At 43.7% G+C, this 144,179-nt stretch overlaps 1 protein-coding gene across 2 annotated transcripts; it reads right to left on the reverse strand.

The window, feature by feature from the left end:
* Positions 1 to 6,829: 6,829 nt before the first annotated feature.
* Positions 6,830 to 116,850, reverse strand: Adcy9 (adenylate cyclase 9). Of its 2 annotated transcripts, XM_046444157.2 has the most exons (11): positions 116,260 to 116,849; positions 114,326 to 116,060; positions 45,111 to 45,301; positions 34,700 to 34,804; positions 33,413 to 33,630; positions 28,948 to 29,050; positions 25,288 to 25,496; positions 21,437 to 21,596; positions 20,145 to 20,293; positions 17,046 to 17,087; positions 6,830 to 11,123 (listed from the first exon to the last, which is right to left on the reverse strand). In XM_046444157.2, the coding sequence occupies exons 2-11, from the start codon at positions 116,016 to 116,018 to the stop codon at positions 9,932 to 9,934; spliced, it is 4,062 nt and encodes a 1,353-aa protein (XP_046300113.1). In that variant the 5' UTR covers positions 116,019 to 116,060; positions 116,260 to 116,849; the 3' UTR covers positions 6,830 to 9,931. The 2 variants fall into 2 exon arrangements, with proteins under 2 accessions (XP_046300113.1, XP_058435389.1); XM_058579406.1 differs by lacking the exon at positions 17,046 to 17,087 and having other exon boundaries at positions 116,260 to 116,850.
* Between the last annotated feature and the right edge of the window lie 27,329 nt (positions 116,851 to 144,179).

The raw sequence follows: 144,179 nt of genomic DNA on the forward strand, positions 1-144,179 counted from the left end.
CTGCACCCTGGCCTCCTGGAAATACCAGGGACAGGCCACCTGGCTGTAGTGGCCTCCCAGAGCCCTGGGGCTTCAAGCTGGAGAACTAAAATGCAACCACCAGCCTGTGCCCTTCTGCAGAGGTATCTGGCATCCACAGGCAGGTAAGCTCTGCGAATCACAGTTGTGTTGAAAAGAGGCTGCTGGAGTCTTGTGGATGACCAATTATCTGATCAATAACTTATACTATGCCTATTTCCCACTTGAAATTGTGCCAAGCCCACAATAAACCAACAACAAAGTTTGAGTTAATTATAGTATATTTTGAATTCTTTCCCCAGGTTTTCTCAATCTGTAGTGTGAAATTTTCTCTGATACAGTAAAACATTTGAATATACAATAGATTGATTACAAGGCCTCCAGTGATGAATTAGAGATAATGTTTTTTTTTAATCTATATACAGAAATAGCTTAATACTTCCAATACATTTCTTCCTGTTTGTGGTTAACAGAGCACAGCAGGTTTTTTGATTAATTAATTTATTTTATTTACAGTGAAGCTCTTGAACAGCAGGCAACTCTGTTCCCTTAACTGAAAGGAAACTTTGTGAGTTTCCTGCTTAGTATTGTTTTTTGCTTTCTGGAAAAGAGAACATGGGAAGGTGTAGGCAAGAAGATTGGAGGGAGAGAAGAAGGGAAAACCAGCAACTTCTAGAAAATCTGATGATTAAGCAAGAGCAACCCACGTTTTGGGTACAGAGAGCAGGTTTGTAATCTGCGGTCTATGCATGACAAGCAAGGTGCAGTGCCCACAGGTGGGGAGCGCCAGCCCATTTTAAGAATCTGACAGCTGGCTGCTCACTAGTCGGAAGGCAGTTGGTGCCACTGTCAGCCCCTCACAGGACATTTTTGGACTGCCAGCACCCATGACGTCTATGGCAGCCCATCAGGACAGGGCTTGACCAAGTGCCCTGGGGGGACATGCAAGGCTCAGAATTGTTTTGGTAGAGGAGAGCTGGGTGGACGGTGGACATGGAATTGGATTTTACTGACTGGATCACCTCGGGGACAGCTAAACCTGACAACGTTCTAAGCCATGAGAAAGGGACGAGATTCCAGAAGGGTATTTAAGGCTTTGATTTTCTGCTTGGTCTCTGCTGTGTTATTATCAGTGCTTCGGTTTAATGCTGTGATGAGAAGAGGGTGCACACAGAGCCCGCCTGGCACACAGTGGATGGCTTGCAGTGCACCCAAAACTGCAGCACTCGGGATGCTGGGCTGGAGAAAGGTGGCAGGGAGCTCTGCTGTGCTGTCGCTGGATGCTGGTGACTTGCTCTTCATCAACATTGGCTCTTCTGGGCCCTCTCAGTCCAGCTTTCTACTGCCCAACCCTCCCCAACTCCAGAGTCAGCTCTAGGCCCCCAGGGTCCCGGATGGGATTGGGAGGGTCTCGGCCTGGGTTCCTCACTGCCCGAGGAGCTGACGTGGTGGGGCCTGGCTGGCTCAGGAGGGCAGAAATGACGTTCCTCTTTCTGAACCAGGTCCTGAGCTCCCGCTGGCTACTCTGACAGCTTCCTGTGGCAAAACCCAGAGGGACTTGCAGTTGATTTTCAGGAGGGCTGTGGGTGTCACAAGCTTGCCCAGGATGTGTGGTAGCTCCTGGAGAGGGGCTTGGAGTGTCTGGCTGGCCAATGCATGAGGTCCAGATATGAATGTCACAAACAGAACATGGAGCTCACCAAGAGGCCACAGGAAGCAGGGACTGGCATTGCACGGTGGTGCTGGGGGGACAGCTCTTCTCACTTTGGAAGAAACTGAGGAAGGGAGAGACTATCCAGTGCATGTCTGCCGTTGCTGTTGCCCTGGAAAGCTCTCCCTAAGGTCACCCAAGGGACTATTGCTGTGCACACAGGTGGTGAGGTCTTGTGTTTGCAGTGGTGAGAGAAGCCAGTGGCTGTAACACAGACACACTTTTAGAGTCTTGTCCCAGCACAGAGGTTGAATATGACATATTTATTAGTTCACCAGTCACATTAGGTTTCTCCCAGACCACACGGGGCTAAGCCTGTAGTACTCTGCCAGCAAGGCGGACAGTTGGACAAGCAGTCGTGAACTTGGAAATGAGCTGAAAAGGATCCAAAGTGGCTCTTGGTACTGGCTATGTAAGAAACGTGACTTGAAGAATTTGAATCACTATCCATGTGAGCCCCCAATAAACTCATTCTGTCTCATTCAAAATATTTTAAGAAAAAGATGTTTATATCCTAAATCATCTGAATAATTGCTTCAAATGTCTATCATTAAAAAAATAGTTGCAACCTATTTTCTTAGGTTTTCATTGAATTAGTATCCTCAAAGTTCCCATAAATGACATTTTTCAATATGTAAGAGAGAGAGAAAAAAAAAAACCTCAAAACACTCTTCAGGTGCTGTGATAGATTAGGGTCTTTAGACATTTGTGGAAGTTCTTGACTGAAATTCTCAAAAGTAATTCATCCCATAGGTAATGACAGAAGCAGGGGACAGAGGCAACATTTGGCATATATTTCTGGGGGAAGGAAACATCCAAAACACATCTAAGAGGCCTCTGGAAGTCGGCACCCTCAAGGAGGAATGAGCACCACTTTAGCATACCAAAGTTTCCACAGAGAGTCCCACCAATCAAGACCTGCGTTGGCATGAGACTTCCTTCTGAGAGTCAACTACGGGCCTCAGACCTTTGCAAATAGTCAATGGTCAGATCTCCAAATTTACCCAAGATCTCCAAATTGCCAAGACAACTTTAAATTATGCTATAAGAGAATTCAAGTTAAACTGCCAAGTAATATTCTTTTCTTTCCTTCTCTCTAGCTACTCCCTAAAACACTAGAGATCTATGTGATAAGCAGGCTTTAAAAAAAACTATCAAATATTGATATAATAAAGTATTTATTATGCAATTAACAGGGGAAGAAACTCTGATTTGTGTTGAAGGTCCATGTCTCTTTTTGTTAAACTGGCTGGCAATGCAAGATATCAACAGAACCTGTGCCACACACGGACCTTTGTGAAGGCACAGCTGAGGGGCACACATGCCACTCCTCTGGGGTGGCTGGGATGATTTAGTTGCCACATGGACACAAGTTGCAGAGGTCAGAAAATGAATAATTTGAAAACTTCTGCTTTCTAAGCATAAAATAGATAATAACTTAAATATTTCACATATAACTTAAGTAAAAGTCTTAGGAAAAGATGGGGTGAGGGAGAGAGGGGAAACACACTGATTCTTGTGAGTCCCTGGCTGAGCTCCTGCCTGGCCTTGTGTTGTCAATGCACAACATCACATCCCACCACCTGGACCCCTTGTTCTTTCTTTAGGAAGAGAGGGGAGAAAAGGAATCAAATTATCTGGATTTGACCACAGGCTCTATTTTCTGCTTTTGCTCCCAGTGGACGGGCTGTATGGCTGGAAATTGTGGTTGGCCTTGGCTGACACAGGCAAGCACCTCAACTACTCTGTCCTGGGCTTCCTGATCTGCTCAGCAGGAGTGCCACTGGTCACCCACTTCAGCCAGGCAGCCAGGGCCCAGGCAAGATTCTGGGTGTTTTAAATTCCTTGGCAGAAAAGTGTCACATGCTGTCGTCCCAGCTACTCCAGAGGCTGTCCCAAATTTGAGGCGAGCCTGGGCAGCATAGCAAGACCCTGTCTCAAAATAAAATATAAAGTGTTAGGGGTGTAGCTCAGTGATAGAGTGCTTATTGTGCAAGCTTGAAGCCCGGGGTTCTAACCCCAGTACTGCAAGGAAAACAAATACCAAAAAACTATTACCTAATCGAAGAACACCTATTTTTATATACAAGAATGGAATTTATAGGTGAAAAAAATAATTTTCTTTAAATCAGTAGTGTCTAACCTCAGCATGGTGTCTGCTCATTGCGTTGCTGAGATTTATCCAGATCCTGAAGTCAGAACACGAGAATGGCAGGGGGTGTCAAGGGGACAGGCAGCCTGGGGAGCAGGACATATCCCAGGGCTCAACGCAGCACACTGTGTCCTTGGAGAAGAACAATCATTCTTGACGCAGAGGACCAGAATATGAGCCGGGCTGGCCCAAGGCCTGAAGGGCCCCGCAGGCCAGTCTGCAGGTCAAAGCCTACGCAGCCCATCAGGCACAAGGATGCTTGAGGCCCTGAAGTTGCAAGCAGAGCATGGGGGTCCGTCTCATTCCCTCCCCCGTGCGACTATTTCCCAGAATCACCAACTCCAAACCCTCCCCAACCAACCTAGAGGGCAAAACTCTGGCTAGGCGAGGAGGTAGATCCCGTCAGAGGCTCTGCCTCCTCTGTGCAGAGTTGAGCCAGCCAGCATTGACATCTGGTCTTTGATCTTCAGAGCTCGTTTTAGGGTGAGGGGGAGTCCGCACAGGGTAGGCTGTTGTTCCTGAAAGACTCGCTCTGGACAAGCCAGGCTGAGCCAGGACTTGTTGGCCCAGTTTGGAGACTCTCATCCTGGCACCCCAGTCTCCCCGGGAAGCATTTGTTTTAAAGGTAAAACGTATGTGGGATAGGCTCCACTGTCTTCCATCTGTTGCTCTCTATAGAGATCCAGTGCTCCACAAAATCACCACCAAGACAGAAATCTGAGGGTCACAGATGACCTAGGAACCACGGTTTAAAAATGCCAATTATACGAATGTCACGATGGGACTCCAGGTATCTGAAAGCCCCCTTCAGCTTACTGTTGGAATTCATTGTGGGACAGCAATCATGAAAAGCATTTCTATTCACAGCTGCTTCTCAAATGTGCTCAAGTCACAGCAAGTCTAACACCCTAAATAAAGGGAGTTTGGAAGATTTATATGGCACACAGTAGACACTCCATAAATACTGGCTGAATTTTACTGTTGAAAGTAATTTGACTTAGTATTTACATGTTGAAAAGATATTTGAGTGGCTCCTTAAATATACTTAGACAACGCAGACATAAAATTCTGCAATATAATTTGATAAAAACATGTAATTTGATAAGAAATGTATCTATAGCTGGATGTGATGGCACATGTCTGTAATCCCAGCAACTTAGTAGGCTGAGGCAGGAGGATTGCCAGTTCAAGGCTAGCCTCAGGAGCTTAGTAAGGTCCTTCACAATTTAATGAGATTCAGCCTCAAAAAATAAAAAGGGTGGGGCTATAAGTCAGTGTTAAAGCACTCCTGGGTTCAATCCCTGGTACCAAGAAAAAAAAAAAAAGAACGAGTGAGAAAGAAAAGAAACAAAAAAGAAATAATTGAGCAACATCACCATGTTGAATGGAGTTTCCAATGGTTTCCAAAAATGGTTGGACACTTCATCTAAAGATGAAAACTCCTCACTCCTCTGGTTATTGCAGGTCAAGGGGACTTTATTGGGATCCATGAATAATTCTTGAAATCATATGAAACTTCAAGAGGGTTGATTTATGAGCAAGCATTTTTTTTTCTGGAGGAAAAAACCACAACTTTCATTAAATTATCAAAGGCTCTGAAAGTTCCCTTGTCCCCCCAAAAAGGTTAAGAATCGCTACTGTTGATGAATGAGATTTCAACAGGCCCTTGGATCACTTAATTCACCTCTCCTGCAGACTTTCAGGCCTGGAGGAAGATGAGAATTCCCCAAGCGTATCACTCTAACATTCAGTAACAACTCTTTGGAGTCATTTTATTTTAACAACAAACATTTTTACAAAAGAATTGTATGAAAAAAAAAGATACTTGGGAAGATTTAGAATGTACACATGTAATGCTCTTTCTGAATCACTTCCTCTCACCTGCCTCTCCCTCCTGCTAGCTTCCTTTTCCTGGTTCCTGGGATTTATTCCAGATGGCCATAATGGTAGAGTCCCACAGCAGGGAAAGGAAACTGCATGCAAAAAAGGTCTCTGACAAAAGAGAAACCACAAACCGTAAGTTCTGGGGTTAACTGCAAAGACTGGAAGTTGCTTAACTGAAAAATCCTCCAAGTTCCTGGGAAGCACCTTCCCACAAGATATTCCACGCAGCAGAGATCCTTATTCCTCAGCCTGGGTTGCCCGTTGCACAGTCTGAGGTGAGCACACTTTACCACACTCTTTGGCACTGCCCTAGCAGAGCAGATGGACCCTGGGAGCCAGAGCCACTGAGCAGTGCTGGAGGCTGAGTCCTCATCTCCCTTCTGAGTCCACAAGAGAATCTTTGTGCCCCCAGAGTTGTTCATAAATATTTTACTCACCAGTGAAGCCCTTTTAGAATAAGAGGCTCTAACCCCTAAAACATACATAGTTGGGCCTATTGATACATGGATTGGAGGTGCTGGGAGCCCCTAAGATCTGTGCAAGATGGAGGTGCCTTTTTCTAGGAAGAGATTCTGCTTTTAAACAGATTTTGGATGGGTTAGGGGCTTCCCCCAAACATCAGGCCCACCATGGTGCAGGTATCTATGATCACCATGAGGGCGAATGCTGGGGCAATCTCAGAAAACCTACTTGGTTTTCTCAGTTGGTTTCTTAAGATGCTGCAGGACAACTATTTTAAGTAAAGTCCCAGTGAAGTGGGGAATTATCACAAGCACAGTGTGTCCTACAACTTGATTCTAATTTTTAAATCCCATGTAAAAAGGAACATATCACACACAGAGAGAGACATCTCTCTCTCTCTCTCTCTCTCACACACACACACACACACACACACACACACACACACCTTTTTTAGTTGCCTGATTTTTGAAATTATATTGTAAAGGAAAAGCAAATCTTTCCATTTCAGCCATAAACCGCAGAAAACACGATGAGTTTAAGGAGGATTGCCCAGTCTCTAAGAGGTGCTCATCTTTTCAATGAGGAAATGCCAGGCACCAAAGTTAGATTTTAGAATATTTTAATGTCCATTTCTTCAGTGGATGCATTTTGAAATTTTTGGAATTAACAATTTAAAAAGAGCAGAGCAAAGGAAATACGGAAAATGCAAACAGTGGGTTCTCGCTGATTTCATTTCAGATTCTAGGCATGATGTGATTTTTGAAACAACCAAAAATGCTTACCTTGAAAACTTTGAAATGTAAATGCAGAAGTATCTTTGGAAAGTGCAAGTGATCACAGCCCAGGTGAGGGGTGGCACACTGCCTTTGGCTCTCCATGTCACGTGCAAATGTGCAGGTGTAGTCCCCGCAAGTGAAGTCAAGTCAGTGTTGAGGGAGCTGTGTGCAGGTGTGGTGCAATCTGAGGGACTCTCAAGCTTTTTAAGGGCTCACAACTGGTGCTCTACATTGTCTGCACTGGGTAAAATCATATGTGCTTGTTGATCATATAGATATATAAAATTTGATCTGATCTGGGGCCATGAAGAAAATAGCATTTGCAATTCAAAGCAACTATTTATACACATTCAATTCTGACATATTGCTTCCTACCCTAAGTTCTTAAGGAGTACTGCCACCTGCAGGACACCTCCCCGGCACCCAAGCCCACAGTCAGAAGCTCCACCACCTCCAGAGACAGCCACTAGTTCAGTGCCAGTGGATGGCAAGTGTGCACAGAGATTCTGTGGCTCTGCATTGAGGTATGCTTTGGAGCAGGGCATCAGGGATGCCAGAGAGGAGAGATTATCTGCGGGGTGGTTTAGGAAGCCCTGGTGCTTTAAAGACCACTCATTCTCTGTGTAAGCGGCCTGTCCTCAGAGGCTCTATTTGCCCAGTGCTGAACCAGAGGCTAATGATTCTCTCCCCTGGGTCTGCAGCTTGGAGGTTAAGGGGAGATGAGGAGTCACAAACACCTTTGTAGCAGGGGAGGGAAACAGTTGGACAGGGAAGAAAAGAAGTGTGTGTAGAGATGAACCTGGTAGAACGTTTATATTTTTATTTGGTGGTACTAGGGAGTGAACCCAGGGCTGCTCTAGCACTGAGAGACATCCCCAGCCTCCTATTTTATTTTGAGACAGGGTCTCACTAAGCTGCTGAGGCTGATCTCAACTTTCATTCTTTCTATCTCAGCCTTCCAAATAGCTGGGATTATAGGCATGTGCCACCACACATGGCTGGTAGGGCACATTTTGAGAGAGATGATATTGGCAACCAGCCAGTCCCTCAAAGCTATACAGCTTATAAGTGGAAGGCAGAGAGAATGACCCTCGGATATACACCTAATACTGATAGGAGAAAGGCTGACGTGTCTTCCACCCCTAGTGCAAGGAAAGCATCAGGTAGTGTTTCTTAAGAAAAAAAAAATCTGCGGTGTTTTATAAGAATACATTCTTCAGAATTAAGAGGTATTGTCACAACCATCCTTTCTTTAGAATTGGAAGACAGACAAACTGACAGTCAAACCTGAAGGAAACTCTCACAGTCACAGTCCCAGGACTGGGGCACTGCTGGGTGGCCGTCCCAGGTGTCGCCTCAAGGTGACTGACCAGAACGGAGATGTCACCAGGCCAGAAGCAGCAGATTCTGTCTCTGGGGGGGAGTGATGTGAGAATTAACAGTGAGGTTCACCAGCGAGAGAACACAGAGCGCGGTGTGCGGACCTTGACAGGTGCCAAGCTGGTCTTCAGTGGCATCATGAACCACATGCCAGTGTCACTGGGCAAAATGACCAGGACAGGGCAACTGTGGCTTGAGTTCCATTCAACATCAACTTCAGACTCAATGTGGCAAAACATGACTACTAGCTGGTATGGCACCCAAGAGGACAGATGCGACTTTTCTTAGGTTTTCTGCCTCCTGCTGGCTGGACAGATGGCTCTGCCCCTAGGTACTTGGTGTGAGAGGATGCAGGAGACTGCATCCTGCCGTGATTAAGTCCAGACTAAGTCGGCCGAGCAGCTGTGGAGTGGGAAAGATCGAGGAACTTCCTGAACTTGTGAAGCCAAGACAGTGCCTGCGCCACCTGCATGGGCTTGCCTAAAGCCCAGCTAGTTTTGGCCTGAATCTCCACAAGGGGGAGCACCCTGGGCTGCAGCTTGGCCCCCTGTGGTGGAAACACAAGGGACATCTTGTCCTTGATGGTCTGCTGCGCCCTTTTGGAACCCCCTGCCCTCCCATGGCCTATTTCCCTCCATCAAAACACGAGCACCCCCTCCCCAGACACACATCCTGATAAATAAATAAATAAATAACTGCAACCCTCAGACATTTATTTTGAGCTTCCCCCTCTTACGAGTCAGCTTCTAAGACAAACACCTTCACTTCCACTGGAAGACCCCTCGGTGGAGGGTCAGGGTGAAGAAGGGCTTTGAGATACCTGAGGCCTGGGTTTACAAGCTTTGTGCCCGGTGAGCATTTGAAATCTTGGCCTGCATGCGGGTGAACCCTGAAATCACTTGATGTGGGGAGCGGTCCACCCATGGCCCATGCGCGGGAGGGCCCAGGTGCTTGGGAGAGCAAGGCAGGAGGGGCTTCTGGGCTTTTTCAGCCCATGCTCCCCTCTCTACCCCATCCCAGCGAATAACTGGCACTTTATATCAGATTCATAGATGCAAATGTGTGTGCGTGTGTGTGCTTACTGAGAAAGGCCAGGTGACTGGGAAACACTATCACGTATACAGAAAAAAATAAACTTGGAAACACTGTATGAGCCAACAACAACAAAAAGTGTCTTGTGAGAAAAGGCAATAAAAATGAGATCTAACCACAGCTTCTGTTTCAAAAGTCAAACAGTACCCAGAACCACAACCCCACTGGCCGCCGTCCTGGCCTGGAGGCGAGCCCACCCTGAAGGCACTTGTTCTCCTTCAGCAGCTGAACGGATCATCCCCAAGGGGGGCGATTTCCAAGGAAGGGAGCAAAGGAAAGAAGAAATGGATGGAAACGAACCCTGAATAACTGTGATCCACACAGAATTAGGGCTGAAATGACCACATAACACCACATCCGGGACAGGAACTGTGGCGCTTAGAAAGTGCCACAGCCAAATACAAATATTATTGTGTTTCGACGAACAGAGCACCTCGGGCAGCTCTGGGCGCTGCCTCACACACTCTTGGAGACGTTGAGTTTGGTGAGCTCGTTGGCTTCTTCCGCTCCCACATCTTCACAGTCCTCCTTCTCTATGGCTTTGCCAAAGTGACACCTTTCTTCGGCCTTGATGGGCTCTTTCCAGGGTCTTTTAGAAGACAGGTGCAGGTCTTTAGCCTGTGCGTTGTCATCAGAGCCCAAGGATGTCTTGTCTGAGTACTGGACAGAAGGCACCAGGTTGGCGATCTCGTCCGTGGGAGATCGCCCGATGCTGCCATCCACCTGGACACGGATGTCCGGGGAAATGGACAGCTGGTGCTGGGGTACCACCCCATTGTCCATGCACTTTGGGTAAAGGTAGGTCTTCATCTGCCCTTTGCCCTTGACATTCACCGTCCCCCGGTAGTCGAAGTCATAGCCCATTTTGCTCAGCACGCGGTAACTCTCTTCGCTCACCTGGATGCGGCACTCCACCCCAGTGGTGTCCATCCTGCTGGCAATGTTGACAGTGTCCCCCCAGATGTCATATAGCAACTTGGTGGTACCAATGACACCCGCCGTGAGGGGCCCATGGTTAAAGCCGACCCTGAGCTTGAAGTTGAACCAGAGCATGTTATTGTTGAAGTCGTCTACCACACGCATCATCTCCTTGGCGAACTCGAAAAGGATCCGCAAGTGCTCCTGTGGGTGGCCGCCCTCCTGGCACTGGGCAGTGTTCAGCCCCGACGCAGCCATGTATGTGGCCCCAATGGTCTTGATCTTCTCAATGCTGCTGTAGTCCGCCTTGCTCAGGAGCTCATCGAAGTCCCCGATGAGCTCATTGAGGACGCGGTAGCACTCCTTGCCCCCTTCGTAGTTCTCCTCATAGAACTCGCTGAAGTTGACGATGCTGGCAAAGATCACTCCTCCGCTGTCGTGGTTCTTGGAGTAGGTCTGGGAAACCTTCAGCTGCTCTGCCACGTGGTAGGGGATGATGTTCCTCAGCAGCCAGTCAGCCTGGTCCCTCATGCTCTGGATCTTGGTGCGGTGGAGATCTGCCTCCACATCCCCATGGTAGTGCAGGCGGTAGCTGACCTCGAACTCTCGGTTCAGGAACCAGACCAGCAGGAGCAGGAGGAAGAAGGCAAGAATGAGCTCCTTGCCCACGAGGCTGGCTGGCTCGCTGCTGTCCTGTGGCAGCGAGCTGTTGCATGGGCTCCTCTTGGCACTGGGGAGCAGAGAGATGAGAAAGGACATCCTGCTAAGTGTATCTGTTAAGGGAGAGCTCTGAAGCTGCCCAGCTAACCAGCACCCTACGCCGCAGGGGCGGAATTCAACCCTCAACAACTTCAAGCTGCTGTACGACAGACAGCCTGCTTCTGCTTCTGCAGCAGGCCGCAGAGATGGAGCAATAGACAGCGACTTCAGCAACTAAGTCTTTAATCAGTACAGCGTGATGACTTTTGCCCCACAAGTCTTTAGCTTTGTTTAGACATCTTTTCCTTTCCCTCAACTTTTTCTTTTGAAAAATCTCAACTTTACAGAAAAGTTAAAAATCTAGTAAAAGAATCCTATATTCTTCACCTGGATCCCACAGTTGTGAGCATTTTGGCACTTTGCCTTTCTCTCTCAACACGCACGCACACACACACACACACGTTTTGTTAAACTTCTCTCCCCTTCTCTCTCTCCCTTGCTCTCTCTCTCTCTCTTTGGCAGCACTGGGTTCAATCCCCAGACCTCATCATACCAGGCAAATCCTCTACCACTGAGCTATAATATCAGCCTTGCTAAGCACTGTGAAAGTAAGTTGCTGCTAACGTGACACTCCAGTCCTACTCTGGTAAACACCTTCCAAGATGAGGGCATTTCCCTGTGTAACCACAACATCATTACCATGCCCAGGAAGTTTAATAGTATCTGATATATGTGCTTCTTAGGTTTCTGATCCAATAGAATTTTAATTTTCAAAGAATTTCTTTAAGTTCTCTACTATCTACTTGTATTAAAGTTTTGCAAAATATATTTTCCCCTATTCTGGGTTAATTCTGTTTTGCCAAAGTAACTGAAGACAACATCAAAGAAACAAGAATAGGGCCAGGGTTGTGGCTCAGTGGCAGAGTGCTTGCCTCGCATGTGTGGGGCACTTGGTTCAACCCTCAGCACCACATAAAAATGAATAAACAAAACAAAGATATTGTGTCCATGTAGAACTAAAAAAAAGTTCAAAAAAGAAAAAAACAAAAACAAGAATACAGGTAGGCATGGCAGCTTGTTATCCCAGCTACTCAGGAGGCTGAGGCAGGAGGATCACAAGTTCAAGGCCAGCCTGGGTAACTTAGTGAGAACCCGTCTCAAAATTTTTAGTTGGGGGTGTGGCTCAGTGGTAGGGGGCCTCTGGTTCAATCTCTCATACGGAAAAATAAAAATAAATAGATAAATACATAGATAGATAGAATATATGAATATTCTTTAATATCGAGTATACTCATATATAAACTAGATGTGGTAGCATATGCCTGTAACCCCAGCGTTCTTCCTTATGTCCTCTTCCCTCCTTCCCTCCCTTTCATTAACAATGCTGTGATTGTTCTGTTCAATAAATGCTACACCTTGAAGTATTTGTAAAGTGCCCAAGGTAGACTACTAGATTTTAGGTAATAATGGGCTTGGTCACTATATAAACATAACTGTATCTGTTACTGAAGCATCTGAAGTTTCAATAGCTCTTTGACACAGAAATCTCATTTTTTTGGTCAAAGTTTTTAGTAAGTCTTACCGCTACTTGTGACGTAAGGTTATTTAAAACAGTGTCTTTGGCATGGCCATGAAGGTCCTCCTCAAAGCACTGTCTCTCAAAAGCCCTGACCTTGGACTGGAACCCCTGGGCTATTCAGAGAGTTCTGGGACCTTGGGCAAGCCATGCCACCTTGCCAGGTCCCAATTTCTTTGTGTGGAAACTGGGAAGGTGGGCTGGAGTATGGCCAAGTCCCTTCTGACCTGAGGTTCTGTGCAGAAAAGAGATCAGTGGGCGCAAGGTTGCAATCCTTAGGAGGGCCTGTTTGCAAGGTGGCCCAGGCTGGGCTCAGGGCGCTTGGATCTGGGGTCCCACCACTCCTGGGCTGCAGTGCCATGTAAGTGCGTGAACAGATAGGCAGGTATGGTGACTCCTGCACTCCTTGTGGAAGCCTGAACCTTAGGTATGTGCTGGGCACAGGCTGCCCATGTCACCACCCCTACTAACCCTTGGTGGCAAGTCTCCCTGGGTTTCCCAAGTGTAGCCACAGTCGTGGTGGAGAATGAGCACATTCCCTGTGATGATACTAGGAGAGGGCTCCCGGAACCAGTTTTCCCCTGGCTGATTTTGCTCTGTGTCCTTTCACTGCAATGGCCTCTAACCATGAGCATGAGGATGTGCTCAGTCCTGTGAGCTGCTCTTGGGGGCTCCTGACATAGGCTTTGGCTGAACACCTATGAACTGGGGCCCACAGGTCCTCTATAGTAAGATATCGCATACTTATTCATTCTCCTCACTGTCATTGACACAAATGACACTATATACTATGAATCTGAAGTGTTCAGCAAAGCAACTACTTATTTTAGGTGAGTAAAACGTGGACTGGACCAGCTCCTGACACCCTCTGGCTGGCTTTTAAGCAGAGTAGCCCAAGATCTGAGATCAGAAGAAACATGCCTCCTGTCCTTATGGTTCGGAGTCGGGTTTCCTTTTGGTTCTCCACAGTGGTGACAGCGAGGAATGGCCCTGTTTAGGTGCCACTGAAGTTAAACATCACCTGAATGTACAAGGAGACATTTAAAATCTCCATGGAGAAGATGGGTTTCCTCGCCTGAGTTTGTGTACTGCTCTCTAAACTTTTCCTGCTTTGTTGCAAGAAAAGCCAGCTGTCGCTGACCCTGGAGATTGGTGTGGCCAATACCCTGTGGGCAGAAGAGGGGGAGAGCAGGGGCAGGGCAGGTAGGACAGGCAAATGAACTACAGATGCTGCTCAACTTCCAGTGGGACTGTGTCCTGACAAATCATCATAAATACTATAAGTCAAAAATACATTTTATACCCCTGAGCTTCCTGAAACCGGAGCTTGGCCTCACGTACCTGCATCGTGCTCAGAACACTTACATGGGCCTATAGTGGGGCAAACTCATCTAACTCAAAGGCTGTGTTATAACACAGGGCTGAACACCTCATGTAACTTATCTTATATTGTGCTGGAAGTGAAAATAAGAATGGTTGCGTGGGTTTACTTTCCTGCCATCTCAAAGCACAGAAACAGTGAAGTTTAGGTGCTGCAAGCTGGGGACTAACTCTGCACTGCTGGATTTTTCCCTCTCCTAGAACCAGTGTTATAGAGGGCACCTGAAACAAGCAGGTAAGAGAGGCACTGCCAGGCTATGACCTCACTCTCTCCCCCAGGTAGATGGACCAGGGTAATGACCCCACTCCTAACTTCAAACAGCAAAGGTCGGTTTCAAAAAGAGGAATTTGGGGAGATTCAATGCAAGAGAACTCATGACTGGATACTTCCATGTGTGACATTAAATAACACATGGAAGCTAATGTAGAATATAGTATATGCATTATCATGGGGAAGTGGGATTTAAAAATAGAAAAAAAAAAATAGAAAACCAGGATCACTTGCTGTCCTAACCAGCTAAATGTGGCATTTGTTAACATTTCAGGGTGTTTCGGAGCACTTTAAAATCTGCACCTGGTGGAGGAACGGGGTGTCACCAGGAGGGGTTGGAGAGGCACCTGGGTGTTGGTGATGTTTTGTTTCTTGGTCTGTGTTCACTTGGGGGAAATGCACTATGTTGTACTGTTAGGACCTGGGGACTCTCCTGTACCTGTGTCACTTGTCACTAAAACAGTAACTTAAAAATGATGCTAGATGTTTTGTTTTTAAATACTGTAGTTGTAAATCACCACTCATTATTTTATCATAAATATTATGTCTTGGGCTGGTCTGTGGCTCAGTACTAGACCACTTGCCTTGCATGTATGAGATACTGGGTTCAAATTCTTAGCACCATACATAAATAAATAAATAAAATAAAGATCTATTGACAACTCAAAAAATATTAAAAATAAATAAATAAATGACTTACAATTTTTTAACAAATATAGTAAAATACAATACCTAGCAATAGTTATAGTACATACACAATTTCACATAATAAATATCATACACATTTCCCATATTGGCTGTATTTTAACAGTTGTACTATTTGGGTGTGTCATAATTTAATTCCTTTGTACTGAGAACTGAAGTTGCTGATAATTTTCAATATTAACCATCATTGTGATTAATATTTGGGGGCATACAGCCTTTATCCTATGATGAATTCTTTCCTCAGAAAATAGGCAAGAAAGAACTGCTAGGTTAAGGCCTATAAACATTTTAAAGACTTTTTAAAAAAAATTTTTTTAGTTGTTGACGGACCTTTATTTTTATTTATTTGTATGTGGTGCTGAGAATAGAACCCAGTGCCTCACACATGCTAGGCAAGCGCGCTACCGCTGAGTCACAACCCCAGCCCTTAAAGACTTTTTAAAAAGACTGTTGCTGGGCACAGTGGCGCACACCTGTAATCCCAGTGGTTTGGGAGGCTGAGGCAGGAGGATCCTGAGTTCAAAGCCAGCCTTAGCAAAAGTGAGGTGCTAAGCAACTCAGAGAGACCCTGTCTCTAACAAAATACAAAATAGGGTTGGGAATGTGGCTCAGTGGTTGAGTGCCCCTGAATTCAATCCCGGATATTAAAAAAAAAAAATTGTCAAATTACTTCCAGAAACTGCTGTAACCTTCTGAGAAGTAATGAGGCATGGTAGAAAGGCCATACCCTAGGAATGAGGGAGCCTATGACTAACTGTGTGACTGTGGACAGGGCAGGTTCCTCAACTTCTCTGAGCTTCAGCTTCAGGGACAGAAACAAAGTCACCTAACATATCAGGTTATGGTGACAATTAAGTGAACATCACCTACTCTGGATATTCATATTACAACTTTTCAAAAGTCTAATTTAAAAGACCAAAGAGAATTGTTCAGGTATTTAAATGTGAGATGACTTCAGTATTGACAATACTGGCAATGTATCCGTATTTATCTTCTGCTCACATTTCCTCTTTAATGAACTTTCTGTTGTTCTGTCTTTTATCTGTGTAGGCCTTAATTAGCTCTTTATATAATAGTCCCACAAATATTTTTCTGTTTACTTTTTCTTTCTCTTTCTTGTTTGTCATTTGGTCTTTGTGATCCTATTTATGTATTTATTTTTAATTTTAAAAAAATATTTATTTTTTAGTTGGACACAATAGTTTTATTTTGTTTATTTTTATGTGGTGCTGGGGATTGAACCCAGGGCCTCAAATGTGCTAGGCAAACACACTACCACTGAGCCACAACCCTAGCCCATGTGATCCTATTTATTATTAATAAGTCTAGAAAATTATCTCTGTCTTAGAGGCTTGAAAACTAATTTTGTTTTTTTTTCTAGATTTTATATAGGCATATGTATGTGTGTGTATGTATATATATATATATATATATAGTAGTTGGACACAATACCTTTTATTTATTTATTTTCATGTGGTGCTGAGGATCGAACCCAGGGCCTTGCACACACAAGGCAAGCGCTCTACCACTGAGCCACAACCCCAGCCCTATATATGCTTTTTATTTTTGACTTTTCAATTTATATAGAATTTATTTTGATGTTTATAGTAAAGCAAGCAAGGCCTAACATTGTTTTAGGGGAAAAATAACTATTTTTCCTTGATTTGTGAAATTTCCTCTGTAAAGACTTACATAAAATTAAACGAATTCTAATACATGTCTGAATAATTATTTTAGCACTCTGGAGATTGAGGCAGGAGGATCACTTGAGCCCAGGAATTCAAGGCCAGTTGGGGCGACATAAAGAGACCCTGTCTCAAAAAAGTCATTCTATTTTTTCAATAAGACATATAACTATGATATAATATTTAAACAAGTAGTTATTTTTACTTTACTTTTAAAGAATGCATATGCTGTTTATTTTATTTGTGGTATGTCTGCTTTCAGGAAGCTCTGAAATCAGCAGTAATGAGACAGTCACTTTCATTTGTCCAGGTATAGACATCACGTTAAAAGCGTACCTGAAATTCTGTGCTGCATCCAGGGGTGAAATTACTATGGAACTGTAATTAAAATGCAGAAAAATACTGTTAAGAAAGCAAAAAGGCATAACAGAAAGTCACCTAAGAAGAGTTGAAGCAACTTTCCAGTGTGGGATATCGACTAAAGGAATGGCTATCCTCCCAGGGACCGCCCCTTCCTGTACTCCTATGTCCCCCCAAGCTGGAGAGCTTTGGCTCTCTGAAGCCCCTCCTCTTCAGTGAAAGTTTATGTTTTTGTTTCCCTACCCACCTGCTCCCCTGCTCCCCATCCTGGCAAGGCCTGGCAATGACAAGGGGCTGAGCGGGCTCAGGGCTCAGAGGATCTTCTGGGCAGAGGCATCCTGGGTCGGGGCTGTTTCACCTTCCAGCCCCCAAAGCCTTATCCAGGACCTGCCACCTGGATTCTGGGCAGGAAGGCAATGTGGTAATCCCTATCACATTGTCTTCCTGGACCCATGGGGAAAAGTCCCACAGCTGTGACTAAATGTTACCATGAATGGCAATGAGGCCTCTGTGACAGCTCTTAGGTTAAAAGTTGGTGGCCAAATTTCTAGCTTTTGGTGCACAGCCTGTCATGGACCATGTCTTCAGGAAGGTAAAAGTGAGCTTTACTTTGCTTTAAGTAATTTAACTATTTATTACAGTTCCTTTCAAATACCAACAGGCAATTCAACTTTAAAGTCCCTATTTGATCTTACTTTGAATATCTTTCATAACATTACTATTAAGTAAATTGAGGAGAAACATTTAATCTGTGCATTTTTTGGCCACTGCTTGGTTAATACCAAAAAATGTGCTACTAATATGACATTTGACAATATTGGGATGAAGTGGCCCATTGTGCACTTTGTGTGTGTGTGTGTGTGATGCTGGGGATTAAACCCAGGGCCTTGTGCATATGAGGCAAGCATTCTACCAACTGAGCTATATTCCTATCCACTTACTGTGTGCTTTTATACTGATTAAAGAAGTGGTCCTCAGTGACAGATATGCCACTCCTAGATGGGCACCTTGAAATGTGGGGTCTCTCTGGTGGTGGATATAATAGTTTAAGAAACTGGGGAACTGGGATGTTTAGATATCTTGCCAAGCACAATGAAGTGGCTCATGCACTTCTAAATAACCTGCTTCTTAAACCCTCTGAGATTATGTCCAGATAGTTCTTTGATACATGCTAATAGTGAAACATTTTTATGAGAAGTTACAGAAGAAGTCTAATATTTAGCAGAGGTTTGTTATATAAATAAGCTTATTAGTTTAAGAGATCATTGATTTTTTAAAATAAAATACTTCACTGTGTGCATCCCACTGAGGTATCATTGTTTCAAAGTACATATTTAGTTGACAAAAGGTAAAAGCCACAAAACCAGATGTGCAACAGGCAATTTGAGACTTGTTTTCACAAACTGAGACCCAAACATCATTCAACTAGTAGAACCCACCAAAGAGAGGGGCCTCACTGGCCCCTGCTTGCACAGTGTAATTTAAATGTCCCTCTGGTGGCCCTTGGATATACTTCTCAATTTTTGCAGCCCCATCAGTGTGGGAGACCAACCCACGTGACTGAGTCACACTCTCTGGCTGGGTGCTGAGGTGCTCAGTCACAGAAATGTGGCAGAGCTTTCCCCACCCTTCTTGGGTTCGAGGGTTGGTGTCTCCTGCATGGGTGTGTCTTGCTACAGCCCCATGGGTGGAGCTATGCTCAGCTGTTCCTTTGTAATATAACCCCTTGCCCTGTTTAGGATAGAATCTTCCATGGAAGTGCCTTGTGTGTGTCCCCTCCTCTTACTGTGCCCTTGGGTGTGGCCTACCCAGGTGTCAGTCAACCTGCTGACAGTGGACATCATGAAGATAGACTCAGTCCCCTGAAACCTGACTCCTTGCCTCATTTGAATAGCTTCTCCTCAATAAAAGGGGTCAGCGCGTGCTCTCACTCTCTCTCTTCCTGCGGACCCTTAAGGTCAGAGGAGCCGTCACAGTGACCCCAAAGAAAAAGGTATTTGTGTCTCTTGTGTGGTTATTTTGTGCAGTCCAGCCAGCCTAGTTCAACTGGAGTGACCCCGAGTCTTTTAGTCGTGAAAACAGAAACCCGGCACATCAGAACTGGTTCTGTCTGCAGAGGTCACCACAGGACTCCTGCCTCTGTCCACACCATGCTCCCTACTCCTTAGCACCCAGCAGTGAAGGCCATCTTGAGTGCAGAAACTTAATATCCTCCTCAACCCATGGCTGGACTTCAAGACCAAAGACATATGCAGTGACTGGAGGTTGTTCCTGTGTCTCACATTATAACAGGGAACCATGGTGACCTTCTAATCACCCTACATCTTCATTTCTCAGGCTTCAAAGTCTGTCACCTATCTTGGAATGTGTACCCTACTTCAGAGCAGGTTAATTCTGCTTCCTCTTCATTTCTGCACCACCTGGACCTCTGCTTTTTCACTGTCCTGATCATCTCCTTTGAGATGGCTTTGGGTCTGACTTTCTTAGATTCCAACTTATTCACCGCAAGTACGTTCAGACACTACCACTGCATTCTATCTACATGGGGCAGTCACCCAAGAACATCTACATCCAAACACACACTGATTGAGTATCCCTTACCAAAATGCTCGGGGCCAGAAGAATTTCAGATTTCAGAATATTTGCACACATGTAGTGAGGTGTCTTTACGATGGGAACCAAGTCTAAACAGGAAATCTGTTCATGTTGCACATACATGTTGTATACATAGACTGAGGGTAATTTCATATAACATCTTAAATAATTTTGTGCATGAATAGTTGGTGTGCATCAAACTACCAGACTTCTGGCATGAAGTTGGTGCTCAAAAGTTTTGAGATTTTTTTCAGAATTTTGTACTTTGGATCTTGATGCTCAATCGGCAGCACGCTGTTATAAACTGTTCTTTCTCTTTCAAACATTACCTTAGGGCACCTTTGGATACTATATGTGTTGGAAGCTACTCTGGGTCTTGGTGGAAAACATCCATCATGCAGAGGGGCATCAGCACTACCGTGAAAGCACAGCCTAAGAGGCATCAGGCAGGTGGTCACAGCTGAGGACACCACTGCATACCTGTCTGGACACAGGGAGATGTAGAGCAGGAGCAGTGGCCCAGCCCCCACGATGGTAGCAAGGGAGGACCTCATCCAGGAGCTGAGCTGGCAGAAGTTACAGTAGTGCACAACGGCCACCAGCACTGCCGAGCTGGTGGACACAGTGAACTGTAAGAGAAGCCAGTGTTAGGACAGCCATGTTGTGCTCATGTCCCACCCAGGCCATACAACCCAGCCAGCCTGCCACCGGCCCACAGCTGTTCAACAATGCATCCCTGATACTGCTTATGGCCTATCTGTGTGCAGGTGCACTTACATTTGGTGAGCCAGTGGTTTAAAGGACAGATCACACCTCTTTGGACCTGTGACCCAGTGCTTAGGTTCCAAGTTTTTGTTGGCACAGAGACTCTCCTCCAGGTGTGTGGAAATGGCACACATCTTTATGGTAGAAAGGAAAGTGCTCCTGCTGGGCAGCACTATGGGGTCAGTTACCTTCCAAACACTTCCTCAGGCCCCTGCTGAAAGCCTAGTGAAGTGTCATTTGGTGTTAAAGCACCAAATGCAATCAGCCTGCCCTGGAAGCTCACGTTACTCTGACGTGAACCAAAAACATAATCTTCCCCAACAATATTAGCTTGCCCTTTGAGTTTAACCCAAAAGCTCCTTTTTTGATCAGGGACAGCTGATCCAGACACACATAAGTTACTTGTGCCGGTTCTATAGATTGACACATTATCTTACCTCGTTTGGAAGGTGGGACAGACGCTTCTTTGTAAAGCACAATAAAAATACAAATGCTCCTCAACCTCCAATAGGGCTAAGTCCCAATGAGACTCACATGTGGAAATTACTGTTAAGTCAAAATGCATTCAGTCCACCTAACCTACAAGATGTCACAGCTCAGACTGCCCCATGAACCTTCAGCCAGGCAAAGTCAGCCAACTCCAAGCCTGTTTGATAAGCAAGTGCTGACCAACTTCCATTGATTTACTGACTATTGCACTGCAAGTAAAAATCAGAATGATAGTATGGGTATGCCTTCACACCATTCCGAAATCAAAAATCATGAGCTGAACTATGGTAAGTGGGGACTATTTGTAACTAATTTGACACGAGTAAAGTTGGAGAGGATGTGAGCCCACTGGGGAATCTCTCCAGCATGCTCTGTTTCAAAAGGCGCTCAGGTAGTGGCAGAACACACCTCTTTAAGGGCCGATATTTAAGTGACTGTCCCAAGTAATCAGGTTGAGGGATCACGGAAGGTCAGAGAGCTTGCATGGTATGGGGATCACATTACTAGCCATTACTTACGTGTATATTTGTCTCAAATTCAGAGGTGATGTGTGAGTAGACAGCAAGGGCAGGCAGGGACACCAGGACAGCCCCAATGCAGTGGCGAGGGAGCCAGCCAGCAATCCACTCCAGCAGGTGCTTCGTGCATGCCATGACATCCTCCAGGAAGAACACCATCCTGGGACAGGGAGGGGTGAGGAAGCAGGATCAGAGGGCCCAGTGGGTCAGCCTGGCAGGGGCCCAGCCCGCACTGCCCTTTACTGTCCTATGCTACTGCTGCCCACCTCCCTCACGCTTGGTAAAAGGCAAGTGAACTGGCCTTGCTTAGCTCATCATCCCAGACTTTAAGGTCAACTGTTGCATTTGGGTAAAATGTGCTTGTCAGAAGCCAAGCTTGCACCTCTGTGGGCCCAAGGAAGCATGTAAGAATAGCTACAAGCCTAAGGAGGGCTATAGTGGGCACCGTCACTGCCACCTGGCCCACCTATGGGCAGAAGATCCAGAATGGGGGTGGTCCTGGGGGCATTCTGGGGGCCTTCCTGGTTGCCACAATGGTGGAGGGCTGATACTGGCCTCCAGTGAGTGCAGCCAGGGATGGAGATGCCCTGCCACCCATGGGAGAGAACCATAGAGGAGGTTCTGCCTTGCCTGTTGTACAACTGCCACATGCCCTCAGATACCCTCAGTGGTGAAAATGTTGCAGCCTGGGACCTGGTTGTATTCCATGCACAAATAGGAAGTTCTGGGTGATATTAACCTGCAAATCTCTGAGAATGCAATTCCTCTGCAAAATAAGTGAAAATTGTCCTTCATTTTGTTTGGGACATCAAAGGTCACTCAGCATTTCAGACCAAACCCAGCTCATAGTGTGTGGCCCCCAACTCCACACCCCTACCTCAGCTCCTGGTGCGTGGCCCCAACTCCACACCCACAATCTGTTTCCAATTGTCACATGTGCAGCAGTGATTATGGGCATGAGGGCAAATGGTAGACTGCTCCGTTACTCCCCAGTTAGCAGCACCCTGGCATGCCTGAGGGAAAGCACTGAGGGCTCCATCTCAAGTGACTTCCTTTCTGTTTCTCCTTCACACTGCAGTGAAGGCGTTCCACTGCTTCCTTGTGCAATTGTGTTTCTGAGTGTGGTACATCTCAGGAGTGTGATATTAACAAAATACTTTCTATACAGGGCGGAAGTGGAGTGTGGGCTGGAATGTCAGGTGAGGAGATAAACTGGCCTTGGCTGAGTGATGGGCTCTCTGGGTAGGGGTGGGTGAGAGGCAGAGGAAAGGAAGGGTACGGGGGTCCAATTGGGACAGAGACTCATAGACATTCTGGGGAGACCAGACCTCCTTTTAAGCCTGCTTCCAGAGAGCTGAGGACAGGCCACTGCCTTTGGCTCTGGAGAGGTCAGGAGCCACCGCTGGACAATAATATGTGCCTTTCCACATGCCTGTGGTTGGAGCCTTCGGCCCTGAACTCCTACAGTGTGTCAGCTGCTTTGGCTGAGCTCAGCCATGGCCAGGAACTAGTGACTCTCCAGCCATCTCCCGCATGGACTCAGGCATACTCTGGACCTTTTCATGTCTTGGAAGCTCTGGCTTCCTGATAGCTAAACGATAACAGAGGTCCTGGATTATCTCCAAGAATACCACAAATAAATATGCTCACAGGTAGAACCCAGAGGTCCTGAAGGGGGACAGAGGGAGCTGAGTTGTTCCTAGGAGATGACACTGGAGGCCCTTCCTGATGGTCTTTGAAACCACAGAGTTCCAAGGACAAGATCAGCTGGTATCACCCTCGCCTGGTGCTGAACTGGAGGAAGGAGACCCTGAGTAGAGATATGGGAAGGCTTTTGGGTGAGGCAGGTAACAACCCAGCCAAGTCACTGAGGAAGCTGCAGAACTGGCTCCCTCGGGTGCCTACATACTCTACAGTACAGGTTCTTTGGGATCTAGGATCCTAAAAATGGCCCTTAGAGGGGCCAGGGGAAGCCATTTAAGGTCCACCCTCTCTTGGGCTTTGACAGCTGCTAGCACACTGAATTCTAGCAATTCAAAGCTCTTGTAGGGGCAGATCAGCGCCTTACTCTCTAGTCGCTCAGGGATGGCCCAGTCACCTGCAGCCCTTTGTGTCTCAGAGGAGCAGGGCCTACAGGACAGGGAGCAATGGCTTCATGGTTAAATACAGTTAAGTCATGGGGACAATGGTAAATTCAGAGAGGCCAAGAGCCACAGAACCCTGTTAGAGAGAAGCTTTGGGGTGTGGGGGAGTGACTGCTATAGAGTTTCTTTTGGGGTGATGGAAATGTTCTAAAATTACATGTTTGTACAACTGTAAATTTACTAAAAACCACCAAATTCTACACCTGAATGAATGAGTTTATTATATGTGAATTATCACAATAAAACTGATTTTTTTAAAGGAAAAACAAACAAACTAGGGGCCAAAAACTGACTTGGTCTGGGTTTGGCAGAAGCAGACCCTGGGCAGAGTTTGACTGCAAGCAGCTTCTCTGGGAGTGAGAGGAGGGGCAGAGATGGCAGCAGAGGCTGGGGGTGGGGGGTGGGGGTATAGTCAGGAAGGGTCCTTGCTGTGCACCATGGGCTTGTTCTTGGAAGGGAATTTTGGAGACAGTGGAGACACTCTAGGGAGGAGGGTATGGCCTCTGCAGTCCTAGCAAAGAGCTTGGGGTGGGGGTAGCCAGACAGAAGGAGGCAAGGAACCCAGCCTGCCCACTTGAAAGAGGAAAGATTAGTATGTAGAAGTCTCAGGACCAAATCTGAACTATTTTTTTCCACATTGGGATATTGCTAAGACTAGCAGAAAACCACAGTCAGGCTTTCTCCCGTATCCATTTTACCCCTAGCTCCTAGTGGGCTTGCCCCTGCCGAGAGGCTGTGCTGTTGAGTGTGATGGGGCTGGGTACGGGGGTGCGGGGCAAGGACCTGCTGTCAAGGTGCCCAGCAGACAGGCCTGTGGTGCCATCGGCGTGTGCCTAAGCGGGATGCCCTGTGCATTGCACCTGGTCAGAATGGTGGAGCTACCCAAACTCTGGGCCGGTCCTCTGGGCCAGCTTCCTGGAAAGGCACCGCTCTCTACTCAAACCCTTTGTCTTTTGGAAACGCACCTTTTCATTACTGAGCCGTATGAACACATACTACAGGTTCTAGGTATTAGACATGAGTCACACAGGTGACCTGCAAATATTTCTCCCTCTCCCTGAGTTCTTTCACTTCCTCCATGGTGTTCTTTGTAGAATGAAAGTTTTAAATTTTGATAAGGTCCAATTTATCTATTTTTTCTTGTTGCATGTGCTTTTGGTGTCATATCAAATCCAAGCTTGTGCAGACTGACGTCTGTGATTTCAGAGGGTTCACACTCTGGCTTTCCTGTTTAGAAGAGGCACTTGCCCATCAGCTGTCACCTATCATTTGCTTCCGATCTACTGAGTAGAGATTTGGGAACCTTTCTGTCTCCACTGGTTTCCCTATTCTGGACATTTCATATAATAGGACTGCACATTGCATACTATGTCATCTTTGATGACCCTGCCCCATCTCCTATCTTCCCACTTCTCTGATTTAGGAGATCCAGGGATGAGCTGGTGGCAGCTGGGGCTGCAGAAGGCACCAGCCCTCTCCACTAAGCAGCTCCCACACGTGTGGAGCGCCAGCACCTGAGAGGAGGTGGCTGTGCAGTGGGGTGGGGGCACAGGGAGAGGAGGGAACAACGGCTGTCCCCAGAAGCAAGTCTGGAGGGTCAGCTGGCTTAGGACCCCGACCCACTGTGCTGCAGTCAGCCTGTTCCGCCATAAACCATGGAGCCAGAAGAGGGAGCTAAAGGCTAGAGAGCTGCCCTGCAGTGGTTACCTGACGGAGACCACAAGGGACAGCACCTCCAGCAGCAGGGCCCCACTGAAGACGGCCAGAGCGGCGGGTGGAGGAGGCGTGGCAGCAGCCCCATACTTGAGGAAGCAGGTGACCGAGAGGATCAGGAACACTGTTGTGGACAGAAACACATCCAGGAGGGAGCTGAAGGTAGCACTGGCAAAAGTCTTCACAGGAGAATTCTTTATGACCTGTTTAGAGCAGGAGGGGACTGGGGTGAGTCCATGTGGCCACAGATGGCCACAGAGTCTAACTCAAAGGGGAAAACACTCATGTTTACTGAGAGCCTGCCTAGTGCAGACCAGGCACGAGGTGGCAAGAGCTTTAAGTGGGCCATCTCTTTGCTACTGACCCACTTAATGATAAGAAAACTAAGGCACAGAGAAGTTAAGAACTTTCCTAAGGTCACACAGTGACTGATAACAAGCCATATGCTCTCACAGACATATTACACATTGAGTCTGAAAGATGAGTTGCTGCCTGGCAGAGTTAATGAGTCCACATGTGTAAGGACAGTTGGATGAAAGCAAGAGTTGGAAGCTGCCAGCAAATGGCTGGGCCTCAGGTTTAAGGGTGGGAAGGGTGGCTCCATGACAGAAAGCAGGCAGGGATTTAGGCGGCAGCTGAAGAAAGCTCCCGCCTATTTAACAGGGGTGCCTGCCAGCAGCACCTTTTCTTCCCTGGGAGCCTGCACTGCCCGGCTGGGCACTGGGTGCAGTTGTAGCCATGAAATGATCCCTGCGAGTAACTCAGCCTGGTGGTGGGAAAGGACGGGGACAAGAAGTGCAGGAGAGTGTGTGAAGTAAAACAGAGACATGCATGTGCTGTGAGGACGTTAAGAAGGCAGGAACAGCAATGGTACTAACCGTCCAAGGGAGGACTACTCCAGCCCCACTGTGGGCCCTGTAGGGGCCTGATCTTGATCAGTGCTCACAACAGCCGCAGAGAAGGAAACACTACTGATCTCTGTGCAGATGGGGAGCGGAGCTAGGCTGCCTCTCCAAGGACACACAGAAAACAAGGAACCAGGCTTCACCCAGGCAAGCTGACTCCCCAGTGTACCTGTAACCCTCTCCAGATGAACCTAAAGGCCGGGGCTACAGTAGGAAGAAAGGGAGCAGCCAACCACCAAAGTTGCTTTCTACTGGGTGCTGCAACTCTGAGCAGGGCGCCAGGCAGAAGGGGCTGGAGCCCATGGAAGGCAGAGGTCTGTTGTGTGTTACTCTAGGACAAACTGGCTCTAGAGCCTCAGCCTCAGCCCAGGACCCCAAGATGGGCAAGCCTGGAGAAGGGGAGTTCAGCGCTTGGGGCTGAGGCTGTGGGCTGGCTGTGATACCAGGCTTGGAATGGGAAGAGCAACCTGAGGGCAGGGCTAGGTTCTAAAGTCCCTCCAAGAAACTCAGAGGCTCTGCAGGTAGGTCTTGATTTCTGAAGTGCCCTCAAAAGACCCCCAGAGTCTCTGGGGTGAGGCTGCCTACCCTGACTTTGTTCTCTCTGGGGCTCTACCTAGCTCTAGGGAATGGCCACGGCTTGCTGCAGTTGGCCCAGGTTGGGCAGTAGGGGCTCAGGGTCTGCTGCGAGGCTCTTGCAGGATAGTCACAGTGTGGGGGATCTTTCTTCCCACCTCAGTGCTGAGGTTTCTGACTTCCCCACATGTGGGGCCTGGGGGTAAAGGCCCCACTCTCCTTGTTTTAGGTATTCACAGCCCTTCACCACTATTTGCTGTGACAACTTGTCCCTGTTACCCAACCTGCTTATGCCCAGGTCTCCTTTCTGAAAGCAGGGATACAATGGGTGCCTACACCTCATGGGTGGTGGGGATGCTTACAGAGAACATCCATGTGGAGTACTGGGTATAGCCAGCTCCCCAACACCATTGTGGCTTGGAAGACAGTCATTCCTGTGTCTCTCTCCTCTCTACCCTGTCTCAAGGCAGGTCTCAGACAGGCCTTGTGTTCAGTGACAGCTTCCCACCCATCTTGTCCAGCTCCATCACCTTCCATGACCCAGGATCTTCATGACACACAATCTGATGGGGCCAAGCGACCACTTTGGCCTTCAGCATAACGCTCATTGCTTGGGCAGTCATCATCTGGACCCTGCCCATCAGGTGCCCTCCCTTTGGAGGTACCTGAAACTCCTTGGCTACACCAGGCTCTTTCCTATCTAAGGTTTGTAGGGGCTGGTCCCTCCCTCTGGAATATTCCCTCCTCCTTCATCTGGCTAGTTCCTGGTCTTCCTACTGGAGTGGGCTTCAGAGTCTCCTCCCTCTGGGCCTCCCTCTGGGGCGGCTGCCTCACCGTCTCCTTGCAGGGCACGACTAGGCCCATGGCTCTGCATTGTTATTTCTAATTACTGCTCTCTTACCAGGGTATCTTCATCAGTATGCTCTAGCACCATGAACCAAACCAGGCAGAGTGGATGCTCAATAAATGTTTAGTGCCTAGAGAAATGGCTGATAAATGTGCCTTCCATCTGGGGTCACCACAGCACAGAATGGGGTGTGGCTGAGATGCTGGCTTTGAGGTGTCCACCCTCCCTGTGGGATTGTGGGCCTCTGCTTAGGCTTTCTCAGCCTTAGCTGTCTCTTCGGTAAAATAGGAATATTCACAAGTTTCCACACAGGGCTATTTGTGAAGAGTAAATTGGATCCTGTTTTGCCTCACAGGCTACCAAGTGACCAGCTCATGGGTGCCCTGCAGACCCTGTGCATGGGATGTTAACTGATAGCCACTGTCCCTTGGAGGCTGATAGAAGGTATTGCCTCCAAACCCATGAGGCACAAACTGGCTCTCTCTGGCTCCCATGGTTTCTCAGGAGTCTGGGCCAGTGCCTAGACATAAAGATTTGCAGAATGAGTGTATGGAATTTGAATGAAAAGCCCTTTTGGTCCTAGGATTGGGCCAGTGTGCACTTTTGACTTGAATGCTGGGGGAGGTCAGGTTCTGGCCCAAAAGAAAAAATTCAAGGACATGCTGTCAGAACCCCAACCAGGCTCCAGATTCTTGCATTTATTCAAGGACCCTATTAGCAATCAGATGTGTGTGGGGAGGTGGGGCGGGTTGTGCTGAGTGTGGGTAATGAGGGAATTGTCAGGGAGGAGGCATCTGAGCATAATTCCAACATGGAATACACATAAAGAAAAAAATAAAGGGGAAGTAAAATCCAGTTCAAGGTGAGGGAAGGTTTTTTTGAAAGAAATGACATGTGAGCTGAGCGTTCGAGGACAACAGAGGCTAAGGCAGTGCCAGGGTAGGAGGGATGTGAGCATGTTTTGTGTCAAGAGGAAAAGGCTTTGTGAGCTCCTGGGCCCACCTCCAGGGAAGAAAGAAACAGAGTTCTGGGGAGAGGAGTGTGGCTCATGACCCCAGAGCAGGCGTGCCCAGGGCAGGTACCATGAGGCACAAACTGCAAAGGAGAGGGTCTAGCGACCATGAAGCTTGGTCTTTAAGATACAGGACCACAGAAAGGTTGAAGTTTTTCTCCCTTGCAAAGATAAATTAACACACATCTGCAATTTAGGGCTTATAGACTGCAGGAAATTAACACCAGCCTTCATTTTCCTGCCACTCACTAAAGCACAGAATGGATGGTGAGCTGCCCACAAGAACAACGGGCTCTGTGGAGAGATGAAGAGCGCACCTCCTCCTGATAGCTGGTCCTGTAGCAGCGCTCCAGCTCCACATCCAGGAAGTTGAGGCTGAACTGGTTAATGGGTGGCTTGAAAAAATAATCCTTCATCAGGCTAGAAGACATAACAAATGGAATTGATCAACACCTGGCACAATCATCCTATCAGATCACAATCAGCTATGAAAACACCACTCATAGAGCACATCACAAACCTGCATCTGAGAGCCACTATGCAATAGGTGTTGCTCCTGTCCCCTTTAAAACTTATCTCTGGGAAGTCCTTTGTGTTCCTACGTATAACCACATGTTCCATTTCACGTCCATTAAAGAGTGACCATGGCCACAATCATAATACACATCATTAGTACCTTGCTTTTGAACATATATTCCTAATATCCCGGATTACAAGATACAAAGACAGCTTTCTTTGTCTTGTGAAAAGATCTTTTCTGAAGAGCCAGCAGATCCCTGTACTGAGAGTACTTGTATTGATTTGGAGGCTTCAAATGAAAATGTAATTCAGAACCAGCTGTCCTGTCATCCAGAGTACTGACAGTAATTATGACTATGAGAGCTAACAGGTTGTTAGCACAAAATGGTGTTGATAGTTAGTGTAATTTTGGTGCTATTGTCACATATGCAGATTTTGTCTGAAACCTGAAAGATGATAAAGCTCAATGATTTTAATAGCAGAGAAATCAAATATGCTTTACATGACTCTTTCATTTTTTTTATGAATTGCTAGCAAATAGTAAGATCCTTTTTAAACTGCAGAAATTACTACAAATTAAAGGGAACGTTAACATGATATCAGAAGGCAAATATAGCTGTGGAGAGCAGCCTGCCTCGTACAGTAACCACTAGGATGACATCAGGCGGGACACAGGAGTGCCTGGCATGTGCCTGGCACCTGGGAGGCCCTGCCGTGCAAGCCTCCCTTCCCCTGATGCAGAGGGGACCTCTCTTCTGTGAGTGTTCAATGACCTGGGCCTTTCTTAGACTCAGAAGAGAGTCTCTGTCCCCTGATGTGGGCTTCTCTTTCCTTCCTTCCAGTCAGGAAGCACAGACAGGGACAGCAGAGCAGCTGTAAGGAGAGTGTGTGGTGGCCACATTTTGACCCCTGAGGGGCAGAAGTGACCCTGCGGTAAGCTGTACAGCTCCTTCTAAATCAATTCGGGAAGCTCCACCTCTGGGGATGGGTGTAACTCATTTTGGACCAATCCTCTCACAGACAACAACTACAGCTCTGGGAAAAAAATACAAAAACAGGGGCTGGGGCTGGGGCTCAGTGGTAGAGCACTTGCCTTGCATGTGTGAGGCATTGAGTTCGATCCTAAGCACCACATAAAAACAAATAAAGGCATTGTGTCTGTGACAAAAACAAAACAAAACAGCAACAACAACAACAACAACAACAACACCAAAAAACAACTGCTGATAAGCACAAGAGAGGGACCAGGGCAGGTCCAGAATAGAGGGGTGTTATTCCTGGAACAAAGGAACAATACCAGGTAAATGTCTCGTGTGTGTGTGTGTGTGTGTGTGTGTGTGTGTGGCCTGAAGACAGACATTAGTCAGCACCATAAGTAGGGTAGCGTAAACTCAGAAAAGCCACCAGTCTTACTGGCTTAAAAAAAAAAAGGAAAATGAATTTTGGGGTGACCATAGTTGAAAGATGAGGTTATTAATATCACAAGGGAGAGAATTAGGGAAAGAGATCCCCAAATTCTGCATGTAAACTGCTCAAATCTCTGGCTGATCCTTGTAGGTCATGCAGAGGCATGGCAGACTATAAGCAGCCCACTTACAGCTAAAAGAACAGGGAGATGGTAGTTAAAGTTTGAATTCAGATAAGCTAACTGACTGCTGAAACAAAAAATAGATAATCTTCAGAGTAATATTAACAAAAATCAGGTTTCTTAAGTTTTACACACAAAGTCTACAACACAATCCAAAATTTTAGGCATAGAAGAAGACAGGAAAACATGGGTGCACTCAAGAGGAAAGCAGTCAGGAGAAAGCACCTTGAGGGCACGAGGCTGGGTCAAGGTGAGGGTTATGATGAATGCAGGTGTGACTGATACCTGTGACAATTACAGCGAGAGGAAGGAGAGAATGGGAACCTATAACACTGTGAGATTTCTTCATTTAAAATGAAGTGATACAATAGTAATTCCACAAAGATCACACAGACACTTAAGGAAGTATATCTGTAATTCCTAGAATAACCACTAAACTGTGGTCTGGGGTGTGGCTACCACTGAGCTACAACCCAGACCACAGGTAGAATTTTAATAGATTTCTCTAAACAACTGATAGAACATAAGGGGGCGGGCACCAGGGACTGAAATTGAATAAACTAAATTCCAGGCATGTATGATTATGCCAAAATGAACCTGAGTACTATGTACAACCATAATGCACCAATAAAAGAAAAAAAAAACAGAATAATAGACAGAAAATGAATAAAGAAACAGATGATCTAAACCACTGTACTGACTACCAGGACTTAACTGACATCCTGGGTCACGGCATCCCATGAGTACAGAGCTCACATTCTTTTTGAGTGCAATGATAAGTTCACCCATCAGATCACATGTGGGGACATAAAACATGTCTTGACCAATGTAAAAGGACTGAAATCACAGAGTATGTCCTTGGACTATAACATTAAATTAGACACTAATAGCTAATATATGTAAAAACTATTCCTCATTCAAAGGAGCCAGTGCTCCTGAGCTGGGGCGGGGGAGGCAGAAAATGAGCCTGGAACACCCTGCTCTGCTAGAAAGTGACTGCCCCATACAAATGAAGGGGTGGAGTCAAAAGGACCCAGGCACCGGTCCAAAGGGAGCTCTGATTGGTCAGATCGGGCATCCCAACATAAAAAGTACCAAGATGGATTATAGTCCATGAAATAAAACAGGACTGCATGAGTTCAGGCTAACAACAGATGGATGGAGAGTGGTATGGTGGTGCATGCCTGTTATCCCAGTGATTCAGGAAGCTGAGGCAGGAAGATAGCAAGTTTGAGGCCAGTCTTAGCAAGATAATATCTCCAAAATAAAACACAAAAAGAGCTGGGGATGTAGCTGATTAGGGATGTAGCCCCTGGGTTCATTTCCTAGTACTGCAAAAAATAAAAAGTAAAAAATAGATGGATGGGTAGCAAATGGAGGGCCATTCTTTATAGCAGATGCTGAGCACCAAATGGTAAATGTGCTGGAAGTGCTGAGGTTGGAAACCACCATACTGAAACATCACAGTGAAGCAGTTTCAGTCAAGACTCAATGGATGTTAAATCTAGGGAAGTCTGATAAGGAATAGGAATAATAGACACTAAAGTATCTTTCCACAGATTGCTTATTAATCATAGGGAGAAAATGATAACCACAAATTGGAGAAACTGGCTACATCTTGTGGGATTGATCAAAAGGAATATTATGCCAGGAGTGGTGGGACATGCCTATAATCCAGCAGCATGGGAGGCTGAGGTAGGAGGATCACAAGTTCAAAGTCAGCCTCAGCAACTTAGTGAGGCCCTAAGCAACTCAGCGAGACCCTGTCTCTAAATAAAAAACAAAAAGGGCTGGGGAGGGCTGGGGTTGTGGCTCAGAGGTAGAGCGCTTACCTAGCATGTGTGAGGCACTGGGTTTGATTCTCAGCATCACATATAAATAAACAAAGGTCCATCAATAACTAATAAAAATATTTTAAGTAAGGGCTGGGGATGTGACTCAGTGGTTAACACCCCCCTGGATTCAACCTCCAGTACCACTCACACACAAAAGAACATCACCAACGAGGAACCAGTGGGCCGCATGGGCCTCTGCATGCGAGCCTTGGAAGGATGGTGCCACCTCTGTGCTCTCTGGCCAGGCACACAGAACATGAACCTAACCATAAGGAAATACCTCACGAGCTCAACTTCAGGAATGTTTTATTTTTAAAACTGTCACATCATGAAAAACAAGGCATGGCTAAGGAAGCACCCCAGATTTTAGGAGCAAAGAGGCCTGACAACTAAGTGACACACACGTGATCCTGGACTGGAGGCAACAGGGCTGCCAAAGACGAACTGGAACCGGGGCCTCAGGCTAGATGGAATGTCACACCATGCTGAATTCCCTGCCCTTGTCAACTCGGCTGTGTACTACAGCATCCTCATTCTGGGAGAGGCAGTCTAAAAGAGTAAAGGACACAATGCATCCAGCGTACTGTCAAATGCTTTGGAGAAGAGTACATTTCAGAGTAGGGAAAGGGAGGACCGCAAAACTAACACAAAATGCTAAGGCAGAGCATACGGAATTCTAAATGGCATTTGTATAACTTTTTATGTTTCAAATTACTTCAGGATAAAAACAAAGCAATATACTGATGAAGGAAGAGAAATTCACAGACGGGGCAACTCAGAACAAGGAAGCCACCTCTCCTGTAAAACCCTACCCCCTGGGTGGTGGCCACGCTTTCTCACCTGTCTTCTTTGATAACATCCACAAAATGCGCGTCTGTCTTCTCACGGATGTTCTTGAACCTCAGTGGGAGGAGGGCTGACTGGTCGAGGCTCACGCCCGCCCACCTGCCCTTCTCCTGAAGGATCTCGCACAGGGAGGTCTGGCTGTTGGTGAGCTTCTCTTCTTGGGGAGGGCTCAGAAGTCCATTCTGGGCTTTGGAATTCGGTCCTCCGGCAGCCTGCCTCAAGACAGAGGGAACAAGCGAGTGCACTTGGTGAAGTGGCGCCAGGGCGCATGTTCACCCCACCTGGCCCTTGGCTAGCTGTAGCCCTGCACCTCACTGGGTGCCTGGCAAATCTGCTGCCACCCCACACAACGTTCTGCCACCCTGCTTCCCCCCCCCACACACACTCTGTCAAAGGGCATGTCCAGGTGTTCAGGCAGCAGAGGCTAAGACTGTGAGGATAGCTGTAAAGCCAAGGCAAGAACCAAGATTCAGGGATTCTGCTCACCAAGAACTGGGGCCCCAGGAGGCTGGGTGGAAGGACTGGGGGGCCTCCGAGAAGATGAAGGATGGGTACAGGGAAAGGAGTCCCAGGATTGTGGGGCTGGGGCTTAGGAGAAGCTGGACAAACAAGACTTATATTTGGGAGCTTCTGTGGCTGAGAGAGGCAACTGACGTGCTCACAAGTCCTTTGGTAGATGATGGAGCGTGCAGGATGACAGACAGGGCCTCCTAGGGGAGTGGCCTTCAGAAGGCTTCCCAAACCTCTGGGCTTTGGGATTTACTTATTTTCTACTCCAGTCCTGACAAGGTTCTTCCACAGCCCCCTGCTGCTCACCCTGCCTCTGCGCTTCTCTTGGGTGGGCTCTTCATCTGGCACAGGCCCTTCTTCCCTTTGCACATCTGTATTCTACCAGAAGTTGAGTAGGCCTTCCAAGCCACCAACCTCCCGCCACACTGGCCTGCGTGTTCCCACACTCTCGCTGCCCTGAAGGGAGTCCCATCTGGTTCAGCACGGAGTTACTCTACTTCACATGGTTAGCTCTGCTCTATTCTGTTCTTTATATTGCTTGGGGTAGAACCCGGGACTTGTGCACGTGAAGCACTCGCTCCACCACTGAGAACATCCCAGCCCCGTTATCCTGTTCTTTATGTTACTCAAAACCCTCAAAACCAGAAGGTCTGGAACGCTATTACCCAAGAGGAATTATTCTCAGAATTGAGAAGTCGACAAGACAGGAATATCACTTTAGGAGAGGTACTGGGGAGGAACTGACAGGAACAACAGGCATGAGCTTGTTACCTTGGTGCTGGTCTTAGGCTCGTCTTGACAGCCATTTTGCACAGCTGCTCCTTCCGCACCAGCTTCAGATTTGGGAACAAATGTAATTCCACATGACGGACAGGTCTACAAGAAAAACACAAGGCATGGGAACATATCCAGAAAGCACGATCATGATGTGAGACTCAAACAAGTCCACTGCTGTAATCTGCTATCACACAGATGGCTGTATCCAAATGAGAGGCTTCCTGCGCCACACCGGAGGAGCTGGAAACAAACTGACCAGGTAAAAACGGAAACAGGAAACCTGAGCATGATGCCCGTGGCAGCCAAAGAGCGGAAACTCAGACACCTGCTGATGGCGAATGGACCAGCAAATTGAGTTCTACAAACAAGGATATTGTTCTGCCATAGAAAAGAAGGAGGCACTGACATGACGACAGCAGGAAGACCCCGGAAGACAATGCGCTTGTTGAGAAAGCCCGACCAAAGAGGCCATCCCGTCCTATGAGAAGCCCAGAAAGGAGGATCTACAGAGACCGAGAGCGGACCATGGCCACCAGGGGTAGGGGAGAGGCCAGGAGAGGACTGCTGACACGGACTCTGCTGAGCCTGAATGCTCCGGTGCCCTCAGCCAGGATTCACATGCTGAAATCCTGATCCCCAAGAGGAGGCAGGGCCCTCTGGAGGTGACTGGGCCCTGAGGGGAGAGCTCTCACCGATGGAATTAGTGTCCTTATAAACTCCCTGATCACTTCTACTGGATGGAAGCTTATCTGTGAGCCAGGAAGCAGGCCCTCACTGGACCCTGAATTTGCTGGCACCTTGATCTTGGATTTCCAGCCTCTAAAACTGTAGGAAACAAATCACTGTTCTTTTTTTCTTTTCTTTTTTTAATGTCACCTGGTTGATTTTTTTGTTATAGCAGCTAAATTTTTTTGTTAGGGTTTGAGAACCTAGTCTGAACCAAACCCTCTGGATTCAGAGACTTCAACCAATCTCCTCAAGACAGCAAACCAGTAAACAGCTATTTCTCTGACCACTTTGACACATGCAGACATCAGCCAGTGGTTGAAGGCACTGGCTCTGGAGTTACACTGCCACAGACTGAACCTTCTTCATACCACCTTACAGATATGGGACTTCTCTGAACCTCAGTTTCCTCATCTGTAAATTGGGGTACATCTACCTCAAGGAATTATTTTAAGTGAGAAAAAAAACAAGGAATTACATGTAAAGCAAGTCAGAGGTGTTTCAAAAGCAGCTTCATTTTGTACCCCAGCTCTACTCACACGGTACGGACTTCACAGAATGCTGAGTCAAGAAGGATTATGAGGCTACATCCTGGCCCAGTAGGGAGAACTGACTCATGGTACTGTGTGCTGTGGGCAAGGGTTGGACAAGAGAGGACATGGGTGGTAGCAGGAGAACCAGCTGCAGATGCAGACTAGAGGCCCTCTTGGCAGGGCTGCCCCAGGCGGGAACCAGCAGATCATCTCATTACACTTGAAAAATGTGGCTCTTTGCTGTTCTCTTTCTTTCTTAGCTCCTATCCTGGCAGGGGCATAGTAGGGAGGGAGGGTACAATTCTTTTTTTTTTTTTTTGTACTGGGTATTGAACCCAGGGGCACTTACCCACTGAGCTACATCTACAGATCTCTTTTGTATTTTACTTAGACACAGGGTCTTCATTGAGTTGCTTAGGGTGTCACTAAATTGCTGAGGCTGGCTTTGAACCAGCAATCCTCCTGCCTCAGCCTCCTGAGCCAGTGGGATTATAGGCGCGCACCACAATGTCCAGTGTGAGTGTGATTCTTTCTTCAAACTTTAAAACAAAACAAAAAAAGAGAAATCCACCATCCCTGGTGGAGACACAGTCTCTCCTGGTTGGAAGCAAGAGGCCCCTTCTGCACCAGGAGGGTCCTGCCACACAATGGGGGCCTCAGCAATTTAGTGGGTTGGGTTTGTTTCCTTCCCCATGGTCCCCACCTTAGCAATTTCCCTTTTAACTATTTTCCAGTTTAATTTTGATCTGGATTAAAACATCTTACAACCTGTTTTTTTGTCAAGCACTGATCCTCCTGTGAAACTTCCCAACCCATTGAAGGTCTTTTCATCTCCCTTGTTGCTGCCAGCATCCCATCCCTGCCCAGAAGCACTCACTGGCAAGAGGATTCCTGCACCAGTGAACCACATGGCACAGCCACCTCGGGGGGGATGGCTCCAAGAGAGCACATGGGCAGGGGAGCTAGATGACAGCCACTGCTGTTCTAACCCCAGCTGCTATGGCTGAGACTCGTTTGTGATCAGCCCAGGGTGAGCAAAAACAGGCCTTCTGAGACACAAGGGCACCTCAACACACTCTAGGGCTCCTGGCCCCTGACCACCAGGAGGCTTCCCTCTAGCTTCCCTTCATGGCAGAAGGAGGGCCCAGGAATAATCCTGGCACTTCCACCTCCTGGACCTTGATCCCTGAAATGAGCCAAGCTGCCTTGACTGTCTTCCTTATTCTTTTAAGTGGTTGTATAGGCACAATGACAACAAGAGAAGCTTCTAAGGTCCCCCAAACAGGGTCTTCTACAGTCCACAGAGCTTGCTGGTTGCTGCCTGGGAAACCTGGGAGTCCTTGGAAAGATCAGAGAGAGTACACTGGTTATCCTAGATCAGGGGCTCTCATCTCCTTCATGGCTTGGGCTCTGAGGGGATGACTATAATGATTTCTCCAACATGTGGGGACACATTTGCATCCCTCCCACCCCCATCAGCAAGCTCTTCTTTATTCAGCAGCAGTCAATTGGTCAAATACCTGGCATGGCTCATTTTCAGTTCTATTTGTTTTTAACACATTTTAATACATGTACCCTGCATCCCAGAATGTATAGCATCAAGCTATAAAAGTGTTCTCTTCAAGGCTATTTCATGTGGTGAGGTAAATAATTTTGAAGCCAACAGCTTTCCCTTTTCATAACTGTCAAGGATGGAGCAGGGAAGCCTCTTTGCCGAAGGAATCATCAGTGAAGTCCTCCCTTCATCTATTCAGGCTGCGAAGCAAGATGGGCTACAAGAAGTTCGGGTACTAGAAAAAGCACCCTTTGTATCCAAACTCAAGTTGGACATGGTGGGCAGAATAATAGCAGCATTGTGACAACAATAACAACAAATACAAGTCCCTGAGTGCCACTCGAAGCTTTTCATAACAGTTTACTTAGTCCTCAAAAGTACCCATGAGGCGGGCACTATGATCAACCCCATTTTACACAGGAGGCAGTTAAGGCTAAGAAGACAGGGCCACCCAGAGTCGCACCACTAGAAAAAGAGCAGGGAGTGAGAGCCGAGGCAGCAGAGCTCTCGGTCACAACCACCACCCATGCCATGCCTAACTATGCCACTGGTGGGCCAGGGCACTGTCATTTCAGCAAACGGATTAAGTACAGGTGCGAACGCTTCAAAACCAATGATTTCTGCTAACAAAATACTAGAGGAAAAAAAAACAGAAATAGTAATTATCTCAGAAAAAAAGGCATCCCAAAAGCCTCGAAGCTGTAAGAAAAGAAAATGGCAGCCTGTGAATGCTGGAGGCAAAATAGACACACATCTGTAAAACTTAACCCAGGATCTCCAAGCCATGTTGCACAGAATCGAGAACCCTGAACTTCTCATCCCACTCCTCAGCCCTACATGACCACTGGGCTCAATAACTGAGGCTGGTAACAAAAATGTAAGTCAATAACATGTTAGGTTAGATTCAGCAGACTGTAAACCAAGAAGATTATTACTGTGCTGTGGCAATATTATTCCATCAGAAAGCCAAAATAAAAATATTTGGTATTTTGGGAGATTTCACTTGTGTGTAGCCTGCACTACTGGATGATGCCATTAGATGGCACTGCACAGACCTTTCCATTCAATTCACACACATGGTCCCTTTAAAAAGTAATTCTTGACTTCCAAGAGAATTACTTGGGAATGCCCTTCACTGCATAGAACCACGGTAGAGTTATCAAAACTAAGACGCAGAAACACTGCACAATGCTATTAACTGAGCTACTGACTTCTTTCCAAGTGTCCCAGTTTCCCTCTAATGCACATTTCTGTCCTTGGAGGCTGCCCATGGTCCTAAGACACATTTAGTTCTAATGCCTCCTGAGTCTCCTCCAGCATGTGCAGTCCCTCCACCTGTTCCTGTCTCCTGTGATCTTGATACTTCTGTAGCATTTTGGTTGTGTTCTGCAGAACGTCCTTGGATTTGGACCTGCCTGATGCTTTCTCACCAGCAGCTGAGGTTTGGGGCTTCAAGCAGGCCTGCAAGAGGGGAAGTGGTCTTCCCAGCACACTGTGTCAGGCAAGTATGGTTTCAGTAAGTCTCATCAAGTGCAGCTCCCCTTGCTGCCAGTATAGGGGCTCCGTAGGCCTGTCCTTGGTAAAGGCAGGAGTCTTTTCTTCAGGGGAACATGCCTGGAGGCTAAGCAAATCTCCTTTCCTCCTTAAACTTCTGCCCACTTATTTCAGAGTTTCTGGATGCAGCAGTTTCTCCTGTGGTGTCTGAAGGGTGACTTTCTATCACTTTCATTTCTTCTACCTCCATGACCTGTAATTCTTCTATAAGCAAGTATTGTCAATTTATATTTTATATGATTTCTCCTTGCTGAGTAGAACACACATGACTAAAGCTATAGATAAAACCTGGAGATTCTTTTTTAAAAAAAAAAAAAGAGAGAGAGAGAGAGAGAATTTTTTAATATTAATTATTTTTAGTTTTTGGTGGGCCCAACATCTTTATTTTATTTGTATGTGGTGCTGAGGATCAAACTCAGCGCCCCGCGCATGCCAGGAGAGCGCGTTACCGCTTGAGCCACATCCCCAGCCCCTGGAGATTCTTTTTTAAAAACTTACTTTTCAGCGGGCATGGAGGTAAACACCTGTAATTCCACAGACTCAGGAGACTGAGGCAAGAGAATCGCAAGCTGGAGGCCAGCCTTAGCAATTTATCAAGACCCAAAGCAACTTACTGAGACTCTATCTCAAAATAAAAACTAAAAAGGGCTGGGATGTGGCTCAGTGGTTAAGCACCCCTGGGTTCAATCCTCAGTACCAAAACAACAACAACTACTTTCCATTTATATTTCAAAGCCAGCAGGTAGATTACTATTTATTCATTTATTTAAAAATTTTTGTTTTTAATTTTTTAATGTGATGCTTAGGATTGAACCCAGTGCCTCACACATGCTAGGCAAGTGCTCAACCACTGAGCCACAACCCCAGCCACTAATGATTTAAAAAAAAAAATTAGACAAAATTTATCTGCCATACAACTCACCCATTTGAAATGTACACTTCAAAGACTTCTGGTATACTCACAGGGTTGGGAACCATCACCATTATTAACTCAGACTATGTATAAACTTGGTATATGTGTATTATATAAAATGAAGCCTATTATCTTTTTAATTTCTATAATGACATAAGAGGCTCCCCACTTCCTCAAACTGAGCCAACTGAGCCTGTTCAAGACGGCTTACATACAGATAATAAGGAGGGAAAAGATGTCATCATTCACTTCATATTATTAAAAAAAGTTACAGGGCCTATCACAAAACAATGGTTCCCAGGCTAATGGCCTCAAAGGGCAAGTATGAACCTTCTGAAAACAGGACAAATCCTTTCTGGATCATCCACATCATTGGCTTCATTAATGAGTATAGATGTGTAGAAATGCGAGTGAGCATGGGGTCCTGGGGTTCTGAATAACAGACGAAGGCATCTCAAAAAGATGAGCCAAGCAGGAGCTTCTCAGGCCTTCCAGAGATAAACTGAAGATGCCTCACAGCTCAAACTATTCTTTCTAATGTGAACCATTCAATTTTGGTCTTCATTTTCCTTTTCTTCACAAAATGTCAGTTTTCATTGACATGCATAGTCTTGATCCATCCATCACGATAAAATGGGCACACCCCTGGCAAAGATAACACCACACTCCCCAGGCCAAGGTGCCCAGTTCCCATCTACTGTCTGTGATGTGGCTTCACAAGAGCGTCCATCCTCGAAGCAATGAAGCAACTGCAATTACTATAAGAATCTCCCTCAAACCAGAGTACCAGAGAGCCCCTTCCCAGGGGATCCTGCGACTTCTGTGGGCAAACCCAAGAGCACCTCTGCCTCCTCCCTGGCTTCTCTCCTCCTGCCATGGCCACTCTCTGACCTATAGACAAGAGTGTGCATGTCCCAGTGCTGCTGAGCTTTCAATCCAAATTCCATACTTATTGTCACGGCTTCAGTACATCTTAGACACTGGAAGAGGTTTTTTCACCTCACCCTCTTTCAATAAGGAACACTACTGCTTAGAGGAATCCTGTGATTTCTTCACAGTCCCCAAGCCAAAGCTTTGAAAAGGATCAGCAGCCAGGCACAAGCACATGCCTATAATCCCAGTGACTCGGAGGCTACGGCAGGAGGATCTCAAATTCGAGATTGGCCTCAGCAACTTAGCAAGAACTTCAGCAATGTAGTGAGACTCTGTCTCAAAATAAAAAGGATAAAGGGCTGGGGATGTGGCTCAGTGGTCAAGCAGCTCTGGATTCAATCCCCAGAATCCCCCTCTAAAAACAAAAAGGTCACCAGCCCGAAGTCATGGCCCTTTCCAGGATGCCCATGATGCCCCCTGAGGCTGATGTGGAGTCCTCATCTCTGCCTGCTCATCACAGCTCCCTTCACCCTCCTCCCCACCCCAAGCCACAGGGGGTCTCAGGCACACTGGAGCTGTGCTGCTTCTAGCAGTCTCTCTCTCCACCCATTATGTAGCCCCAGGGTCCTTCTGGTGAACTCTCACTGCTGGGGTGTGGGAAGGGATCCCTTTGACTATGACCTTAGAACCAAAGCCCTTGACTTATGACATCTCCATCATTTCCTAGGAGGTTGTACAGTATTCAGAGCATTTTAGGAGACATTAGATAGCAATTTTCCAGTGATGAACTGGAAGAGAACTTAAAGACATTTAAGTTAAATGTCTTAACTTAAAGACACACGCTGGGAGTAGAAAACAGACCCTTTCTGGATGCTACCATGACTCTAAATAGTTCCTCAGGGCCTTTTGAGTTCTGTCCTGCGATTGGCTCTGCAAAGTTGAATCTTTGTCCTTATGGCTAAGAGTGAAGTCGTAATAACCGACTGCTGCAGCTGGCCATTCAGGAAATGTCTAAGTCATTTAACTCATGGTCTAAGTCATTTAACTCATGGTCCCTGCATTCATAAAGCACACAGGAAGGCACAAAGAGGACAAAGGTTAAGACTACGACAGTCAGAGCCAAGATAACAGGCTAAAGGAACTAAGAACTCAAAGAGGAGGAGGCGGTGCTACAAGCCAGGGAGGCAATGGAAAATGCAGGAAGCAGAGTGTGAAATCAGAGAGGTGTACAGAGGCACAGGCAAGGGAGAGGGACACATAAGAGGCCAGGTGTGGACTCCTTGAGAGACCATCCACTCAACACCTTGCTCTAACTTCTTGATCCCTGGCAGAAAACTCCTTCCACTACATAAACCAATGTTCCCTCAAACAGTGTCACCCACAGCATTTACCCTGCAAGGTACAACTTGAAAACTGACACCTGTGCTCAGACAGCCCTCAAGACTGCACCGCCCACAGGCGCATTAGAAAGCCCCACGTGGAGGGCTGGGGATGTGGCTCAAGCGGTAACAAGCTCGCCTGGCATGCGTGAGGCGCTGGGTTTGATCCTCAGCACCACATAAAAATAAAAGATGTTGTGTCCACCGAATACTAAAAAGAAAAAAAAATAACAAATATTAAAAAAAGTTCTCTCTCTCTAAAGAAAGAAAGAAAGAAAGAAAGCCCCACGTGGAAATCCTTTCTGCCCAGTTTAGTGCAGAAGTCAAGTGCAGCTTGACCAGGGGCTGGGACAGAAGTTCACATGGAGTCCACTCTCAAATGAGGAAGCCGCAGAGGCAAAGAAGCAACCTGTTGACAAGAGGAGCAACAGATACTGGGAAGGATTTGGAGGGAGGAGGCAGGGTTAGGCAGAGCTGACCTGAGTGCAGGCCGTCTCACTAAGGCAGCAGACCAGCACCACACACAAGGCACTGACCAGATCACAGGATGAATCCACCCAAAAAGCGAAGGAGCAAGCAATGGGTATTTGCCATCTCTGCTGTGCCATACCCCTCGAATGAGGAAAGGTCTTAGAGGTCAGATTGTAGTCCACTGTTTCTGAAGCAGAACTCAATTTTTTCCCCCTAGAGGTTAGGATCACGTTGCACATAAAATTCACTCAGTTACCCAGCACCTGAGATTCATGACTTGCTTGGATACCTGCTCTCCCAGAGCCATAGGAGATAGGATGCTGAGTAGAACTTCCCAGGGTGGCCATGCTGCAGGGAACTTGGTATTTCATCTCTTCCTGTTCTTTCCACTCTAACTTGGAATTCAAATTATTTCGATGTTCTGGGACAGCCCTCATCTCAGACATCCTATCATCCTGCCCAAACCATTAAAATATCCCAGAAATTATACTTTGTGATCCAATTCATCTTTCCCTCCTGGAAGGGACACAAAAATCTTTTATTTTTTTTTCTCAAATTCCTTTTGGTATTACAGTCAACTTAATAGATCACAAGATTGTCAGATAACATTTATATTATTTGCAAGATGTAGGCATAGCAACAGAACACACTGAATAGTTTTTGCCCATCCGGTTCAAACGTCTAAAACTAGAACAAGAAATATTCTTTCAGGGTGAGAAAAATCCCTCATAAGGCAATTTATTTTAGAATTTGCTGTCATTAAAACTGGAAGTGTGTGACACGGTGAACTCAGCCACTGCATTCTCTGGTGGAGAGAAACACAATACACAAAATCCAAGATGACAGAAGAATTCAACACATTGTTTATTTGGGGCTTTGAGCCCTATTTCTCTACTTAAATGCAGCTCAGTTTGAAGCCTGGAGGAAACCATTTCTCACCACACAATAAGACCACATCTGGAAAGTCATGTTTTCATGTTCCTCCCTTGCAGGCTCAGTAAGTCTGTGAGCTGAAAGCTCCTCTGTCTGACACTGCAAAGCACTGGCCCAAGAGAGGGGGCGTCTCTAGAGTGGACAGGCATGTGGGAAAGCTCAGACACACTGCTCTACATTTGCAGAAAGAGCATGGAGAGAGGGTGTCTAATATCGCCATCCCCACGGTTCTCACCCGGGGCTGGCTCTGCCTCCCCAGGGAACCTGGGCAATGTCTGGAGACATTTTTGGTTAGTATAACTGGAGGAAGAAGGTGTTACTGGCATCCAGTATCCAGAGGCCATAGATGGTGTTAGTCATCTGACAGCGACAGGACAGCTCCATGACATGGGATTATCGGGTCCAAAATGTCAACAGTGCTAGGACCAAGAAAGTGCATTAAATTAATGAAGCACACAAGGAGAAAAATGTAAAAGCACTGTCAATAGTCCTGAACACAATAATTACCAGAAGTAACTGGATGATAGGACGACAGCTTCCAACATAGTAGGATAACCCAGACACTGCAGTGGATGGCTATATTATGAAGACCATTAAGCTCAAAGACCAATAGCTAGCTTTCAAGTCTGCTAATCATGTGCATAAGTAGAAACATACTGGTTCAAAGCAGGTACAACAGGCTATCATCCTAACTAACATCGTTTTGTTATCTGAGAGCCCAAATAGTGAAGAAGAACTGTCATAACTGTCTCATTCTCTTTTAAAAAATGGAAACAGCAAATATTTAAACTATAAAGATAAACAGAATGTACCAGCAGGGGAACTAAATCCAAAGTGAAAACTGAGGAATAGCTCATAAATAAGAATGACTTCATAGGCCCAAGGTCAAGTGTATCAGTTCCTGGTAGTTCATTATGACAGAACATCAGTCCAGAAGTAGGCACTTCTAGACTGCCACCCGGAGGCCTCTCTTCTTACATTGAAATACCATAATGTTCTCAGCAGCATGTACTCTCTTCAGTGAGCCACATGCAAGATTCACCTACACCAACAAAATTTAAGATAATCACAGAATTTTAAGAGTCACAGGAATATCTGATAAAGTAGTCTCTGAAATAAAACAGAAACCAGCTCTCTGAGCAAAATGCAAGGAAATTACCTGTACTGTCATTTATCAATAGTTTTTAGAAATCCCCAAAGACAACATAGTCGCAGAAAAAGAAAATAACTAATAACTCAGGTGAAAAAACATCTTTATGCAATGCAGAAAGGAAATGGAGGTGCATAAAATGTCAAAAAGCAAGGATATTAAAAATGCAAAATGCTGCTAACTATTTATACTGTTTAAAAATCGTGAAAATCAAATCGAAAGGCATTCTGAGTCCTTTGCCAAAGGCCGTTCATTATTTCACGTGTTCTACTGCAGAATTAATATAAAGATTTAGAAGAAGGAAAAAAAAAAACTAACCTTAAGGTTATCAAAGGTTTTGACAGTCTGCGCCAAGTCACTGACACTCCCTGACGATGCTGTCCCCTGTCCCCTAGGGCCTGAGGACACCCGTGAGCCGTCAAGGACCTCAAAGCCAGAAAGCAAGGCCTCTGCACAGCTGCAGTGAGACTCCTTGGCTCTCTGACCCGATATCAGGTATGTCTTCAAACCTATGATGGATAAAAATTACAATCAGCACAGGTTGAAACCACGGTTGACTGAAACGCAGCTTGATCTTGCTCTCTGTAGAGAACGTGCTCCTGAAAGGTGGAAGTAAAGTGAAAATGTGAGTGGGTCATTTATTATGAGTGCATTGCAAGCTCTTCTCAGACAGATGTAGCCTCAGGGAGCCCATCAGCCTCCATGATAGACGAACCGTTTACTCATGCTACATATTCTTGGAATAATGGCTGCACGCTTCCACCTTGGGGGGCTGGAGTGAGCAGGACGAATTCCTCTATGGAGGGGTCACATGACCTCTTTGTGAAGGTGGCATGTACTCTCTTGGATTGGTGGCTCTGCATACCACTTGGGTTGATAAACACCCATTCTTGCCATCTGTAAAGGACTGTCCCCAGCCCAGGGCGACCTCAAACACAGGGAGGGTCCTTTATCCAGACAACTGCTTGTCTGCTCCCTGTGCAGCTCCAGCACTGCAAGAGAAAGCACAGACAGATATGCCCAGAGACGGGTGGCACCTAGAGCAGAGGAGGCTGAGTGAGGAGCCCTGAGCCTGAGCACAGCAAAGCGTCTGTCCACCAGGTGGAGTGCACCTCGGCAGGGAGCAGCAGCTGCCTGTCTGTCACTGTGAGCCCACACCAGCCTCATTGCACACATTCCTGAGGCTTGTCGTCACTTGGTAATTGAGATACCAAGTTGCACTCATTCACCAAACATTTATTAAGCACTTCCTGTTTACCACACACTGTAAAGGGTGTGAGGAAGACAGGAATGGACATGGCAGCCACCGTTGTGCCCTGTGTAGAGCCCATCACTTGAAGGGGGGCAAGGAAAACAAGTAGGTGTGAGTGTGGTTGGGTGGCTGAGGCACAGGCTGAGAACACTGGGAGACATGGGATCCTCCGGGAAGCATGAAAGAGTAGCACTCTGCACAGAAGATGCTGTGGCTTAAATGTGTCCCCTCTAAAATTTGGGGGTGGCCAATGTGATAGTATTAAGAGGTGGGGGTCTGTAAGAGGAGTGAGGCGACCAGGGCACTCCCTCATGGATGGGACTAAGGCCCATCAGCTGCACTTGGCCAGCTCACTCTTCTGCCTTTCACCCTCAAAGACACAGAGTTCCTCCCCCCTGGAGGATGCAGCCCTCAACAGACTACTGGCTGTATGACAGCGCCTCGACCTCAGGCTTCCCAGCCTTCCAGGACTGTGAGACAGAATCCTCTGTTCTTTACAGATTACTCAATCTGTGGCATTCTGTTATGGCAGCCCAGACCAAGACAGAAGGCCTCCTGATGAAGCATCCTCTACACGGTTAGCTCAGGGCCAGGCAGCACCACCAGGTAGCAGGTGTTACCAGAAAAGTCCACAGAGGTCCCCCCAACAAAGGAGTTGTGGCAGGCACTGCTGAGGGATGGTGCTGACCTCAGTGTGGCTGGGAACAAAGTGTGTGTGAGAGCAGCCCACACTATCTGTGGAGCATGCCTGTGGGACATTCCCAGGAGTCTGCATCCTGGGGGCAGCAGGAGGGCAATGAAGAGAATAATGAACAGGAGTAAGACTGAGGACAAGCCAGGGAGCTGGTGAAAATGCCAGCCATGGGGGTAGGAAGGGAGTGAGAGACATGGAAGTCAGGAAGTGATAGTGGAACCTACTCCAAGTCTGTAAAGTCAGGCAACACTTCTGTTCTAAGCAGCTGCTGCAATGGACAAGGGCCTGGCTTCTAGAGAGAGCCCAAGAGTTGGGCTCAGGCTCTCAGGCTCCATCACATCCTCCATGGGGCCTAAGTAAGGCACTTCATTCCTCTGCAACTGGGTTTCTCATCCCTAACGTGAGCTAAGAGCAGGATTCCCCCTCAGAGCTCATGTGAGGCTCAGATGGTTCACACACACACACACACACACACACACACACAGCCTCTCCAGCAGGGCCTGGCACATGGCACACACTCAATAGCTTTAACTGTTACTAACAACCTGGTGGGTTTTTTTTTTTTTTTTTGGCGGGGGGGTGGGGCACGGGTACCGGGGATTGAGCTCCGGGGCACTTGACCACTGAACCATACCCCATCCCTATTTTGTATTTTGTTTAGAGACAGGGTCTCATTGAATTGCTTAGCACCTCACTTTTGCTGAGGCTGCCTTTGAATTCGTGATCCTTCTTCCTCAGCCTCTCGAGCTGCTAGGATTATAGGCGTGCGCCATCATGCCTGGCTCAACATGGCGTTTTACCTTTTGTCACCAGGAATCTTTCTCATGCTCCTTCTATGTACAAAATCACATGCAGAACTGTTAAATCAAATTCGTTTCTAACTTGGATTATCTTTCTTTAGGGAGTTCTAAATGACCAACTTGTAGCGGCAACATAATACTGCTAGTGTTACAAAGGTCAAGCGTAGGTGTTCACAGTAAGAAAGTTTGGTGAGTAAATTAAATATCTTTCTAGTTATGCTTCAATAAGGAAAGCTAAATTTAAAGTGAAGCCTGTGCCCACACTGGAGGGACAGCAGCATGATGCAGTAAGGCAGGGCTCAGCTGCTGCTGGGACACAACTTAAGAAATGTGTCAGGACTCGGTTCCTGAGCTCAAGCCTAGCCAACGCCTTAAGTCATGAAAGTTAATGATTTAATGAGTAAGCACACACATGGACCCCAGGGTCCAAGTTCACAAGAATGATTTTTCTGAAGAGAAGGTCAAAATAAAGCAGGGAAGTGATTTATTTTGTTAAATGCAGCATATGTAGGAGAATAATAAATAAAAAATTTCATATCTTTTCCTGGTAATTTATTTTCAACCTAACATTTATACCTTTTATTAGCTTAATTTTACACAGGTTGCAGAGAGGGATGGTGCTTCCTTTAGTGTTCCTGTCTGGGGAGGGATGTATCTACAGCAGCATGTTGAGACAGACATGACCACATCCTTGACTTTCTTACATACAATCAGCCCGCCTTATCCACACTCATGGCTTCAATCAACTGTGGATCAGAAACATTTGGAAAAAAAAAAAACCCTCCATCTGTAATGAACATGCACAGACTTTTCCCTTGTCTGTATGTCTCCAACAGTAACAAACATGTAATAGCATTTACATTAAATTAGGTATTATAAGTAACCTAGACATGCTTTAAACTATACCAGAGAATTGCACAGATTATATGCACCAGGGATTGAACTCAGGGGCACTCGACCACTGAGCCACATCCCCAGCCCTATTTTGTATTTTATTAAAGACAGGGTCTCACTGAGTTGCTTAGCACTTCATGTGATCCTCCTGTCTCAGCCTCATGAGTCTCTGTGATTACAGGTGTGTGCCACTACACCTGGCTGAAATATACTTTTTTTGCTTAAGGGACTTGAGTATCCTCAGATTTTGATGTCCTCAGGAGGTCCTAGAAATAATCGCTCATTGATACTGAGGGACAGCTGTGTTGCACCAATTCTTTAAGGACAAAAATTTTGCCCTGTGCATACTGGTGATTAACTTTTGTGAGCTAAGTGAATTTTTGAGAGTACCAAAGTCCATTTTGGAAAATAAAAATGATTCTGGCCTCTTTGTCCTGGTCTTTTTTCTGTGGGACTCTTGGTTTGAGTGAGAAATCCTCAATCACCAAGAATCAAGGGCCTTTCAAGGCAAAAGGAAAAGAAGAGGAACTAGCAAGCAAAGACCGTCTTAAGGAATAACGTGAGTTAAAAGCATAACACAACTAGTATCTAGAAGCTGTCATCACTAAGGACTTACAATCAACATAAGAGAGCCAATCAGTTTGGGCTGGTTTGTAAATACTCTACAAATATCTTTTCATTTCACGTCATATATTTCCTTACAACTAGGTGTAAAAGGGCCAAGTAGCATGAAAATTATTTAAACTAAATGCAATCAGTCAACAAGGACAATTAAATATTAAAAGCTCTTTTAACCTACCAAATACCCAGGGCCTACGAAGTGTTAGGTATTATATTTTATAATTATCTGTTGTTTCTACTGGCGAAAAGCAAAAGTTTTGGTGGAAAAAAATATCTGTTCACATTAAAATATTCTGAATGGGTAAAAGCCCTCCCACTTCTGTGGCACAGATAATCACAAAGACCAGTTTGTCCTGGCTGGTACAACATTTGATGATAAGTCACAGGTTTGGACAGCAAATGGCTACTGGTAAAATTTAACCTCTTTTTAAAAATGACATCCCAAAGAATAAAATAGGAGGCAGATTTTACTCAAGAAGGGTAAAAAAACAAAGGGTGGACACCAGACCTGTTTAACCTGACTTGATTAAGACTTCAGTCTAATGAAGCTTTTAGAAGTCTCTCTCTCTTTCCTGAACAGATACTTTCTACGTCCAGTTTCCCCTGCTCTTCTGGTCATTCATAAGCACATAGCCATCATGGCCAAAGGCAGATGACTAGATAGATAGCCACTTAGTGACCATGCTGTGCCGCCCCCTCCTGAGGCCTACACTTGGTGTCACACTGCTGCCAGAGTTCACAGGCCATGCCTCCCACTTCTGAACCCTGAACTGCCCTTTAATACCATGTGCCTTCTCGAGGCCCAGGACCCACTGCTCTGGGATCACATGTGGCACAGTGAAAACTGCCTGTCAGCTACTCTTCTGTTTGTTTGCTCATTCATTTACCCAACAAATTAAATCTGTATTTAGTCCTTACTGAGGTTTGGACATGAACAGGGAAAAGAGTGCTCTAGCTGTAGAAACTGAATCAGACAAAAACTTTTACTTCAATGTTCTTTGAAAAAGAAACACCATAACATGGTCCTGATCCACTTCACAGGGCAGCGGAACCTTGAGTGGGTTGATACATATACAGAGGGAAAGGTAAGGTGAAGACAGGCTTCTCCTGAGAAAGTTTCTAGCAATGCTTTGGAGCAAGTCAGTTAACTGAGTGAGGGACGCAAGTGAAGGGGAGGATGGCAGGAAGAGGAAACGTCACAGTCCCAGTCACGTACAGACAGCCTCTTCAGAAGGACTGAAGTACTTTTACAATGAACTGCAGATAACGAAAGGGAAATGAAGGTCCAGGACGGCTCTGGGGTGCTGGGTGTATCAGTATGAGAGTGACCAGAGGAGGCTGCGAGGAGGGAGGCACAGGAGCTGAGAGAGACAGACAGCTAGCCAGGGGACAGGCACACACCACGTGGTGACACTGAATGCAGAAGAGGGGCCAGACCACCTGCACAGTGTGCACCACGGCTTCAGAGGCCACGTTGTCTTTCCAGAGAACTAAGAAATGACAGTTAATTTGAGGGTTAAGAGGTGCAAATTTGGGCTGGGGATGTGGCTCAAGCGGTGGTAGCGCACTCGCCTGGCATGCACGGGCTGCTGGGTTCGATCCTCAACACCACATAAAAAAATAAAATAAAGATATTGTGTCCACATAAAAAGCTAAAAAATAAATATTAAAAAAAGAGGTGAAAATTTAAGTACAGAACAGACATAATAGAAAACAGATTGTAGAAAGAAAAGAAATGGAAAACTACATTTAAAATCTAAGCATAGGGGCTGGGGATGTGTAGTGCGCTCGCCTGGCATGCGTGCAGCCCGGGTTCGACCCTCAGCACCACATACAAACGAAGATGTTGTGTCCGCTGAAAACTAAAAAATAAATATTAAAAAAAAATTCTCTCTCTCTCTCTCTCTTTAAAAAAATCTAAGCATAGATGGCAGCTAAATAATTGCAAAAATCAAAATAAGACAATACACTGAAAATAGAAATAAAATGGTATGTTGCTCACTAAAAGAAGCCAGTCACAAAGGACCACATACTGTGCAATTCCATTTATGTGAAATGTCCAGAACAGGGAGATCTGTGGAGACAGAAAGCAAACTGGCGTTTGCCTAAGATCTGGCAGGGGAAGGAGCGGCTACTGCTGATGAGCACAGGGTTACTTTATGGGGTGATGAACACATAAAATCAAATTGTGATGATGTTTTCACAGCTCGAAAATGCTCAAAATCATTAAATTGCACACTTTAGAGGAGTTAATTGCATGGCATGTGAATTATTCCTCAATAAAACTATTTTTTAATTTTTTTTTTTGTGGTACTGGGAATTGAAAAAAAAATTTAAAGAAAAAAAAAATAAAGTTATGTGAACTTCAACAAGATGCAACAGTTTTAAGATTTCTTTTTTTTTCCCCCCAAGAAGAAATAAAATAAAGCCAGGAAGAAATACATACTCCCAAGAATTCAATGTAAAGGAGTGGACAGGGGTAGGGCAAAAGAAAAATATTTAAAAATAAGGGCTTAGAAATAATGTGGTAGAGCTAGAATGGAAAACCATATAAATAAGAAATAAGGCTAAATTACCTTGAAAAACTGAAAACTGTACATGGCAAGAGTTCAGAAGTCTTGGAGAAATTAAACAAAACAAAATTTGACCTTCACAAGATAGCTCCAAGTATCACCAAGTCTGTAGCTCTTGCTTTTGCAGCATAGTCCAGAATGGTGGGGCCTTCACCCCAGCTGGCATCTCACCTTCCCACATGTCACCACACAGCATGTGTGCACTGCTGGCCTCACTGCCTTCTGGACACTTGGCCACACAAGCCGGAAGGCAGGCTGTCCTCATGGTGAGAGCGCCTCTGGGAGTGTGGTCGCACAAAGACACTTTCTGCTGACCTGCCTGAAATCACGGCCCCAAAGAGCACGTGGGCTGGGAGGGACAGCAGTGCAGACCTCAAGCCACCCAACCACCTCTCCAGTAGGCTTCAGATTATGCAGAGGGAAAGACAAGTGACTGAAGGTTCTTGGTTAACCTCCACAGGAGCAGCTACACCAGGCCTCAACTACCGCTGCATGGAAACGTTTACCACAGCTTCCGGCTACTTCCCAGGCCACAAGCCCCGCACAGGCACCTGCTTGCTATGAATTTTGAACTTCTCAAATCACCCTTTTCAATTTGCATTCAGGTTTTCTTTCCCCTGGCGAGTGTTTTGCATATTGGCTGAAGGCAACTGAAGCAGTTTCTCAGACTGCATTTTCTTGTTCAAGGGGCACGTGGCAGATTTGCTTTAGCTCCCTAATGGAAAAACACAAAACTTTTTTCTTCGTAGATACCTCCAAGGTCTAATTTCATCTCACTGTCAGTGGTAGTTTTTCTTTTTTTAGCCCTTTTTAAGAGAATCAAAGCAGTGTTTGTGAGGTGTAATTCCAATAACCTCCAAAGTTGCTCCATGTTGGGCGAGAGGTTATGAGCAGGGCCCACTCCACTACTTGGGAGGTCAGAGCTGGGGGACACGCTCCCACAATGCACAGCATGGGATCTGCATGTAAGCCTCAAGGACATCACAACTATGCTACAGACTCAGCTATGATCAAAACAAAAATAGAAAGCAAGGTGGCAAGTGGTGGGTGGCCTGGTACGAGAGTCAAGGTCTGGGGATGGGTCCCACTGCCAGTGACACGCAGAGACTTTGCTTACAAAAAACAGTGACCTGGAGCTGCCATCTATGGCACTCACTCACAAAAAGGGGCTGGAGGAATCCTCAAGGTTCACTGATAACATGGTAGAAAGTTAAGCTCAGCTCTAGAACCTGAAAGAACTGCTAATATTAGAGCAGAGATAGAAGTGGGCCAAAGTCCAGGAAGGAAGGTTCCAGAAGCACCAGGAGAAGTGCTGGCCACAAGACAGTTGAGTACTCAGAGAAGGGACATGACAACCAGCTAGCATCATGGTATTCTGAACAACTCTAGAGTGTATTAAAAACACAGATACAACATAGACCAGGATAATTGGATTATGGAAAAGATTCATTTTCTATATTGTGAAATATTTTTTTGCTTATAAAAATTTGAACTTATTACAAAATATTTTTAAACATAGAAATATGTCAGGAAAAATAGACTTAAGACAATTGGTCCCACTGATCTGGGAAATAGAATGCCACCACATGGTTCAAGCCCCAAGACTCTTTGGGTTTCTACTGTGCACATATGTAAGGCCAACTAATGTGCAGCACTAAAATGTTCTGGAAGGTATTTCTAAATGACAGCACTTTACAAGTATTCTGAAAGTTGACTTTGTTATTTAGCATTATATTTGAGATCCCTCCATATTTACATGTGTGATTCATGTTCATTTATTTTCAATATTAAGAAGTTTCCCACTGAATATTCTATAATTTAAAAAAGAAAAAAAACTGAAAGCATTAAATTAGCACCTACTATAAAGTCTTTTCTATTAAAAATAAGAAATATGATAAATAGGGTAAAATATACTTAACACAAAAATACCATTGATTCAAAGATATGTCATAAGTACAAATTAAGGAAATAAATGCAACTTGAGATAAGTTTTTTAAAAAATCAGGAAAGAAGCAAGAATGAGAGTAAAGCTGCAAGGGAAAAAAAAAACAGTTAAATAACTCAAACTTGGAGAACATGCAAGGACCAGATGAGGTACCACAAATCATGTTAAAGTATAAAAAACCCTGATCATAATAGGGAAATAAATAAAAGGAATATAGAGTTCTTTAAGTCCTAAGTGAACTAGGCTGAGAGGTGACAACTCCATTAACCCCAGCATAAACAACTGTTAAGACTGCTCTCTCTGCAGACCAAGGTGCCTGCTCCTGCCATATGGAAGAAATGGAGATGGAGTCATACACAGGAATAAAACAAGGCCAGACTAACTCATGGCCATGGATCAGGGGCAACTCTGCTCAGGCAGATCAGGGCCTGCAATACAGCTGATAAAAAGAGCCCTGATATTTCAACCAGATGGAACTGGACTTAGAGAACCATGAGAGGTGGGACCAGCAGAAGAACTGTCAGAGGGGCCTAGGAGACTGGGGAGGCTTCTGGTCGAGGCCCTGGAAGCTCCTACACACGTGGAGTGAGAGCAGGTTACTGGCTGGATGAAGCATCTTCTGTGAAAGACATGCCCTATGCCCATGCACCTCAGGAGCCTCTAGTATGTGTGGCTACTGGGCATTTGAAATGAGGCTAGTATGAACAAGGAAATGCATATGTGTTTCATTTTGTCGGGGATTGAACTCAGGGGCACTCGACCACGGAGCCACATCCCCAGCCCTATTTTGTATTTTATTTAGACAGGGTCTCACTGAGTTCCTTAGGGCCTCGCTTTTGCTGAGGCTGGCTTTGAACTCGCAATCCTCCTGCCTCAGCCTCCCAAGCCACTAGGATTACAGGCGTGCACCACCATGCCCTGCTTGAATTTGTGTTTGTGAATCGAAATTTAAATTTAAGTAGCTACATGTTGCTGGCAACACCACGTTGAACGACATGATGAAGACCCACATCCCTCCTTACTGGTGGAAAGGGATGAACTGCGAATGGAAAGCTCTTTCTCATCTTCATTAAATAGCTATGGTCTGAAAAAGCTATCCAAAGAAGAATGGGCAGGATAATAAGGCAAACTGAGTGTGAAATCAAAAAATATCAATTCTAACTTATTACAAGAACATTCAGTATGGATGCTAAGGGAAACTGCCCTGCACCCTAGTAGCACAAAGAGCCAACTCAAAAACAGAAGAACAACACAGACACTCAATCAAAGAAAATGGCAGTTCATCTTTAAGAATAAAGAAATAAGAGCCTGGAAACATTTGAATATTTTTAAAAAAAATCTTAACACAGGATGAAATGGATCAAAAAAATCTAATTCAGAGTCTTGTGGTTTGATCTTGCTTGACATATAATTCTCTAAAATGTTTTTGATGTGAATGTTTATAATATATACCACCTTTTCCTCTTTTTATATACTTTAAATTTTACTACATGATCCTTAAAAACAGGTCATAAATCAAATACCCCACCTCTCTGGTCTTTCACACCCGTTGCTAGTGACACATGTATTATAAAAACCCACTGCACAAATGGCCATGCTGGGGGCTCTCTAGTGCCATAAGGCCTGAATGCTTAAGTAGGCTCATGGCCACAATGCGAACAGGACTCCGTAAAAGCAGCCAGGCTGGGAGCAGGTGTTTCAGGCAAGGCTTTGCTCTACAGTTCCCATGAGCCTTGGCCCCAGGCAAATTCACCAAGCCGGCAGAAATCAATCCAGGTCACCTCAGCCAACCTCTGCTGTCTACTTGCTCTCTCAAGGGAACTACTGCCTCCAGGGTGCCCCTACCCTCCTCCAACCTACTGTGTGATCCTCTAGCAGAGTCCACCAGGACCAAGGTTGTGCAAACACCACACAATACCATGGCTCTGAGAGATCTGCATGAGCACCAGAGACCAAACTCCTGCCTGCCATCTCCACCTGGTCCAAGGATTCACCCCCTGCGGCTGGCTGACTGGCATATTAAGCCTTTCTGACACGAATGTAGGTGACAATGCCAGTGCACAGGCCAGAAATCCCCAGATCACTGATATCAAGTCACAGCCTCTGCAGGGCACTTCTCAGAGGTGCCTCCACCCCGAAGCAGCAGGTTTCAGCATAAGGCTCTGCTGGTCTGGGGTTCACCATAACATCTGTTAGGTGCTCTGGAAACTTCAAATTCCCTTAAGGACTCATACTGACACCTTCTGGGAACCAGGTGGCAAGCCACTATTCTCAGCCCCAGCAGACCCCACATCCTCTTTCATTCATTTCTTAAACATTTACCTCATACTTAATTTACAATGTCCTCATTTCCACCTTGAAATAAAACTAGATTCACGGTTAACACAATCTCTAGTAACTGAGACCATCTCTAGGAAATTTCCAGAACACTCTCTGAGAAGATCTTATCAGCTGTCTTTGGACACAATGATGGGTACTCACCCAAGGTAGGTAGCACAAGAGCTGCAGGCTCTAAAAGGGGCCATGGCTCTCTGCACCCTTCTCCCTGCCAAGACTGGAGGAACTGCAGGATGTTCTGAAGACTAAGCATTACAGAGTTCTGTATATGTATAAATGAGAATATATAACACACATTTATGAGGATATCTGTGCATGTGCACACATCTGTGTGCATGCATCTCTGCAGCAATTTAAGAAGGAGAGTATATATTAACTTTTATCCTGCTCATTCTTTCAGTAAATTATAAGCTCCTGAAAGGCGTCAAGAATGGGGTCGGCCTGCTGTAAGTCCTGACAATAGCAATGCCTCTCATCAACTGCAGCTCTCTAATCTCAGTCCCTACACAACAAACTGAAGGCCTAGACAAAGGATGTTCAGATATGTAAAGAATCGAAAGCACATCTCTACCACCATGCATCTGCAAGTAGCTTGAAAATAAAGGACAAATAAAACAGTACCGACAGTCCATTATTTCTCTGGAAACAGATCAACTTTCTTCCCATAGTCGGGAAAAGGAAGTTGCTTATTGCTTCTGAGTGCCCACTAAGGACCAGGCCAGACTCCAGTAATAAAACTGAGAGCATGATATGTGTTATCCCCATCTCCATGGAACCAGTAGGAGGGAGGACCATAAACAAGTCCACAAGTCACCAGAATCAGAGGCACCAAGTAAACAAAAGCTCTCTGAGATAGAAAACAGCAAGTGTGTGGAACACTGCTGGGACTGCTCAGAGGAGCTGCTCAGGAAAAGATTATGAGGTGGAGAGTGAGTGGACAGGAGCCCATCCCTGGAGGCCTGGGGAAGACACACTGGTTGCTGGTTGGAGAGATCAGTGTGGAAAAGATCAGGGGATGGTCAGAGCTTGAAAGAAAGCTGAAAGCCCTTGTCCTCGAGGCAGAGGGAGGGGAGGAAGGGCTATGGGAGGAACGAGAGGTGGGCAGGTCCCTGGGAGCCATCAAGGGGCACCTGAGTCATGCACTAGGCCTGTGTAGGCCTTGCAGAGATTAAGAGGACACAATCCAATTTGTTTTTCCCATTGTAATTTGTTTTAAATTTTTCATTTGAACTAATTTTAGACATAGAAATCAGCTGTAAATGTAGCACAAGGAGTCTCCTTATTCCTCACCCCATTTCTCCTGTGTGAATGTCTTACTGTACTATAAAAAGCAGGAAATTAACAGTGGAAAGAGTTTATTAACTATAGACTGTATTTGAACTTTACTAACTTTCTGTCCCAGCCTCTATCCAGGACCCCACAATCCCGATAGTTTTGGTCTTGTTGTCGCTCTTGTTTGCAGTACTAGAGATTGAACCCAGGGAGCTCTACCACTGAGCTACACCCCCAGCCCCTTGTGTTTATTATTTTGAGACAGGTCTTGGTGAGTTGCCCAGGCTGGCCTTGAACTTGCCATCCTCCTGTCTTTGCCTCCTCAGTAGCTGGGATTAAGGCTCCTATGCCTGGTAGCTTGCTCTTTTTACAAGCTCCTCAAGCTAAAGATGGCAAATGGCTTTCGGGGAGTGCAGCAGTGGGAGTTCACGACGAGACTGTAGCCCCCGAGGCAGCAAGGCCAGGGTGGAAGGGCCTGGCCCAGCATCTGCGGGACACAGCAGGCAGGTCTCCACATCTCTTCCTTAAAGTCAAGGCAAAATGGACAGAATGTGGGGAACAGAAACAGGGACACTTCCGAGGTTTTGTCTTCAGGATGGAGGATGATATATTTACTGAGATGAGTCAAACCGGGGAAGTAAATGATTTGGGGGCAAAAATCAGAAACTTAATTCTGGGTGCCTTGAGTTGCAGATACCAATTACCCCCTCCAGTGAAGGTATCTAGGAGGTGGCCACTTCATCAAGACCACAAGGGAGACCTAGGTAAGAGGTGGGATGTCCATCCTACCCTCACAGAGAATATGAGGCCTAAGGAAGTATAATGTTCAGAAGTGGCAAGGGAGGTAGATGCAGCAGTGGGCCTGAGGAGGGTCAAGAGAGGTCAGAGGATAGGCAGAAGCAGAGGTCAGGGGACAGGATTCAAAGGCAGCCAGGAGAAGGGAAAATGTCAAGAAGGAAACTGATCATTGCATGGAATGCTGATGAGAAAGTACTAGGTAGCCTTGGAAGTACTATTAGACCTCAGGAAGGCCAGACAGAGTGGACTGCAGTGTGAAGGCCAGACAGAGTGGACTGCAGTGTGAGGGTAAGTGGGGAAAACAGGTGTGAGGGGGCCCTTCAGAGAGTGCAGCTGTGAAGTGCAGCAGTGGGGCCGGTGGTGTGGCAACCCAGGAGAATCTGCGTATGGCTGGAGAGCTAGTGAGTGTTGGGTGCTGATGGCAGGTCCAGTGGAGGGGAGAGATTAAAGATGCAGGAAGGAGGAGGCATCTAGCAGGCAAGGTTACTGGAAAGGGGAGAGAAAAGATAATCTGTTACACAAGTGAAGGGACTAGACGTCACCGTTCTCCTATCAAAAATGGAAGAAGATGGGGCTGGGGATGTGGCTCAAGTGGTAACGCGCTCACCTGGCATGCGCAGGGTGCTGGGTTTGATCATCAACACCACATAAAAATAGAAAATAAAGATATTGTGTCTACCTAAAACTAAATATATATATATATATATATATATATATATATATATATATATACACACACACACACACACACACACACACACACTAAAAAAAGGGAAGAAGAAAGAAAATATAGACAGATGCATCCATTTTCAGGCTTCAGGGAGAAGAAGTGCATTTGGTTTGGAGGAGTAGGGATTGAAAGCAGTACCACTGAGGCATGGCTGTGGCACTGGTGACATGAGGTTCAGAATGCTAGAGCTGCTCTCAAGAGAGAGACTGAAGACTCTCCCAGATGGTCATACTACCAGCTGGACAGGTGACAATGGAAGCTAGCTCTTTCAAAAGAGTACACAGAAGGTGGACAGCAATGACAGAGGGAAGGCACTTAAATATTTACTGAGTGACTATACAAATGGACAGATGGGTAAGCCGAAGCATGGAGAAAAAAATTCAAGAACTAAGCCTATTTTGAAGGTCAAGGGGAGAGAAGAGAGGAGAGGAGAGTAAAATGCTATAAGTAAAGTGTATAAAAAAAAACTCTTGTAATGCACTGATAAAAAGAAAACTCGTTTTTTTTAAAAAAGGCAAGAGGCCGGGCTGTAGCTCAGTGGTAGAGCACTTGCCTTGCACATGTGAGGCTCTGAGTTCGTTCCTCAGTGCCACATATAAGTACATAAAATAAGGTCCATTGACAACTAAAAAAAGGCAAAAAGGATCTGAATTGACATTTCTCCAAAGAAGATATAAAAAATGGCCAATGAGTACATTATACTATATGAATATATCACAATCAATCCCACTTTCATGTATAATTATAATGTACTAGTTAAATATAAATACATAAACAGACCCGTTGAGTAGAGGAAGGGGATCAGAGGGAGGAAGGAGGGGAGGGAAAGAGGAAGCACTGAGGACTAAAATGGAGCAAATTATGTTATATGCATTTTTTAATATATCACAATGAACTCCACTATTTTGTATAACTACAAAGAACTAATAAAATATTAAAAAGTAGCATTAAGCTCAGGGTAGATATCTGTTCTTCCCTTTGTTGCCAACTCCAATATATGCATGAAAAAATGTCCTATATCAGTCCTTTAGGAAATGCAAAGTAAAACCACAGACATAACACTATACAACTTTCAGTATGTTGGAAATGGGCAATATCAAGGCTGATGAGGGTGAAGAGCAGCAGGAACTCATCATACACCGCTGGTGAAAGTACTTTCGAATGGAAGGACTTGTGCGGAAAACTTCCAGCAGTTACTTAGACGCACACTAAATAACCACTTGCCCAGAAATCCCAATCCTAGACATTCAGGGGGGCAGAAGGAAACCTGGTCTTCACACAGAGCACTACACATGCATGTTGACAGCAACTCCATTCAGAACTTCTAAAACCTGGCAACAAACCTCAGAGTCCTTCAGTGGAACACACTGTGGTCCATACACTCACCCTGCAAGGAATGAGCTACAGACACAGCACCTGGGATGCACAGCCAAGGACCTCACTAAGTGAGGAAGTCAGTCCAGAAGGCCAAATGGTCCTGTCCTAATGAGAGGGTCTACAGAGTTCTGGATTGCTGCTGCCAGGGCTAGGGTGGGCCCCAGAGGTGGGTCAAAACAAAGGGAAAAGCCTTTCAGGGGGTGATGGAACTGTTTGGTATCCTAGTTGTACTGATGGCTACACAATCTATACATGTGGTAAAATCTGTGAGACTGAACACCATGAGAAAAAAGCCATTTTACAAAAGATAATTCACAAAATTATACAATCATTGCCAAACAATTTTGCAATTCCAACCCAAGTCTCTATTCATGAGAAATTAAAACGTCTTTCCAAATGAAGACTTGAACACAATGTTCAGAGCAGCTTTGTTTCAGTCAAGATGTGGAAATGACCCAAATGTACAGCAGCTGGTGAACGGATAAACAAATTGTGGTATATCCATGTCCTGGATTTGACTCTATAAGAAGGAACCAAATGCTTGATCCATTCTACAGTAGAGATGAACCTCAAGCAAAATATGCTAATTGTAAGAAGTCAGATGCAAAAGACCACACATTATATTACTCCAGTTATCACCAATGTCTAGAAAAGGAAAATCTATAGAATCAAAAAGTAAGCTCATGGATTGGGCTGGGAGCAGGTACCACCTAACAAAGAGCTGGACATCTGGTGGGTGATGGCAAAAACTTGACCCCTGCCTTATAGTGCACACACATAAAAAATCAATTTCATGTGGATTGCAGACAGAAATCTGCAATATTAAACAACAGACTATTTAGGAAATAATATAAGAGTTTTTGACCTTAGAGACAGAAATAGAACACAAACTATACCAGCCTAACAAAGGAAAAGACTAACAAACCTCTTAGTAGGTTGCGCCACATGCCATTGCCAACATTTGGCCACTTTGATCAAAAAAAAAAAAAGAGTTTCATAGTAAAAAGGCCAGTCCAACATGGGAGAAAGTATTGCCTCACATATAAGTGATAAAGGGCTGGTAGTCCAAATATAAAGAACTCCTTAAAATCAGTAGAGAAACGAGAGAGGGAGAGAGGGAGAGAGGGGGGGAGAGAGAGAGAGAGAGAGAAACAAGGCTTTTGGTGGAAAAATGCACAAGAAACTCGAATAGGTACTCCACAAAAGAGAAAACCAGACAGCCAATGGATGTGTGAAAGGAATTGGACAACAGAAATGCAGGCCAAACCGGGCACTACAAATCAGAACTTGTAAAACAAGCTACCCCTGCCCACCAGAGTGGCCAAGGTTTTCTGAGGAGAGCTGATGAGAGGGTGCACAGCATCTGGGGCTTTCAAGCCTCAGGGTGAGCAAATAAAAATAGGTAGTATTGGGAGAACAACCTGGAACTATCAGAACTGAAGACACTTGTACTCCATGGCCAAGGACTGTTTTTCTAGCCATTTGTTTAGCCAATGGCAATCCCAGCATGTGTGCACCAGGCTAATGCATCAATATTCACAGGAACTCTGCAAAAACCAAAGATGGAAACAGTCCAAGTAGGAGGGGTAGTCATACTGTGATACAAAGAACATATCACCACAGTGAAAAGTGAATGATCTACAACCACAAGCAACAGGAACAACTCTCCCCAACAGAATATCAAATGGCAGGAGAAGCCACAGAAGAATACATGGTACATGAATTCAAACAGAGGCAAAAGCCATTTATGGTTTTAGAAGTCAGGACAGCAGTTCCCTTGAGGAGGAGGAAGGAGGGGGCACTGGTAGGCACACATGGGGCCCTTCTGGGATGTTCTATTTTATCTCGGTGATGGTTGTGGATGTGATGTTGATGTTCTGATAATTCTTCAAACTGCACACTTATAGCTCATTACTTGTTATGTATGCATATCACACTTCAGAACAAAAATTATTTTAAAAAACAGGCATCCAAACACTTAAAAAATTGCCAACATCATTAAAGAAAAATAAAAAAATAAGAGGCTGGAGCACTGTTTTAGATCAAAGGAGACAAAATAGATCATGGTGATTAGATGCAATTGATTAACCCTGACTGGATCCTGGGTGAAAGTAATAGAAAAGGCACCACTGGACAATGGAGAATCTGAACATGAACCATGTATTTGAAGAGTATTTTGTTAATGTTAATTATCTCAAATGTGACAATTTGTTTAGTCTATACAGGACGATGTCCTTGTTCTAAGAAGATAGAATCTGAGGAATTTAAGGGCACAGGGCCACAACATCTACAGCTTACTCTGTAATGGTTGAATGGCTCAGCAAAGTACAAAGAGGACAGAGAAAGCCAGGCATGATGGCCACGTCTAAAGCCCTGAGGCAGGGGGCCACTTGAGCCCAGGAGTTCCAGGATACTTGGGCAGCACAGCCAGACCCATCTCAAAAGAGAGAGAGAGAGAGAGAGAGAGATTGATTATACAGATACACATGTACATATGTTTAAATACACAAACACACATATATGAAAGAAGTATGGATATATGCATATATGTGCATAACTGTACATTTAGAGAAAGTGCACAAATTCAGCAAAATGCTGACAATTAGTAAATCTAGGTAAAGTGGCATACTAGTGTTCATTATATTATTCTCTCAACTTTTCTGTAGGTCAAATAAGCTAGGGGAGAAGCAAAAGCAAATTGAAAAGTAACCCCACACTGAGCCACCTGAGCCACGTGCTCAGAGTTGCACACTTGGGCAAGAAAACCAGAAAGAAGAGCAAGGGAATGACCACCTCTAACAACAAGGCAAGACCAGGCCACCTTTGGCAAGGTGGGGACAAGAGTAGACACAGAATGGTCCCTTTTCAATAATCAAACTATACATTATTTCATGCGGTCTTCCATATCTACAACACATTTCACTATTTTTAAAAAGAGGTTTCACAAAAGCACAGACTGAGCAAGTAGAGTTGCCTGCTAGAGCATGAGAAGCAAGTTAGAATATGACTCCAGAGGATATAAATACAAATTACAAAAACATCACAACTAATTCTTTGGTGCAGGCCTGAATGAAAGTGGCTTACACCAATTTTAGACCCCTTAAAAATTTGCTAGGGGGTGCTAAGGTTGTGGCTCAGATAGAGTGCTCACCTAGCATGCTTGAGGTACTGGGTTTGATCCTCAGCACCACAGCCCAGTGTATATCCACGGATTCATATGATGCCGGTCTGTGCGTGAGTGCAGCTACAATCCTCACATTAGCTTTTATATAAAGGGAAAATCATATCAGCCAGCAAATGGTGCTACCTGTGCATGTGTTCTAAGCACTAACAACTTAAATGGGGAAACCAATATATCCATTCAACCAGCAAGCTAGTGACTATTTCCAAAGGAGGGCTAAATGTGCATACTTTAATGAGCTCCCAGAGCTCAGGAGGCTGACAGGAAGATTGCAAGTTCAAAGCCAGTCTCAGCAACTTAGTAAGGCCCTAAGCAACTCAGCAAAATCCTGTCTCAAAAAATATTTTTTTAAAAGTGGGGGGGGTGCTGGGGATGTGGCTCAATGTTTGAGCACCCCTGAGTTCAAGCCCTGGTACCAAAAAAAAAAAGGTGCATACTTCATGAAAAAATATCAAGTCTGTTTTAATTTAAACCTAGTAATTACAACTCTTTAGGGTTCTGAAGATTCTTTAAAAATCTTCGGCTGTTAGTCAATGTGGATAACATCAAACCAGGACTTCTCACACACTTCACTTTTCAAGACAACATTTCTCTTTCATGGACAACCAAGAGTTTGCCAAAGTCACTAAGTAAAAAAACCTCTCAGTTCTCTGTGGGGGGCAAGTGGATTGACAAAGATTCCTGTAAATCAGGTGGCTTGCGTGCAGGTCCTCTGATGAACGGTGGCATTCACCCCATAGGGTAAGCAGAACAACACGGACACCTGCAGACAGCGCTCAGGGCTCCACGAGGCCAGAGCCCCAAGGTTACTTACAGGTTGTGCTGACAGCCTGAAAACTGCGGGCTGAGTTCTGAGGACAGGGCAAGAGGAAAGCTACTGGTTTCTGGGTGAACTCACACCCACTTCAGGGTTTGCTGCTGCTGTTTCAATGGCAGACATTCCCCTACTTGACCCTACACCTCTTTCTAGCAGCAATGAGGCCTCTCAGAAACGGTGGCTCTGAAGCTGTCCTCCCTGCCAGGGTGCTGCCCCCCACCACGGGGAAACAATGCCACCACACTTCAGCCTGATACCAGGCACCAGTTCTCCAGAACTGGTCAGAGTTTGGGAAGGAGACATGAGGGAGAGCTTTACATTGATTCCTTGTCCCTATCATTTTGTGGGCAAATGGAAATACCCAATAATCAGAAATTGTCAGAAAGATATCAAAGAAATCAAATCAATCCTTGGTACTATTTTAAAGTTATATTGAAACTGCCATTTTAAAATTAGAAAACATTACAACATTAAATGAAAGTGGCTATGTATGGTTCAAATTTCAATTAGCTCTTTGTTCAGCAGTGAGGACCTATCTTAAACTTGTGCCATCCGCTGACTGTGAAACATGATTTACCCTTTGTCTCATTTTCCCCTTCAGTAGTTTATACAACTTCTCTTTGTTCCACAGATGGCAGTCCATGTCAAGGTGGATTTCATTAGGAAGACATGAGAACACACAACCCACAGCTCCTGTCCTTGAGAGGGGTCTGGGGAGGTGAAACGGAGAGCTGACATACCTGCAGTAATCATGCATTCACCCCGCCTCCAGACAGAGGCCCAGGCGGCAAACAACAGAGAGCACAGCAGGACTCGCTTTCTAGGAGGGGCCTGTTTCTGACATGCTGGACTCTCGCTCCTTCCTCAGAGCTATGTGGTGTCTCACATGAGGGCATGTGCAGTGGGGGTCAACATGGAAGATGCTGACTGTTCCCTCTGAGGATACTTTAGCAGGCTGCTCCTAACTGCTTCTACTCCAGAGAGCCTCAGGAGCCACCTGGCCAGGGCCTCTGGTCACACATTGAAGAAGATCCAAAAATGTCCTGGTCAAAAGAAACCCCTGGTGTCCAAACCCAAGCAAGTGAGCAGAGTTCCTGGATCCAGTAGGACTTGAAAAGACTAAGGGCCAGTCATGACTTCAGAGAAGAAATAAAAATTCTTTACCAGGAAATTGGTTTTTTGTTTGTTTCTGGTTCTAGGGGTTGAACCCAGGGGTACTTTACCACTGAGCTATACCTCCAGATTTTTAATTTTTTATTTTGAGATAGGGCCTCAGTAAGTTGCTGAGGTTGGCCTTGAACTTATGATCCTCCTGCCTCAGGCTCCTGAATCACTGAGATTATAGGTCTGTGCCACCATGCCTAGCCTGACCAGGAAGATCTTAAATACAGAGAAGCAGAGGGCTGGGACAGCAAGGTCACCCTCTGCAGCTAGTGACTCACAGAAGCTCACTCAGGTGTTACAAAAGGGAATTTCAAGAAGTGCCACAAAGTTCACCCAGAAGCTGTGGAAAACCAGCTTCAAAGAGCCATAGACAATGAGGGAGCCTCCCCTACCTGGGGGAGCTCTGCAGAAACTAACCGGGGACCACAAGAGCCCCAGCTGCAGGCTTCCCCCACCCCACCCACCCCACCCCCGCCGTAAAGAAGAAAGTCTGAAGGGGCCAGTGTCGGTCCCTGGCTGGTCACAGGTCACCAGGCACAGGTGCCCTCATGGGACTGAACACAGTTGCTAGCACATCCTTGACCAGCTCAGACCCAAACCAAGGATCCTGGCTAAGCAAATATTGGACATCTTCTGCCAGATTATGCTCAAAAGCAGTGTTGACTTAAATCTCTCTGTGCTACTTGTGTTGTCAAAGCTGAGTAAAACTGGATTTTTCTTCTGGCTACAAAGCAGAGCAACAAAAGTGACCCTTTCAGTAAGAGATACTCTAATGAATTCTCCACATACTTCCAATCCAGTTTTTCTATACATCTCTCATCTCTATGGTCCCTTCACCCACAAAGCCAGCCAGTTCTTCAGCATCAAAGTCTTCCAGCTTGACTTAGAAATGCTGATCAGGAAAACCTTATTCCCAGTTTGTGTCACAAAGTAAAGGAAAAATCTAGACACAGTAAAGCCAGCCTGAAGGGGCTCCCATTGACTAAATGTGGGGCAATCTGAACATCAAAGCAAATGATAACAGTAATGGATTACAGCCCACAGCATAAAACAGGCACCTGCGAGTCAACTGATGAACAGAAGAGAGGAAGGCAGGCAGGAAGGTCAGCTACCTTTCTTATAGTGGGACACCAACGGATAAATGTAAAAGATACAATTAGAAAATCATGGGCTGGGGTTGTGGCTCAGTGGTAGAGCGCTCACCTAGCGCGTTCGAGGCCCTGGGTTCGATCTCAGCACCACATAAAAATAAATAAAAACAAAGGTATTGTGTATAATTAAAAGAAATAAATATTAAAAAAGAAAATCACCATTTGTCAACCATCATACTAACTGATTCAGGCAAGAATCATCAAAGAATACTGAAACTTGTGGGCAAAAGTTTACTGAGAAACAGGATATTTACATAGTCTAAAATATCTCCCACTAAATACTACTTTTTAAAAATTTATAGATGGACACAATACCTTTATTTAATTAATTAATTTATTTATTTTCATGTGGTGCTGGGTCAAACCCCACATGTGCCAGGCAAATGCTCCACCACTGAGCCACCACCACAGCCCTACTTATTACTCTTTAATCAATATTTACACAATATCGACTAATAATTTTACAGTGAGGAAACCTAGTAAACACTACTACAAATGATAAAAGTTAACAACTCTGGAAATGGGACAAATCAAAATTGTATGCCTCTCTGTAATGATGCACCTGGAAGGCCGCATCCTGCAGTATTTCTGCCACAAACATACAACCTGAATCTAGTCAAGAGGGAATACGAAACAAATCCAAACCCAAGGACATTCTACAAAGTAACTGAAATGTTCTCTTTAAAAATGTCAAGGTCATGAAAGACAACAACTAAGGAAGTGTCACAGATTGAAGAAGACTAAGGAGCCATGACGATGAGTGGGGCATGTGTTCCTGGATGTTGGCCTCTGAAGGATGTTGCAGGGACAACTGGCAAAACATATAGGGGTCTGTGGATTAGGTGGTATGTCCTGATATGAGTGGACCATACAGGGAAGCGTCCTTGTTTTTAGTAAATACACAGACAAGTGTTTAGAGGCACTGTTTGCAATCTATTCCCAAATGATCCAGAGGAAAAAGGATGTGCCCTCATGTGTGGTGTGTGCATCTGAGTACTTGCTTATAGAAACACAAACAGATAAATATGAGAAAGCATTCATTTAGGGATTCCAAGTGAAGGGTATTTGGGCATTCCTTGTGCTATTTTGAAACTTTTCCATAATTTGGAATGTGTAAAAATTAGCCGGGATTCAACATACTCCTGCCCAATCCCCCACTGCCAACATAGGACTTCCTGGTCCTCCAAACACCCCACTCACACAGTGCAAGTCACATCCACCAAGTGACAATTCTTTACACAATCTTCTTAGGCAAGACAACTAGACAAAGATGTGTGTTAGTGATTCCTCCCTTATTTTAAATACTATATGGTATTTGCTCACCAACATGAGGAAAGAATAGGATATAGGGAATGAAAACCTCTCGGAAAAAGCTATGCTACTTTCTTGGAATCCCCACCCCAATTCTAGAATACTGTTGGTGTCTATTAAAGTTCAAACAGAGGTGCTCAACAAATGTGTTCAATATAAGCAATGTGAAACAGGTTGAATTCCCCCAAATTCATGGCTACCCTGGCCCTCAGAATAAGGCCTTGTTTAGAAATAGGGTCTTTGCAAATGTAATTAAGGACAGAGATAAGATGCTACTGGATAGGAGCAGGTCCTGAAAGAGACAGAAAAGGACCCAGACACAAAGCAGAAGGTTGTGCAAACAGACAGAGACGGGAGTGGTACAACTACAGGCCAATGAAGGGAAGCCAAGGATGGCCAGCAAACTCATGGGGCCAGGACAGAGGCCTGGGACAGGGTCTCCCTTGGAGGCTCCAGAAGGAACCAACCCTCCAAGCTCCTTCACTTCCTTCTTCTGGCCTCCTGAACTATAAGGGAGACATTTCTGTTTTAAGCCACCCAGAATCAGGTACATTGTCACAGTAGTCACAAAAACTAATACATCAAAAATATTTAACATGGCCTTTTTTGCTACACTAAAATCTCCCTTAACATGTTAATGAGATAAAAATCTCTTAATATATTCCTCCTTCAGTTGAATGGATCAGGCTTAGCATCTGAAGTCACACTACATAATCCACTTCTCTTTGATAGGATACTGTTCTTTAATTGCACAGGGAATAAGGGAGATCTTGTTAGAGGACAACAAGAGTTGTATGCTGTTATTTTTTTTTTCCTTGAGAAACTGATTTGTTGAAGGGACCATATGTAGTTTATGTCACACATAAAGTACAATAAATATTTCTAGGAATGGGGGTTGAGATAGGGAATGAACATGGCATTTAGGAGGCATGCATTTCCAGCCATGAACCATATCGTATGCGAAGCACTTTACTGGTATAAAGGTGGGTGATACAAACTTTTTAAATGTAATGAACTGGGCCACAGGCAACCATTACTAAGTAAGCACAAGATGTCTCCATGATGGATAGTAAAGAGAGAACATACACTGGGATTAGAATGGTGGGAACAGTTAGGCCAGGCAGTACTTTCAAGTTGTTTTTTCAACTCAGGCACTGAACATAAAAAAATATTGATCTTTGAGAAGGGCTTTAGACTGGAACAGCAGTTGGCATCACCCCAGCGCACTCGCCCTTCATCTGGAGCAGTCCGTGTGCAGGCCTTCCGTCTATTTATAACAGTGGGGCACATGTCACTACAATAGTTGATTGTATTGTGCAGCTGTGTGTGTGTATCAAGAAGGGCAGGAATGGACAGCCTGCACTTTGATGTTTCCCTTTTTTTGGAGATTTAAAATAACATTTAAAAAACTGCCAACCAACAAGGTCACAAAATATTTTTGGATGGCACAGGGAATGATTGCCAAGCCGTCGTTCACATCAGATGCAGAGGGCTGGGGCACAGGCAGAGAGCCCAATTGCACAATATCCTGCCGATGCCAACTTCAAAAGTTCTTTGCTTCAGAGCTCTTACAAACAGCTCTTGCCCAGGAATAAAGCAGTGTTTTATAAATTTGCAAGGGCCTCCCTGACAGGGGATGCCCAAAGGAACAAGGATTTCACTGGCTACTCCAGTCACAACTGTAGCCACTGCCATTGGACTTTTTGTGGCCCTTGCCCACCCATTCCACAGTGCTTTGTCCTTCCCTGCTTTATTTTCCCTAGGTACTTGCCACTGCCTTCCGACATGCTCTTCTGGCCTGTGTCGATTTTTCACTCCCCTATGCTATTATGTATGGCCCTCAAGAGCAGGACTTTTTGTCTGTTTTGTTCACTGACATACCTAAAAAGCCAAGAAGAGTGCCCGCCACATGAGATTTACTGTGCGCATATTTGTGGAATTAATTAATTTAAGTAGCCAGAGACAATGTTATCAGGAAACACATGGAAATACTGATGATCAGTACTAGATTCCAGAATTCTGTAGCAGTCTTCCTCCACCCCCAACAAAGATTCCAGTTTTGTTTACATATTTACAGAATACAAATATGGAAACAGATTTTTTTTAAAAGCCTGATTTTCTCAAAATGTGGTAGAATGTGAAAACTTAAGATCTCTTTCAGCTTAATTCTGAAATAATGTTCAATCAAATTGTGTCTCTACAACTCTCAAGATTGTCCTCTGTCCCCTGACAAATCTTCTTGCTGGAGATATTTGACACAGGAAGCATCCCTGCTAATGAAAAGTACAGTCCTCATTAAACTGAAGCTTTAAAACTCATCAAGTTTTGCAAAAGAACCCTGTACTTCATACAACACTTGAGGTTTTTTTTTTTTTTCAGGGTTTTACATCAGTGTACCAGGCAACCCTAACAAATTATTTTCAGAACATAAAATTCAATGATATCCACACAACTTAAAACCTCGAAGGGCAGAAAGAAGCAGAAAACAGGTTGCAAAGGCAGGAGAAGGACATGAAGCAGAAAGGCAGGACAACAGTAAGCACGGGGCTGGGCTGTTGAAGCCCACTCCTAGAGCCGTTCTCTCACACCTGGACGGGACAGCCAAATCCAGCCAAATGCTATTCTCTGTAACATGATTCACAAGGGAAGAAGCCTTTGGGATGATTCCGGGGGCAATTCACCAGCAGAATGGAAGTGTGTTTTCCTATACATGGGGACTCCTCATCAAGGACAACTGAGAGAGTGATGAAGCTCCATGTGTGACATGCCATAACTGGTTCACTGAACATCTCTGGCAGATGGTTTTGAAACCACTTCCTTGACCCCCTAAACAATGTCTAAAACAGAGCAGGGAGCTTTCAGCCCGTGGGGCGGGAAGATACAAATGCCTACAACCAAGTGCACAGGTGGAACTCACTTACCAACCCTTCCTCCTTTAGAGGTTGTCTTCAGAGAAATCTGCGACACCCAGATTCTTGAATTATTTCTCAAAATCAAGTTTTAAAACATTTACAGAACATCTGCTACATGCCTAGCAGTTTTCCTACCTATATGAAAGTGCTGTGGCTTCAAAGTGAAGTCTAAAGGGGTGTTATCCTCCCAGGAGTCAGAATTAGCCCTCACTGTAAAAAGCAGAATCCTGATCCCACAACTGGTCTCCTGGGAATGAACTCTGGGAAGCAGCATTGTTCTGTGGGGCAGAATGGCTGAGAGTCAGATTCACCTCTGCATCAGTAGCACGCAGCACCGGACTTTGATAAACACACATTATTGCCGTAGTTGAACATGACAACTGCTGGCCAGAGATGTGCAGTTTTACCAGTGATGAGATACCACACCCAGCTTGCAGTCCCCAATTGCTGTAATCTCTGAAGGGGCCTTAAGACAGCAACCACCACTGGCTTCCAGCCCTGGGATCTCTCAGGCACCAATCCCATGTGTTGCTGACACCTGGCTCGGCCCAGCAGAGGTCTGGCTGGGAACTGGGTTCTCCCAGGTCATCTGCACTGAGGAAACTCACCTCTGTCCCACTCTTCTGTTATGGTGATTGTGGGCTTGGTAGAGAAAAAATTATTATCTTCAAAAAAAGCCTATGTTTGTTTTCTTATTATAAAGGCAACAAATATTTCTTCCTAGAAACTATCTAAAAGAGCCACAAATATGGTATTATGAAAAAATAAGTATGATCAGTAATATCATCCAGAGAGATCAATCACTTTTGACTTCTTCAGAACACAGTTAACATGGAACATAGTCTATATAGTATTCTACCTTACAAAGAAAGGACTACCAATTTTTAGCTCAAATTAATGATTTCTAATTAGGTTTATCTCCTTGAATGGAGGGAGCTAAGAGAAATCTCTGAATTAGACAGCTTTGTGGTAAGGGGACACAACCCAAACCACAATGACTAGAGGACAACTGAGAAGTAGTCACTGACTTGGTACCATCCCTGACTTTAAGGGATTAGTAAAGATTTTTCATTTTTACTTTATATATTTTTATACTGCTGAATTTTTACAATGTATTTTTTTTTTTTTTTTTTTTTAATATTTATTTTTTAGTTATTGGCGGACACAACATCTTTGTTTTTGTATGTGGTGCTGAGGATTGAACCCGGGCCGCACGCATGCCAGGCGAGCGCGCTACCGCTTGAGCCACATCCCCAGCCCCTACAATGTATTTATAATACTCAAAAGGCTGGGGGGAAATCCAATGATGTAAACAGAAGGCAAGCGAGTAGGGACAAAATTTCTAGAATGACAGAATAAAAAATCGGGCAAAACACCTCTTCAAAAAGTAATTATAAAACTGGACAGATTTGTAAAATAATAATAATAATTTCAGGGCAGGGAATCTACCAAAGGCACAAAATGAATTGAGAAGCGTTTATTCAGGAAAAAGTACTGAACCATGACCTGGAACAGTGCAGTCTGTGGGTTCAGCAGGTAGTAGATCTACCAGGCAGATGGAGCTGGATAACTGACAGTCTGCTGTTGGAGAGGCTGACTTGATTTGGGACACAGTACAGGCTCAAGGGCACTGTCGTCAACAATAGTGATCATGGAAAATTATAGAAGGTCAACATCTTAACCAGCCCGAATCTGCAATGCTGACAAGAGACAGGTCAGCACACTAGCCAAAAACCTGACAGGTAGCTTCAGAAAACAAGAGACCTATAGTAGCCAACAGTATAGTCCCACGTGTCCCTAGTGTTCTAGGAGGCTGCACACTTGCAGGGGAGACTACAGCAGGCCCTTGCTACTTCCTCATCCTAGTTTAGAGAAACCTACTGTACGCACAGAGGCAAGAGAAGGCCTGGCAGAAAATAAAAGCCAAGGCTAATGTCTAGATGCCTGAGCTCTGAATGTGTCCCTTGACTGCACACAGAGCTTCCATGAACCATGAGAAGCCTTAGTGCCTCAAGGTATTTTGAGAATTAATTAATACCTTGAGGTATTAATTCTCAACAGAATTAATCCAGGCAAGAAACATATAAAAACAATCAATAAAATTGAATTTTGTCAATTTTTAATCCAGAGTTGCTACAATATATTAACTAAAATTTCTACAGTAAAAAATGAAATATGGGGGTGGGGGGGCTGGGGTTGTGGCTCAGCAGTAGAGCACTCGCCTAGCACACGTGAGGCACTGGGTTTGATCCTCGGCACCACATAAAAATAAAATAAAGGTTATTGTGTCCACCTACAACTAAAAAACAAATATTAAAAAAAAATGTGGCCAGGCATGGTGGTACACTTGTAATTCCAGCAACTGGAGAGGCTGAGGCAAGAGGACTGGGAGTTCAAAGCTAGCCTCAGCAACTTAGCAAGTCCCTAAGCAACTAAGTGAGACCCTGTCTCTAATAAAATATAAAAAAGGGCTGGGGATGTGGCTCCGTGATTTAGCACCCCTGGGTTCAATCCCTGGTACAAGAAAAAATAAAAAGCAATCTAACCAGACATGGTGGTACATGCCTGTAATCTCAGCAATTTGGAAGGCTGAGACAGAAGGATTTCAAGTTTAAGGCCAGCCTCAGCAACTTATAGAGAACCTATTTCAAATTAAAAAAAAAAAAATGAAAAAAGGGCTGGGAATGTGGCTCAGTGGTTAAGCACTTCTGTGTTCAATCCCTGGGAAGGAAGGAAGGAAGGAAGGAAGGAAGGAAGGAGGGAGGGAGGGAGGGAGGGAGGGAGGGAGGGAAGGAAGGAAGGAAGGAAGGAAGGAAGGAAGGAAGGAAGGAAGGAAGGAAGGACAAAGAAGGCTGGGATTGTAGTTCAGTGGTAGAGAACTTGGCTAGCATGTGTGAGGCACTGGATTCAATTCTCAACACCACATAAAAATAAATAAACAAAATAAAGGCATTGTGTTTATCTAAAAACTTAAAAATTTTTTAAAAAGACAAACAAACAATGTATTCTGAGGAAAATGAGCCATCACTAGAAACCGAGGGGGTCCATGTATTGCATATAACGAAAATTTCCAAGTAGCTTATGACAAATATTTTCAAATAACTGAAGGAATTTGTGTTTAAAGAACTAAAGGAAGATATTATGGTAGTGACTTATCAAATAGAGAATACTAATAAAGAGAAATTATGAAAGAAACCAAATAGGGCTGGGATTGTAGCTCAGCGGTAAAGTGCTTGCCTAGCATTTGCGAGGCGGTTCGATCCTCAGCACCACATAAAAATAAATAAACAAAACAAAGGTATTGTATCCATCTACAACTAAAAACAAAATAAATAATAAGAAAAATAATAAATAAAAGAAACCAAATAGAAATTCTAGAGTTCAAAAGTATAGTAACTGTAATGGAAAATTTACTAGATGGGTTTACCAGGAAATTTGAGTTAGCAAATTTATATACAATTAATTTATATACAATTTTATAGTTTATATACAATTAATTATCCAATAGCTTATGTACAACTAATTATCCAGTGAAGAAAAATGAACTGAACCTCAGATATTTATCAAGCACCCCGTGCACATGTAAAAGAAGTCCAAAAAGGAGGAAGAAGAAAAGTGAGTAGAAAAAAACTTTGAAAAATTAATGGTCCAAATATTTAATTTCAAAAAATTAATATTCACATTCAATAAGCTAAAATTAAGCTAAAAAAAATCCGTATGTAAGATAAACACAAAGAGATTCACCAAGATACATCATAGCTTAACTGCTGAAAAACAAAAACAAAAAAATGTAGAAGAGAAAATATAACAGAGAACAATAAGACTACCAGCTGATTTCACATTAGAAAAAATGGAGACTAAAAAGCAGGAAATGACATATTCAAAGAACTATGACATATTCTATATTCAACAAAAGTATGCTTTAAAAATGAAATGGAAAGAAAGATATCCTAGATGAAAAAAAGAGATAATTTGTTGCCTTATTAGAAATACTAAAGGAAGTCCTTCAGGCTGAAAGGAAGGGACACCAGGTGGTATAACTATTACTAGTAACAGTAATTTCATAGGTAAAACAAAAGTTATAAATATTTTCTTCTCTTTTTTATACTAAATTCATTTAAAAGACATGTACATAAAATAATGGCCTAATAATAATATTAATAATATAAAGACCATAATAATTGATAAAGATGGAAATATATATTATTTCATACCACAAAGGAAGGAAGAAGATATAGAAATTTAATTTGGCAAAGTTACTACATTTTATTTGAAATGACTTGTTATTAATCTAAAGTAGACTGTGATGAGACACATATTGCAATCCCTAGAGTAACCACTAAAAAACATAACTCAAGAGAAACAGTTTAAAAAAAAAAATCAAATGGGTGGGTATTAAAGTTCCTGCCTAGCATGAGTAAGGCCTTGGGTTTTTTTTTTTTTAATATTTATTTATTTATTTTAGTTTTCGGCGGGCACAACATCTTTGTTTGTATGTGGTGCTGAGGATCGAACCCGGGCCACACGCATGCCAGGCGAGCGCGCTACCGCTTGAGCCACATCCCCAGCCCCAAGGCCTTGGGTTTGATCCCCAGTACTAGAAAACAAAAACAACTTATCCAATGAATGAAAATTGAACACTAGAAAATGTCTATTCTCAAAAAAAAAAAAAAAAAAAAAAGAGAAGAGACATAGAAAAACAAAGCACAATGACGGATATAATCCGATCATACCATAATTACATTAAATATAAATGGATTAAACACTCTAATAAAAGTCAAGGACTATCACACTAGACAAAAATCAAAAACAAGATCCAACTAACTGCTGTCTAAAAGAGACATAAGTAGGTTGAAAGCAAAAGAATGAAGAAAGATATACAATGCAAACAAAACCATAAGAAAGCTGAAGTGGCTATACTAATATCAGACAAAAATAAACTTCAGGACAAAAAATATTTTTAGGAAAAAAAAAGAGGAAATTTTTACAGTGATAAAAGGATTAATTCAACAGGAAGACATAAATAGAATAAAGACATGAACTTTACAACAGAGCTCCAAAATACAATGAAACAAAAATTGATGGAACTGAAGAGATAAATAGACGATTCAAAATAACATTTGGAGATTTTAATATCTCACTCTATAATTAATATACCAGCTAAACAAAATCAGCAAGAATATACAAGATTTCAACAGCACTGTTAACTAACTTGATATAACAATCATCTACAGACCATTTCAAACAACAATAAAATATATATTCAAGTACCCATGCAACATACTCCAGAATAAATGATAGGCTAGGCCATAAAACAAGAATCAATACATTTAAAGGGATTGAAATCAATAAGGCATATTCTCTATAAAAATTAAAACTGGAAATCAAGAAGAGAAAGAAATTTGTAGAATCCCCAAATATCTGGAAATTAGAAAATGTATCTAAATAATTCAAAGATCAAAGAAGAAATCACAAAGGAAGTTAGAAAATATTTCAAACCAGATGAAAATAAAAAACACAGCAGGGACTGTGGGTGTAACTCAGTGGTAGAGCACATGTTTAGCATGCTCCATCCCCCCCAGGGATGAATTCCCAACATCACAAACAAATATAAAAACATAGCAGATCAAAGTTTATGGATATAGCTATGGGAAGTGTTTAGAGAGAAATTTAAGTGTCTAACCTTAAGTGTCTCAACTAGGATAAAAAGAGAAGTCTCAAGTCAATGATCTAAAAAACCTATTTTCTACCTTAAGAAAATTTAAATGGGCTGGGGTTGTGGCTCAGTGGTAGAGTGCTTGCCTAGCATGTGCAAGGCCCTAGGTTTGATCCTCAGCACCACATAAAAATAAATAAATAAAACAAAGGTATTGTCTCCAACTACAACTAAAAAAAATAAATACTTAAAAAAAAGAAAATTTAAATAGGAGAGTAAAATAAGCCAAACCCAAAACAAGCAGAAGGAAAGGCAATAATAAAATCTAGAATAGAAATCAATGAATAGAGAAAATCAGAAAATCAAAAACTTGGTTCTTTGATCAGGAATAAGGCAAGGATGTCCACTCTTACCATTTTATTATACAGGAAGTTCTAGCCAGTGCAATAAAACAGGAAAAGTCATAAAAATAAACGAATTGGAAAGGAAGAACTGCTCATTTGCACAGATGATACGACTGACATATAGAAAATCCTGAGGAGTCTGCAAAAAACTATTAGAATTAATAAGTATGTTTAGCATATTCATAAGATGCAAGACCAAGACAAGAAAAACCCATTGTATTTTTTCTTTTTTTTTTTTAATTTTTTTATCAATTGTATTTTTTCAACATTTTTAATACAGCAATGAACAATCCAAAAGTGAAATTAAGTAATAATTCCATCTGTAATAATCATCAAAATGAATAATCACTTAGGAGCAGATTTAATAAAAGAAATGCAAAGATATACACTAAAAATTATAAAACACTGTTGAGATATTGAATACCATCTAAATAATTGGAAGGAGATACTTTGTTCTTGGTGTAAAGGACCCAATATTGTTAAGATGGCATTGCTCCTTAAATTGATCTGCAGATTCAACACAATCCAGCAAGCTTTTTTTTTTTTTGACCTTGGTAACAATTTATTAGACTACAAAAAGCATGCATCATGAAAGAGATAATAATTAAATTTCTTTTTTTTTAATTTTTTTTATTGGTTGTTCAAAACATTATAAAGCTCTTGACATATCATATTTCATACATTAGATTCAAGTTGGTTATGAACTCCCAATTTTACCCCAAATACAGATTGCAGAATCACATCGGTTACACATCCACATTTTTACATAATGCCCTATTAGTAACTGTTGTATTCTGCTACCTTTCCTATCCTCTACCATCCCCCCTCCCTCCCCTCCCATCTTCTCTCTCTACCCCATCCACTGTAATTCATATCTCTCCTTGTTTATTTTCCCATTCCCCTCACAACCTCTTATATGTAATTTTGTATAACAATGAGGGTCTCCCTCCATTACCATGCAATTTCCCTTTTCTCTCCCTTTCCATCCCACCTCATGTATCTGTTTAATGTTAATCTTTTCTTCCTGCTCTTCCTCCCTGCTCTGTTCTTAGTTGCTCTCATTATATCAAAGAAGACATTTGGTATTTGTTTTTTAGGGATTGGCTAGCTTCACTAAGCATAATCTGCTCTAGTGCCATCCATTTCCCTGCAAATTCTATGATTTTGTCATTTTTTAGTGCTGCGTAATACTCCATGGTGTATAAATGCCACATTTTTTTTATCCATTCATCTATTGAAGGGCATCTGGGTTGGTTCCACAGTCTAGCAATTGTGAATTGTGCGTACTACAGGGATACTGTTCCAGCAAGCTTTTTAAAGAAATAACAAGAAAAGCCATGAGGAGGTAACTGTTGGAAGCTTGGGCAGTTACCAGCATCTATACTTTCATATATGTTTGAAATTTCCCATAATAAAATGGGTTTTTATTGTTTGTTTGTTTTAGAAAGTATAGGGGAAATAAAAAGCCAATTTAAGGGCTGATATTTATTCCTCACTCTTTATCCTCAGCCTACATAACTTACACCCAGCTGATCCTTACTCCAAACCCACTTCATGAATTCATTAGCACATACAGCTAGTGAATGGGTGGGAAGGGGAAATTAAGAGAGCAGAGCCAGGTGTGGTGGCACACCTGTAATCCCAGCAGCTTGGGAGGCTGAAGCAGGAGGATCTTGAGTTCAAAGCCAGCCTCAGCAAAAGCAAGGTGCTAAGCAATTCAGTGAGACCCTGTCTCTAAATAAAATACAAAATAGGGCTGGGGATGTGGCTCAGTGGTTGAGTGTACCTGAGTTCAATCTCCCAGTACTCCCCAAAAAAGAGAGCAGAGACCCAGAGATAAGTGGGGAAGAATAAATGGCCTCAGGTACCAGACACAGCTGTTCCTCTAATATAGCATCATACAGCAACTCCATATTACACATGTCAATCTCAGACCACGTGCCAGACTGGAAACTGCCAAAGAATTAAGAAAATGCCCTTATTGTTATGTCATCTGTACAGTAATTTTTTGAGATCTGGGCTGAGAACACTTTAGTGGTGTTCTAAGATCAAAGCACCCACGTCTTTAAATTTGCCATCTTTACTCCCTAGCACTCCCTGCCCATCCTGTCCCAAACACCTGCATGCACGTTCCTTTCACTTTCAATTCCCAACTTAGGTTGAGAGGGAAAGGAAGCCCTGTTTTTGTTTCCTGCTAAATATTTGGTACTTTCCAATTTTACTTTTTCTTCTCTAGTGGAATTAGACTTTACGTTGCAACACCTTTATGTAGCTAGGACAGGTGTTAAATCTGAAATAATGTCACATGGCAGCATCCAACCTACTCCTCAGGCCCACGACTTCATTAATAAGTGGAGTGTTTCCCACTTCTTGCTGCTGCCTCTTAAGACAAGGGGTACTTTCTGGTACCAGAAAAGGGGACCCTATTCTAGGAATGGGTATAAAATGCAAATTAGTACAAATTATTTTGTCTATGATGGGCAATTAGGAAATTCCATCTATATCTCATTATGAAATATTCCCCCCAAAAGCCCCTTACAAAACCATATAGTCCTGAAATTTTAAGAAGTGTTAAATAGTCCTAAGATATATTTCCTGGGGCTGGGGTTGTGGCTTAGCAGTAGAGTTCTTGCCTAGCATACATGAGGCACTGGGTTGGATTCTCAGCACCACTTAGAAATAAAATAAAGCTATTGTGTCCACCTAAAACTAAAAACTAAGTATTTTTTTAAAAAGGTATATTTCCCGGTAAATCTTTGTTAAAAATATACTTGGAGAGAGGGCTAGGGCTGTAGCTCTGTGGCAGAGAGCTTGTCTAGCATGCATGAGGCACTGGGTTTGATCCTTAGCACCACATAAAAATAAACAAATAAAATAAAGGCATTCTGTCCATCTACAAATACAAAATATTTTAAAAAATACACTTGGAGGGGCTCGGGTTGTGGCTCAGCGGTAGAGCGCTCACCTAGCATGTGCAAGGTGCTGGGTTTGATCCTCAGTACCACATAAAAATAAATAAATAAAAAATAAAAAATAAATAAATAAATAAAGGTATATAAAAAAAAGAATTCCATTTTAAAAAAAATACACTTGGAAGCTGGGGTTGTGACTCAGAGCGCTTGCCTAGTACATGCAAGGCCCTGGGTTCGATCCTTAGCACCACATAAAAATAAATAAATAAAATAAAGGTATTGTGTCCAACTATAACTAAAAAATAAATATTAAAAAAAAACAACACACACACACTAGGTCTTCTCCTTCTGATCTACTCTTCAAGCTTCCTTCCACTCCTTGGCTCTCTTTACTTTTTTCTCCTGCTACAGAACAACAATGTTACTTTTTAATGTCACAGGCCAGAAGACCTGATTAGAGTTCCATGAGCTCTATGAAAAATGAATATAATTATTTATAATAATGAGTAATTCATACCAAAAGCTTAGCTTTAAGAGATTCTTACTGGTAGGAGCTACTGGGATTTAAAAGATGCCCAGTGAAATATAACCTTGCCCATCCCCACCTTCTCATTTACACAGAATTTTTTTTAAAAGGGTTTACTGTTTCATAAATGTCAGATGTTCTTTAGATGAAGGGAACACTACCCCTTACATCAAAGCAAATGCAGTTTCATATTCAATTTCCTTACCTTTTATACAATTAAACCACAAGTCATCATCTGAGACAGATTTAGAGAAAATTTCTGCTAATGCCATGCTCTTATGAGAGAGTTTTAAGAACTGAAATGATAGTTTTAAAAACCATTAGAGTAATGAGACAGGGCAGGAGAGGTGACAAAAAATTCATACCAATTTATAAATATGAACTCCTGCCCAAAGTGTAAGGTTTTTTTAAAATGGATTTGTGGAACAGATTGAAATAATATTTATAACCAACTTCACTTCATAAGCACAGTAAAATACTAATTCTTGGACTCCTTCCTCTTATACTATGGCTATTTTGTGTTGGCCAAGTGAGTGGCTTCCTTTTACTGGGCTTTTAACAATGAACATGATCTGACAGCATTACACACCCACAGCTCCACAGCAGACCAGGATGGTTCTGGGTCAAACCCAAAACTCCCTGTTCAATTAGGATACTTATCAAATTAAGATAGTTCTAGCTCAATGGAATCACTCTACACAGGCAGCTGAGTTAACTTCAAAAATGAAGGCCTGCTCAGGGGTAACCCTGCACAATCCAGATGGCTGTATTTTAGAGTTTGTCCTGAACAGATAAGTCCTAAAACCAGCACAGCCTCCAGGTGACCCTTGCAGCAGGTTAGTTCAGGGCTTTCACACCCAAGGGGACCCAGAACCCTCACCAAAAGGCAGTGGCAGGCCCCCCTCCAGCACACCTTCTACTGTGAGCCAGGTATGCAAATATTTGCTTCATGAATTTGTGTGTCTTTACCAAGTCACCAGAAGCAAATCTCTGAACCTCTTTTTGGTGACTGAACTAAATCCACAGTTTAACTAACTCCATAGTTTAATTTGGAGAAAAGTAATTCCTTTGTTAGTTTAACAGGCTAGGGGGAAAAAAAACTAGCAGAAACCTTTTCTTTCAACTTTTGCTTCTGGATTTGAAGGTCTTTAAGAAGAATTTTTCTATGGGGAAAACAGAGTCTTTTAATGTTATAATTTATTTATTTTTATTTTTTAATTTTTTGGGTCTGTTTTCTTTGACACAATATCTTTATTTTTTGGGTTTTTTTGAAGAGAGAGAGAGGAGGTAGAGAGAGAGAGAATTTTTTTTAGTATTTATTTTTCAGTTTTTGGTGGACACACATTTTTATTTTTATGTGGTGCTGAGGATCGAACCCAGCGCCCCGTGCATGCCAGGCGAGCGCGTTACCTCTTAAGCCACATCCCCAGCCCTAATGTTATGATGTAAAATGTAAGCAGATTAGGAAATTACAAATACATAGAATATTATGTGAACCAAGACAGGTTCACACCTGATCTGCCCCCAGTATAATACTGAATTTATTTTACACCGTTTTTTTTTTTTTGGTTGTTGTTGTTGTTGTTAATATATTTAGTTGTGGATGGACATAATACCTTTATTTTATTTATTTATTTATTTTTTATATGTGGTGCTGAGGATCAAACCCAGTGCCTCACACCTGCCAGTCAAGCACTCTACCACTGAGCTACAACCCAAAGCCCACACTTTGCACCAGTTTTCAATCACACATTTCCATCAATTAGGTTAGCTCCTATAATGTTTTTTTCAAAGAACACAGCTGCTTTTCTACTAATAAAAGTAGTACACACATGTTGTTTCAGTTTTTTTTCTAGATGAAGGGAACACTCACTACCCCTTACATCAAAGCAAATGTAATTTCATATTCAATTTCCTTACCTTTTACATAATTAAAACACAAGCCATCATCTGAGACAGATTTAGAGAAAATTGCTGCTAATGCTCAGCTCTTATGAGAGAGTTTTAAGAACTGAAATGATAGTTTTGAAAACCATTAGAGTAATGAGACAGGGCAGGGGAGGTGAGAAAAAAATTAGGAAAAAAAAAAAAACCTGAAACAATAAAAAGTAGAAAATACAAAGTAAATGTTCCTCCAATCCTACTTTCAAGGACAAGCACTGTATACAGATCTATGTACTCCTCCCAACACATGCATTATCATCTCTGTATGCACACTCTTCAAATGTGTCTTTTCATGGAAATGAGGTTGTTTTACACGTGGTACAGTTTTTTCATTAATGATTCATGGTGGCAGCTTTGCCCATGTCAGCACAAAAGGACCTACCCCACTCTTACAAATGTTTACAATTCTACTTTCTGGATAGACCATCATTTACTCAGTTATTCAAATGCTTTCCAATTTGCTGCCATTAAAAGTAAAATAGTAAGGAAGACCTTTATGAGTACATTTTTGCACGCTATGAAGCCTTACCATTGGTAAATTCCTAAAAGCAAAATGGCTTGGTCAAATGCTAAATTCTGAAAGAGATGGCCTCAGGACCTCCAAGAAACCTTTCTCAATTTGTATTCCTACCAATTGTGTTTCAGAGTTCCTGGATCCCTGCGCCTGCCTGTAATCCATCTTTTTCATCTTTGTAAATCAAAGATGTTTAAGATTTTCTTCATTCTTATTTCAACCTGTGTTATCAGAATCATTATTATTGTATAACTGTCCTTTTAGCTCTCTATTTAGTAGCTGTATGGCCTAGGGGGGTTATTTAATCTTCTGTGTCTTGCTTCCCTCCTTTGTGAAATGGGACAAGGGTATCCGGTACCACCTGAGGAAACTGTAAGATGAGATAAGGCATCTGGGACACCTAGTACATTGTGGATGACACACAGTAGGTATGCAACAAAGGTTTGTGAACAGGAATGTACATAATACCCCATCAGGGTGACTTTCTTGTTACCTCATCACCTGCTGATGGGACTTTGGATGCTGTTCAACTAGTATTATCAAGCACATCCCTATCCACAGGGTCATATCCCGAGGCTTTTCTCCCAGTGTCTGAATCATGTTATAGTTCTTCCTCCTCTGTTTTTTTTTTTTTTAAATGATCCAGCAACCTGCCATCCATCAAATTTTACAGTTCTTTTTCTGGTTTTAAAAAATACAGCTCTTCCCTTTTGCAGACATCACTGAAGCAGCAGTGGCCAAAATGAAGTTCAATACCTTCGTGACTTTCGATGGAACCATAAAAGTCATTTCAATGCACTTTCTCGCATTCACAGGAAGGTATGTCCTCCCCTCTTTCAAAAGGGCAGAAGCACAAGGCTTGATTCATGCCCATCCAAGGGGATGATGCAGTTCAGGTGGCATGAGGACATTGCAAAGGTCAGCAGCTGGCAAAGCCGTCCTGGCTTACAGGAAGAGCTGCGTCATGCACACGGAATGGGTGCCGCAGGAAGAGGCTAATGGCTCAACCATCCATGTAGGGGTGGCCCCTGCAAATGGGCATCACTGGAGGAGGATCCCAAAAAGTTCCTTGAACGGAAAGCCAAAGCTTTCAAGCAAGAAAGAAAAAGGGCGCATATCTGACAGAACAACTGAGAAGACGCACTAATGTGAAAACATGGCCAAGTGTGAAGGCTACAGTGGTCTTTTAAAGCATTTGCATTTGTTCTTTTTAAGCTTCTAGCAAGAATATGGAATATTCATTTTCAATATCATCACTATTTGTAAACTTTGGGAAATAATAAGCTATATCAGTGTATTTTGCATATATATTTTTCACCAAATTATGACCTGAAAAAAAATGTTGTTGATAGAAACTAAAAAACTAGGTAACATATGTTTAGAAGAGAATAAGGACACATATATTTCTTCTAAGTGACTCTTCTTCACCAGTAAAGAACAGGAAATAAATAAAACATAAAAAGGTTATTCTACGGCTATCTTGTTGTTAATTTATATGAGGCAGGTGATTCTCCAGCTTTCTAAAAATAACTTTTTCTAAAAACTTGGTTGAGCTTAAACAGTATATGAGATTTATAATATTATAAACCTTTTTTTAATCAACAGAGAGCTGGGGTTCCAAGGCAACCAAGCAACCTGAAGTTCTAGATCCCTGTCATATCAGGAGAAGAGGAACCGCTGACCATCCCAGTTGGGGCAAAGCCCAGGGGCAAGACATGGCCACCACACAGATGGGACCTACTGGGAAAGGTGGACAACATGCATGCACAGATTGAAAATTATAGCATGGTGATGGAAAATACAAGGAAAAATCAAATGGAAATGACAGAAATAATAAACATGGTATCCAACAGATTTAACAATAGACTTGCCACAGCCAAAGTAATAATCAGTGAAGTTGTAAATAGATGGATCAATATAATCCCAGGAGAAAGAAAGAATGAAATAGTGGGAACCATTTGAAGAGATAAAAACCACAAATATTTCAGACATGATTAAAGACATAAAACCACACATCCAAGAAGTGTAGAAGACTCCAGACAAGAGAGACCAAAATCACACCAAGTTCAAATTGCTGAAAACTAAAATAAAGAAAAATCTTAAAGAGCTGCCAGGGTGGAGGTATGATGGGAGGACACAAAACAGTCAGGGTAACAAAGGGTAGGATCCTGGCAGATTTATCATTATAACACAAGCCAGAGGCAGTAGTATGACAGCTTCAAAGTATGGAATGGAAATGTTTCCACACAGAATTCTACATGTACCTGAAAAAATACCTTTGGCAAGTAAGACTTTTTCAGACTGGCAACATCTGAGATCATTCACTCCCAGAGAAGTGCAACCTAAGAGATGTTAAAGGATGCTCATTAGTCAGAAGGTGATGAGACAGAGCAAACTCTTCATAACGGAACTAAGAGTTCCTGAAATAGTTTGAAAAGAAGGTATGTACAAAACTGTTTTCTAAAATCTTTAATCGTTCTAAAATTACACTGGTCTAAATATTCACATGTAACTACTTAAATTATATAAAATTCAGCTATTCAAGCCAGGCATGGTGGTGCACACCTGTTATCCCAGCAACTCAAGAGGCTGAGACAGGAGGATCACAAATTCAAGGCCAGCCCAGACAACTTAGCAAGAACCTGCTTAAAAAAAAAAAAAAATTATAAGGGCTGGGGATGTAGTTCAGTGGTAGCGCACTCCTGCATTCAACGTCTAGTATCACAAAATATAAAACTCAACTATCCAGTCATAACTAGATACTTCTCTTTGTTTATGTTTTTATTAGTGCATTATAGTAATACATAATATTGAGGTTCATTTTGACATAACCATATCAGGATGGGACATACTTTGCTCCACTTCAGTCCCCAGTATATCCCCCTTCAAGTACTCCGTGGCCATAGGTGGCTGGTGGCTACCATATTTTACAGTGCAGATCTATTTCCATCCTTTCAGGAGTTTAAGAGGACCACACTGCTCTCAGAGGTAAATTAATGTGAAAATAATGTATTATGAGGTTTGTAACATATATAAAATGCAGCATTAGGACAGTAGCCCAAAGAATTCCTATAAGATTCTTACACAATGGAACGAGTGATACAGTATTGGAAGCAGACTGTGAAAGCCAAACATACACCGCAAATTTGGTCAATCACTAGATAGAATAGGTTAGAAAATGGTATAATTAGAGGAGGAGATAAAGGTAGAAAATTTAAAAATCCAAAAGGAAGGAGAAGGAACAAAGAAAAAGGAACAAAGAACAGAAAGTTCAGAAAAAAACACCTATTCCCCCACAGAATATACACCTGAAAAGGCTGAAAACTTTTTTTAAAATATTGTTTTAGTTGTCAATGGGCCTTTATTTTGCTTATTTACATGAGGTGCTGAGAATGCAACCCATGTCTTACACATGCGAGGCAAGCACTCTACCACTGAGCCACAACCCAGTCCAAGGCTGAATCTTAGTGTATGTCAATCATGCCTCACACAACCTGACATCATTTTTTAAATAACTTTATTTATCTTTATGTGATGCTGAGAATCGAACCCAGGCCTCACACATGCTACGTGAGTGCTCTACCACTGACCCACAACCCCAGCCCTGACATCATTTTTAATAACAGAAAAAAAGTAAGGAGTATTCACCCTGCTAGTTAAATTCAGGCCCAAAGCAGGCATATAGGACTTGAAGCTTCTTCTTGCAATCTATATGAGCATTGTAGACCTGAGCAATGCTGGCCAACTGGCTACCTTATTGATAGCAAGTCCCACGAGGCTAGTGCTCACGTGGCTCATGCACAGTGAGATAAAGATGCAGTTTAAGCCTTGATGTGTCTATCCCAGAGTCCACCCTTCCATCACTATACTAAATCCAAATACAATGCTGAATTTAAGTTTATGAATTGAGTCACAGGTGTACTTTAAGATCCAGTTCTTGATAAAATAGGGCAGAGGTCTCGTACAATTCTTTGCCCCATTTTTGGTACTGGAAATGCTGGTACGATGAGTACTTTGCCAAATGCAACATTTTGGGTGCATTGGTCCTCCTAATGGGTGCCCTGCTATCAGCTTAACAAACAAGACATGAAATTAGGAACAGTCAACACAGGCACATGTGGGTGATTCCTGCCAGATGGACAACTCCAGAATCCCAGAAACAAAGGAAGGTGCCCCTCCCTACGAAGGAGTGGCGCTGATCCCCTGCCTTGTGCACCACCCTGGCCTGCCCAAGGACACGCGAAGACCCGGCAGCAAACTGCAAAGAAGAAAATTAAAAAGTGACAGAGGAAAAAAACCCATTCAGTATTTCTTTATATGAAAATTCAAAAGGTTATTTTGAAACTAACAAGGACTCAAGTAGCACTGTTACACTTTTAAGGGCCATTTTATGCAGAATGGTGAGGAAGTAGCCCACATTGAGACATGAGAGGTATGCAATACTGTCACCTGTTTTATTATTCATATAGTTCAAAGAAAGCAAATATTATAATATTTTGCTATTGTTAATACTTCATTTTAATCCCTAAATTTTTTGAACTCTAGAAGAACATTGGTTTATGGCAAAAGTGATGAGGGAAAACTGGATGTATTTACCTGGCCACATGCAACCTGTGGACATGTGAGTACAGAGCAGGTGCTACACACTATATAAGAAGGATACAAAAGGCCATAAAATGTGTCCTTATGAGCTCACACTCCAGCTCAGGGAAGAGGCAATGCCAGAGACCCATCAAAGCAACAGGAAGCAAAGAGAGTCAGGGACGGTGAAATCACTGGGGCGGAGGAGAGCAACAGAGAGTGGGGCTCTAGACGCTGCATCCCAGAAGGGCCCAGTCTCCTAGGAAGAATTGCAAGGAGGGATCTGAGAAGAAGTGATGAATTCCAAGTCTAGAACCATTGGCTGGGGTCCTATCATTGCAAAATGCATTGATGCCATCTCGTAAGGGACAATTAATGAGGAGAAAAGGAAGGCACAAAAGCACCAGCAGATGACAAATTGAATGCAAAACAGAATCAAAGCCAGTGCCTCAGGTTTGTGTTTGGCTGCTAATCTGTAGCATCTCTCCCAGAAAAACTAGGTAGAGCTCAAAAGAAAAATCCAAGTCAGATCCAGGATTCAAGGTGGTAGTCTATATATCCTTACCTTTAAAAATGAACAAAACAAAAGTTAGGTTTTGTATCTCTTGTGTTCAAAAACAAACACTCATTTTTAATCTCCCTTTCTGTTTATATCTTCTAATTCTTTTTACACAGAGGGATGGATGACTCCCCTTGCAGATGAAGTGTTTTCAAGCCCTGGGGTCTAAGTGCCTCTGGTGATGATGGACAGGGGAGCTTGTGCATACCTGAAGTGGTTACCAGAAAATGAGACAAGCACCCAACTGGCAGCTGCCATCTCCAAGAGGCCTGCCATCCACTTGACTGACAGAAGCTGCATTAACAAATTAGATGTTCACTAGTAAAATTTCAAAGAGACACAAATTCCATTGACAATGAGCCTGCATAGCCTCCTGTTGCACATGTTTTCCATGGCTGGTGGGCAAACAAGCCATTCCAAAGACTGGATGAAGGGGCATGAAATGAGGCCAAAATCTGAGCCTAATTCAGGGAAGTTACTGTTTTGTTTTTAAAAAGAAAAGAGAAAAAGAAAGTCACATGGGGAATGGCTCAAGATCAAGAGGCTGAGTGGAATAGCATGGTCTCATTCCATCCTGAAATAGTTCCTTGGGCCACAGGGTACAGAGAGAACTGGTGCACAGGCCCATTTCTGTGTAACGTTTTTAGCTGTAGAGAAATCAAACACTCTTCCCCCAAATTCAATGGCGAGCCATCTGGAAGGAAAAAAAAAAACAAAACACGCATACACGTCTAATATCACCATAACTCTAAAGAGAAAAGGTATTTGGGGGCCTTTACACTTCAGCTCAGTTGTTGTTGTTTTTTAATGAAATATAAAGATTGAAATAGGAAGGCATTTAAAATTTTTAAGATTTTTCTATCAAGAAAATCTAGACTACCCGATTTTTAAAAAATCAGACCCAATAAGCATTCCATTAAGTGGCCAATCACAAAGAAAAATACCATTTTTGGCCTACGACTTCTTATAAAGTAAAATACGCTCACCATATAACACACCCACCCACACCACTCCTCTGTATTTAACCAAAAGAAATGAAAACACATGTCAACCAAAGATTTGTGGATATTCACAGCAGCTTTATTCCTAATAGCCAAGAACTGGGAACAACCAATGTCCATCACTGATAAATGGACTTTCTAAATTGTGGTATATCTAAACAAAGGAATAGTATTTAGCAATAAAAGGAATAAACTATTGGTACAAGCAACAATGAGGATGAGCTTCAAAAGAATCATTCCCAGTGAAAGTAACTAGTCACAAAAGATGATTTACTGTGATTCCAGTTTCATGACATTTTGCAAAAGGCAAAACTACAGCAACAGAAAACACACCTTTGTCATTAAGAGCTGAGGGGAGGGGAGGGACTGATGGCAGCAGTCACAAGGAACCTCTTGCTGCATATCTCCCATGTGTTAGTGGTTACACAATTGCATACTTTTGTTAAAACTCATAGAACTGTGTACTTATGTGTGAATTATATTATCTACAATTGATGGAAACTGGTAAAGTTCCTAAACATTAACAATATAAAATAAAATAGAAAAAGGATCATATTCACCAATGAAAAATAGTAAAACCTAAGTTTAAGAAAATGTGAAAGCTCAGGATAAAAACTACAAATCTTTACTGAGTAATGTTGAGAGATTTGCACAAATGGAGAGGTATGCCAGCTTGCTGAACGTGAGGATTCCAGATTGTCAAGATGTCACATTAACCTACATGACCTGACAGACTTGAATCAAAATGCCAATGGGAGCTGGTAAAGAAATAAGAAGCCTGACTTTAATCCAGAGGAATAAATATATACAAACAGAAAAAAAGGCCCACAAAAAGACTCACATAAATCAGAATTCTATATATTCATAAGCAGCATACGTCAAAGTCTATCAATAAATGGTACATAATATTGGCATAGTCTCTTGGACCACCCATACCCCACACTAATGTAATGTTAGATGGGTTTAAAATTAAAAATACCAAAATACAGAAAAAAAACCCAGAAGTATTAGAAAAACAAGTTAATATTTTACATAATACTGGAATCGGGAAGGCTTTTCTAATCAGGTTACCAAAGGGTAGAAACCATAAAAGAAAACAATGACAGATAAACCTAATATAAAATTCTTACATATCCATATATCAAAAAATTTCATGGCTGAAAGGCAAATTGCAAAATGGAGAAATCTGACAACATATATGATGACGTATAGAAATACAATTTGGAAATGATCTAAACTTCTACAAGGCATCTTTCCTGAATAAACTGTAGTATTTCCCTATAAAAAATAGGAGACTCTATAAATGCTGACATAGAAATATACATACATGTACAGTAAAAGAAAATTATGATCTATTTAGGTTAAAATAGGATTATAAAACAGTGCCTTTAATACAACACTATTGTAAAAAGATAATTATTGATATATATGTACATTAAAAAAATTCATAATGACTATCTGAGTGGTGAACTTTTTTTGTTTTGGGTTTTTTTTTTTTTTTGGTACTTAGCACTCACGCACTAAGCCACATCCCCAGCCCTATTTTGTATTTTATTTAGAGACAGGTTCTCACTGAGTTGCTTAGCACCTCGCTTTTGAACTCGCGATCCTCCTGCCTCAGCCTCCCGAGGTTCTGGGATTGCAGGGCACCACTGCACCCAGCAAGTAAACTTTTTTTTTTTTTGATACTGGGGATTGAACCCAGGGGCACTTAACACTGAGCCACATACCCAGACCATTTTTATATTTTATAGAGAGAATATGTCTAAGTTGCTTAAGCCCTTGCTGAATTGCTGAGGCTGGTTTAGAACTCACCATCCTCCTACTTCAGCCTCCCGAGGTGCTGGGATTACAGGAGTGTGCCACTGCACCAGGCCTGAGTGGTAAACATTGTTTAAAAATGTTTTTATTTATCTTGTCTTTTCTAAATGTTAGACCATAAATAAGTAAAAATTAGGTGTTCACTCCCTTACCCCTTCCTAAATACGAAGCTTCAAAAGTCTTACATTCCCCAAAGCTACTCTATTTACAAGGGGAAATGTTAAGTCCTTGAAACAATCTAAAGTGTCACAAAGGAAATGGTTAAACTTTGGTTTAACCAAAGTTTAACCATTAAAAATAAAAACTTGTGAGTTCTGTAGATGCACAGAAATATCTACATAAAATAGTAATAAAAATAGAAATATCTACATAAAATAGTAATAAAAAATTTAGAGACAAAGAGGTTGACATCAATTTTAACCAAGAAAAAAATAATGTCTGTACTCAGAATATGAAGAATGTAAAAGGTCTTATAGCCAGAGGTTACTTATGGCAAGAGGATTCACAGAACCCTGTATTTCGACCTTCTCATTAGCTTTTCATAGGAAGCTGGTTTGAACAGAGGCAGAATCATCAGAGCCCCACTGGCCTCTGTCATGAACTCTTGTTGTCTTATGTTTCAATTTTGCCCTCAGAAAACATTCCACAGGGCAACAAACCAGGCAAGGTCATGCTTTCCTCTTTGTGTCTTTTATACTGTCTTGATTCACAATTTTGTTTTTTAGCAACCTGTTCAACAAGAAAGAAAATCTCACACAGAAACGCCTGAGCTCCTGAGCAACACGGCCAGGAGTCTCCTGCATCTGTGTGCTCTCTTCTGTTTTTTGCTTAAAGAAAACATTTCCAAGTTCATAAAAACAAGGGACTAAAATTAGATGGACAAGAATGGAGTCTTGCTCTTGGTAGGGAAAATGTTATTTTTAAACTGAGGAACATTTGCAGGCCTGTGCTTTATGCAGAAGGCAGGCAGGGGTGCCAAGGAACATATATGCAGGTGGCATGGCTGGGGAGGGCCGAACAGTGGAGAGCCCCCCACTGCCCCAAACCATGGGCACCTCCAATGTCACCTCGCGTGGGACACACATTAGAACTAGAGCACCTGAAAAGACCCTCTACTGCTCATTAAAGAAAAAGCTGTGGGGCTGGGGATGGGGCTCAAGCGGCAGCGCTCGCCTGGCATGCGTGCGGCCCGGGTTCGATCCTCAGCACCACATACCAACAAAGATGTTGTGTCCGCCGAAAACTAAAAAATAAATATTAAAATTCTCATTCTCTCTCTCTCTTTAAAAAAAGAAGAAGAAGAAGAAAGAAAAGAAAAGAAAAAGCTGTGTACTGCTCACCCCACCCTGAAGCCAGGCCTCCTCAGATCCAGAGGGGGCCCTGGCCACGCCCATTCGTGCAGAAGGGCGGGTGCTTCTCAGTGCTCCAGGTGAAAGCTTAAGAAATATGTCTGCACAGGACACACCAGTGAGACCAAAGACACTGTACAGGTGCTATCCAAGGAACAGGTCTCTCCAGTGCTAAAACCTGCATTCATCTCCGCATTGCCAGCTCCACCGGAACCCTTCAAGGGACTCTGCCCCCCACCACATCAAGTGCAAAGGTCTCCCCTTCCTTTCATCCACACCCACGTGCTCACTGTCACAGCACCTTCTGGGAATCCAGGGCTGAGTGGGGAGGACAAGGGACTCAGCATGTGGGGTAAGAGCTGAAAGAGGCACCAGGAGGCATCGGGGGAACAGCCACTCCATTCTACAGGCTGCAGACATTGGGGAAGGGGAGTGTTTTCCAGAGGAACAGCCAGTGGCACCCTGTGTGCTTCAGGGCAAGGAAGGGGCAGGTGAGTGAGAGAGAAGCAAACCTTGAGGTCAAAGAACCTACAGAAGATGACTCACACCAAGGCTGTGTCAAGACCCCAGGGCTGAGAGTTCACACACTGCCAGGATTTTAATGAGAACAAGAAGGCTTGCCTCAGACAACATCTGAGAATGACACACCCAGAAAGGTATGTGAAGACACATTAGTGTCCACAGAAAGCCCATCAGCGGAGAGGGGGAGTTTCAGTAGAATGACAACATTCAATCTAGTTAAGAGAAGGTCTCATTTTTTTTGTTTTGTTTTGTTGTATGTGTGTTTGTGTGTGTGTGTTTGTTTGTTTGTTTTGTTTTTGGCACCAAGGGTTGAAGCCAGGAGCCACATCCCTACTCCTTTTTGTATTTCTTTTAGATACAGGATCTCACTGAGTTTCTAAGGCTGGCTTTGAGTGCGTGATCCTCCTGCCTCAGCCTCCCAAGCTCAGATCCAAAGGGGGCCCTAGCCACACCCATGCCACTGGGATTATAGGCACGTGCCACCATGCCCGGGGAGAAGGTCTCATTCTTAGCACCAGGGCAAGATGCAGATTTTATTCACTGATATTTCCATACATATATCTAAAAAATAGGCCAATACCACTTATTACATCAAAAGTAAATAAGCAATAATTCTTTAATATCATCAATCTGTTAGGTTCTGGTGATGCACCATGTTTAGAAATATAGCCAGGAAGCGACAGGGAGAATCCGGGAGAGAGATCCTGCCTGGTAGGATGAAGAGCTTAGAGGGCTCCTTGGAGTCTCCTTCTCCAAAGCTCAGTGAAGAGACTAGTTCATTCTTAAAAGGGGCACCAGGAGACATGCTCCTGTCTACACAGCCCATCCCTCACGAGGTCCTGCCTTTCTCAACCAGGTCATAGTAACCACCAGGGCCTGTCCTGTTTATCTGTCCACTGTCATCTACCTGATCACCTGATCACTCAGCCAAAACTTTCTCTCTAGGGGTGACTGACCAAACTTGAAGACTCGTCCTTATCATTTTTCTGTACCTATGACAGATAACACTGCCAGCCACCTGCTGAGCACTTCCATGCTGATTCCATGTTGAGACCACCTCCGGTCTCTACACCCAGATGGCTGTGTGTCTGGGCCACATGAATAGGAGATCAGATCTACAGGATGCAACAGTTACCCACCACCTGCTCCACCATCTCTGCAGGGGTTCCTCTCCATGCTTCATCATCCTCCCCCAATCCACTTGCCTCTCCCCTTTCAAGGCCTCAGAACTGGACGGCTCAGCCCCATTCTAGTCTGGTCTGTCTGCCTTACATTCCATTATGGGACCACCTTCACTTGCACACTGTTGGTTTGAAACCACCTTGGCTTTATTTGTGAAAATTTCCACATATATTTATGTGCCATACGAAGGAGGGAGTTTTGTCTTTTATGGTGACGTTTTGTTTTTTATGTGGATTTGTTTGTTCTGTAACATCTCTTCTTTAAGGAGAAAAACGGGTAAGAGCTGGGCAGGGCTTCTCTGCATAGTTCAGGAGGACACTCAACATGGTGGGCATCAGTTCTCAGTCCCTGATGAGACATGCTGACTGTGACATCCCCATGTCTGAATATATTAAGACCCTAAGACACTTCTTAACAATCATGCTGATATTAATTAGGCCTCCCAGATGCCTTGACATCATGGAGAAACTGCCCTGCAGCAGATAGGAATATTTTTTGCCACTGGAAAAGTACATCCTATTCCTTAAGGTAACCTAATACACTGGTACCTAGTCTTCTGGTTGGCATGAATCAGTCCTCCTAAACTGTACAACTCTGAACTCTGACAGAAATGAAGAGTCTGAATCTCCAAAATTGTGAGCCTGATCCCTGAAGGATGTCTGTCTCCCAGGAAGCTGCAATTGCACCATGCACTTCAACCCTCTCCACACCACAATCTTCAGAATCTCTATTTCTAGTCTTATTTTAAATTTTATAATTTCTGAGGATGTGGCTCAGTGGTCAAATGCCCATGAGTTCAATCGCTGCTACAAAAAAAAAAAATTAAAAAAAAAACTTTATAATTGCCTTGTCCTACAATAAATTCTAATCAATGGTTACCATTAGAATGGTAGGTTTGTTTTTTTATGACTCCATTGAAATATAATTCATAAACCATGCAATCACTCATTTAAAGTATATATTCAGTGGGGTTTTTGTATATTCAGAATTGTGCAACCATCACCAAAACTAATTTCAGAACTTTTTCACCACCCCAAAAGAAAACCCCGTCCCCAGTAAGCAGTCATATCCATTCTCCCCAAACCCCACACCCACCCACCATAATCTGCTCTCTGTCGGCCTGTGTTTGCCTGCTTTACTCAGCACAAGGTTCTGGAAGTCCATCGTGTCCCAGCACAGGTCAGTGCTCCCCTCCCTTCTGTGGCTGGATCACGTCCTATTACGCGGATACACCATAATTTTTATCCATTCATCCGTCGATGGACCTTTAGGAGGTTTCCACGTTTCTCTCACTGTGTGAACGTGTCTTCAGTGTTCTTGGATAAGCACCTGTGAGGGAAACTGCTGAGTCAAAGGTAACTGTGCTTGACCTCCTCTTCCACAGCAGCTGTGCCATCTCGCACCCATCAGCAGTGCTGGGGAGTCTGGGAGGTTTTGACACAAGTTCTGTGGTTTGTCCATCCTCATGTTCTCATCTTTAATATGTACTCAGAAACTCTGCTCAGTTGATGGATGCGTGAGAAAGTGGCTTTAAAAGAAGCAGCAAAATGAGGCCTAACCACAGAGTCACAGGTCACCTTCCAGAACAATTCTCTGCCTGATGTCCATCACGCACTCCTCTCTCTCCTGGACATGTTCCTCCCATTTACCGAGAACACCTTTATCTGCCTTCAGGCTCGACTATCCTAACCAGCCTTCGCTGGGCCACTACAGGCCTAGGGCCACCTAAGAGCTTCAGCTTCAGCCGTGCTCCAAGTTGCCCTACTGGCCACTCTGAAGAGCCCCACCAGAGCGCATCTGCAGGTGGACCAAGACACACCAGTGGGCAGCCAAGTCCCTGGCTAGGAGGGGAGTCTGGCACACCTCTTGCTCTGCAGCCCTCTGCTGATCAGAACATCCATTTTCTCCTCTTCTACCCTAAACCATACTGACACTTGGTTACACTGACAAGTTTACATATTATTCCTTGTTTTAGCTACATGAAAACAAAATAAAAATGAACTATGAACCAATGACCATGTTTGGGAGTGAAGCTGTCTCACTAGCCAATGTTTCTTTTGAAAATATTCTATATTAAGGAAGGGTGTGGGAACACTGCCGCATGGAAAGCATCCCACATCCCAGCTCCCAAGACAGCTGGCAAGTGGAGGACCGCCCAGCTGGGCATTAGAGGCTCATGGGCTGCTTGACCTGCCTCCCCAGAAGGGAAGCCCAGTGTTACCACACTTATTTAGACAGTCTGAGAAAGTTCCTAGAGTTGCTTGGGATGTTTTCTGTCAATATTTTAATAGTATTTTTTAAAAAGTTTGTCCTAGATACAAACTGTTTATCTAATACACAATTCCAAAGTGGTCAAATCCAATGCCAAGTTGAAGGACACAATCAGAACCCATGTTGACCCAAAAAGTCTCTAAGCTGTTAGATCTACGTTAAAATTTTAACCTAATCACAACATCATTCCAACATAAGTGAACAAAGCAATTATGGAGTATTATACACCCGTAAAAAGGAAGGAAGCAGGCTGGGGTGTGGCTCAGTGGTAGAGTGCTCGTCTAGCATGCATGAGGCACTGGTTCGATCTTCCGGACCACATAAAAAAAATAAATAAATAAAGATATTGTGTTGACCTAAAACTAAAAAATAAGTTTTTTTAAAAAAAAGGAAGGAAGCACTGATAGATGCTACAACAGAGAAAAATCTTCAAACATTGTGCTAAGTTAAAGTAGCCAGGCACTAGAGGACATCTATTGTGTGATGTCCAGAACAGGGGAATCCTAGAGACAGAAAGCAGATTAGGGTTGCCAGGTACAGAGCTCTGGAGAATGAGGAATGGGATGGGGTTTTTCTTTGGGGATGATGAAAATGTTTTGGAACCAGAGAGAAGTGATGGTTGCACAATACTGTGAACGTACTTAATGTCACTGAAGTGTTTGCTTCTATACAGCTAGATTTATGTTATTTGAGTTTCCCTTCTTTGTTTTAAAAAGGCAACAAAGTACCAGGAATCTGTAGGATATCAATAGGCAGGGGGGGAAGCAGCAGAATATGATCCCTGAAAAAGTTTCTACCTATATATAGCACCAGAAATCCTGACTTCAGACGTCCAGCAACAGAGGAAGATTAAGGAAGCAAAAAGGAACACCTGCAGGCTGGCAAGGCGCGAGATGCCCTGGGAGCTCTGGCCCAGGCCTTCCCAACAGCACTACAGAGACTGGCTTGAGAAGCGTCCACCTCTTGGATGGGGACTGACCCAACAGCAGGGATTCTCCATGGAAAAGAAGGCACTGATCACGTGGCACCTGAGGAGGCATCTCTGTGTGTCAAAGCAGAGAAGCAAGGGCTGGTGCTGCATAACATTAGCCAGCATCTATGGAGAGAGACTAGCTCAGCTTTTGCCCACCAGATACAAAGTCATTAACTGCAGGATCCAAGTCCTCATCCTGCTTTATTTTTCTACACAGCTGGCATCACCAAGGGACACTGTGTCCAGCTTCTCGTGTATCTGCCTCCCTTACTGCAGGGCAAGTTCCCTAGGGCAGGGGCTTTTGTCACCATCTGTCCCAGGACTGAGAATGTGACCTGGTGTGCATTCTGTAAACAAAAGGCTGAACCCAGTGGCGCCTGTTTAGTGCTTGCTCTGAGCTAGTCAGCGCAAACAGCCCTGTGCCTGGGGGTCACAGCCTGAGGGAGGTCCTGGACACTAACACACTGAGACCACGGCTGGAGGAAGCACCTGCAAAGGGCAAGGTGAGTACCAAAGACACAGAGGCCAGCTCCACTCGAGTTGGGGCTGCCTCCCTCCCATTCCCCGGAGCGCCAGACTGGGGGCCTCCACACTGCCTTTTGCCAGCGCATGTCTAAGCCCCATCTCCATGGAGTGCTGCTCATGGGTGACCTCAAATATGTGGGTTTCAGTGCTGATGAAAAGAGACTTGAAGGAGGGCCACAGAGCAACACCAACACCACTGCCCACCTACCTGGTGCCCTTGTGTGTACATCTCGTTTCGCCCCACCCACACCCTGCAGACTGGGTGACACTTCTCCAAAGAGAAAAGACTCCAGTTGCCATTTTTAAAATAAATTACATGGCATTTTCAAGTAACTGCATATTGATTACTTTGAAAATCAAGACACTGACAACCGCACAAGGCAGAACAAGCCTTCCTAAAACACTGACAACACACTAGCACTGTTTTAGCACTACTGAAGGTCAGATTACCAAATTTCTGGGCTGGGGATGCAGGTCAGTAACCACGCGCTTGCCTAGCATGTGTGAGGAACTGGGTTTGCTCCTCAGCACCACATAAAATAAATAAAATAAAGGGATTCTGTCCATATACAACTACAAAAAATTTTTTTAAATAAAAAAAGATTACCACATTTCTGAGATGAAAATCCACATTCATCTTTTCAGTTTAAACCAAAGAGGAAAAAAGATAACAAGTCCTTCCTTTGCAGTGTATTGAAAAATACACAGAATTTCTAGACCTGGAAGAGTTTTAGAGTTCTCCAGATGATTCTTGAAAAACTCCACAAAGTACTTTCCCAAAATTCTGGTATACTTTAATAAAAATCAATACTTCTCTAATTTAACATTCACATCTTAGCTTTATAACTAATTGTGAAATTGATTAATTCTAATTAATTACCAATTATGGAATCCAACCTACAAGTCCCATTTTCTATTTCTACATACACAAAAGAAATCAACATTTTGGTCTTGTGGAAAACATACTCTATTTGCTAAGACACAAATTTGATTCAAATTTTTCTTTATCCTCCTCTCCTTTACAAACATGTTAAAAAAATAATTGTAATAACATCTTACTCATCCTGAACTCATGTACCTAGCATTTACCTCATTTATTCAGAACATAGCTAACAACCAAAAAATATTTCATAAAGTCTGAATTCTTAGTCCTTTCAATCAAACTGTATCTGCAGGGTTAATGCTCTTGATTATTTGTTTTTGTTGTGTTTTTATGGAACAAAGTAAAAACCAAAGGCAAATCCATTCTAGGATTAGCTTATGTAGCTATTTGTAGCTACATAAGCTAATAGCAAGACGACAAGCAGAAAATTTAATTTTTTCAATGTAAGAACTGGAAAAACACTCATACATTGCTGGTAGGACTGCAAAATGGTGTAGCCAATATGGAAAGCAGTGTGGAGATTCCTTGGAAAACTGGGAATGGAACCACCTTTTGACCCAGCTATCCCACTCCTTGGTCTATACCCAAAGGACAGAATACTACAGGGTCACAGCCACATCAATGCTTATTGCAGCACAATTCACAATAGCTAAACTGTGGAACCAACATAGATACCCTTCAGTAGATGAATGGATAAAGAAAATGTGGTATATATACACAAAGGATTATTACTCAGCAATAAAAGAGAATAAAATGGGCTGGGGTTGTGGCTCAGCGGTAGAGTGCTTGCCTAGCATGTGCGAGGCCTTGGGTTCGATCCTTAACACCACATAAAAATAAATAAACAAAATAAAGGTATTGTATACAACTAAAAAATAAATATTTTTTTAAAAAGAGAATAAAATCATAGTTTTGCAGGTAAGTAGATGGAGTTGGAGAATATAATGCTAAGTGAAGTTAGCCAATCCCAAAAAAACAAATGCTGAATGTTTTCTCTTAGTGGGGTTGGAAGGGGGAGCATGGGAAGATTAGACAAACTCTAGATAGGGCAAAGAAGAGGGAGTGGGAGGGAGGGGGCAAGGGGGTAAAAAAAAAAAAAAAAAAGATGGTGGAATGAGATGGACATCACTACCCTAAGTACATGTATGAAGAAGACATGAATTGTGTGAATATATTTTGTATATAAGCAGAGATATGAAACATTGTGCTCTATGTATGTAATATGAATTATGATGCATTCTGCTGTCATATATAACAAATTAGAATAAACATTTGAAAAACATTTTTAAAAAAGAACTGGAAAAACAGAGCAATCAAGGTTTACTTAAAGCAAAGTAAAAAAAATCTATTTTTACAGGGATATTACTATATTAGTAAAAGCCAAATAACAGTAGTGAAAGTAACTGAGTCATCAAGAAAATTACATTTTATCTGTCGTATTTCATTTTTACGAAAGTACAAAAGTATTTCATAAATTGCAGAAATGTGAACCCAAATATGTGAAACTAGTTACGACAGGACAGCTTTAATTACTAGAGGGGACCCAGGTCTTCGAACCCTAGGCCATCCAGAAGGACTGAATTGGTGTTCATAGCTAACAGCATATTATTAAGCATAGTTTCCTATTCAGTAATGTGCTTCCCCTAAAGCCCTCTAGTATGGAACTGGCTAGGAAAAGTGTAAAAATCAGGTAATTTAATATTTAATCAACCTGGAACAAGCCTAGAAAAGAGCCTAGCTCTTTAAAAAAGAAAGAAAAGAGGGGCTGGGATTATGGCTCAGCGGTAGAGCGCTCCCCTAGCATGGGTGGAAAATAAATATTTAAAAAAATCATACTTTATTTTAAAAAAAAAGAAAGAAAACTATACTGGTTTCTTGAAACATTTTACATCAAATTATAATTCAGTACTAAATCTCATTTCATTAGTTCTTTCAGGAAAACTCATAAACACTAGGCTAAATTTTAGTTAATGTATATTATTAAATTGTTACAATATTGTACATTATTAAATAATGTACATTATTAAATAATTGGATTTTATATCATTACAACTTCTTTTCAATCTGCTTGATTCTTGGTTTCAATAAGAGAGTTCCTTTTCCATTAACCAATGAACGGATTCATAAAACGTGGTCCATCCACACAACAGATGGCCACAGAGAGGAATGAAGCGCTATTGCACGCTACAACACGGAGGAACCACAGCAACACAGTGCAAGTGAAAGAAGCCAGGCCTAGTGCACAGGTCCACAGTGTGGATTATCCAGAACAGGCAACCACAGAAACAGGGCCGTCAGTGGCTGCCAGGAGCTAGATGTTTTGGAGGAAATGGAGACTGCTGATGGGTACAGGGTCTCTTCGAGGGCGATTAAAATGCTCTAAACGGACCTCAGGATGCTTACACAGGTCTATCATTCTATTTCAAGCCACTGAACTGTATACCTTAAGTGAGTGCATTGCTCTAGAAATAAAATAAACCAAAAAATAGCTTAAAATTATCACCTAGGCTAAGAACCTTGCTGATATTTATTTCTTGCTCAAGAAAGCGCTGCACACCACAGACAGAGCTGTTGGAAGAAACAGAAACCCCAGTGCAAGCTGGAGCACCTCCAAGGGGGGTATACAAACTGGAAATTTAATAGCTACTAAATAAAGTAGCAGCATGACCAGAGCTGGGAAAGCCAACATTTCCACTTGAAGTTCCAGTGGCAGAGGGACAAAATTGACATCCTAGAACCATCAGCTCTCTGAGTGCTCATGATCAGTTTTCTTTCAGGAACCAGAGAGAACACCATGTTAAGTTATTCAGGCTAAGAAATTCCCTGTGGTATGTGTAGGAGAGACAAGGAAAGTCTTGAAATTTTAAAAAATATACTTTTAAATGTTGATGGACCTCAATTTTATTCATTTATTTATATGCAGTGCTGAGAATGGAACCCAGTGCCTCACACATCCTAGGCGAGCACTCTACCACTTAGCCACAACCCCAGCCCCTTGAAATGTTTTCTATTGTTGTTGTTGTTTGCATGGTCATCCTAAAAGCTTTTAACCTTCCACAATTAAGTGTGCCCCAAGTCAGTCACTTTAGTCTTGGAAAACATGGCTCAGGCAAGCAGACTCTGGGTAACAGATTCTCTCCAGGGAGCTACCATTTCGTGATCTAGGCCTTTGTGGAGGTGAAAGTTACACAGGTCAGTTGACACAGATACCCAATGACAACACCATCTTTCAGGACCAAGTAGAGCTTCTCCCCTTTCTATTTCATTTTGCCAGCCCTGCAGACCACAGCAAATGTTCCATCACTTGCCATGAGCCTCTTTATTGTTCCTTTAGAAAAAGATAAGGAATCCACTGAGGAAAAAAGATCATGCTCAAATTATCATAAAGAGGAAAATTCAGCTCAGGGATATATGTCTGTGATCCCAGCTGCTTGGGAGGCTCACAAAGAAGAATTATATGAGTTTGAGGCCAGCCTACCATTGAGCAAGACTCCATATTTAAAAAAAAAAAAAAAGAAGAAGAAGGAGGAGGAGGAGGAGGAGGAGGAGGAGGAGGAGGAGGAAGAAGGAGGAGGAGGAGGAAGAAGGAATATGTACCCAAGCCAGAAAATAAAATGGGGAGACAGATATCTAATCCAATAGCCAGACAATACCCAGATACCTTCTTGCCCAGGCCACAAACGGCTCAAGGAAGAAACACTTTTGTGTGTTCATCATTTGAGCAGAATGGACAGAACTCACAGAGAAACTCAAAGGAAATGGAAATGAGGGCAGCATGCAGGCCTTGGAGTCTGTCCCCAGTGCTACTAAAAAAAAAAAAAAAAAAAAAAAAAAAAGCTACCTGGGCATGGTGGCACATGCTTGTAATCCTAGCAAACTTGGCAAGCTGAGGCAGGAGGATCCCAAGTTCAAGGCCAGCCTGCGCAACTTAGTGAGCCACTGACTCAAAATGAAAAACAAAAACGGGCAGGGGCATAGCCATTGCACTCCTAGGTGCAATCTAGTACCAAAAAAAAAAAAAAAAAAAAAGAAGACGACGACGACAATGAAGAAGAAAATGACAGGGAATCAAATGTTCTGCATCAGAGATCTTAATAAAGAAAAACAAAGAAAGCCATACCAAGCCTTTATGACACCAGAGGGCACTGAGTTCCCTCTCCCAGCTCTACAGACAGTGAGCAGACCCCAAAGCTCCCCAGCCACCAGAGCGAGTAGGTCCTCCATTGATAGAGTAATTGGGAAGAATGTCAGTAGTCCAGTACCTGTTCAGGCCCACTAGTAAAACCCACCGTATTGAAAACTAACCTTATCTGCTCTCTGCAATGTAATGTTCAGGTAGGAACTGAAGTACACTTGTTAAACAAATTAAATTGCTTCACATTTTCTCCATTACAATAGTGTTTCTCAAACTTTCAAAACCAAGTGGGGTTCCTCTAGCAATACCATACTTTGTACAACACAGTGATCCTGAAAAACCACACTTCTAGAATTATACTTCTAGAATTCAATCTTATTTATATTCAAAGGAAGTAAAGAACCCTTTATAAAGAATCTCACACATACCCTGCAATTTAGTGGTTCTGTAAATCCAAGTTTCTCTATGCTAAATTTGTCTAAATGAGGGTTTGTAGTTTAAACAAATGGACACAGGAGAAACCACTTCTTCATCTTAAGGAAAGTACTACTTCTCAGTAGTGAGAGAATCTCAGCTCTTCTTAGAGAATGGTAGGGTCTTAAGGCACATTCAGTTCAAAGTTCACATTCTACAAATATGAGGAAACTGGGAACCAGCAAGATCTAGCAGAACCAGAGAGATTTTTGCCCAAGTGTGCTAAACTTGTCAGTGAAGAAAACATCTTAGGAGAGAATGCTAGTCTATGAGAACAACAGAAATTTTAGAAACCTCCCCTCCCCTCAATTTTTAGACAGCTCATTTACAAGACAAAAATTAACATTAATGGCCATAAGCAGCAGCAGCATTTTCTCATGGGGAAAAGAATTCAGTTTGGAAGTTACAAAACAAAGGCCATCCACACTTTAAATAGCAACACTTACTGGGGCAAAACTAACTGAATCAATATGCAAAAGCCCCTTTTATTTAAAACTGCAGAGTGGAATGCTGTATTTTAACATCCACACACAAAAAAATGAATCACAGGCCTGTAGATTTTCTTCCTCTCTCCACACCATATTGTTAAAAAATGAAATTAAAATTTTCCAAACAATTCAAACACAAAAATAAATGATTCAAAAGGTGCTTTCTGTACTACATTTTTCTCTGGAAGGGAAAAAAAACTGAACAGGATTTAATGGCATTACATAAAAATCCTGGAAATTATGCACAAAGACCATCCTGGAGCTTTGCCCATAAAGGGTATGCTGGTTTTTAATGTGCATAAATGATAATCAAATAAGAATTACCAGGAGCTACAGTATTATTAAAGATAAATACACTTCTCTAAATCTCCATTTTAAAAAGCTTAAAAATAATTGCCTAAACTAAGCCATTCAACCCACACTCTCTGGGCCCTCAATGAGCTGGGGTTTTCAGCCTGTGCTTTCTTGCCCTGCAGCGCAAACTCGCTGTGCCCAGGCCCCACCTCAGGTCCCCAAATGCTCTCCTCCACAGCCTTCCCTAGCTCCTTTCAGGACCCGCAGGCTCCACTCAGTCAACCACTCAACCATTCCTGGCAAAGCTTCATCATCTTCTACCTTCAGTTTACTCTGTGCCAGTGTCTGGGGTGTGGTTTCCCATCCCAGAATGCCCAACATGGAGTGTGAGAAGGAAGATTCACTCATTCATTCATTCCATACCAACTCCAACCTCCCTCAGTATTTAGCGGGGACTGACTTTAGGAGCCCCAAAGGACACCAACATCCAGGGACACTCCAATTCCTTGTGTAAAATGCCATCATGTTTATATATGACCTGAGCATACCCTTCTGTATATCTCAAATCATCCATAGGTTACCCTGAATACTGCATACGATGAAAGTGCTATATAAATAGTTGTTCAACTATATTATTTAAGGAATAAGGATAAGACTATACAGAGACAATTTTTTTTTCCTGAATGTCTCCCTCTACATTTGGCTGAATTCTGCAGATGTAGAGATCACAGATGGAGGGCTAATTGTATTACTGAGCATCTACTACATGCCAGCTTATATTCCTGGCACTAGGAATACAGCCATACATAAAACATGGAAATTACTACCCAAAACACACTGCAATGGAGTGGAGAAAAAACATGAAAAAAACCAGTCAGTCAAACACACATAGTACCTGAGGGGAGAGTGGCCAGCCCTTCCTTCCAGAAGGACCTTTCCAAAGCAAGACTACCAGAAGAGAATCCTGGAGTTGGGCCTCTGATACCTTCCACAGCTGTCCTGGAGATGGAGCTTGCTGGGCTGGGGGCACTCCTCAGTCTGCACACAGGTCGTCTATATTTTGGTTTAGGGTTTCTTTCTCTTTATTATTCTTTATCACTATTTACCTAGTCACAGGCACCTGTTACTCAACAGGATTAGTGGGAAGATACCACAGAAAAAAACACCACATTGCTCTATAATTGCAAGCTGTAAGAATGCAAAATTAAAGCCTCTAGAGAGCTTGAAGATGCACACAGCCTCGCTTCTATGTCTTATTTTTTTCACATAAACATGCATATCCTATTAATTTTCTTTTCAAAACAGGAGAGGGTAAACTTTAGCTTGGTCTCTGAATAAACATATCAGAAAAACAGAATTAATGAGATTTTAATACCTATAATTTATCTGCTCCTTAAAAATGCTACTGAGTACAAAAGCTATTGAAGACCACTGGGGTCATATGAAATGAACTCAGGGGGCAACCTGCAGGGGCCTGCAGGGGCCCAAAATAGGGCAATTTTGGTATCAAAAGTAAAATATCTGTCATGGGAGGAAAGGCACTAAAAAAGCTAAGACTCAAAGAGTCTACATTAACTGTTGAAGAAAGGCTCTGGTCAGTTTGAGGGTATTAAGAAACCAACCCAGTCTGAAAACTGATCTATAAAGCAAAGAAGCCAATGAAATATAAACCTCTGAGCACACACATGTCCCTATCCTAAGATCTCCCAGTGGCTGAGATGATGATGTGCGCAGGAGTGTGCCATGTGAATTGGAAAAAGGTGTGGTTGTTTTTGGCTGCTACTGCTGCAAAGAAAATCACCCCATTTTCAATAACACTAGCTAGTAAATCTATTCTCTGTTGAGAGTTTCTATGTGCCAAGTACTTAACATGTACTTAATATTTAATCCTTACAAAAATTCCTTGAGGTGGGTACCAGTGTTTTCTAATATAGTCCTTTGGGTTTAAATACTGGTTCCACCTTTAATAGCTTTTTCTGGCTGTGAGACCATCATAAGTTACTGATTCTCTTTGTGCCTGAGTTTCCTCACCTATAAACTGGAGGTGATAAGAGTGCCTCCCTGCCAGCTGTATCCATAATACAGCAAAGTGGGTGCATATTCATTTAGACGATTGTTTGATTTTGTATTCCCAGGAAATACAAAAGGGCCATGGCTCTGTCTCTAGCACCTTGTCCAGGCCTCCCAAGTGTAGGAACTCTTTCAGTATTTAATGAATAAATAAGTGAGTATGTATTGTAATAACTGCTCTAGTTCAAACCGCAGCCAATACCTCCAGGGTCACAAAGCTGGGGATTTTCCCATAATCCCTCAACTATTAAAGGCCTCATCATCATAAGTACCTCAAAGCTCTGGGGACCTGAAGCAACCGAAGAACAATACTGCCTGGGCTCCCCAGGGTTTCAATAAAGAAGCTGCCAAACTCAGTAGCGAGAGTTTAACCAGGGCAACCTATCAGTGTTTCAGATTTTGGACACTTGCCCTTCTTAATTTGAGAAACTGACATAATCACAGTCCCTGGTGTGCTCTGGGTTTCACACTACATTGTACAACAGGTGCACCACACAGAGGGTAGGAGAAAAGAAGCACCCTGCAGCACAGACTGCAGCTTGCCTGGGCTGGGTCAGTTCTTACTAACTGCAGTGGCTGCAAGAGCCCTGCTTGAATCACCTCATTTGATTCTCCCCACAATCCTCTGCCAGAGGTTCCGTCACTCGTAAAACCATGGAGCCTCCGCCAGGCAGCCTAAGGTCCACAGCTCAGAAACTGAAGAACTGAGATTTTAGTCCAAATGTGTCAGAAAAAAAGCCCCATGTACCTAATCACCAAGTTATACTGCCAAGGGGTGAGCCCTCCAAAAAACTTTACAAAACAAAGTTGAGGTTCAACATTTTTTATCACAAACCCTGAACACCAGCAACAAAAGTATGGCAGGCTCACAAAGGAGTTTTAGGAACCAGGTAAGAAAAAGTAAATTTTTTAACTAGAGTCACTTGTTACTTTCACAATAAATGGAAAATGCCTGTCATAACTCCCAATTTCATCTGATTCATATCCAAGGCAGCATACCTATGTGGCACATAACAGTGTGTTCCATCTTCCTATCTCACAGCTTAGGGAGGCAGTTCTCAAAGGGGCATCCCTGGACCCTTAGGGGTCCCTAACACCTTTGCAGGGCATCTATGAGGTCTAAACTATTTTCACAATAACATTAAGGCCTTATTTTCCTTTTTTCAGGGTTGACTTTCATAATGATGGCAGGAAAGCTACGTGTGTGTGTGTGTGTGTGTGTGTGTGTGTGTAAGGGGACGGGAAGAGACTGCTAATGCCTGAATGCCAGTCAAAAAAGAGGCACCAAACTGTACCAGCCCTATGTTCTTGACCACTGTAGGCTCGCAGGAAGAAAGTATGTCCCCAGTGAAGCAGTATAAATTCATGACTATGCTATATCTCATCCTTGAGCATGTGCCTTTCTAACAGTCCATAGCACTTGTGTTGCACAACAAACAGGCCATAGCACTTGTGTTGCACAGCAAAGCCTCATGGCTGTCAGGAAAACCAGCTGGGGCTACAAGCTGAACTAGCATCACTGTCATGGGACATCATCTATACTTGACCTAGGTGGTCATTCAGACTGAAGTCCTGGCAGACTGTGCCTGAGAAATGAATGAAACAAGTCTATCGCTTCAAGTAAAGTACTGACAGTATTTGTTGCTAGTGATAAAATTCAAACTGTCAATGAAAACTAGAATTTGGAAAACATAATACCAGCTACTTTAAAGTTGGCACCCACCCAGTATTCTAAAGCCTTTCCTGAATATCAGCACTTGGAACATCTATAACTCAAGAAACCAGCATTTCCAAATGACCAGTGCGTAATGGTACAAAATCACACCTGGGAAGAAGAGTTGTTCAAAACTCAGCTGACCCAAAACTCATGGTCGGGTGCTCAGGTTCCAGGTTGCAGCTCATCTTTTAAGAAACTACCTCTTGTTGAGTATCGGTGCAGTATCAAAATTATATATACCCACAATTACCTAAAATGCTATGAAAATGCACCTCCACTTTCCAGCTACACACCTATATGAAGCCAGATTTTCCTCACATCCTTCAACATCCAGGTACAGACTGAATGTCAAAGCAGCTAAGAAAATCCAGCTTACCCACTGAAAAATGGTTTAAATGATATTTTTGTTATGTATATTTTACATTTTTTTAAATTCAGTTTTTTATTAACCCAAACAGACATTAAACCAATATGCAAAAATATAAAGTGGTTTCCCCTTCTTGCCAATTTGTTTTTGGAAATAAGTTACTTTTTGAAATATATATTCATTTTTATCAAAATGTTATTTATATTAACATGCAATGGATATAACACACTTATTATTATTTTGAAAAGAATTAAAGAAATATTTATTTAAACTTCTCAGATTGTTTCAGTTTCTAATATAATAAATATCAAGAGAAAAGTTATACAAACAAGATCTCTTTCATGTCCCTAGTAATTTTTAGGAGTACGAAAGAGTACTGAGATCAAAAAGTTTGAGAACCACTGGCTTACAGAGAGGCTTATAAGCCTAGGACCCCGATCTTCAAATCCCTTCCCACTCTCCAGCACCCCCCCTCTAGGCCATAGCTGCTGCCATCACTACTGCTACCTGGACTGCTTCTGCCTTACTGCCAGCTCCAGGCTCAGGGTCAGAACTGATGTTCCCACCAGTTCTAAGGGACTGAGCTCAACTGTGGAGAGGAGGCTGGAGAATGCTAGAGAAACTAAAAAAACAAAAACAAAAAACTGATCTCCAAAAGCAAGCAAGTTTTAGAAAGTATGGCTTTATTCACCAAAAAAATGACCCGCTTATGGGCTGGGGTTGTGGCTCAGCGGTAGAGTGCTTGCCTCACGTGTGTGGCCCTGGGTTCCATCCTCAGCACCACATAAAAAATAAATAAAGATACTGTGTGTTCATCTACAATTAAATAAACTTTTTTTTAAAAAATGACCCGCTTAGCCACGCACTGGGTTGGCATGGCTAGCACATGGCTCAGTTCTTTAGATTCATCAGCAAACTGGCTGTAATGTCATTGACTTCACCCGTCTTCCTAAAGCCTGTCTCCCTATCTGTGTAGGCCTGACCACTGCTGAAGTGAATGCTCCCTCTGATGCCACTCAGTTCCTTCCCTCCATTCTGAGCAACACCCGAGTCTAGAAGTCACATGTCAGATCCCTTCCTGTTCAAAAAATGTACATCCCCTTATAAAGTTCCCTCCGTGATGCTAGAGCCTGTTGGAATGGGTCTTTAGGAGTCTCATGTACCAAGCACAAATAGCAGCCAGAGCCACATGAGTGAAATGTCACTTAGTCCAGGTCTTCCAGTGGTCAGCAGATTCCTACCACCACCAAGAGAGAGGATCTGCAGAATTTTAATCATATTACTACATCAAATCCCAAAGAAACATCAATACTAAGACCATTAACTCACAGAAAGAGAATTCAGGTACAGCTTAATCACACTCATACAGGGAAAATTCAATATGATGGGATTTTTTTCCAAGATTATTATTCCCCTCAACGAAGTAGAGAGGTGACACTGTCCAGTATGTAGAAACAATTACTATTTGAAACAGGCTAACTAGTAGATGAGAACCCTGAAACTTCTTTACTTACTCTATTTTCTCCTTTTACACTTTTCCCTTTCTTAATAACTCTACTTGAAAAAATGACCTTCCTTCCTTTTGCATTACACCAGCGGTTTGGCAAATCTTATCCTTAACTTTGTCAAACGTTGAGTCTATTTAAAATCTTGCCTTCAGAATCAAAAGCTGTGTGCAACTTACTGGAAGCCATATAACTTGGTCCCAAAGACCCGGAAAAAGCTGTCATGGGTACCGCTTGAGCATAGACTCTACAGGTGGCTGTCATCTCCCCCTCCCCAGTCACTGAGTTACATTTTCTGCTTCATCTTATCTCTGCCACTTGCTGCCTAAGAGACTGTGTTTCAACATGCACAGGAGACCCAGATCAAGAATGTGGGTAAGCACAGAATTTCCAAGAGGGGAGGTGGAGCCATCAGCTAAGGAGCCCGCACCACAGCTACAAGGCTTATATGCTTAGGAGGAGACAAGACACCCACATCGGAGGGAGGAAGGAAAGCCCTGTGCATGCAAGGGCACCCAAAACTGGGACCTTGGTAGGGCTCTTAGCTGTCAGAAACAAGGATGGGCTGGGGTTGTAGCTCAGTGGTAGAGCGCTTGCCTCTCACGTGAGAGGCACTGGGTTCAATTCTCAGCACCACATATAAATAAGTAAATTAAATAAAGGTCCACCAACAACTAAAAAATAAAAATAAAAAGAAACAACAAGGAGCCCAGACTCCCAGTATGGGACAGGTACCAGCAAAGATGAAGCAGAGTGCTTCAATCCACCCAGGCAGCAACTAAGCAGGAAGTCTTCTAAGTACCCCCTTCAGAAAAGGCGAAGGCCTTAGTCACTGAGGTGGCAAAAGGTGACGATACGTACAAATCTCTCCCCTAAGGGATCCAATAGCCCAGAATTTGGCCTGGGTAGTCTTGTCTTTTCTAATCTCTACATCTAACAGTGCAATTTGCCAGACACTCCTTTTTACAAGGATGTAATCAGTGGTGTGGACTCGGAGGAACTGAGCAACCTGGCTCCAGCTCCCTCATATCCATGCAGGGAGAAGAAGGCTAGAGAAGCTTCCTAAGTTTCACTTTCTGTCCCTGTGACTCTACATCAACAGGAAAAGCCAACAGCTCTGGATAATACTACTCATCTTTCTTGTCTCTGCCCACAGCAGAAAAGAATGGCCAGGTCCCCCACAGGCCTCAGGGTTCATCCCAAATGCTGCAAAAGGGCCCTTATTCCATCACTCAGATCAGCCTGCTCCTCCTTATCTCCTCGCTTTGTAGGTCATTTCCAAAACCCTATCTCTGTGTCAAAAAATTCCTTCAGCTTTCTCTCTCGGTGACTGGCCTCCCTGCCTTGGATTTCACACACGCATTCCACAGCTCCCTTCCTGCTTTATGTTTTCTCCTTAGAAATGATCATAAGACAAATGCTATATTTTTGTTATTCATTGTTGAACTCCCCTAACAACTCCACTATTAGAAATTCTCTATAGAAGACCAATTAATTCAAAATTCCTGTTCCTTATTGCTATTGGAATTTTTATCAGTTTTGTTCACCGCTGTACCCTAGAACTTAGCACTGTACCTAGCATGGAATAATTTGTTGAATGAATAAATGAACAAGACAGAGGTTCCAAGCCTGTTTCACCTTCTGCAAATCTATCCTGCAGGCTCCATTCACACCATGGGCATGGCCAAAGGCATCTCAATCCTTCCTGACTCCAGACCACCTCAAGGTCAACTCCAGAAACTGAAAAGACTGTCTCCCATTGAGACCATCAGGCCCCTCCCCTCCTCCTGCCAGCCAGTTTAAGTCTGGCATAGAGTCCCATCCAGTTGATCTTCACATTGCTCACACCTGCCCCATCATCTTCAATGCCACCTCAGTTACCTTCATTCAGACCATCACCCCATCTGGGATTTGCTCAAACAGCTCATTAATCCTCAATCTCATACCTTTCCATGCTACAGTCCTTAGAAATGAAAGAGCAAGCTTTCTAAACCTGTTTTGTGCTTCAGTGATGACCAGTGACTTCCCTCAACTACAGAATCAAATCCAAACCCCCTCAAGCTATACACTTCTTTGTTCTGATGAATATGGACAAATGCCCTGTGCCATCAAGAAACACCACCATCCAAGCCATTGCCCGGGACTGTCCATTCCACACTTAAGGTTCTTCTTTGTCCTCCTGGAGAGCCACACCTTGATCTCAGGACACTCTCTAAAGTGTCCCTGACTCAAGGACCTAGTCTACAATAAGACTGGTAATCAGGAGCTCCCCAAGGTCAAGAGCTGTCATAGGTCCATCTCCACATCCTCAGTGCCAGGCACATATGGCAGAAGCACTGCATGGATTTTAGAGAGAGAGAGAGAGAGAGCACACAGAAGTAATGCAATAACCTTCCACACAGCCTTCTCACATCAAGGGCATGGAGCAGCTTCCCTTCATGCTGCCAGACCAATTCTAGAATCCCTGCACAGCCCACTGGTGCTCATTTCTAGAGTTCTCTACCGGGACTTTTATCAGGAAAGGGATGAGAGATAAAAAGTAACACCCAACATTACACAAAGAAACCTGCCACAAGTTCAAAGATGGAATGCTGAGAAAAATCTTACACACTAAGCTTAGCCATGTACATGAAAGGGCTTCTACAGGTTAAAGCAGATTTGTACATCGGGACAGTCATCAGGGTCAGGAAGTTGTGTAGACATATTCTATTACTGGAGGCCTGTCCACAAAGGTTTCAAAATGAGCTGAAGAACGCAAAAATCACAGTCTCAAGGAAACAGTTAAAGGAGGAATACTAAATTAAAAAAATCAGTGGGTTAGCTAAGGCTTCTATGTTTTCCTACCTCCATACAGTACTAAAACTTTTCCTTTATAAATATACAATGTACACAAATTTAAAGAAAAAGCTAATTTACCCTAATTGAGATTATTTTAAATCAGCAAACCCTTCCAGACTTTTTAAATTTTTTTACTTTTTGGTCAGTGTCTTTGGCCTACATATTGAAAATAAAAATTACCAATAAATTAAGAAAAGTAGATATTACCAAAGGTTTGAGGACTTGGCAATTTTCCAAGCTTGACACTTGATAATTGCACCTGTTTTTTATTTCTGAAATTCCAGAAATAGACCATACAAAGTACAACTTACAAAACTGATATTGTTGTCCTTTGGCCCAACATATCTGATTATTACCACAATGTAGTACAGTCCAGCACCCCTGTAGAATCTGTCTCATAATCCCTGACGACAGAGCCTATAACTCTCAGGTCCTACAGATGCCAAAATGTCAAGGAGGGATTACATCCACACCCAACTCCACTGACACTTTTGGGCTCAAGAGCAGATGCCACCCTCATAATCAGAAAGACACTTGTCATGGCAGAAGCATTCAAGTGAACTGAAAGTGTCATTTCTGACCTCAACAACCCAACAATTAAAGCTCTTCAGGTCAAAGGCAATTCTCAGGTGAAAATATTTTGCTACTATACCCATAAATTCTTCAACAACAAAACAAATGCAATAAAAAAATTCAGGAGAAAGATAAAGCACCTTTCCAGATAACAAATAAATGTGGCGCTCAGATCACAAACCAGAGAAGGAAAATGCTCATCCAGCACACGGCAGTGTTGCAAGGCCCACAACCTATACAAGACCAACCCAGCCACTTCGCAGCCTCTGGTTTAAACTCTCGCTTCTCCCATGGTTGAGAAATATTCCTTCTCCTTCTGAGGATTCCCTCTCCCGGGGCTTTTAGCTGTGTAATTATGCAGCATGTGGGCACCACAAAGTACAATACAGCTTCACAGACGTAGGCTTTTAGAAATCAATGTTATTTTCTCTACATACTTGTAAAACAGAAGTTCCTTCAATCCAGAAGACTTTTAGTAAAACATAAGAACTATTTCAAAGAGCAAGAAAGGGTAAGAAACACAGCAGATGACTTAGAATTCTTGTTTTTGGTCCCACTTATTTATATGCCACTTCCCAGACCTCAGAGAAAATTTTAAAAAATAATAAAATAAGCAGCCCAGTAAAAACAATAAGAACAGCAGTTAGGAACATAAGACCAGGGACCAGGGACAGGGGCCAGATACAAATCTGAGGGCTGAGGGAGGGGGCACTGGAGCTTCTTGTTACCTTTTTCACTTTCAAATCATCTGATGGCTGGTAAAGTTCAACAGTCTAAAATGCTGGGGTCGGGGCTGGGGGTGTGGCTCAAGCGGTAGCGCGCTCGCCTGGCATGCATGCGGCCCGGGTTCGATCCTCGGCACCACATACAAACAAAGATGTTGTGTCCGCAGAGAATTAAAATAAATAAATAAATATTTAAAAAAATAAAATAAAATAAAATGCTGGGGTCTATGTGATAAAGACAAGGACCATAATAACAAAGCATTGTTCAACAAACAAAAGTTGAAAGCTGAAAATGAAAACATGTTTTAAGAGATGTGGGCAAAAGCAGTGTGCACTGAGAGGTGTGCGATTCCACCTAATTCTTAAAGGCCCTGCAGGGCACAGCTGACTTCCCATCTCTATTTTGACAATAAGCAAAGTAAGGCCTCAAGGGGAGAGAGGTTTTAGTCTTCATAGTTTTGTCAAAAGGGATAGAGGAACGTATAGATGGACATGGGACATTAAGGTGACTAGAGATTGCAAAGGCAATCTCTAGAAGTGCTAAAAAGTTCTGACTGCTAAAGGGCTCCCAAATCCTTATATTCTTGGGACAGGCCCCTGGAATTTTAGAAATGTCAACAGCTGACTGGCAGTAAAGGCACTTTCAAGGTCCTCCCTCCTTCTAAAGGTCTCATCTAGGTCAGCACTATCTCAGTGTCCATGTCCACAGCATGACTAGGTCTGTGATATTTGACTCACTGGAGAAAAAGTCACACTGATCCTGAGATTCCCCCATGGTTGGTATCCTGAGACAGTTGAGCTGCCTCCAGACACTGATGCTGCAAAGAGATTTTTTAAAATTATTTAATACAAACAGGATGGGGAGGAAGATGACAGAGTAAAGAAATGCACATACCTTTCAACTGGTCAGCAACCACACTCTGGCCAAGGCGTTCAATAACTTTCCCATCTTCCATTTCGTACCGGTCATCTAAGTATTTTGCAGTGGCCTCAGAAATGTGAACTTTGCCAGCCACTCCCAGCTGCTCCATGAGATTGGCCAAGTTCACATCATTGGACCACACATCAAACTTGAACCTTCTCATGCCCAAGATACCACACAAGACAGTCCCTGTGTGAACCCCAACGCGCATGTTCACCATTTCCTTCTTCTCCTGGCAGAACTGCTCAATAGCTTTTATCATGCCTAGGCCCATTTCAATACAACAGTAGGCATGGTCTGCCCGAGGCTCTGGACACCCTGCCACACAATAGTAACAGTCTCCCAGAGTACTGATCTTCTCACATTTGGTCTCCTCACACAGTCGGTCAAAGCGACCAAACAGGTCATTGAGGAGCCCCACCAAGGCATGAGCAGACTTGTTGGCACTCATCTTGGTGAAGCCTACAATATCTGCAAATAAAATACTAACTTCTTCAATCTGCTGCATTTTAAAAGGGCGGAATGCTATAGGAGCTTTCTGTATGGAGAACTTTTTCTTCCTGTTCTTGGGGCTAGAGGTAGCATGCCTCTTGATGGAATTCTCACTTTCCTCATCCCCCTGTTTCATTAAGTCATCGGCTATGATTCTTGGCATCACAGAATGAATCATCCTCTCTTTGAGGGCCTTTTCTACTTCCAGATCTTTTCCGTGCATGATGGATTGTCCTACCTTGAGGAAGGTGCTCCTAGACCTCACCTGAGACATGACAAACAGGTGGATCCCAATGGCATGGATGCAGACGTGGAGCAGAGCTCGGCTCAGTAGCTCCCAGTGCAGGGCCTGGGCTGCGGGGGAGGGGAAGCAGTCTTCATCTCGGAAGTGATAGCCAAATGTCTCAAAAAGGACTGAATAGGCCACCCCCAAAAACAAGCTCAAGTACAAAGGTAAGTGCATGACCGTGTAGAGTAAAAGGAGCACTTCCACGCACATTGAAAAGCTCCCCACTTGGGATAGGCAGGTGTCTGTGGGCTTGGTTGCAGGAGTATGATTGTAGCTGTCTACGCGTCCTGAGAGGGGTGTCAAAACCTGAAACTGGGCAGCCAGGGTCAGGGCAAATACCAGCAGGGTGAGAGCCAGCGAGGTCCACGCGTAATGTTGGGTGTACAGTTTGGTGAAGGTAAACAGAAAAAAGCCCACGCACACCACCAAGAAGCACAGAGTGGGGGCCACCATGACGAACAGTTTGGATCTCATGTGGACAGCGAAATAGATGCTCCAGAGAAGGCAGGCGAAGCCAACATAGAAGAGCGCGTACCGGAAGCGGCGCTGGGTCTGTGGGAAGCAGCGCTCCAGGCAGGCCTCCTCCAGGTTCACCGAGTCGAACTTGGGGTTCCACCACCGGCTGGAGGCCCTCTCGAACAGCTGGGGCAGCTTCTTCTGCCTGCGCAGGCGGCCCCCGCCACCCACTCGCCGGGGAAGGCCCCCGGAGTCCCCGGAGCTGCTGCAGCTGGATGAAATGCTGTACTTGCAGTGCTTGGGGTGGCTGTTGGAGGACAGCTGCTTGGGATTGATCTTGACCCTCACGCTATTGCTGTCTCCGCTCGAGTCGCAGCTCACCTCGGTGCTGTGGTGATGCAGCAGCTGCTGGTGGGGCGGGGAAGCCATGTTGCCGAGCTCTCAGAACCTCCCCGGCCGGGTCAGGGGTACCTGCGGGCAAAACGACGAGAGTTAGAGTGACCCTACTACACAAACGTCCGGAGGGCCACGCGACCTGTGCGTGTCCTGGGTGCGGCCTCCAACAAGCGACTCGGGGAAGCCACCATATGCTCACAAAAAACTGCCGATTTATCGGACAGTCAATGCCCCCCGCCCCACCTTCGGGAAGCAAGAACTGCCCGGGACGGACCTGGTGCTCCCGAGGGTCCTGGCGCCGCGGCCGCCCTGGGTCCTGGGTCCCGGACACAGTGCGCTCCCCTCGGGCGCCCTCGCCCGCTGGTGGCCTCGGCGCCGCACGCCTCCAACTGCGGCTCCGGAGGGAAGTTCAGACCTTGAGCGCTCTCGGCACGGCGACCGGCTTTCGCAAAAACAACTCCGCCGGGGGCGAACAGCGCTTCATCCTGCAGCAGCGGCGCCCGGTGCGTCAAAGGCGCGCGGGCCGGACCTGCGGCGCCGACCGCGTCCCCTCCCGGAGCGGCCGAGCCCGAGCGGGCGACCCCGTCTCGTGCCCCTGGTGGCCACCCCCGCGCTCCTCCGGGCTCTGCCCGCGGCAGGGGACGAGTCCCGGCCCGCGGATTTGCGGAGCCGGAGGCGGGCAGGCTGCCCCCGTCGGAGCGGCCGGTCTAGCGGGGCCTGCTGCCCGCAGCCGAGAGCGCCTGGCCCCCACCTGGGGGCCGACAACGACCAGGGCCAAGCCGCCCGGCTGAGCACAGGGCGCCGCACGGGCCCCTCAGCGGGCAGCGGTGCGGCTGCCGCAGAGCCCAGCTCCCGCGACGCCGGCCAGGACGCCCGCCCGCCTGTCCGCCGCGCCTACGCCCCGGGGGCCCCTGCCCGAGCTAGAGATGCCGCCGCGGCCGCACCCGCCTCCAGCCCTCCCGCGGCCGCTGCCTCATGTCGGAAGAGCGGCCGCTGCCGCCGCCGCCACCATCTCCGGCCCCCTCCCCCTCCCGCTGTCACTGACAGACGCGCGTCCGCGCCGCCCCTCGCCCCGCCGCAGCGCGCACGCGCGACCCACGCACGCCTCCGCTCCGGGCACGCGCACGGGCCGCGCGCCGCCCCGCCTTGGAGCGCGCGCGGGGCTCGGGGCTGCGGGGCGGGGCACGCTCGGCTCCGCCCCCGCTCGGGGCCTCACCGCCCCCAGGCCGCCAGCTGCGGGCGTTGCGACCCGGCCACCCTTCGCCGGCTGCCCAGAATGCCTGGAGACCACCTGCCCGGGAGAGGACGAGAGCTGCTGGGGTGGCACCGAAGTTTTCACTAAATTTGCCTAAAGGGAGGCTCCCCTTCTACAAGAGACGAATGCGTGCCCCGAGTGGCAATAGGTCCTCCCTGAACCTGGTGCTCACCGCGTGACCGCCACTGAGAACTGTCCCAAAGAGAGCTTGCCTCCCATCGTTGGGCGCCTTTCTCGCTCCTCCTGAAGAACTGTTTTTCCCTTTACACAAATGAAATTTTCAAAGGTAAACACTGTCTGCCACGTGTGAATACAATCCTGTACTCCCCAGAACTATCCTGACCCTTTCTTCCACATATAATACAGCACTTCCTGCCAGTCACAGGGATCTCTTCTTGCCCTCCCCCAACCCCCAGGCCATCCCAAGGGCCCACGCCAAGTCTCACTAAAAATTAGAGGATATAAAAGTAAAATGTGAACTATCCATACAATGGAATATTATTTGGCCATAAAAAGGAATGAAGCTGTGACCCATGCTACAAGGAGTATGAACTTTGAAAGCATGCTAAGTGAAAGAAGCCAGAAACAAAAGGTCGCATGTTGATTTTATTCATAGAAATGACCTGAACAAGTAAATCCATAGAGATAGAACACAGATTGGTAGATGCCAGGGTTGGAGGAGGAATTGGGGAGTGACTACTAATGGGACTGCTATTCTCTTTGGGGTGATGAAAAATGTGGAAGTAGAAGTAACACAACATTGTGAAGTACTTGAATGTTGGACAACATTATGAATATATTTAATACCTTGAATTATACACTTTAAAATGATTTAAATGGTAAATCTTATGTGTATTTTACCACAATATGGGGGGGGGCACTACAAGTAACTCATCATTGTTGTGGTAGTCCTGCTAAAAGTGCCTACTTTTCAATCTAATCATGAGAAAACATCAGACAGTCCCAAATTAAGAAATATTCTACAAGGAATTAACCCGTACTCATCAAAATTGTCAAGGTCATGAGACACAGAAACTGAGGAACTGTTACTAAGGAGATACAACAACTAAGTGGAACATGGGAACAGAAGAGGGTAGTAAGGGGAGAGGGTGGAGCCCCTACAGGTCTGCAGTTTGGGCACCGTGCAGCTGCCAACTTTCTGGTTTGGATCTTTGTCCTACAGTTATGTAAGACCATGTTAACAATAGCAGAAACTAGATGCAGGTAAGGGAAACTCCCCAGTATTTTTGCAACTTTTCTTTAAGTCTAAAAATAGTTCAAAATAAAAAGTTAAAAATAAAAACAAACTCTTACTGAGCAACAACTATATGCCAGGCACTCTCCTGTATCTGAGGCTCAGGAGAAGCTGTTAAATGAAATAATAATGGTAAACTAATGTTGACCAAACATGTCCCAAGTGCCAGAAATTACTGGATGCTTTCACCTGTGACAGATTTGGTCCTTACCACAACCCTCCAAAATAGATATTATTGTCCCTCATTAGGAGATGTGAAACTGGGGATTGAAAGGTAACAGGTCCCACAAAGGGCAAATCACAAGTTCACAACTGAAACCAAACCTCAGACTTGAGGCATGACACTCTGAATGAGCCTCCATTGACCCAGCACAGACCCCACCTGTCTCTTCCAGCTGGGCAGGAGACCCTCACAATTTGCATTTCTCTGTACTAATGCAATACTGCCCTCCCCACTTTCTGTTTTCCTTAAATTGGAAAGTTTGTCTGTCTACATTTTGCCTGCTCCTCAAATAATTTCAGTCTACCCACCATTTGTGATGACTTTCAAATTTATAATTTAAATAGTCCTGACAGATTTTGAGACACAGGTCATGCCCATACACATGCCCCTGATTCTCTCTCTATTTTTTTAAATATTTTTAGTTGTAGATGGACACAATACCTTCATTTTATTTATTTTTATGTGATGCTGAGGATTGAACACAGTGCTTCACACATGCCAGGCAAGAGCTCTACCACTGAGCTACACCTCCAGCCCCCTGCTTCTCTTTTATATGTGCTCCTGGAAGCAATTTGGCAGCAGTCTCTGATGTTGAAATATCCAAGCTGTCAGACACTTTTTGGTCTCCAGGTTAGGGTGTGAGTCACTCCATAAGCCCTCAGGGATTGAGGACTTGGTGCTCAGCACCCTACATTAGGCCCACGAGGCACAGGATATACTATTCCTTTTTTCCAGAGGCCCAGGAAAGATGCCTAAGAAAGGGCTGCAATACAAAGATGGAATCAGTTAGGCCTAGAGACAGACTGGGCATGTGGGAGAGTTCTCCAGAGGAGGCTAACCACATTCTCCTAATGCCAGAACCCAGAGGGAAGTCATGTGAGGGTGCTGGGTCTTTCCTCTCCATCCTCAGAAAGCATATATCTCCTGATACCCAGGAGATCCGGGACAGATGCCATGGCTTTCTCCCACTATCCAATCCAGGTTGCTGCCAAATCTGCCAAGGTTTTCTTTCCATCTGTGTTATATGCAGAACTTCCATCCAGCCACAGTGTGAATCAGAATGTGTTCATACAAACTCCACAAAAACTTACGAAAGTCTGGGGTTGTGGCTCAGTGGTAGAACACTTGCTTCGCATGTGTGAGGTAAATGAAATAATAATGGTAAACTAATGTTGATCAAACATGTCCCAAGTGCCAGAAACTACTGGATGCTTTCACCTGTGACAGATTTGGTCCTTACCACAACCTTCCAAAGTAGATATTATTGTCCCTCATTAGGAGATGTGAAACTGGGGATTGAAGGGTAACAAGTCCCACAAAGGGCAAATCACAAATTCGATCCTCAGCACCACATAAAAATAAATAAATAAAATAAAGATATTGTGTCCATCTACAACTAAAAAATTAAAAAAAAAAACTTACAGAAAGCCTTGACCGCCCCAGCCTCTCATCGTCACCTTCCCTCACTAGAAGTCTTCCTGCATCAGAAGTCACCCAGGGTGACAGCCATGACTGGCTGCAAGATAAGTAGCATGTTGAGTGAGCTGCGGCCAGTCTCATCACACTGGTCCCTGAGGGCTTGGCTGTTCCCAAGTTATTTCTGGTTGTCTGGTGGGCAGCAATCTTGGGAAGCCACCCATGGGAAGACAGCATCCCCTGCTGCTGGTGTATCTGTGTACAAAACTACAGCTATAGTCTTTGGGGTCCTTTTTCCTTCCAATTGAAGAGGGTGAGTTTGGAAGACTCTACCACATTTTCCCCACCATTGACTTCTGTGATCCAAGTGTCTGGTCACAAGTCTCAAGCCTTCACATTAACAGGATCAGGTGTTCCAGCAAAGCAAAAGAAAACTGATTAGCGAAGATTACCAAAATCCCTTGCAAGTTCCCCGTATAATCCAGGAGTGTTTGACCTAGCCATTTATATAGATTCCAAACCCTGCTATGCAGTTGCCAAGCCCAGTAATTGTTCATTGAATGAATACATATTAAAAGAAATAAGATGTGTGAAGTAGTTGCTCTCACTTGCTTTTAATAAGTAGAATAAGTAACATTTTATATAATATTTATGAGTTGACAAGCCTACTTACACTTATGCTAGAGGCTCTGGCTTGAGTCTAAACCTAAAGATGGGGACAAGGCTGTGTAAGGCCTCGTAGAGCAGGGAGAACAAGCTTCCTGGGAGCAATCACACTTTGAAGTAAGAAAGAGGTGTTTGGTGGCCCTGGTAAAATAAGCTTAATTGAGAGGTGGGGGAATTCTTAGTAAAGTGAGGTGTCTGTCATCTGGCCCAGCTCCTGCTGAACTGTCTGATGCTCCCCTCTCATCTTGTGGGTAATGATAAGGAACCAGGAAGTGGGTGCAAGAGTTGTGTAGTGGGTTGAACGGTGTCTCCTCAAAATTCACATGCACCCGGAACCTCAGGATGTGACCTTGTTTGGAAACAGGATCTTTATATATGTAATTAGTTAAGGTGAATTCATACTGGATTAGAGTGGCCCTAAATCCAGTGACTGATGTCCCTATAAGAAAAGAAGATAGGGCTGGGGTTGTGGTGATAGAGCACTCACCTAGTACATGTGAGGCACTGGGTTTGACGCTCAGCACCGCATAAAAATAAATAAACAAAATAAAGGCATTGTGTCCATCTACAGCTTAAAAAAAAAAAAGAAAAAGGGACAGTACCGAGTTTCATAGGGGAAAAGAAGGCCATGTGAGAACAGAGGCAGAGCTGGGAGGAAGGCACTTCTCCAAAGATTGCCAGGAGCCACCAGAGGCTGGAAGAGACAGGAATGATCCTTCCTTCTGGAGGAGTGTAGTCCTGGTGACACTGTGATTCAGACTTCTGCCTCTAGAACTGAGAGAATAAATTTCCACGTTCTAAGCCACCAGAATTGTGGCAATATGTTATGGTGGTCTCAGGAAAGTGACACGAGCTGTTTCATTTCAAACTGTGCAAGAGCTCAGGGTACAATTAGCACTGCCTAGTGACCCCTCTAACAGAATGAACAAAGGGGAGAAGGGCTGTCCCCCATCTCACAGCAGACTCAGGCAAACCCTTAGCATTACAAGAGCCTAAAAGCTGCTGGAGGTTCCCAAGAACACCAGAGGGGAAGGGAGATCAGCCCTGCCCAGTGAAGGTAAGGGAGAGAGCAATCTGCTCACTTTTGCTCAAAATGACTCCAGAAGGGCCACAAGAAACTCAGATTACACAACACTGTGCCCATTTTACAGATGTGTGAGTAAAGATAAAAATGCTTTGCCCACATCACTGAGTTCTCAAGATTCTTATGACTTCCAGAGTTGGTGCTGGGAGCTCAGGTGCTGTCCAATTCTTGGCCCTTGGAATCTACTTTTTTCCCTCTGAAAGTTGTCTGTAGCTCTGTGTAGTTCTGAAGTGTCACCACCCTGTATCTGGGAGAGGTCCGTTTTGGACACTTGTTGTCCCTCCAGTCATATTCTTCACCCTGGGAACTCTTTGAGTCATTTCCTCAATGATCCTTCACTTTCTTTCTGAAACTCCCTACTATCTGGATGCTGGCTCTCTGGGCTGTTCTTCTCATTTCCTTGTCTCTCTTCTCCATCTCTCTGACTTTCTTATTTCTCTCTTTGACTTTCTGGTCAATGTTCTGAGAGATTTCCTCAACTTTATCTTTTTTTTAAGTTTTTTTTTTTTTTTTTTTTAGTTGTAGATGGACACAATACCTTTATTTTATTTGTTTTGATTTTTATGTGGTGCTGGGGATCGAACCCAGTGCCTCACACATGTTAGGCAAGTGCTCTACCACTGAGCCACAACGCCAGCCCCTCAACTTTATCTTTCATTGAGATTTCTCTTTCCATCTTTCTATCTTTTCTTTTTTACCCATTCTCCCCAAGAATTTTGGACAATAATAATAATAATTCTGCTATAATCAATATCCAAGAGATTTTTCAGTCTTCTGAATTGTTAATCCCATCTTTTACTCATTTCATTAATGGAATAACTTCTCACCTCTCAAAAGATACTGAAGATAGATTTAAAAAAAATTTTTTTTGCAGAGTTTCCATTTTCCTGGCCGCTTTGACCTTTTTCAGTGTAGAAGCTGCTCTTACATACTTGGTATGCTTTGACTGTCTATTCAGTTAAGAGAAGATCACTAAGAGCTGGCTGAAACTCAGAGCCAGGGTGGGTGGGGTCATCAACCACAGGTTTCACTGCATAACAGTGGCTCCCAGCCAGGCCCCGCACAGCCATCATTTGGGAGGCTTTCTAACTCTAATAACCTGAACTCATTCTCAGATTTTCCTTTTTTTTCCCCCCCTCCACATATTTAATTGGTGCATTATAGTTGTACCCAATGGTGAAATTTGTTGTTACATATTCATTTGTACTGCACATAATACAACGATTTGTCCAATATCACTCCCAGCACGTCCCCTCTTCTATCCTCAGATTTTCTGATGTAACCATTTTGGGGTCAGGGAGGTCACAAGACAGGTATTTAAACCTCCCCACATAAGTCTAATGTTTATTTATTGTTTTATAATGTTCCAGTCATGTTGTAGGGGACCCTTTTGTCAGTATCTGCAAGTACTTTTCCTTGGGGTAATCCAGTTTTCCAGAAAAGACTCTTTCAACCTGCTGCCACTCAGCTGAGAAGGGAAGATGCTAGAAGTCTTAACCTTCAGTGTCTAAAGCTTCCCTTAACAAACCATTCCTAGGGGTCGGGTAAAGTGGGAAGATGATGTGAAGACATGGTGAGAAGATGCCTATCTTTCAGTCCTTGAGCCAGAGTAGTCCTGTCACAATAGTGATGCTGCTATCTACTGTGACAGATCTGAATATCCTCAGAAGCATTCATCTGTATCCACCATGGCTGCACTCTGCATAGTTGCTATGAGGATGTGGGTTTACATTAGGCATGTGGTAGTATCTAATTATCATTATTTGAGTATTTAATTACTCAAATATAAGTGTGTGAGCCAGACAAATATAATCAGGCCAATTATATTTTTCAACCATAGAAAAACCCCAGGTGAAAGCATCTAGCAGCATCCACAACAAGCAACATCTAAGCAGTTTAAGCTGCTGACTCCAGGCTCCACACAACCACCACAATTCTGTCTGGAGCTCTTTGCTATTCCAATGTACTCATCTTGCTCTGATGCTTCTGTTGGGACTCTGACACACGTCATGATAGAAACCCACCACTGCAGCAATGCAGAAGGGGCAGTGTGAGAGAGACAAGACTTTCTTATGAGATGTGAACAGCAGAAGCCTATAAGACCCAGACATTTCCAAACAACACTCTTGACTAGCTGCCAACTCCTGTTAGCCACTTAAGCAGGCCTTTGGTTCTAAGAGTCTTACTGTTCTTGGTGGCCACAAGTTTTCTAGGAACAGTAGTATCTTTTGGTGTGGCATCCACACACTCTTTCAGCCATGCCAAGGGACAGCTATCCTGGAAAGAGGAGCCAGCAGGTCTGTGTGCCCTGTTTTTAGTCTGGGTCCCTACCTACCCCAGAAGTGGTTCAGTGTGGGTCTTCTTTGTCAATTTGAAGTATTCCTGAGAGAGAAATAAAGCACTTTTAAAATTTTTTTAAATATTATTTTTTAGTTGTAGATGGACACAATACCTTTATTTTAATGTGGTGCTAAGGATTGAACCCAGGGCCTCGCACGTGCTAGGCGAGTGCTCTACCACTGAGCAATAACCCCAGCCCCATAAAGCACTTTTTAAAGGCTTTTAAAATATTCTGTTGTATTTTTACTTCCAAGAAATAAAAAGCACTGGCTCAGGAGGAGCTATGGAGCCAGCTCTTCCCTGTCTTGTGAGAAGTGTATTTCCAGAGCACCCAACATGTCAATGCTTAATGTGAGTACAGAACCAAATCTATAAGCCAAATGTGGATTATATGATGCCCCTGAGCCCTTTGCCTTTCATTACACAGGACATTCATCTTCCCATTTGGAGGGAACCTAAAGGCAGCTACTACTGAAAATAGAACTAAATGTCTCTCATAGTAGTCCCAAATTCAAGTTCCATTCTGTTTTTCCAAAGGCATAGGGACTTTTGGTCGTGGCCAGAAAATCAATTCCTTCTACATGACAGCATCACTCTCCCCTGGACTGTGCCCTTCACCATAGCTGTTCTGACTCAGCTAGGAAACTGTGGAAGTAAAGATGTTGGGTTAAGACAATCCCTTCCTACCCCAAAATACTATTCATAAGTGTGTGCTCAGACCAAAATAGTTGACTAGGGCTTGGAAGTTCTATAAGATTTTTCTAGTCACCTTAATTCCCCAATAAAAACTACAGCTCTATTTTCAGGCTGTATCTAAGATTCTGTAGAGACCATCAATAGTCTTGACATTGAAAAAGAAAGTCTCATTGCTAGGAATGACACCTGAGTGCCTAATCGATTAACCCAATTTAATGAAACAAATAATGGGTGAATTTATTATGTACAAAGTAATGTTAATGTGCTAAGTTTGTGAACACTGGAGTTTAAAATTTAAATTAACCTGCTTTCCTGCATACAACAGAATATTATTCAGCCTTTAAAAGGAAGAAAAAGCCAGGCATAGTGGCTCATGCCTGTAATCCCTGCAACTTGGGAAACTGAGGTAGGAGAACAGCTAGTTCAAGACCAGCGTGGGCAATATAGCAATACTCTGTCTCAAAATAAAAAATAAAAAAGGGCTGAGAATGTAGCTTAGTGGTAGGTGCCCCTGAGTTCCATCCCCAGTACCACAAAAAAGGTGTGTGGGGGGGGGGGGGCTACAACATGGATGAACCTTGATGACATTATGCTGAGCAAAAGAAGTCATAGATGCACACAGAAAACAAATACTGTAGATGTATGGAGATAGACATCTTAGATGAGATTACCAGCACAGGCAAATTCATAGCAGGACGGTGGCTGCCAGGGCTGGGCGAGGAGGAGCAGGGAGCTATATGAATATTACTGAGTTTCAGTTTTGCAGGATGAATTCTAGAGGTGAATAGTGATAATAGTTGCATAACAACGCAAAAGTGCTTGATATCACTGAACTACACTCTTAAATTAAACAGTTATGATGGTGTTATGGGCTGAGTTGTATCCCTTCACATTGTATGTTAAAGTTCTAAACTCCAGTACCCCAGATTATAATTGCATTTGGGATAGGTAGGGTCTTTGAAGAGGCGATTAAGTAAAAAGGAGGTCATTAGAGTGACTCCTAATCCAACATGACTGGTGTCCTTAAAAGAGGAAATTTGGGGGCTGGGGATGTGGCTCAAGCGGTAGCACGCTCGCCTGGCATGCGTGCGGCCCGGGTTTGATCCTCAGCACCACATACAAAGATGTTGTGTCTGCCGAGAACTTAAGTAAATAAATATTTTTAAAAAAAAAAAAAAAAAGAGGAAATTTGGACATCAGGTACAGAAGGAAGATGCTGGGGAGAAGATGGCCATCCATCCACAAACCAATCTCCCACTTATATATCCCAGATTGTGAGAAAACGATTTCCACTGGCTAAGCCACCCAGTCTGTGGTGCTTTGCATAGCAGCTCTTATTAATACAGATGGTAGATTTTTCTGTTATGTATGTTTTTTTTTTTTCACAATTAATAGTAATACTGGGACTGGGGTTGTGGCTCAGCAGTAGAGTGCTCGCCTAGCACGTGTGAGGCCCTGGGTTCAACCCTCAGCACCACATAAAAATAAAATAAACATATTGTGTCTAACTACAACTAAAAAATAAATATTAAAAAAACAGTAATACTAATAAAATCATAAGCCTGTGAAACAACCATCTGCCTTCCTAGAGGGCACAGGTTCCTTCACAGCTCAGAATGGAGCAGACCACGGGAAGCTCTCTAAGAAAGAGACCCAGCAGGGTAGCAAAAGCCCAGGAGGGTCATTTGTACAGAGAAGATCTGGAAAAGCCACTTGGATTCAGGTTGGGTGGGACCCCAACAAGCAGACCTGGGCTGAGGGGAAAGATGTTCCAGGTGGGGCTACAGGATGCCCTAAGAGAAAAGCAAGCCACCAGCAAGCAGGACCTGGTGTGGGAAACAGCACGCTGGTGTGGCCAGGGCAGATAAGTGCCCCAGCTAAGTGATGTAGTGTGAGTGGGCAACTGGTAGGTAGGGCCAGACTCAAAGGTCAGGACAAATTCTGCCCCATCATGCAAGAAAAACTATTTTTAAATAGTCCTCTGCCCAGTCATTTTCCTGGCTATCTCTATTCCACCCCTCACCCTATACAAGTGCCTCTTTTATACCTCTGTAGCCAAGAATCTTCAGGGACAGGAATATCAAGTTCTTGAGACAAGAGTCATTGCAGGAATGGCCCCAAGTAAAGATGCCATGTGAAGCTTTCATTCACATCCTCAGGACGAAGAAGTCCATTCCCAGTCTGTGTACTCCTGGCAGCTTAGACTGCTCCTGATATTTACCACAAAGCAATTTAAAATTAGGTGTGTGTGTGTGTGTGTGTGTGAGAGAGAGAGAGAGAGAGAGAGAGAGAGAGAGAGAGAGAGAGAGAGAGTCTCCTACAGCTCTCAGCAGCAGAGGGTGGCAATCAGGTCACATTTATCCCACCTGAGAGAATAATCCCCAGCTGGCAGACCTAATTCAGTTCAGCAGTTTAGGCTGGTCCCACAGAGGATAGGGAAGGGATAGTACTGTTCCAGGTCTGGGTCCTGGGCTGGGGCCTCTCCCTATACCTGCTATGGGAAGCCATTTGGTGATCACAGTTGCAAAATTGCCAGCTACTGAATAGGGAACATGTATTTGCAGTTTAATTCACCCTGTTTGGGAGCCAAGTTCCTTTAATAAGCATAGTTCAAATCCAAGTAACATTAAAAGCTGAAAGCCCCCTGTCTCCACCCTGAGTTACACAAAGGCACATTCAAAGACACAAGGGTAAAAATCACCAGGACACAGATAATCACCATGTAGTCAGACTCTTGAGTGGATGAGAATGATGTGCAAGAGGCCTGCACCCATACCCCTGCCTTTGAGTCTCACCATAGTCCAGTGAGTGGGAGGGCAAGACAAACTGGCCCCCAGGACAGACGGACAGAAGCAAGCACCAAGTCTCAGGCTGGTGGAAACACCTCCCTGAAGATCACAGCCCTTTCATGACAGAGGCAGGTCAGAATTCCATTTTCCTAGCCCAGTGCTCTCTGCTCTACCTTGAGATAATAACTCCCATTTACAGTTGCTTACTCTGTGCTGCACATTTTCCATGTATTATTTCCTTTAATCTTCCACCACTCTTTAAGGGACTCAATGTTTAGCCAATAAATACTAGAAAAGGATTTCAACTATGGTGTGTCCTTGAAGGCCACACCTTCTGTTCTATTCAGTTCATTTCCACCCATTTTTACTGGGTACCTGGTACATTCAAGGTGCTACACAGCCTGACAACAGACTGGCTAGATCCAGGCTCCCCAGGGTAGTGCAAGGCCAGGCCAGGCAGGGCTGGGCAGATCTTGCTTCTCCAGAATCCAGAACCCAGACCCATGATTGGGGAATGGCTTAATTCCTTAAGGCTGCTGTAATAAATGGCCACAATTTTTTTTTTTTTTTTGAGAGAGAGAGAGAGAGAATTTTTTAATATTTATTTTTCAGTTTTCGGTGGACATAACATCTTTATTTTATTTTTATGTGGTGCTGAGGATCGAACCCAGCACCCCATGCATGCCAGGCAAGTGCGTTACCACTTGAGCCACATCCCCAGCCCCATGGCCACAAATTTTATGACTTACAATTACAAGTGTATGCTCTCACAGTTCTGGAGCCAGAAGTCCAAGATCAAGGTGTTAACAGGCTCTAGGGGAGAATCCTTTCAGATTAAGTGCCCTCTGCAGGCTCTGTGGAAGGATTCTTCCTTGGTTCTTCCAGCTTCTGGAGACTCCTGCCGTTGTTTGACCTGAGCTGCATAACTTCATCTATGCCTCTGTTTGCACACACCCTACTCTAGTCTCTGAGCTCCCTCTGCCTCACTTTTGAAAGGACAGCTACCATTGGATTTTGGGCCCATCCAGAAAATTCCATCTCCAGATCATCAGGCTAAGTGCATCCACAAACACCTCTTTTCCAAGTAAGGTTATATTCACAGATACCAGGGATGAGTTATCCACCCACTACAAGGAAGAGGCAGATTAAAGCCTACAGTGTCTTCCATTCCTCAGCCAGGCAGGGGCAGGCAGGCAGTGGGAAAGCAGCTTCCATCCCCTGGGACTAAGGTGAGGGAATAAGGCCAGTATGCTGGCTCCCAGGGAAGCCAGTGAGCATAACACAGGGCCACACAAAGACTGAAATCAGTGGTTCACGGAGTTCATGGGGAAAGAAAGCTAAACCTGGAGAACTCAGGCAGTGTTGCTAGGACAGGGCTGGAATCGCATTCCTGGGCTGCTTAAGTAGCCCTGTTGGCTGAGGTTCTGTTAATGGCCTCTGCTGCAGACAGGCCATAGTGCCCTGCTGGTGCTGACCTCCTCTGACTCCTCAGACCAGAGCCAGGCTTTCTCCCAATTTGTTATCAGCAGAGGCTGGAAGGGCTCAGGAGCTTGTGGTCACAGTGCCCAGCCAGGGACAATGGCCATGCAGGAGTACCTAGCTGCTGTGGTAGGGACATGGCAGAGGGCAGTCAGAGATGCCTGGCCCCACACAATGCTGGACTCCACTCTTGATCAAAAAACACACTATCTGCTCCCAACAAATAGGGAAAGGGGGGTCAGACATGGGTGGATGAGGGGGGATGCCTCTAAGACCTGCAAATAATGACAGTGCCATGACTCAGGGGCTAGGAAGTGGGCAGAGCCTCCAGAGACTCTTAAAGAGGCAGCAGAACCATGTGCAGCTAAAGCAATAGACACCTAAGTGGAACTTACTGGCTTCAAACCCCAGTTCCTCAGCTTGCTGTGCAACTTCTCTCAACCTTAACTCGCTTCTCTCTAAACTAAGAGTCAAAATAGAACCTGTATCATAGGACTATAATGAGGATTAAATCAAATTAGTTGAAGAAAGCACCTAACACAGTATCTGGTATGGAATAAAGACTCAAATAATGCCAATTGATATGAACCAGCCACACTGGAGGTAAACCCTGAAACAGGGTGTGATGGTTAATTCTATGTCAAGGTGTGCAGACTATGGAACCTGGCTGTTCAGTCAAACACCAGTCCAGATGCTGCTGGGGCAGTACTTTTTAGATATAATTTACACTGAAATCAGTGAACTTTGAGTAAAGCAAGTCAACCTCCATAAGGTAGATGGGCCTCATTAATCAATTAAAGGCCTTAAGAGAGAAGACAGGTTCCCCAAGGAAGGAGGGATTCTGCCTCCATTCAGCCTTCAGACTCAAAACTTCAACATCAACTCTCTCCTGGGGTTCCAGCCCACTGTGCTATTCTACAGAGTTAGGGCTTGCCAGTCTCTACAATCATGTGATCCAATTCCTTAAATAAATCAACAGATAGATAGATGAATAGATAGATAGATAGATACACAGATACATAGATACATAGATATGAATGGATGAGGGGACTGGTGGACATAATCTATCTAGCTAGCCATCCTATTGGTTCTGTTTGTCTGGATAATTCTAATAGCAAGATTTGTGGTTAGGAGCCACAAGGACAAATATCCAAGGCTGAGAGCGGGGGCTGTGTGGCGGAGGTCAAGCAGGCCAGTGAAGGTGCAATATACGGGGGCATAAGAGGCAATATCAGGAAGTTTAGCTCAGAAGCTAGAGAGAAGCCCTTGGAAGATTCTTGAGACAGAGTATGGGTTCCTGGAGCTTACAGGAGGGTGGTGCACAGAGTAGATTGTGCACACTCCCTGGTTCTTCAATAAAACCAGGACAGTCATGGAAATGTGCTTCAGATGAAAAAAAAAAAAAAAAAAAACCTACCTCTTGCCTGGGACAAAGGACATCATGCACAAACACAGAAGCAGGCCACATCCCTGCCTTACAGCACCATGGCTCAAAGTCACGTAGCAGACACACCTGAGGAGGTAGGGAAGACCCACAGGAGGAGCTGAGGCTGCTGAGATTCTCCTTTGGAATCTGGGTGTGGCCACCCTACACAGGGACCTGGAATGTGCTGTGCTACAAAGTGAATTCCTAGTACATGTTTTAGGCTCTGGTGATCTGAGGGTAGAGCTGTCATGAGAGAACAGCATCCTGCAGACAGAAGGTCCTGTGAGGTGGGCAGTGGGAACTGGTTTGTCCAGAAACCCTGCTCATAACCTGGGGTCAAGTGGATGTTGCCCCCACAGAAGCTCCAAGAGCTGATCTTGGTCAGTGAGCCTGACTCGCATAGGGCAGCCAAACAGAAGCCCCTGGCCAGCTCCCCTGAGGAAATGGCCAGACCTCTCTGGACCTGAGTCAGTCAGGCTGCTCTAGGAGCATCTGCCCTCTTTAAGAACAGGCTTTGGCAGGCAGCAGCTGCTCTTCCTAATGGCTGGCTGCTATCCTGCTGTATATTTTCACCCATTCTTTCTTCCAAACACCAAGACAGAATAAGGACAAGAGTCATCAGCCTAGTGTTTTAGAATGTCAGGGCCAGTGTCCCATTTCTAGCAGAATGGAGGGTTGGCTAGGGTGAAAAATCCTCCTGCTCCAAAAACCTAAAAAGAAAAAAAAATTATTGAGGTAAAATATACATAACATGAAATTTACCATTTGAACCACTGCTAAGCAAGCAGTTCAAGTGACATTAGGTTCACATTGCTGTACAATCACCAATCCATACTCACAATGTTTTCACTCTCCCAAACAGAAACTCTGTACCCATTAAACACTAACTCCAAATGTCCTCTCCCCACTAGCCCCTGATGGCCAGGAGTCTACTTTCTCTCTAAATATATTTGACCATTCTAGAAACATATAAGTCAATGATTCCATATTTATACTTCTCTCTCTGGCCTATCTCACTCAGTATAGTATCTTCAGCATATCCACATTTTGGCATATGTCAGAACTTCATTCCTTCTTCTTCTTTTTTTTTGCAATGGGGTCTCCTATGTTGCCCAGGCTGGTTTGGAATTCCTGAGTTTAACTGATCCTCCTGCCTCAGCCTCCCAAGTGCTGGGATTAGTCCAGCAGAATTTCATTCCTTTCTTAGGCTAAACAACAGTCAGGTATATGTTGCTGAGAGCCACAGCCAGTCGGAATGGTCCCTGGCATTTTACCAGAAGTATGGTTGAGAGGCGAGCCATTAAGATGATGTTGGATTGAAACAGGTTGTGTATTCAATTGTATATTAGACCTTTACTGTCTGGTAATAGGATGGCTCTTGCTGCCTGGAGTTCCGGTTGGTGTGTGGTGTGTTCCTGGAGGAGCCGCGTGGGTGGCGTTCGGTAGATTTCCCCGGGGAGTGTGCTGGTGGAGTTCGGAAATAAAGTTTGTTCCTGCTTGAGTAGCTCGTGATTTGTGCCCAGCCAGACTGTGGCAATATGTATATACCTTCTCTATTTTGTTTATCTATTCCTGCATCAGTGAACATTTAGAGTATTCAAAAACCAATAATAAATTTGTCAAAAATGCTGCTATAAGCAGATATAAGCATAGGTGTCCAAACCATTATTTCAAGTGTGCTTTTTCTTGACTTAATGCTAAGTGATGTTTTTCTAGAAATATATTCATTTTTTTCTGAATGTGCAAATTTACTGAAAGTTTTTCATTTTCTCTTATGATCTTTATAATCTCTGTTGAATTTATGATTATATTCCTGTATATCACCTGAGTCATAACTGCCATGATTAGCCCTGAGAAACCCTGATGGATTTCCCCTGCATAGTTTCCTAGCGTTCTATAGCTAAACAAAGGCACTAGAGTGGTTTGTGAAGCTTTGCAACCGGACCCTGACACAGTCAATGCCAGGAATGTGCCTGAAGTCTTTGATATTCACTTAAGATAAACCAGGTACATTCCACCTTAGACAAAGCCACATTTGTACTGACCACTTATAAGCCCCCTCCTTCTGACCCAAATCACAAAGATCCACTTTTGCTGCCACCCAGGACCATGCTTCTGTCATTAAGACCCAAATAAATTTCACTCTGCAATCCTGGATCTGCCTTCCTCTCTTCAGTCCCACAACACCTTGGCACTGGTTCTCATACACCAGGGCTAGGGTATTTCAGAACAGTCCCCTGTTTAAATATTCATAGTATTTATTTGGGTATTCTCTTCTTTTAAATTTCTTTTTCTTGGGCTGGGGATGTGGCTCAAGCGGTAGCGCACTTGCCTGGCATGCGTGCGGCCCAGGTCCGATCCTCAGCACCACATACAAAGATGTTGTGTCTGCTGAAAACTAAAAAATAAATATTAAAATTCTCTCTCTATCGCTCTCTCCTCTCTCTCTATCTTTTAAAAAAATACATTAAAAAAATAAATTTCTTTTTCTTTTTGCAGCACTAGGGTGTGAACTGAGAACCTTGCACAGGCTAGGCAAGCACTCTACCATTGAGCTACAACCCCAGCCCTTTTTAATTTTTTTTTTATTTTCAGACAGGGTTTCACTCAGTTGCCCAGGCTGACCTCTAACTTGTGATCCTCCTGCCCCAGCCTCCCAAGCAGCTGGAATTATAAATGTGCACCACCATGACTGACCTTTTCTTTTCTCTACACTATCTTGTCAGAGGTTTACCAACTAAATAACCTTTCAAATAGCTAGCCATATTAATTAGAATTTGATTCAGCTATGATATAATTTGTTTAGTCTTAAAAATTATTGGAGATTTTGTTTCTAGTATTCAGAACTATAAATGATTTTATTTACCTAAAAAAAAAAAATGGGTTCATCCCGAGGTCAAAGAAAACTTTCAAAAAATAGTGGCTTAACAAGATACATTCTTTTTCTCACTGTCAAAATATCCACAAGGATGGCCTGGTGATCCGTGGGGTCAGGAAACCAGGTTTCTCAGATTTTGTTGCATTTTCTTTACCCAAGGAAAGAAAAGTCAGGGTCCAAAGTGGAAAGGCCACCCTATTGCCCAAGACTGAGGTGCTGGGGCTCCAGCCAGAATTCCAGGTAGGAAAAAGGAGGAAAGGAGAGGCAGGCCCTCTGTCTTAACATATTTTGGGGATTGCACACCACACCTGCCCCTGAGCCATAGGCTAATACACAGGTTTTTGAGCCAAGTCAACACGCAAGAGTTGAGGAAATGCCAGCTTCTTGTTTTCCCTCATTCACACCATAGTTGTCATAAATTTCACTTCTAGATATGTCATAAATCCCACAATATAATGTTGATTTTTCTCTAAACAGTGTGTCGGGAGAGGGGTACTGGAGGTTGAACCCAGTGGCACTCTACCACTGAGCTACTTCTTTAGCATTTTTTTTTTTTTGAGATAGTGTCTTGCAGAAACTGGCCTTAAAATTGCAATCCTCCTGCCTCAGCCTCCCAAGTTGTTGAGATTACAGGTGTGAGTCACTATCCCTGGCAACAGTAAGTTATCTTTTAAAGAAAATTTTTAGGAGGATTCTGAAGATTGAAGTCAGAAGTGCTTTAGTACTGAGTTACATTCCCAGACCTTTTTATTTTTTACTTTGAGATCAAGTCTTACCAAGTTGCTGAGAATCTCACTAAGTTCCTGAAGCTGGCCTTTAACTTGAGTTCCTCCTGCCTCAGTCTCCAGAGTGGCTGGGATTATAGGCATATACCATCATGTCTAGCTTTTCCTCTGAAACTTTTAAAGGCTTCTCTTTGTCACTTTATTCTAGCAATTTGCTTATGATGTTTCTTAGTATTTTTTTTATGTTTATTCTGCTTGGGGTTCTTTGAGAGTCTTGAATCTGTGCGTTTAAAGTTTTCTTCAAATTTTGAAATATTTTGGTGATTAACATCTTCAAATATATTTCTGTCCTGGCCTTCCTCTTTCTCAGACTTTGATCACTCACAATTACCCATACACATTCTGCTTCATATTGCCACAAAAATCAGAAAGGATCTGATCTTATTTTCTTTTTGTGCCTTAATGTGGATACTATCCATCAGTGTTTTCAAGTTTACCAATCTGCTCTTCTATACTGTTTAATGTGGTATTAATTCTATCTGGTGAAATTTTCATTTTACATATTGAAATTTTTATCTCTAGAAGGTCCATTTGTTTATTTTTTAAACATTCTTTACTACTTTCTTCATATGTAAGTGATTTCCCTTATGTCTTTCAGCATATTTATATAGGTATTTTAAAGACCTTATCTTTTGATGACATCATCTTTGTCGTTTAAGTTTGTTTGTATTGATTAATTTGCTCCTGATTATGGATTGCATCTTACTGCCTGTTCTGCTGTCAATTTTTTTTTTTTTTTGGACATGGTGAAGTCTATATTGTTGAGTGTTAGATTTCATATTGGTCTTTTAAAGAGTGTTAGATTTTGTTCTAACAGGCAGTTAGGTTACTTAAAGATTGATTCTTTCAAAGTTTGTTTTAAGCTCTGTTTGGACAGGTCTTCAATAGTCTTTACTCAGAAGCCATCTAACTACTGAGGCTGACCACCTAGGGTCTCTACCAGATGCCATACACACTCAACAAGAGCTTTCCACTCCAGTTGGTCAGAACTCAAACGTTTCCCTGCCCTGCATGGGCTTCAGGAATAGTTCAGTTTGCAGCTCTCCAGCGGTCCCTTGACCATCCTCATGGAGTTTCATTTGCCCTGGCTATAGGTGGCTTAGTGTTCTGTCATCATCTCCAGCTTTCTGGAGCTCTTCCTCTCTGCGCAGGATCTTCCTTTCTAGGACACTGCTCTCAAATCCCACCTGCTTTGGCCTCCCTGGACTCCCATCTCTAATCTCGGTGAGGTTGCCATGCTCAGCTTACATTTCCCCTCATGACCAACTGGGACATTCCAGAAATGCAAGGTTGGCTTCATGTCAGAAAATCTACCAATGAATTTAACCATGTTATCACACTAATGGAGAAGACACGATAATCTCAGTACATAGAGGCAGAATATTTCAATAAAATTTAAAAACTATCAATACTTTTTAAAAATTTTTTCAGCAAATTAGGAGTAAAATGGAACTTCCCTAATCTAATAAAAAAAAGTGTCTACCAAACCTAGCACATATTGGTGAAATGTGAAAAGCAGCCCCTCAAAACTTGGAAATATGAAATAAACATCAACGTTCAGTCCTTCTATTCAACATTATTTGGGATGTTCCAATCAGTGTAATAATATAAGAAAAATTTAAAGTATAAGATTGAAAACAAAGAAACAAAACTGTCAGTTTTTCATCTGCAAATCAAGCACCTATGACATGTGAGGCTCTTTTCTAGACATTGGTGATAGAGTAGTAAGAAAAACAAAACAGGGACTGGGGATATAGCTCAGCTGGTAGAGTGCTTGCCTCACATGCACAAGGCCCTGGGTTCAATTCCCAGCACCACACACACAGAAAAAGACAAAATCCCTAACCTGATGGAGCTTTCATTAGAGTAGCAGGTGGGAAAGGAACAGCTGATAAACAAACAGACAAACAAAATACCTGAGGAGTCTTTTCAACGGTGACCATGCTAGCCAAGGGGTTGGAGGGTTGTTTCCATTTTAAACAGTGTAGTCTCACCAGGAGGAAACTTTTGGGCAAACACTTGGAGGATGAGAAAGTGTGAACCAAATGGGGAGATGACCCTCTTAAGCAGAGGGAAGAGTCAAGGCTGAGGGGATTTTTTTTTTTTTAAGGAGCCTACCTCATGTCCCACCAATGGCTAGAAGCCCAGATGGTTGAAATGAAGTAAGGGGGTGAGGAGAAACAGGGGATAAACTCAGCATAAGCTACTGTAGAATTTGGGATTTTCTTTTGAGTAGAATGGGATTCTGGAGAATTCCAAGCACAGACCTCATGGCTTGCCTTAAGCTTTTAAAGAGAGGCTCTACTTCCTGAGCTAGGCATAGATTCTAAGAGGACGGAGGCAAAAGCATAGAAACCAGTTCAGAGGCTACTTCTATAGCCCTGATAGCCCAGGTATGAAATGTGGCAGCTTGGTCAAGCTTAGTGCCCACTGGGTAAAGCTGTCAGCTTGTGCATGTTGCCTCAAAATAGAGCCAAGAGAGTGTGTTGATGGATCAGATGGGGGATAGGAAAAAGGAGTCAGGAGGACTCCAAGGTTACTGACCTGAGCAGCTGGAAGCAGCTGGAAAGCTGAGAGAAGTGCTCTTCACAAAGAAGATCAAGAAGGGGAGCCTGCCCCAGCACATGCCAAGGCTTATCAGATCATCAAGATACGATGTACAAGAATAGTGACTTACGGGGCTGGGGCTGGGGCTGGGGCTGAGGCTCAGTGGTAGAGCACTTGCCTCGCATGTATGAGGCACTGGGTTCGATCTTCAGCACCACATAAAAATAAATAAACAAAATAAAGGTGAAAAAGAAGAACAACAACAAGAGCAACAACAACAGAGACATAGCAAAGAGTAGGGTAGAGAATCTAGAAACAAACCCAAATATCTGGACATCTGACATAGCAGAGACCACAATCTGACAATCCCAAGTGTAGGCAAGGAGCCAGGATCAACACAATATGTTATACTCCACTGGTGGGAGAATAAATTGTACAAACTTTCCGGAAAATGATTTTGCATTATCTAGGAAAGGTGAAGATGCCTATATTCTACAGCTGACTGATTCCATTCCTAATACCATATCCCAGAGATACTTTCACCAATGTACACCAAGACACAAGCACAGGAAAAATATAAGAGCATTGTGTAGACAATAGCAAAAAACAGGGAACACACAGAATGCCCCTTGCCAAGAGAGTGGATAGATAAATTGTGGTATATTCTTAAGACAGAATGCTATATATAGCCGTAAAAATGAAATGAAGTTATTCCCATCTTCAGAGACAAAACTCACTGACACAGTCTTAAAAGAAAAAGGCAAGTAAAATCCATTTATGGATTGGACACCATTTATGAATGATACACGCACACACACACACATCTAGAGATAGAGTTTAAATACTATATATGTATATATACACTTTTGAATATATTAAATATTTCAAATGTTAGAAAATTGGAAAAAGAAGAAAAGGTGAATGCTAGGGCTCATAACTTGGTCTCCTAATTTTACAAAGAAACAGGCCTGAGGTTACCCACCAGAGCATAGTGAAGCTAGAGCCAGCAGCACCTGATTCCTAAGCCTCCATTCATTTGATCCCACAATTTTTTCTTGATTTGGAAAAATAAAATAGTGATAACCAAGCCATCGTGCTTGGAAAAGAAGTGAGAAAGAAGAAAGTACCTGATGTTTGCCACCCTGGGTGTTGGAGGATGAGGTCCCTTAAGCCTCCAACTTGCACAGGGCTTAGCCAGGACCCCCTCTCCCTGGTCCAGCTTTCCTTTTGAGACATGTTGAACCTTACTACCGCCATCACAAGGCACATCCATCTCTGAACTTTAGTAATGTGCCTTGGAAATTGAATGCATGCTGACAATGTTACAGATGGAAATCCAGGGGTAGATCCTGGCCCTGCCACTATTCTTACTACCTGAATTATCTTGGAGGAGTCACATTACCACACTCAGAGATGAGGACAGTAACATCCACCCTGTCTGCCACCCAGGGTGAAATGAAGATGACCCAGGGACGCAGGAGAAAATACTTGAGAATTATGTAGCTTATTGTGCAGTATCTATCCTGGTTGCTTCTACATAGGTATAAAAGTGAGCCATCTCTGAACATCTGAACACTAGCCCTCTTGAGCCATATCCTGCAGTGATCTGCTGGTCACCCCATGTCTGTGTAGCTACTCCCCCAGGAAGCCCCTTGCTTTGCCCTAGCCAAAAACTGACTGTCATGCATGAGGCCCTGTGTTCAATCCCCAGCACTGCAAATAAATAAATAAATAAAGGCAGACTGGGACACAGCAAGCAGTCCACTGATGTCAACAGCCAGTGCTGCCCACATTTGAGACCACTGGTAGAAGTGGGAAAGTAATGACTACCGTATGGGGTTTCCTTGATGAAAGGAGACTTAAAGTCAGGTCTCAGCTCCTCATTTTCAACACTACTTTGACAGTGGTTCATTTTCAAATACCATTTGACTCCTGGAATAACCACAGAATACACAGCACGCTTTTAAATTGTTTTTCTGATTGTGATATCAGAATCCCAGTGGTCAATTCATTAAGTCAGTTTGTCTCCCAGAATTATCCAATAAGTATTTTACTGAGTGCTGCTATGATCTAAATTTTTTTTGCTGCTGCTGTTGTTGTCGTTGGCTTTTTGGGACACCAGGGATTGAACTCAGGGACACTCCCAGCCCTATTTTGTATTTTATTTAGAGGCAGGGTCTCACTGAGTTGCTTGGGTGCCTTGCTTTTGCTGAGGCTGACTTTGAACTCGCAATCCTCTGCCTCAGCCTCCCAAGCTGCTGGGATTACAGGTGTGCTCCACCACACCTGGCTGGTCTGAATGTTTATGTTCCTAAAATACTTATGTTGAAATCCTAAACCCCAAGGTGATAGTGTTAGGAAGTAAGGTCTTTGGGGTTGATTAGGTCAAGAGGGCAAAGACCTCATGATTAGGATCAATGTCCTTATAAAAGTGGCCCCAGAGAGCTGCTTTGCCTCTCTACCTGTGAACCTAGAAGTGACTCCTCACCAGACACCGAATCTGGCAGCTCCTTGATCTTGACTTCCCAGCCTCCAGGACTGAGGAGGAAATTTCCATTACATAAATGACCCAATCCATGGTATTTGTTATAGCAGCCCAGTGGGCCAAGACAGGCACCTACTTTGCCTCATAGTGAGGACAGAGGTAAGGCTGGTAATTGAGAATCTGTCAAATCATCTCCTCCCAGTGGGGTGGTCAATATTTTCATATGTAACACAACACCAAAATGTCATACTTTTATTTTAAAATGGACATATTTGTATCCATTGTGCTCATGAGTGGGCTGTATGTGAGCCTTCCTGGGTCTGCACAGCTATAAATCAGTCATAGAATTTGCCCAGACTCCCAGTCTGAGGCACCAAGATCCAAACTCTAATTCACACTCATCGTGATAAACATGGGCTTTAGGAAAATGAATGAGCAGGATTTATTTTTTTTCTGTTTTCTAAACATATTTAATCCCACCAAGGCTAAGAGAAAATGTACTTGAATATGGGTCTTGTCTTGCTCCCCCATATTTTGCCTGTGATCATATTGGGCTATCCAGAGTTCCCTTTCCTGGCACCATCTGTGTTCCAGGAGAGGAAGATAACACTTGAGACAAAGTCTGACTTTCAGTCTAGAAAGTTCCCTTCAGGCAGCAGACATCTATCTGAAAGCAAACCCGGAAATACACATGGAAAAGGTGAGTCTGCTGGGAAGAGCAATGCAGAACACCACTGCACATGAGGCTGCTGCAAGATGGGTGTTGGGGCATCATCCAGTCCCAAACATGCCTTCCCACCCCTGCAAAGATCCCGGCAGAAGAGCCATCAAAAGCTACCCTGCGGCACAACTGAAGCAGGCACGGTCCATGCCGCTCCCTGTGCAATAGTCTCCCTCGGTGACTTAACCCCTCCTTAACCACACCCATCCAGCAGCCAGACAACTGGACGCTGGACCTGAGATTGCACACTACGCTGACAGTTGCCAGCAGTGTGCCTTAGGCAAGTCATAATTTACTTGTCTGGCTCTCTAACTCCTGTCCTGGAAAATGAGGGTATTCTAACTCTTACCTTGCTCATCTCACAGAGTTTTGTTAGGCCCCAAAGAAAAAGTGAATAAGAAAATGCTTTGTTTATAATGATGATCACAGGCTAGAAAATGTACTGTTGTTAGTATTAGTCTGAGCTCTGTCATCTACTGTATGACCTCAGGCAAATGCCACAAATTCTTTGATCTAAGTTTCCTCATCTGTAAGGCAGAGAAAAATGACCTTACCTACATGAGAGGGTTAAAATAAGGATTAAATAATACAGTTCATGGAAACCAGACACTGTTGGTTGGCTTATCCAGGCCCTGGGGAGGGCTTCTGCCTCTTGCCCAAGAAGATAAGGACTTGCTAGAGAGAAGTCTTTCATCCTCTCAGCCTTCCTCCTTCTTCCTGCCTGGAGCATAAATGTGACGTCTGGAGATGCAGACACCACCTTGCAAACATGAGACAAAAGGCTTGAGAATGGTGACCCCAAGTAAGAGGAACAGGAAAAAAAAAATGGAAAGAGCCTGGGTTCCTGATGTCTTGGCTGGCTTCAAAACCAGCTCCAGAGAGCGTAGCTGTGAACTTTTTGATACATATTAAGAATGAGTTCTTCATTGCTTCAGCCTCTGAAGTAGGGCTTTTGGCAACTTGCATTCATACATATCCCAGACTGATACATGCTTAATTTATGTCAACTCTGACCCTTAGAAAGCACAGCTGAGGGATATTGCCCAGCATGTGGCTCTTCCTGGGCTGGGCAGGGTGCTGAAGTGAATCCAGCTGAAGCTGGATGAAACTTGTTGTTCATGAGAACTCTTAACTGTAGAATTCTCATAAGTCATAGGTGAGGACAATGACAAAGAAGGTTGTCAGTCAAAATATTCCTCACTAGAAAAGGTGCTTTCACAATGCTTTCCTTTAAAGAAAATACACACTGTGCACGACTTGTACACTGAAAACCACAAAGCATCACGAACCCGAAAGGAGATTTGTGATTGCCAGGTGGAGGTGTGGTGTTAATGCTAAGGATCTTCTTGGAATAATGAAAATGTTCTGGAATTAGATAACCATGATGGCTTTCTGGATGTGCAGAAACCCAGAGAATCACACACTTTACAAGGGCGAACCTCATGGCAAATAAACTACATCTCAATAAGAAAGGAGGGAGTGAGGGGCTGGGATTGTGGCTCAACAGTAGAGCCCTTGCCTAGCATGTTTGAGGCCCTGGGTTCCATCCTCAGCACCACATAAAAATAAATAAATAAATAAGGATATATTGTGTCCAACTACAGCAAAAAAATAAATATTAAAAAAAAGAAAGGAGGGAGTGATTGGAGAAGGAAAAGAAAACACAAAAGTAAAATGACTAGTTAATCAGAGCTCTTTTCAGACCTCCATATGAGTCCAATAAATTGACCTTTCAGCCTGAAGACTCAGCTGTGGAAATTTCCACCAATGATAACCTGAAAATGTCATTTGTTTGGCCTCTTTGGCAGCATGCCAGGCATCTTCCCTCACTAGTTAATGCTGACATGGCTCATAAAGCAATGAAAAAAAAAAGCCATTTCTGTCCCCCTAACTTGTGATAACCAAAATAGAGAAAATACCCTAGATCTTATCATTTGATTCCAACATCTGTCCTCTTTGATTCAGTAACTGTGATATCCAGGGTGACAAAGTCACAGCCCTGTAGATAATACTGTGGACTGTTGCCATGCTTGAAATTGAAGGATGTGCTAAATATCTGCTAGGAATTAATAAAAGTAAAGCAGAATTTTTCATAAAAAATACACACACACACACACACATATGGATAGATATAAAATCCTTTGCCTAGTCCTGGCATGCAATAAGTCCTCAATAAATGTTAGCTATAGTAGTTACTAGCAGAATTCAAAGGCACTCCATTACTCTTTCTGGGTTGACTTCCTCCCTCCCCCTAAGTCTCCAATAAACTGTCACCACCGCCCCCCCCCCCCCGCCGTTCAGCCTTCTTGCTGCACTGATGGTGACCACAGAATCTGACAAAATTACTCAAGCTGTAATCTCAATGGCTCACAGAAATGTATGGCAGTACCTCCACAGACCCTGCCACTGTCTGTTCTTGAGCAAATCATACTTTGGGTTCTACCACATCTAAGCCACCCACACTTGTGTGTACGGATGCAACATCTTTCACTGAAATGACCCTATTGCCTCCCAAACTGTTTGTCCAGGAAGTAGGAGGATGGGTCTGTGCTTAGACAGTGCTGTCTCTGTAGCAACACAGCAAACTGGGCCACCCAAAAGACTGGAACTCTGCCTAGGGCCCCAACAACAGTGACAAACAAAGAAACAACCCTAGGGGTTGGGGTTGTGGCTCAGCGGTAGAGCACTCACCTAGCATGTGTGAGGCTCTAGGTTCGATCCTCACACCACATAAATAAAATAAATAAAATAAAGGTATAAAAAAGAAAGAAAGAAACTCAGGGGGAAAAAAAAGAACCAACCTTAGGCTTCCATATCCTACCACCCACCCTCACTGACACCTCCAGGCCCCACCCAGATCCTCTGCCCTGGGCCCCACATTCCCAGCAATACTCTGACAAAGAGACCAGGCTGGGGAGATGCAGGGTACCAGACACACCCAGGATGTTGTCACCACTTCCCAAAGCCAAAACACCTTCATTGAAAAACAGACATAAAACTATAAATAATTAATAAGGCTTATTTCCAAGCCTTCAGAGTCCTCCTGCTCTGGCCTCTCCCTCTCTCTCTCTCTCTCTCTCTCTCTCTCTCTCTCTCTCTCTCTCTCTCTCTCTCTTTCTCTCTCTCTCTCTGTGTGTGTGTGTGGGGGGGGTGTGTATAGATATAGACACAGACAGAAACCTATCAATATAGATAGAGCTATGGATGCAGATATGGATATATCTCAGTAAAACACTTTATACAAACTTCCTGCCAGTCCAAGAAGAAACATTAACTCTATTTATTGGTGAAAAAACAGATCTATGGTGACTTTTTTTTTTAACCTTAGCCAACATCACCAGCCAAGAGACTGAGGTAAGTGTGGCCCAGGCTGACGGATGTGAAGTCGCCCAATGTCCTTCTTCTGTCTCATTTTCACCAGGCATCTTGTACTCCACCCTGAGCTGTACCAGGTTTCCTGCCATGGCTCAGGCAGGCCAGGCACTATCACAAGGCCACATCTGTGTCCAGGGTTGGTCGCACCTTCCTCAAGTAGTGCCCTTGCCGTCTTTAGAGATCTTCCTTAGCAGTGCCACCTTGCTGAAGCCTGCCCCCCACACCAGGCAGAATACATCCTTTCTTCTCCATCTCCTTCCCTGTTCTGCTGTTAGACCAGGATGCAGGAAAAGACCACTGACTCCAATTAAAATCAAATTAAAGCAAGCTTATTATTTCAACCGGCCGGGCTGCCTCTCCCAACAAAAACCACGGGAACAAGACAGCACTGCAGCTTTCTTGCAGCCCAGATTTATAGCCCAGAAAATTACACAAAAGGGGGGTTACAGATAACAAAACTCTGATGAGCATAACACAAAGGTTAGTTTACATTTTTGCTGGCCCAACATCAGAATTTATGAAGATCATTTGAGCCTCAGAGAGGGTCATTATCTGGCCAGGGAAGGCCAAGATTGATGAGGCGTCACTAAAGTTTCAGAGAGGGCTGCTATCTGGTCAGAGAGAGCCAGGCATGGGTGAGTTCAAGGCATGGGTAGGCATTCCAAGCAAGTTCAGAATTTGCAGTAATTTACAGTAAAGCTGAAATTAGCTTTTCATGGCTTTGTGGCGAGATGGCTCCCAATTTTAAGAGAAAATCAGGCTGGATCTATCACT

The sequence above is a fragment of the Marmota monax genome, unplaced genomic scaffold, assembly GCF_021218885.2.
Source record: "Marmota monax isolate L192 unplaced genomic scaffold, Marmota_monax_Labrador192_F-V1.1 WCK01_AAM20220418_F8-fsc00035, whole genome shotgun sequence".
NCBI classification, from domain to species: domain Eukaryota; kingdom Metazoa; phylum Chordata; class Mammalia; order Rodentia; family Sciuridae; genus Marmota; species Marmota monax.

Coding starts and splice junctions, on each gene's coding strand:
- Adcy9 (XM_046444157.2), bottom strand. CDS start 116,018: ATGGCTTCCCCGCCCCACCAGCAGCTGCTGCATCACCACAGCACCGAG. Junction 33,631..34,699: donor AGCCTAAGACCAGCACCAAG/GTAACAAGCTCA, acceptor GTCTTGAGGCAG/GCTGCCGGAGGACCGAATTC. Junction 11,124..17,045: donor GATGCAGCACAGAATTTCAG/GTACGCTTTTAA, acceptor TCTGCTCCCCAG/TGCCAAGAGGAGCCCATGCA.